Source organism: Trichomycterus rosablanca, chromosome 1 (genome assembly GCF_030014385.1).
Source record: "Trichomycterus rosablanca isolate fTriRos1 chromosome 1, fTriRos1.hap1, whole genome shotgun sequence".
NCBI lineage: Eukaryota > Metazoa > Chordata > Actinopteri > Siluriformes > Trichomycteridae > Trichomycterus > Trichomycterus rosablanca.
This window is the reverse complement of record NC_085988.1, coordinates 78862975-79007153: the sequence shown is the minus strand read 5'-3', so window position 1 is coordinate 79007153 and position 144179 is coordinate 78862975. Positions and strand designations below refer to the sequence as shown.

General features: G+C 41.1%; 2 protein-coding genes across 3 annotated transcripts in view; one reads left to right on the top strand and one right to left on the bottom strand.

Moving 5' to 3' along the window:
* Positions 1-66497: 66497 nt before the first annotated feature.
* cerk (ceramide kinase) lies at positions 66498-124712 on the bottom strand. The gene is made up of 13 exons (XM_062996462.1): positions 124227-124712; positions 100984-101118; positions 100114-100236; positions 99054-99179; positions 95972-96038; positions 92230-92375; positions 91226-91300; positions 85621-85773; positions 85393-85498; positions 83561-83631; positions 82607-82812; positions 75241-75470; positions 66498-68471 (listed from the first exon to the last, which is right to left on the bottom strand). Exons 1-13 carry the CDS (start codon positions 124381-124383, stop codon positions 68384-68386), a joined length of 1683 nt encoding a protein of 560 aa, XP_062852532.1. The 5' UTR covers positions 124384-124712; the 3' UTR covers positions 66498-68383.
* Positions 124713-129422: 4710 nt separating this feature from the next.
* The window catches only part of tbc1d22a (TBC1 domain family, member 22a), a 259440-nt gene continuing 244683 nt past the window's right edge, over positions 129423-144179 (top strand). For both annotated transcript variants that reach the window (XM_062996460.1, XM_062996461.1), the window contains exons 1-4: positions 129423-129613; positions 135763-135819; positions 139441-139853; positions 141604-141783. In XM_062996460.1, coding sequence (XP_062852530.1) covers positions 129552-129613; positions 135763-135819; positions 139441-139853; positions 141604-141783 — 712 coding nt within the window. In that variant the 5' untranslated portion in view covers positions 129423-129551. The remainder of the gene's footprint in view (positions 129614-135762; positions 135820-139440; positions 139854-141603; positions 141784-144179) is intronic.

Here is a 144179-nt window from a genome sequence, read left to right as displayed (position 1 = left end):
CAAAATTCAAGATCTGAAACTTACCTCCAGGATATTCTACAACTAACCTAGCCTGAAGGGATGTGTTAGGTCTTGAATCACTTGAACCCCTGACCAGCTGCTCATAGACAAGAAGGAAATGGATAGCACTGCGTGATGCTGTAGTAGCCTCTTCGGGTCAGGATTCATCTCACTATTTGCAAGTCTACAACTCTGGATATATCACTTTGGAGTTCCAGATCATCATACCTCCTCCTTTATATTTGGCCTTTGGTGTCACACACTTACTCAGCATTAAACAAAAACCCTGCATTATGAACACTTTTGATTAATCAGTCTCAGCAATGACTTTCTTACTGGCTCTCGATTTGTCAAACCTGCAGCCTGAAGTCCTGTCTTAAAAGCTTGAGAGCTTAATTTACTTTTACTTCTGCAGAACATTTGTAAGTTGTTAATCAATAACTTGATCCCTGATTAAGCTCTTTTTATATCAGTTTAAACCAGAAATAGGAAATGTTCTAAAACCTACAGTATTTGTGTTTTTGTGCCTGTTTGGATGCCCAGCCAGCTTAATAGCACCTTCTGGGATTTGAACCTGAGAACTCAAGTTCTTAGAGGTGGTGAGAGTGCATTAGGCTGCTGCAACACCCCAATGGCCAATGTTATAAAACCTTTGACCAGTAGTGTAAATTTTGTGTAAAACGTAAAACAATTCTTATTACAAGTCAATCTGGACAGTTACCTCTATAAATAACATGAATGTGGTCTTTTACTACCTGCCTCTAAATAACACAGCGTGGTCGATATAAAGACTTGGGGTAACTAGGGTAGTAAAAAGGACGAAAAGAGTCCTTTGGACAACATATACAGGAACAGAGATTGATGACAGCATGTTGAGTGATAAATCCCATAAAACTGGTTATGTTTGGGTGTCCTGTCTACTGCATTAACAGGCCACATCAGACGTCCATGAAGTGCCCATATTTCACTGGCACAATGCTGAAAGCAGAACTGTAGCACAGGGACGTAACCCAGAACGATCACTCAAAACTGTATGTCAACACACACAGACTATACCAGTGTTAATACAGTACATACACTACGACACTGAACATGCAATAAGCTACAGTATATAAGTGAGATAGAAATAGTTTAATATATAATGGTATATAATAGTATGTCATTAAGGAATTATTTATTCATCCAGGCATCTCCACTGAATCCTGCAGATCCAAAACCTTTCCTGACATCATGTGTACTCTAGTTAGAGAGCCAATCCGTTCTAAACATAGCACTTATTCATTCAAAACCTACACCTAGGGGCATTTAGAGAGGCCAATCTATCTACTAGCGTATTTTGACATGTGGTTGGAAATCAAAAAATTTAAACTGGCCAAACTTCACTAAACATTAACCAAAGGCAGAGATAAAAGCTGGGTCTCCGGAACTACAATAAATGGCCAGTCATTTAGTTATGGAAAACAATCATTAAAACACAGTAGATCAATCATTAACCCCCCCCCCCCCACCTAACGTTTCTAATGTCTTAAATGGTCTTTTTTGTTATAAATACAAGTATATTTGCCCTTAATATTAAATAGATTATAATAAATATAAAATAGACATTACTGTAATAAACAATAATAAACAACAATACACAGTAGTACTGTACTGTACATAAACACACATCACATTTCAGTACAGTACGTGTGCTGTACTATACACCATAATACATTTCCTTCTTTTTATATAAAATCTATCTACCAGAAACAACAATAACTCTCATATTTCTCTATTATTTCCTTCTTTGTTTTAATAGTATTGTATTTTGTAATTGCACAAAAGAAAGAATACTTTACTGAGCCGAATTCCTTCTTCTCTCTCACTCACTGTCCCCTCTGTCTGATACACAGTGACAGCTACTGGCATGAGTAATTATACAACATTTTCTCAGCACTGCGCTTTCTCTGCACATTCTTTGGGGCCATTTTAATATAGAATTTTACAAAATATAAAGAAAACACAGAAAAAAAACACTGTTCGCTGTCCGCTTTCCCTTGAACCAAGCCCTTAACCCTCAATTGCTCAGATTGTATACTGTATCTGTAATGTAAGTCGCTTTGGATAAAGGCGTCTGCTAAATGTAAATGTTTATATCTTTTTAAGGGCGCCTTCTGCTTTTAGGCATCATGAGCTTTATTTTCAGATCCCTTTTAAACTGCTTAAATGAGCCCTTGATTGCTGAGTGTTAGCATAAGATTTAGGTCAGAGAATTTATTGTGCTCTGATGACGATTCTTGACCTGCCTTATTGTGCAATTTTTATTCTGTTCTAGGACTTTGCACATGCCAAAATTCCCTTTTTGTAAGTTAAGTGTAATGTAAAGTAACTGTGGGTTAGCATTAGCGGAATTAAATATATATTTTTTAATACTTTGCACCAGATGAGCCATTTTTAAAGTGTTTTTTTTTTACTTTTAACATGAACTAGGAATGTAACAATGGACCACAAGAGAGTTATTAACTGATTCAAAAATTCCACAATTAAAATCAATTTGACATGTAAAATGATTTGATATTCACTTTAAACAGAGGCCACTGGTGCTATATACCTCGCCTGGTTGACGTCACTGGCGCTATACGCCAGGTTGCCATATTTGGGGGTTTTCAGCCAAATTGGGCTTAGTTCAAAATTGTTTTGCCTAGTTTGTACCTACCTCAGAAATAAAAGGGCATTAATTATTCAGATAAATAAAAGATAAGCACAAATACAGTTTTTTTTTTAAAGAGAAATAATTAAAAGAAACTGTCGTAATGTCTTCAATTTCAGTGGAAAAAATCGTATTGTGAACCCAGTATCGTGAATCACATGGCATTGTGGGTAGAGTGTATCGTTACATCCCTAACATGAACATAATATGTAATTTGCTCAAGGCTGCCCACACTTTTCTATAAACTGTACTCTTGTTCTCTTATCCACAGAACGTTGCCACCATGATGTCAAAACAAACAATTAAATAAATGATAAGCATTGCTGAATGTCTGACAAGGCTTTACTTTTTGTGTTTTTCTTACGGGCATTTGTATACAACTATGCCATGAACCATTTAGTATACTTTCCCCAGGAGCCTGTCATTTTAATTCCCCAATGTACGTAAGCTCTGGGCAAACCTTGGCAGCACTGCTCATGCTTATACAGCATCTCAAACTGAGTGGGGTTGATGTTTGCCTGATGCTTTTCGTTCCTGTGAGACTTTTGTCTTTCAGTGTACTTGTCCTCTAAATGTGTACACCTCTCATGTGCCATGCAGATTAGCAAGGTTCGTCACCTTTCAGGGCACAGCTGGCTACTTGCCCGGTTTGATTGGACATTAGTATTCTACTCTTGCAGAGAAAAATAAAAAACCCACTGTTTTAGATATTGGAATTAATATCGGCCATAAAATAGAAAATACCAGCCAGGTTTTATGGTAATAGCCTTTCTTTCTTAAACAGCATTAAGATGGCTCAGTGCCTATACCGGACCTAATTTTTTTACTGATTTACCCTTCATCTGCTTGTCTGCCGCCTTCAACTCACACTTAACTGTTCTTCAATATCAATATCAGATTTTTTCCTCTCAGCTCGCCTTTCTCACTTTTCAAAATGTTTTCGCCTCTCTGAGGGAATAAATCCTACCACACGCACGTTTTGATGCAAGCGTTTAGCCGAGCCTGTCTCATTGTCAATTGCTAATGAGCGAGCGCTCTGTTTACCCACCATGCACGTCGCACTGGTGCACACGGCTGACGCCGACGTGCTTTTAATGATGTTGTTTTGCCAGAACATGCGAGAAGAGGGAGTATTTGGTTCTAATCAGCAGATGTTTAAGTTGAAAAGGGAACATTACGCTCAACCGAGTGCACCGACGTGCTCAAAATGCCGCTAATTGACACTCAGATAGCCAAACTGAGCAGCTGCCCTTACTCAACAAGTGCAGATTTTTTCTATTTTTAATACATGTATTACATATTATTCCTGCAGAGGTTTTAATCTTGCTGATTTGCCTTTCACTGAGGCTTTTAATGTTTCCTGAATTATTTATAATGCATGTTAGGATTAAAATGCCTCTCATTGTGTTTACAGGAGAATGTATGTTCAAATGTTCTACACGATGCCAGCACTTTAAAAAAATGAATTTGGTAGAGGATATGGCACCATAAGCAAGGAGGCTGCATGATTCTGCCTTAACAAGGCAACCTAAATAATATAGTTATTTCCTCTGCTTAAAACCACAAGGTTTTGAGGTCTTTTAGGCCCTGGGGGAACATCAAAGGAAAGCTGAATTTAATTTATGTAGTAGGGTCATTTTGAGTTTAAAGCATTTTAAAGCAACCTTAGATCCCTTGATCACCTAAATATTAATTCATTCACAGTCTGTCTTACAGCTGCTTAATCCTGGTCAGGGTTGCTATAAGTCCAATTCATTGGGCAAAAGGCAGGAAACACCCCGGACAGGTCACCAGTTCATCGCAGGGCACACACACACACACACACACACACACACACACACACTTGCAATTTTATTAAGTCCAGTTGGCCTAACTGCATGTCTTTGGACTTTGGATAGGAAACCTATCCAGACACGGAGAACATGCAAACTTCACACAGAAAAGATCCTGGCTGCCTGTTCATGGAATCAAACCCAGGCCTTTCTTGCTGTGACAGCTTTACCCACTGCTCCACCATACTGCAAAACCTAAACAATCATCTGTAATTAAAGAGAACATGACACAGTGGTCTGATAACCCAAGCTTAAACTATTACTTTATTCTGAGGGAAAATTTGTCTAAATTATTATATGTAATCAAAAGAAACATCAAAAATATCTGCCATAAATCATGAATTTGAAGTTGCTGCAGCATTGATGACATTTGTCGCAGTCAAGCAAGCTTCACATCGACATGGGCTTAAAGACCCGTGAGTAAGAGGTATATCTTTCAGTGTACTTGTCCTCTAAATGTGTACACCTCTCATGTGCCATGCAAATTTGCAAGGTTCATCACCTTTCAGGGCACAGCTGGCTACTTGCCCAGTTTGATTGAACATTAGTATTCTACTCTTGCAGAGGAAAATAAAAAACCCACTGTTTTGGAAATTTCTGCCATAAATCATGAATGAGAAGTTGCTGCAACATGGATGACACTTGTCGCAGTCAAGCAAGCTTCACATCGACATGGGCTTAAAGACCCTCTCTGCTCCAATATTGTCATCTTAGAGCTTAAATGGAGTTTCTTGCTGATCACACAGACAATGCAAAAGCCTTCTGGTGGGGAGTTTTGTGGTCATTAGAATCTTGGAAGCCAATGTGTGTTTCACCATAACCCAAACACACTACAACTAAATCAAACTGAAATAAAGCTTGTGGAAATGAAGCCTTTTGTAAAGCATCTGAACATCAAACCTAATAAGAATGTTAGGACATTTCTGAAAGGGTTATTCTGCGGCTAAAAACTCCGTCCGTCCGTCCGTCCGTCCGTCCGTCCGTCCGTCTATCTATCTATCTATCTATCTATCTATCTATCTATCTATCTATCTATCTATCCATCCATCCATCCGTCTGTCCATCCGTCTGTCCATCCATTCATCTGTCCATCCATCCATCCATTTACATATAGTGTGGGTGGAAAGCCTGAGACCACAAATGAACATGCTTATATTTTGCATTTGACATTTAATACAATGTATCATGTTTTTTACTACATATAACAGCATAACAATTTAAGAAGTTCAAACTGTGTAAAAAATTACATAAATTTTAGATCTGTAGAAATATGAAATGGCCAAAGCATGTACTCGAGATGGCAAAGACTGGAAATTCTACAAGTTTGTGGAAAATCTAATAACCTGTGTTATCCCAGCATGATAATTCCAAAGAGCATCTTGAGATATTACTATATGTTTGGCTTTCTTTGTCTTTAGTTGACCCATAAATACGTGGGCTGTGGATGAAAGTCCATGATAGTCAGTACACCTGACCTGATCTAATACCCCTTTTTTCTTTAAATTGTTGTTGAAAGACCCAGAAAATTGTGTTGCCCAGGTTTGTCAGACTTTTGGCCTCCATTCTATATGAACTTTGCAAGTATATGTAAACTTCTTGGGTTTCTTCCGATTTTTTTAGCGCTTCCAATTTTTACCCAGTTGCATTATGCTTCCTTTCTACTGGTGCTGACCCCCGCCCCTGATTGAGGAGAGCGAACTGACACACGTCCCCTCCCATACGTGAGCAGTAGCCGACTGCCAGCAGAGGTCGTAATCGCATCAGTTATGAGGTCCCCATCTGACTCCTCACCCCGTATGAACGACAGCCAAACGTTGTTCATATAGCCGCCCAGCCCAGCCAGATGGCAGAGCTGAGATTCGATACGAGGTATTCAAAATCCCAGCTCTGATGTGCTAGCATGTTTTACCACTGTGCCACTTGAGCGGCAAAAGTGTATGTAAACTTTTGATCTTAATTGTTGCCTAATATTCATGGTTATCTATTGCTTATAATAGTAGATAAGTAAACCACCTGATGCTATTATTGTAATTCTAAACCTGTAATAAATTAGATTGTTTAAGATCAGATTGTTCAGGTAGATTGTTAAGATAGGCTGACCATCCTTTATCTAAACTATTAATCTAGTAATCGACTCCAGCTCTAGAATCATTATTGCAAATACACGCAAGTTATCTGTTGTTCAGAGCATGCAGCTAATCTAAATGGATCTAATACCCACTGTCTAGCTCTCAAGTGGACGAGAATAAAGTAGTTCCAGAATGCATCTGTAGACTAGTTTTCTTCACAGCCCTCCTGCACTCTTTCCTCTGAAGTTCCTTTATGTTCTGAGTGTTAGCGACTTGATTACAAAAGCGTAAACCGCTGTGTGTTGTCACCTCACCAGCCAGACACAGTGTTGTGAACTGTGGGTGCTTTGGGCTGTCAGGGTTTTAATTCTCACTGTCACACAGATGAGGAAGGCTTTTATTATTTGTTCGTTACTGGGTGAAACATGTCAGAACAGGCTGGCAGAGTTTATAGAGAAATCCTTACTGGAGGCAGGACTGTGTCAGCATGTGACAGATTGGTGGATGCTGGGTATCAAGCGATGGGTCAGATGGACACTGGAATGGGTTTGTGGTCTCTGCCAGATGCTTTCTAGTACCTTTAGGTGAAAATAGGGCATCAAAGATCGTATCAGACCAAATATAGGCACCTGAACTTGATAGCTGGTGAGGAATCCTTGACTGAAGGCTCTTGAAGGAGCAACACTGGATGACATGGATTGATGAAAGATGTCTTTGCCACCCTTGTCTTATTGCTCTTAGAACTTTTGCTCAGTGCACATTGGGAAAAAACACAAGAAATAAAGAAGGACCAAGAAAACTTGTGGTTCTAAGTAACTTTTTAATAACCTGAGGCTTTGTCAACACTATTGTTGTCAAACTATATGGTTATAAGTATGTGGACACCTGACTATGAGCTTGTTGGGCATACAATTCCAAAAGCATATGCATTAATATGGAATATTATTAATATTATCTAGCAGGTGGGGCTTTTGTCAGCCTTTGTTCTTTTGAAAAAGCTTTCTACAAGATTTTGGTGGTATGTTTGCAGAAATTTGTGCCCAATTAGTGTTTTAATACATTTAAAATGCTTACATTTAATAACATGAAATTTCCACCTTTTCTTCAACCTTTCAGATTGAACCTTTCAGACAGGTCTGTTGAACATGAGTTCCATTCTTTTTTCTCTTCAACACCCTAAATCCTAAATGCTTTTGCTGACTCCCATGTTACATAAATAATTTAGGGCACTAGTATTTGTTCATATGTAATACAAACAGTCTCTCCATTTCCTCAGTTGCTCCTGTTAGGGGTCGCCTGCAGACCGTGATCCGCATTATTGATTTGGCACAGTTTTTACTCCGGATGCCCTTTCTGACACAACCCTCCCTATATATCTGGGCTTGGGACCAGCACTACAATGCACTGGTTTATGCATCCTAGTGGCTCGGTACCTATAGGACAATTCAGTGTCTCCAATTAGCCTGGCTGCATGTTTTTGGACTGTGGGAGGACACCGGAGCACCCGGAGGAAACCCACGCAGACACGGGGAGAACATGCAAACTCCACACAGAAAGGACCCAGACCGCCCCACCTAGGGATTGAACCCAGAACCTTCTTGCTGTGAGGCGACAGTGCTACCCGCTTCTTTTTTGAAGAGTTAACCCTGACCTTAACCATATTTTGATTATTTGGTTTGCATCCCAGTGACAGGCAACATTTGGTGGAGATGATCACTAGTAAAAGGTAATGAAAAGGTTATTAAAATCAAGAGGTTTACTTACTTTTTCTCCCCGCACTGTGGATGTTTGTTCAGTGTGCTCAATAAAAGACATTAACAGTAAAGCTGTGTGTGTTATTAGTTTAGTTAGTTTAGTTACATTGTGTTTTTCTGGGTTGTGATTTATTAGTAATCGATGCAGAAATCCAGGTCATTCTAAAGACTTCATTCACTTTTCCTTGCAACAGTAAGCTAAGTAGAACACTTAGATCATTGGAAACTCATTAGCTGATAATGCTGAAGGTAAACACTTAGCATTTAGCTTCCATGCTGTTAATAAATGGAACCGCCTTGAAAGTGCCCCAGAATTAGATCCTTTTTAATCAAGACTTTTAGTTTGTTACTGTTTCGTTTTCAGCTCGCAGTGACAGTGTTTTATTATCTGTTATCTGTTTTTCTTGTCTTTACAACAGTAGAACTTTATTGTAACAGTCCCAGTCCTCTCCTGTGGCATGAACATGGACATTTACTACACACACACACACACACACACACACACACACACTCAGTTGTGCTTCCCTCTCTCTAATTACTTCTTTTCTTTGTCATGTATAGCTGTTCTTCCCTAATTCATCCATATACACTGATGAGGCATAACATTAAAACCACCTCCTTGTTTCTACACACTGTCCATTTTATCAGCTTCACTTACCATATAGAAGCACTTTGTAGTTCTACAATTACTGACTGTAGTCCATCTGTTTCTCTGCATGCTTTGTTAGCCACCTTTCATGCTGTTCTTCAATGGTCAGTACTCTCCCAGGACCACCACAGAGCAGTTATTATTTGGATGGTGGATCATTCTCAGCACTGCAGTGACACTGACATGGTGGTGGTGTGTTGGTGTGTGTTGTGCTGATATGAGTGGATCAGACACAGCAGCGCTGCTGGAGTTTTTAAATACCTCAATGTCACCGCTGGACTGAGAATAGTCCACCAACCAAAAATATCCAGCCATTAGCGCCCCATGGGCAGCGTCCTGTGACCACTGATGAAGGTCTAGAAGATGACCAATTCAAACAGCAGCAATAGATGAGCGATCGTCTCTGAATTTACATCTACAAGGTGGACCAACTAGGTAGGAGTGTCTAATAGAGGGGACAGTTAGTGGACACAGTATTTAAAAACTCCAGCAGCGTTGCTGTGTCTGAACCACTTATACCAGCACAACACACACTAACACACAACTACCATGTCAGTGTCACTGCTGTGCTGAGAATGATTCACCACCCAAATAATACCTACTCTGTAGTGGTCCTGTGGGGGTCCTGACCATTGAAGAACAGGGTGAAAGCAGGCTAAAAAGACATGTAGAGAAACAGATGGACTACAGTCAGTAATTGTAGAACTTCAAGGTGCTTCTATATGGTAAGTGGAGCTGATAAAATGGACAGTGAGTGTAGAAACAAGGAGGTGGTTGATCTGTGTATATTATGCTGTTTCTCTTTGGTTTTCTTGGATTGTGTATTTATGATTCCTTGTGTGACTCTGTGTTGGTTGATTTGGTGTGTGCCTCTTTATTCATTTCACCCTCATTCATTAGTTCAGATCTTATTTCTGAATGTTCGTCTGTGTTCTTGTGTTTTTCTGTTGTATGCGGTTTCATTAGGTTTAGCTTAAAAGTTTAGCATTTAGTGTCTTGTCTAGTATTTCATTTTTTAATTTTAGCTCAGTGTAACATATTATAGAGATTAGTTTTTTGTTTTTAGTTTTTGGCATTGACAGTTAGCATTAGCAGATCAGCCTCTGTGTTTGCTTTGTTTAGCCTAGTGTGAGAAATAGTATCTGTGGAATAGTATCTCATTAGCAGTTAGCGTAGCTTAGGCAAGGGTTTAATTAGTCTGTTATTTTTAGTGTTCATTTGTTCATGTTCCTGTTTATAGTTTTTTTTCTTCCCTGTTGTGTTTCTTCCTATTCTGTGTGTTAGTTCTGTGTTTTAGCTTATTTTTGTTCACTTTAACAAATCTATACATTACATGTTCATTATGTTCATTTCTATAAATTCAGCCTTTATATTTTTAATTACTTAGTTTTTTACACTTAAAAGCTTTTCATTTAAATTGTGCTATTTAAACATACTTGTCCTTCTCATTCACGGTTCAGTGGATGAATATTGTAATGGTTTGAGTACTCAGAGAGATCTACTTATTATAATATTATAATTTCATAGGACACCTGCGTCTTTAAGTGGCAACCGTTTACATTGTAGTCATGGCAATTACCTTTGACATTTTGCTAAAAAGCCATGTCACTTACGTTCTGGCGGAAAAGAACACGTGGTAACGACAGCAGCGTCAAAATATCCAATTTTATTATTTAGTAATTCAATACAGAGGCATCATCTGTAAGTAATAGTCATTTAGCTGCTAGGTGGCGCAGCGGTAAAACACGCTAGTTATACAGGGAGGGAGCTGGATAGGGACCTCATAACTGATGCAATTATGACCTCTGCTGGCTGATTGATGGCGTCTGTACAGAGTCAAGGAATAATGCGTTGATCAGGGCGTGGCTCTCTGTACACAAAGCTGATCCGCATATGAACTCGCCTCATGCAGGTGAAAAGATGCAGTCGGCTACTACACACGTGTCGGAGGGGGTGTGTGTGTCAGTCCTGCTCTCCTCAATCTGCGGTGGGGATTAGCATCAGTATAGAGGAAGTGCAATGCAATCGGGTAATTGGATATGACTAGATTGGGAGGAAAATTGGGAGTAAAAAGCATATTACAGTGTTTCTAATTATGAAAGTAATTAAATCCGATTGTTATCTTTACTATAGCGATTAGTATTATTGTATTATACAGTAAGTGCTAACTTGTTAGTGCTATTTCACGTCTGGTTAATTTTCATATTTTACTAGATGTAATGCTTAACTAGAGCTACAGTATGTCCACGAACTGTATTGAGTTACTTATTGTTATTATTGTTCTACTCTATTCTGATGTAGGGCGGCACGGTGGCTAAGTGGGTAGCAGCGAGAAGGTCCTGGGTTCGATCCCCAGGTGGGGCGGTCCGGGTCCTTTCTGTGTGGAGTTTGCATGTTCTCCCTGTGTCTGCGTGGGTTTACTCTTGGGTTCGATCCCCAGGTGGGGTCGGGGTCCTTTCTGTGTGGAGTTTGCATGTTCTCCCCGTGTCTGCGTGGGTTTACTCCGGGTGCTTCGGTTTCCAGTCCAAAGACGTGCAAGTGAGGTAAATTGGAGACACTAAATTGTCTATGACAGTGTTTGATATTAAACTTGGGAAGTGATGAATCTTGTGTAATGAGTAACTACCGTTTCCTGTCATGAATGTAACCAAAGTGTAAAACATGACCTTAAATCCTAATAAACAAACAAACAAACAAACAATTCTGATGTACACAGTATACAGTTGGGATGGGAATACACCGACATCCAACTCAACTGTATTTTTTTTTTTTCCCTTTTTCTCCCCCTTTAACGCATCCAATTGTTAAATTTGCATCGTGCTTCCTCTCTGTCTATGCCGAACCCTGCCCTGACCGAGGAGATCGAAGCTAACCCATATCCCCTCCGAAACATGGGCAGCAGCCGGATGCATTTTTGCCACCCCTCACATGGCGCCACCTAGCGTTGCATGCGGAGAGACACACCCTAAGGGCACTCTTCCTCATCTCTGTGCAGGTGCCTCTAATCAGCCGACAGAGGTCGTAATCGCATTCTGACAGAGAGAGACCCACATCCGGTTCTTTGCCCCACCCCCCAACTGTTTCGATACGATGTATCAGAATCCAGCTCTGGTTGCAGCGTGTGTTTTTACCGCTGCGCCACCTGAGCGGCACTCAACTGTATTTTAAAGGGAGTTGTCTGTCTGTCTAGCTAAGAAAAAGGGGGAAAACTCAGCAAGGGCAGAACAATTATATAACACCTTTGGGAGGAATTGAAATGTGGATTGCGAGCCAGACTTTCACGTCCAACATCAATGCCTAACCTCACAAAAAGCACAAATTCCTACAGACATACTCAAAAGTCTGTAGGTGTTCTGAAAATAGTGAAGGCTATAATAACTTTAAAGGAAGGACGACGCCACAGTAATACCACTTCACTGGAATGGCATACTGAACAAGCTTATGGATTAACGTCCACGTTTTTTAACCATCTCGTGGTGCTTTTTTGTCTGGCCTTTTTCCAAACCTTTTTAAATGTATTCCTGTGCGAGCTGATCACCTGACGTTTTCATCATCCTTTCTGTTCACACTTCCTTCCTCAGTAATGAGCACAGTGACATGCTCTTCCACGAAATTTCATTTTCTCCCCCTGCACACGCGGCCCACGCCTCGATTCAGTCTGTCCAGGCTGAAGTTGATTTAATTACCCGGCGGTTTCGCTGTGGTGTGAGGTTATTGCACCTCGTCGTGCAGTAATCTAAGAGCTGATTCATTTCATTCGGATGGTTCTCACGCTCGCAGGGCTGGAGTCAATGTAATTGTAACGCCATGGAAGTGCTCTTTATTTAATCCATGCTAATGAGCAGCATTTTAATCATCACTGGGTAAAGTGAAGTGTAATCTCACGGCTTCAAGAGCCGAAGCCTTAGGTGCCTATTCTTCTAGAACGTGGCGATGTGCACTGAAGCGACTGCCCGCTGCAAGGTGGACATGACTAAACTCGCCTCAGCCATGTGTAAGATCTTGTCTCGGCAGAGCGCCGTGGATTCTTCCCGGGGCGCCACAACACTCTCTCCCCTTTTCTCACCTTGATTTTTAAATAATTACTGTCAGACTTTGCCCGTACTGAACTCACTTTTGACTTCCCAGCGGAGAAGACCTGCTTTTCTGCCACTGTTTGCAACTGGACTTGCTTGACTTTGCCAGACACCCGCAGGTCTCTTTGCCTTTGAATAATGAACAGGACCGGCGCTCGAACGCTCTCTAACACTTGAGCTGTGATACTACATTTGTTCATGCAGGACCAGAGGTCAGAAAGGGTCAGAGATCAAGCTCAGTCAAGTAAATTCCCATTAAACTCTGACTTATAATAGATCCACTGAAGCAGCATGGTGCTTTAGTGCCAAACTCTCTGCAAAAATATATAAAAGTGGCTTTAGGCTCAGACATAATAAAAAAAGAGTTTTTTTTCTGTTTAAATAGGTTAGAACATAAACGTCTTCCACAGAAGCCAGAAAGCAGGGTAGGTATATGGCCAAGACAAACTGACCCAGTGGCATGCTAGGATTTTTAATGAAAAAATAGATTTCACATGGATCTGCCATAGAACTCCGTAGCCTAGTGGTTACGGTACTGGACTAGTAACCAGAAGGTCGCTGGTTCAAGCCCCACCACTGCCAGTTTGCTGCTGTTGGTCCCTTGAGCAAGGCCCTTAACCCTCAATTGCTCAGATTGTATACTGTCACAGTACTGTAAGTCGCTTTGGATAAAAGCGTCTGCTAAATGCTGAAAATGTAAATGTAAACTCCAATACTCACTATATTATCCTCAGACTCACTTAATCAGGGTTTTCAGGCAGGACTTTCTCTACTAGAACAAGCACCGTATTAGTCATGCTGCTTGATAAGCATGTCGCTCTCTCTTGTACAGAAATGCAATTCTACCCCCCACACACTTTTCTGTAGCATCCGGGTGGCACAACGGGATATCCCACTAGCACACCTGCACTGAGATTCTAAACACCCCAATTCGAATCTCAGCTCTGCTATGGGTCGGCTGGGCGCCATCTGCAGCAGACAAAAAATTCGCCATTGAGTCTGCTGGGTGGATAAAGGCTGGACTAAGTGGGTGGGGTCTTCAAACACTGTGCAAAGACCCTGTGCAAAAGTGGATGAGCCTCATGTGCGAATCCACCAAGACACAGACAAAAAAGAAGGGGTTGAGAGACAAATATGCAAATATACCCTCCTCAAACACAATTGGGATCCTCACCAGTGGAAGACTAATTGGCTACGCTAAATCTGGAGAAAAAGGGAGAAAATGCATAAATAACTAGAAAAAAGAAAATACTTTAGAAAATTATTTAAGTTATATAAAATATAAGTTGTGGTACATTAGTAATTTAATTACAGCTTGTAACAAGTAACACAAACACACCACCTAGGAATAAATAAATAAACCACCTAAGCATAATTATCTGATCTGAACATTAATGGAAAACCAAAAAGCCAAGAGACTCTCAGAAACATGCAGAAGGTGGACTGTCTACTCTATCTCCCTAAATAAATATGAGTTAGTGAATGAATGTGTACTCCTAATTAATTTGTAGACTTCGATACTAATTTATTCTGGTCAGAGTCCTGGTGTTATACCCTGGACAGAACACTGATCTATCACAGGGCTTCACCAATAAACACCCCCCATCCTTCCCCATCCTCAGACATACCCTATTATAGCTGTGTGGATACCTGGCTGGCTGAAAGCAGCCCTGAGATTTGAACCCAGATTGCTGTAGTCTAGTTGAGGCACCTGCTCAAGTGGTGGATGATTCTCAGAGGGCATAGTGTGACTCTCTGTATTTGAGAATCTGCCACTGGCTGGTGAAAAGAAGTGGCCAGCATGTGCACAGGTGTTTTCAGAGAGTGGGTTCTAGTATGAAGCTCTCCACAGGCAGAACGGAATGGTGCAAGCTGGAGAACAATAACTAGATTAGCAGGAAACTCCCCTCCCCCAAAAGAAAAATCTCATATAATTTTATTTGTTGTTACTACTAGTTTTTTTAAATATAGTTTTTTATTTTCAGGTCAAGGCTGAGGTGGGTCTGGTACATCCAGGTAACACAAGGCATGACAGGAATACATTGGACAGGGTGCCAATTCATTACAGGGTTTTGGCCTTTACCCTCAGACATAGCCAATCATGTCTGTGTAAACGCTCGGCTGGCTGATAGTGGTGGGCTAGCGTAGCAGAATGCTGCCCCACCTGAGCACCTCAAACGTTCACCCACTCATTTATCCACTCACTCGCCCAAACCACCCACTCACTTACTGATTCACACCCACACACATGACCTGCTGTGCCACTGCACCATCCTGTTCAGCTATTTGTTTCTATTATATTATGTACATGTGTTTGCAGGACTGTTGAGTTTTAGTTTGTGAGGTGAGAGATTCCAGTCCGGTCGTGTCCTGCTTTAATTGTACAGTTTTTTCAACTTTTTCTGGCTCAGTGGCTCCTACCATCTGGATATTCTGCACCTGTTCCTACTCTCTAACCACTCAAGAGGAATGCCAGTGGGCACCAAACTTTAACTTTCACTCATTTACACTGCAGGGTTTGTTTGTTAGTTAGTTTTTGGGGTTTTTTTCTTTTGAGAGAAGAAAACGGGTCAAGTGCTCAGGCTTCGCTGCGGGAAACTGATGACCGCATGAACAGCGGGAGCTATGATATTTTATTCCTGGACATAAAAGCAAAGTGCATTTACAGTGCAGTATGGGAAATGGACAACAGCTACAACGAATGAGTTCTGAGAGAATGAATTCTCAGAGTACCTTTGATGGCAAAGAAGACCAACAAATGGCTCCTCGAACAAATTAAACTTAACCTCTTTCTCCAAGCCCAAATAACCAAACTGAAACTCTTTTATTGTTTTTTATTGACACATTATAGAAAGAAATAATTCATTGAGAGACAATTGTGTGGAAGAATTGAAGGTAAAATAAAAAGAGGACCAGCAACAAGATGAATGGATACAATTAGAGGAGCAATAAATAAGTCATTAAGAATCCTGAAGACCCAGACAGAAGACAGGATGATCTGGAAAGACACTATCTAATCTATATGGTCACCGAGAGTCAGAATCAGATGGCACTAAATAAAGTTTGACAGGTTTTTAATTAGGCCGGCACGGTGGCTAGGTGGGTAGCACTGTGTGGGTTAGCTTCGTTCTCCTCAATCAGAGCAGGGATTGGCATTGGTGGAGAGGAAGCATGATGCAATTTGGCAACTGGACGTGCTAAAAAGGGAGAAAATGCATGAAGAAAATATAAAAAACAAATAAAAAAATTAAAAAAAGAAAAGCTGGGATAGGCTCCAGGACCCGACCCTAATTAGATAAGCGGTTGAATAAGTGAGGTTTTTAATTTATTAATAATAACTAAAATAATAATTATCATCATTTTAACAGTCTGAATGTTTTCAGCTCAAACTGACTTATTTTTTTCTAACGCCCACATTACAGTATTTTTTTGTTCAAATTATCTGGGGTCATCAAAGCCCTCTTTGTACTTCGTTTGGGCGTAAATAGAGCATATGCAATGAAATGTTGCAACTCATCCATAAAATCACCAGATAATTTAGAAATCTGCTCGTCTACCTTCTGTGTTTTCACAGCTGAGCACTGAGATGATAGTTACAGCTGAGCTGTTGAAGACACACGCACCACCAGCCGAGCGGGGAAAAAAACAAAGTACAGGTGGCTGTTTAGTCAGTGTTATTTTTTTTTTTATATATAAGACATTAAACACAAAGTTTGAATAGAGTTGTTGGAGAGTTGATTTGAGGACTGAAAAGTTTCAATTCGTGCACAACAGAAATAAGATACACAACCAGCAATTAAAGGAACTGCAGACAGAACTGACCGACCATTATGTGATATGCCAAACCTAAAACCTTTATAGATCTTTTTTTCCCCAACATTGTTCCCTGTATTGGCACGGTGGCTAAGTGGGTAGCACTGTTGCCTGACAGCAAGAAGGCGGGGCGGTCCAGGTCCTTTCTGTGTGGAGTTTGCATGTTCTCCCCGTGTCTGTGTGGGTTTCCTCCGGGAGCTCGGGTTTCCTCCCACAGTCCAAAAACATGCAGTCACTGAATTGCCCTATAAGTGAATGGGTGTGTGTGTGTATGTAGGTATGTCTGCCCTTCGATGGACTGGAGCCCTGTCCAGGGTGTTAGTTACTGTATGTCTTGCACCCATTTAAAAGCTGGGATAGGCTCCAGCACCCCACCCCCCCCCCCCCCCCCCCCCCCCCCCCCCCAACCCTGATTCGATAAGCGGTTATGACAGTAAGTGAGTGTTCCCTGTGTTTAGCGGTCGCCACAATGGATCTGGTCTGAACACCAGACTTGGAACAGTTTTTTCCCCATTTTTCCCAATTACGCTTCCTCTCTACTGAAGTTGACCTCCAGTCTGACTGAGGATAGCCGTGACTAACAAGCCGACCCCCCCCCCCGACACGTGTGCAGTAGCCGACTGCATCTTTTCCCCTGCATGAGATGAGTTCATATGCGGATCGCCTTTGTGTACGGAGAGCCACGCCCTGATCAACGCATTATCCCTCATCTCTGTGCTAAATCAGCCAGCAGAGGTCATTTCCATTTTCATTTCAATTTTCAGCATTTAGCAGATGCTTTTATCCAAAGCGACTTACAGTATACAGGGTTTTTTTTTAAGCAACTGAGGGTTAAGGGCCTTGCTCAAGAGCCCAACAGTAGCAACCTGGCAGTGGTGGGGTTTAAACCAGTACCTTAACCACTAGGCTACAACTTCCTAGGTCATAATTGCATCAGTTATGAGGTCCTGTCCGGCACCCCCCTAGAACAACAGTCAATCATTGTTCGTGTAGGCGCCCAGCCTGCCGGATGGCAGAGCTGAGTTTTAAACCGACAAGTTCAAAATGTCAGCTCTGGTGTGCTAGCGTGTTTTACCGATGCGCCACCTGAGCGCCTTGGCACAGTTTATACTCCATATTCTTGTTGCAGCACTCCTATTTCTATCCAGGTAGTAGACCAGCACCGAAAGCACACTAAAAACTGTGCCTCTCAAATGGCTAGGCTGTTTCAACCACCCTCTTCCACCCTTGGACATAAGCCAGTCATGACCATGCAGATGTCCGACCGGCCGATAGCACCACTGAGATTCAGACCCTGGATTCACAGATTTCAGCAATTAAAGGAACTTCAGACAGAACAGGCCAACCATTATGTAATATGCCAAACCTGAAACCTGCATTTTTTCATGTATTTAGGTGTCGCCTAAATTTCAGCAGTAGTGGGCTAGCGTACCGTACTGCTGCACCACCCGAGCATCCCAAAAAAGCATTTATATAATAGTATATATAATAGTAGACTGTCATTCAACTTGCAACTTTACTGTACAATATTTCCTGGACAGCACCAGGGTTTGGCATGTTCTTCCCATGTCCTTGTGAGTTTCCTTTACTCTGGTTTCCCCCTTTTAAAGATATGCTGAGGTTAGATTATGGGCAGCATGCCGTATGCATTTTATCACCTACACTTTGATGAGTGCAGTGCAGCTCAGCGTTGTGTACGGAGAGACACACCCTGATAGCACTCTTTTCTCATCTCTGTGCAGGCGCCATCAATCAGCCAGCAGAGGTCGTAACTACATCAGTCATGGGAGAGAGACCCTATCTGGCATAGTCCCGCCCATATCTGAACAACAGGCCAATCGTTGTTCATGTGGCCACTCAGCCTTAGCCAGCAGGCAGAGCTGAGATTCGATACGATGTATTCGAGATTGCAGCTCTGGTTCCAGCGTGTGTTTTTACCGCTGCGCCACCTGAGCGACGGAGTGTTTTTAACTTTTATTTAATGTACTTTATTTTACTTGCTCCCATTGCTTTATTTCACTTGCTCCACAGTAAGGTGTGTCTTCTAGTGCTTGTTAAGCAATTTTGACAGAATGCAGTACCATCACGGTGTTGTCAAGAGTTAAAACACACACACACACACACACACACACACACACACAGAATAGTGAGTGCAGACTACAAAAGAATCCTGGATATTTTAGGTGATTTAGGAATCCCGGCCGGACACATGTTTTAGGTCCCAAAGAGAGGGCATTTCGGGGAAAAAGAGGATGTATCGTCACTCTAACATTGCACCCAGAGTGTTGGGTTGTGCCTGCCCCATTGTGATAAATTGGTTGTCAGAGATGAACAAATCAATGATTAAAGAAACCAGCATGTTTGTGTGTTTAGAGGTGTGACCTAAATACAGTGGACCCTTGGGTTACGAACGGTTTACCATACAAACATTTTGGGTTACGAACGATCTTTTTCAACTTAACGTACAAACAAATTTCGGATTACGAACCGAAATTCGTGAAACACGTGACGTCACGAACAAGTTGACGCTAACCGTCTCTCTTGTTGTTTATTATTGTTTATTACAGGAATGTCTATTCTATAATTTAAGGGAAAATATACTTGTATTTATAACAAAAAAGACAATTTAAGACATTAGAGAGGTTATGGGGGTGGTTTGGGAGGTCTGACACGGATTAATTCTATTTATATTATTTTTTATGGGAAAAATAGGTTTAATGAACATTTTGACTTAAGAACAGCCCTTCGGAACCAATTAAATTCGTAAGTCAAGTGTCTACTGTACTTAGAGACAGGGGCGTCGTAGTGGGGTGAAAAGTGGGACTGAGTTACCAGGGCCCCAAGTTGGGGGAGGGCCCTTGAGGAGTCTAGAAGGAGTCTGGACTGGGGTGAGGGGGGCCCATGGGCACTGCTTGTGCATAGGGCTCAGAATTTGGTGCTACACCCCTGCTTAGAGAACCTAAACTCCTTTAAAGCAGAGACAAATGGGACCATGGAGCTGTGCTGCACCAACACTACCTACTGCACCACCCTTGTTATTTCATAGTAAGTTAAGAGATTAAGATGAATCTAGAGTAATGTAAAGTGTTATTTATTCAGACATCACAGTTCTGTATTATTTCAGTTTTATTATGCTCATGTACACATTCCGTGTAGTTCACCATCGGCTTGTAAAGCGCGGCATTTTGGGATGCAGTTCTGCTGGTGGCCACACTGTGGCACTCATAGAGCACAAAACACGGTGTGGCACCAAAACGGCAACGGCAGGCTGCTGTGAGGGCATACAAACAGTCCAGAAAAAAAACCTGTTCCTGGTTCCACGCCAGGCTCTGAAGATCTGTATCTAAGCCTCCATACTGTGAGAGTAACGTTCTGAAGGAGGACACGTGTTTACTTCATTACATCTGAAGCTCTTGTGTGGAGTTTGTTCTACGTGCGGTTCTGCTTAAAGTACTAGACTCAATACACACAGGTATGATCACTCTGGATCAGTCACACAGACGCTGAGCTTTTGCAAGATGATTGGAGGATCAGTGGAAAGGCTGAATCCCGTTTTGATTGACAGCTATTTTGAGCGCTACACCGTCACTTCTCAAACTCAAAAGAAGCTTTATTGGCATGACAAATAGGGACATTCGTATTGCCAAAGCAATACACTTCATTAGTCACTTAATCACTGGGAGCTTCAGTCCCATCGCGGATTTTGCGAGTGAAATCGAAAGACAAACTGCAACCAATTTCAGGCCATTTTCTTGTAAAAGGAACGGAGGGCAGAATTTATGTGTAAATAAATTGACAAATTTTATGATGTAAGCCGACAATGAGCTTCCCCACTTTGAAAGACCAGCAGCCGCCACTGATGTACATAGTGTTCACTGCTTAGCACACAATGTACACCGATGAGGCATAACATTATGACCACCTTCCTAATATTGTGTTGGTCCCCCTTTTGTTGTCAAAACAGCCCTGACCCGTCAAGGCATGGATTTCACTAGACCCCTGAAGATGTGCTGTGGTATCTGGCACCAAGATCTGACAGTTGTAGCCTAGTGGTTAAGGTACTGGACTAGTAAGCAGAAGGTCGCTGGTTCAAACCCTACTTCTGCTAGGTTGCCACTGTTGGGCCCTTGAGCAAGGCCCTTAACCCTCAATTGCTTAGACTGTAAGTCGCTTTGGATAAAAGCGTCTGCTAAATGCCGAAAATGAAATGAAAATGACACCTTTCTATCAGAACCTGCATGAACTTCTTCAGTAGTTTGAACTACAGTAGCTCATCTGTTGGTTCTTCGCTCCCTGTGTGCATCAATGAGCCTTGGCCGCCCATGCCCCTGTCGCCAGTTTACCACTGTTTCTTTCTTGGATCACTTTTGATAGATACTGACCATTGCAGACCGGAAAGACCCCACAAGAGCTGCAGTTTTGGAGATGCTCTGACCCAGTCGTCTAGCCATCACAATTTGGACCTTGTCAAACTCACTCAAATCCTCACGCTTGTTAATTTTTCCTTCTTCTACCACATCAAGTTTGAGGATAAAATGTTCACTTGCTGCCTAATATATCCCACCCACTAACAGGTGGGAACCTTGTAAGGTTCCACAGGACCATGGAATGCATTAACAGGTTTCCCAAACATCCTCTTGGGAAAAAATACCTTAAAATTCAACGCCTTTAAAACTCGACGCCACTCCCAGAACCAACTGACATTGAGTTTCAAGGTACCACTGTTGACGTTGAGTTTCAGGGTACCACTGTACAGGAATTGTTGGTTTATTTATTTTTATTAACTGTTTCATCCTGGTCAGGGTAGCAGCAAGTCCATTCCCACCTGGTCTGAAATACAATCACATACTGTGTGATTTTGTATAAAATATTTTACACACCTGGGTGGCATAGTGGGTAGCACTGTCGCCTCACAGCAAGGCGTTCTATCCCCAGGTGGGGCGGTCCAGGTCCTTTCTGTGTGGAATTTGCATGTTCTCCCCGTGTAATTGGAGACACTGAATTGTCCTGTAGGTACAGAGCCGCTAGGATGCATAAACCAGTGCATTGTAGTGCTGGTCCAATAAATAAGGAGGGTTGTGTCAGAAAGGGCATCTGGCGTAAAAACTGTGCCAAATCAATAATGCGGATCATGATCTGCCGACGACCCCTAAGGGGAGCAGCCGAGGAAATAGATAAACATTCCTGAAATTTGTAGACACTTTTATCCAAAGCAACTTGCAATTGTGACCGAATATCACACAAGCAATTGTGGGTCAAGGCCCAACAGTCTTAGAGTATTGAGGTTGGTGGGGCTTGGACCAGCAACCTTTTGATCAGTAGTTTAGTAATTTTTAACCACTAAGATACCACTACTATTAAAATACATTCATTTAAATTGGAGTGACTAACAGAATGATTAGCCGCATAATTATGCAAAAGTTACTAATGGCCGATGGAAAGAACCACTATACCATGATCAGTGGTCCTTAGTTACGCCTCCTGGCATCAGAGCAGAACATTGCAGTGTTAGATTAGAGAACCGAAGTGGTGTTCTCATCCAACTTCACTAAAGTGAGTCATGTCTCTTTGTAAAGATGCCCTCTCCACACTGCCAACTTACTGCTTTCACCGGCTTTTCTAATGAGCCAGTGTGAGTCCAGCAGTCATGCTGAGACTCATAAACAGTTACTGTAGAGTTCCAGAGAGAGAAAAATGGACTCGAGTGTAAAGCTCCGACTCCCAGTGGATTATTTCTACTGTTAGCCGGTACGTTCTGTTCCAATCAAGATAGATTCAAAACTAAAAATATGCTGCACAGCTCCAGCGTCCCTGAAACCTGTGTTTGAGTCTTTGTTTCTTGTCTGTGTACTGTCTGTCTTCCAACACATACCAGGTGGTGGATTGCCTAATATAAATCATCCATAGATCTAATTGACTAAGTGTTTGAATGCAATAAAATATCTTTGTGATGTGATAGTGCTACCCACCGAGCCACCGTGCCACCCACTAGCCATATCACTTTTAATTAAGTATTTTCTAATTATGGGTTGTTTTCATTTTAATCCTTAATGCTAAATAGCATCTTTACTTCAAGCATCATTTCATAGTAAAAATGCCAGAGGCTCCATATTTAAAGCAATACATTATATTTGGGAATTTGCTGATGTCTTTGTCCCAAATGGGTGGCTCAGTGGGTAGCACTGTCGCCTCACAGCAAAAAGGTCCTGGGTCCGATCCCCAGGTGGGGCGGTCTGGGTCCCTTCTGTGTGGAGTTTGCATGTTCTCCCCGTGTCTACGTGGGTTTACTTTGGGAGCTCCAGTTTCCTCACACAGTCCAAAGACATGCAAGTGAGGTGAATTGGAGACACTAAATTGTCCAAGACTGTGTTCGATATAACCTTGTGAACTGATTAATCTTGTGTAATGAGTAACTACCGTTCCTGTCATGAATGTAACCAAAAGTGTAAAACATGATGTTAAAATCCTAATAAACAAACAATTAACTTGACTGCATGTCTTTGGACTGTGGGAGAAATCCGGAGCACCTGGAGGAAACTCACACAGACACATACACAAACTCCACACAACAAAGACCCAGAGCGCTCCACCTGGGAATCGAACTGTAAACCTTCTTGCTGTGATGTGACAGTGCTACCCACCAAGCCACCGTGTCACCCACTAGCCATATCACTTTTAATTAATTATATACTAATTATGGGTTGTTTTCATTTTAATCCTTAATGCTAAATAACACCTTTACTTCAAGCATCAAGGGTGGCTAAGTGAGTAGCACTGTCGCCTCACAGCAAGAAGGTCCTGGGTTCGATCCCTTCGGTCCTTTCTGTGTGGAGTTTGCATGTTCTCCCCGTGTCTGCGTGGGTTTCCTCTGGGAGCTCCGGGTTCCTCCCACAGTACAAAGACGTGCAAGTGAGGTGAATTGGAGACACTAAATTTTCCAATACTGTGTTCGATATTTTTACATTTACATTTACATTTTCAGCATTTGGCAGACGCTTTTATCCAAAGCGACTTACAGTTATGACTGAACACAATTTTTGAGCAATTGAGGGTTAAGGGCCTTGCTCAGGGGCCCAACAGTGGCAACTTGGCGGTGGTGGGGCTTGAACCGGCAACCTTTAGATTACAAGTCCAGTACCTTAACCACTGAGCTATCACTGCCCTATATAAACTTGTGAACTGATTAATCTTTTGTAACTACCCTTCCTGTCATAAATGTAACCAAAAGTGTAAAACATGACTTTAAAATTCTAATAAACAAACAAACTTTGGTCCAAATATGATATTTGATGTTTTATGTATCAATTGTGCAGCTCCTCATTTACTTTTAGGATGAATGTTTTTATATTTAGGTTTTTGGAAGGCATTGTTATCCAATACGATCATTCAACTAGGGACTGAGCATCTTGCTCAAGGGCCCAATGTGACAGGTTAGTAGTGGTGGCTGTTCTCATAATCCAAAAATCAAGTCTTGATGTATATAAAATATACAGTATAAGCATAAAACCTTGTGCCAGATCTGACCACCTATGAGTCTGGATAAATATTCTACAGCTATTACAGCAGCACAAGACAGTGCACAAAATGCTGCATTTTTATAATATTAAGGCTTTTCTTTATGTATTACCAAAGTAACTTCAAACTGTGGCTTTAAAGGATTATCTATTCCACTTTATTTCTTTAAGTTATAATTCTATTCTTGGGTCTCTAAATGCTTATTAAAATAAGATAATAAGCCGACCTGACTCACCATGTCAAGCACAATTATTACAAAATACAGTTTCAATATTGTAGCACTTCAAAAGACCAGCAAATATGAAGTGGAAAGGATATTATTATCATTTAGAAATTTCTTTTGTTAAACTGGGTTAGAAAAATGGCAGATAGTAATTAGCTTCAGACTTGCTCATTGTGCACTTGCCATCTAAACACCAATTACATTCATTTTTCTTTTTGTTATTCTCATTGTACGTTTGTAATAATTGAAGAGAGGATTTAGGAATTCATACCATTGTAGATTAAGGTGTAGCTAGAAAGTAATTAACTCTAAAATTAAAGTGTATAGAACAAAAGTCAGCTAAAGAATCAACAGTTGTAATGCCGGATAAAATATACTGTACTGTAGTATATATAGTGTATATATAGTAAATATAGTAAAGTGTCTATTTTATCAGCTCCACTTACCATATAGAAGCACTTTGTAGTTCTACAATTACTGACTGTAGTCCATCTGTTTCTCTGCATGCTTTGTTACCCCCCTTTCATGCTGATCTTTAATGGTCAGGACTCTCCCAGGACCACTACAGAGCAGGTATTATGTAGGTGGTGGATCATTCTCAGCACTGCAGTGACACTGACATGGTGGTGGTGTGTTAGTGTGTGTTATGCTGGTATGAGTGGATCAGACACAGCAGCGCTGCTGGAGTTTTTAAATACACTGTCCACTCTATTAGACACTCCTACCTAGTTGGTCCGCCTTGTAGATGTAAAGTCAGAGACGATCACTCATCTATTGCTGCTGTTTGAGTGAGGTGTTTTAAAACTCCAGCAGCATTGCTGTGTCTTTTCCACTCATACCAGCACAACACACACTAACACACCACCACCATGTCCGTGTCACTGCAGTGCTAAGAATGACCCACCACCCAAAGTCCTGGGAGAGTCCTGACCATTGAAGAACAGCATGAATGGGAGCTAACAAAGCATGCAGAGAAACAGATAGACTACAGTCAGTAATTGTAGAACTACAAAGTGCTCCTATATGGTAAGTGGAGCTGATAAAATAGACAGCGAGTGTAGAAACTAGGAGGTGGTTTTAATGTTATGGCTGATCAGTGTATGTACAGTGTATCACAAAAGTGAGTACACCCCTCACATTTCTGCAGATATTTAAGTATATCTTTTCATGGGACAACACTGACAAAATGACACTTTGACACAATGAAAAGTAGTCTGTGTGCAGCTTATATAACAGTGTAAATTTATTCTTCCCTCAAAATAACTCAATATACAGCCATTAATGTCTAAACCACCGGCAACAAAAGTGAGTACACCCCTTAGTGAAAGTTCCTGAAGTGTCAATATTTTGTGTGGCCACCATTATTTCCCAGAACTGCCTTAACTCTCCTGGGCATGGAGTTTACCAGAGCTTCACAGGTTGCCACTGGAATGCATTTCCACTCCTCCATGACGACCTCCATGGCGGATATTCGAGACTTTGCGCTCCTCCACCTTCCGCTTGAGGATGCCCCAAAGATGTTCTATTGGGTTTAGGTCTGGAGACATGCTTGGCCAGTCCATCACCTTTACCCTCAGCCTCTTCAATAAAGCAGTGGTCGTCTTAGAGGTGTGTTTGGGGTCATTATCATGCTGGAACACTGCCCTGCGACCCAGTTTCCGGAGGGAGGGGATCATGCTCTGCTTCAGTATTTCACAGTACATATTGGAGTTCATGTGTCCCTCAATGAAATGTAACTCCCCAACACCTGCTGCACTCATGCAGCTCCAGACCATGGCATTCCCACCACCATGCTTGACTGTAGGCATGACACACTTATCTTTGTACTCCTCACCTGATTGCCGCCACACATGCTTGAGACCATCTGAACCAAACAAATTAATCTTGGTCTCATCAGACCATAGGACATGGTTCCAGTAATCCATGTCCTTTGTTGACATGTCTTCAGCAAACTGTTTGCGGGCTTTCTTGTGTAGAGACTTCAGAAGAGGCTTCCTTCTGGGGTGACAGCCATGCAGACCAATTTGATGTAGTGTGCGGCGTATGGTCTGAGCACTGACAGGGTGACCCCCCACCTTTTCAATCTCTGCAGCAATGCTGACAGCACTCCTGCGCCTATCTTTCAAAGACAGCAGTTGGATGTGACGATGAGCACGTGCACTCAGCTTCTTTGGACGACCAACGCGAGGTCTGTTCTGAGTGGACCCTGCTCTTTTAAAACGCTGGATGATCTTGGCTACTGTGCTGCAGCTCAGTTTCAGGGTGTTGGCAATCTTCTTGTAGCCTTGGCCATCTTCATGTAGCGCAACAATTCGTCTTTTAAGATCCTCAGAGAGTTCTTTGCCATGAGGTGCCATGTTGGAACTTTCAGTGACCAGTATGAGAGAGTGTGAGAGCTGTACTACTAAATTGAACACACCTGCTCCCTATGCACACCTGAGACCTAGTAACACTAACAAATCACATGACATTTTGGAGGGAAAATGACAAGCAGTGCTCAATTTGGACATTTAGGGGTGTAGTCTCTTAGGGGTGTACTCACTTTTGTTGCCGGTGGTTTAGACATTAATGGCTGTATATTGAGTTATTTTGAGGGAAGAATAAATTTACACTGTTATATAAGCTGCACACAGACTACTTTTCATTGTGTCAAAGTGTCATTTTGTCAGTGTTGTCCCATAAAAAGATGTACTTAAATATCTGCAGAAATGTGAGGGGTGTACTCACTTTTGTGATACACTGTATATACTCCTTCATGCTACTCCTACTACTCCTTCATGTACAATATGACAGTTGTGTGGTTCCAACAACAAACCAGGGATCAATTTATCACTAAATAAACTTGTTCTGACATCACCAATTCAATGTTTAACACTTAATTTAATCAAAAATGAATCCTAAAGCCAATCAGCATTAATTGGAATGATTTTTATTATCCAGCACCGACAGCGAGTATGTCCCACTCCTGGGGCATTAGCTCAGAGAGAGACAGGCTACTCATTGAGCCTCTGTTGGTGGTGTTGGTAACAGCACAAGGGCCGGCGTCCCCGAAGGCACAATGGCGTGGAATGAAGATGAAAGTGAGGTGTATGGCGTAATCAGATTGTCTCCTACAGTTGGACCTTGTATTCATCTTGTGCCAGCAGCCGTGCGGCCCAAGCCCCGGAGCCTAACTCCATACCACATAAATCACAATCGGCCCGCAGTCAGCTCTCATTCCCAGCACGCCACTGAAAGGACCGGTTCAGCCTGGCAGAACCATGCAGACCCCAGTCGCACATCGGCCAGCCTGGATCTTATTTACACCCCCTGCTGTTATTTTCTTACTAAGAGAGGACTTAAATCAAGATAGATTTCTGGCTAACAACCTAATGATTTTGTCTTCAGGGGAATCATGAGGACATTCTTACTTGGATTCTCTACTGGGGCACAGAAAGAGCACAGTGCAGTCCATTGCCAAGGTTGTTCTTGTTTTTATAGTAGGGCTGGACAATTTGACCTGAAGCTTTCCCAAGGCGGCAGTGAGAGCAAATGGGTGTTTTGCAAAATATGAATGGACATTTAGGGGAAATAAATACGATTCGTATTGGCATTGTCTAAATAATCCACACAAAGCTAAGTAATACACAGTCAAGTCACATTATTATGACCACCACCCAATATCCAGAGTAACCGCTGTGTGCAGCACGGACAGGAGGAGGGGTTTCCATAGGGCAAACACGATGATCAAGGTGGTCCCACAGATGCTCAATTGGAAATAAGTCTGGGAAATTAGGGGGCCAGGGTAGTTTTTGAAAGTCTTGTTCATGCTCTTCCAACCAATGTTGGACATTTATAGCCATGTGACATGTTGCATTATCTCCTGGAAGATCCCATCCACCCCTGGGAAGACAATTTTACCCATGATACTTTCACCCATGAAAGCAACGAGGGGATATACTGTATGTGCAGACACCCTATCAAACACCTTATACCCACCAAGCCAGCTCAAAAAACATGACTTCCTTTATGAGCTACGCACTGCCGCCATCAAAAGTATGAAGTGGTTATAATAATGTGACTCGACTGTGTTTGAAACAGTGGGTATTTAGCAAAATACTGTTTTACCATATAGTTGTTAGCCTTTCTATTTGTGTTTGTCTGTAGTAGAAATAGCACTGGGACAAAAATCAATAATCCAAGTTAGTTCTATTTAAACTGCCTTAATGTCGCAAATAAACACACATAGATGTATAGATTAAAGTTTCCGTCTATCTTTAGGTGCAGTTTGATCACATTCTGCATGAACAACCTTGTGTATAATGTATGACACTAATCACACCATACATGACCAGACTCCTCATAAATAGGCAAATCAGAAAAAATAAAACCAGTAGGAAATACAGTGGTACTTTGAAACTCAACATTATTGGTTCTGGGAGTGGCGCTTGGTTTAAAAGTAGTTTTTTTTTTTTTTTTTACCCCTTTTTCTCCCCTTTTAGCGCATCCAATTGTTCAATTAGCATCGTGCTTCCTCTCTGTCTATGCCGAACCCTGCCCTGACGGAGGTGATTGAAGCTAACCCGTATCCCCTCCGAAACACGAGCAGCAGCCAGATGCATCTTTGCCCCCCACACGAGTTTGGCGCCACCTAGCGTTGCATGCGGAGAGACACACCCTAAGGGCACTCTCTCCCATCTCTGTGTAAGCGCCTCCAATCAGCCGGCAGAGAACGCAATCGCATTCTGACAGAGAGAGACCCACATCCGGTTCTTTGTCCCGCCCCCCACATGAGCAACCGGCCAATCGTTGCTCATATAGCCACTCAGCTTCGAACCGGTAAAGCAAGGCTGGATTCGATACCACGCTTCTCAGAATCCAGCCCTGGTTGCAGCGCGTTTCTTTTTACCGCTGCGCCACCTGAGCGGCATAAAGTAGTTGAGTTTTAAGGTATTTTTTCCCATAAGGATGTTTGGTAAACCTGTTAATGCATTCCATGGTGTCGTGGAACTGCATATATTTTAGGCAAATGTAAAATAATAATGGGGTTGTTTTTGACACTTATACACTGACAATAACACAAATATATTGTAAAAACACTTAAATGGGGTGCACATTTAGGGGTACAAATGTCTCGACAAAGGGTGTTAAGTTTCAAAGATTTTGAGTTTAGGGGACGTCGAGTTACAAGGTATAATTTTATATTAACTCCATACAAATATACACTGATCAGCCATAACATTAAAACCACCTCCTTGTTTCTAGATGGAATGTACGTTCATCTGTTTCTCTACATACATTTTTAGCCTGCTTTTACCCTGTTCTTCAATGGTCAGAACCCCCACAGGACCACCACAGAGCAGGTATTATTTGGGTGGTGGATCATTCTCAGCACTGCAGTGACACTGACATGGTGGTGGTGTGTTAGTGTGTGTCGTGCTGGTATGAGTGGATCAGACACAGCAGCGCTGCTGTAGTTTTTAATTGCTTTGTCCGTTTACTGTCCACTCTATTAGACACTCCTACCTAGTTGGTCCACCTTGTAGATGTAAAGTCAGAGACGATCAGTGGTGTTTAAAAACTCCATCAGCGCTGCTGTGTCTGATCCACTCATACCAGCACAACACACACTAACACATCACCACCATGTCAGTGTCACTGCAGTCCTGAGAATGATCCACCACCCAAATAATACCTGCTCTGTAGTGGTCCTGTGGGGGTCCTGACCATTAAAGAACAGCATGAGAGGGGGCTAACAAAGTATGCAGAGAAACAGATGGACTACAGTCAGTAATTGTAGAACTACAAAGTGCTTTTATATGGTAAGTGGAGCTGATAAAATTGACAGTGAGTGTAGAAACAAGGAGGTGGTTTTAATGTTATGGCTGATCGTTGTACAAAGTAATTCGTATAATACCACAGTGCTTTTAAATTCTATTATCTGACAGCTATGCATTAGTGCTCAATGTACGATGTGTGTGTCACCTAATCCCCTTTTACACTCTCAACCCATGTAAATACTGACTTACCTTAACCAGTAATGACGAGGCTATTCATCATTCACACATGCCAGCTTCTCATGACCTTTTACTGAGAAGCATCATTTCACACACGAATGCCCCGGCACACGTGTTGTATAACAATTATACATACAGTAAAGCTAGCAGAATTTAAAGTTTTGATTATTTTATATGTTGTTATTTGCAGCTTTACTCTGCATAACAGCTAGTTGTCATATTCACTTCTGATTTTCTTACAAATGATGTAAGAATCCCATCAGAATCCCAATTCAGCTACAGACAGGGCTTTTAATTCTCAGTCTTGCACATTCTCAGACATAAGATGGTGAATAATGAAACACGGCGTAATCATAAGAGACAATCAGTGCCTGAGTTCTGAAGGTTTGAATTACAGACTTGGCTCACAGATACAGAGGCGCATGGCGGTATATCAACCTGACCCATTGGGCAGACACGTATCAGTGCACCCTTAGTGATTGTACAAAACCAGGACAAATAGGAGGCTTGTGTCAGGAGAAGGATGCAGATGAATGAGGCGCAGTTGGTTGGAAAATGTCTCTGAAGATACTTTTTTGATGCAATTTAAGCCAAGTATATTGAAACAATGGGTATTTAGCAGATAAAAATACTGTTTTTACCATGTAGTTGTTAGTCTTTCTATTTGTGTTTGTAGTGAAAATAGCACTGGGTCAAAAAATCAATAATCCAAGTTCCATTTAAACTGCCTTAATACAGTAAATAAACACACATAGACAGACAGACAGACAGACAGACAGACAGACAGACAGACAGACAGACAGACAGACAGACGGACGGATAGACGGATAGATAGATAGATAGATAGATAGATAGATAGATAGATAGATAGATAGATAGATAGATAGATAGACAGATAGATAAACAGATAGATAGAAAGATAGATAGACACAGAGACAGACGACAGACAGATAGACAGACAGACAGATAGATAGACATACGTATCTCTGAACTACATTTCAAAGCATTTCCTGTGTCTTATCAAATGTTGCTTACTACACTGGGGGACAACATTGTAAATACGGACCTGAGACAGCTCGGGGCTGAGTCCTTGGACTCCCTGACTTTCTGGTTCTGTAAATGTCACAGAACCAGTAGATCTAAAGACTTTCTGGTTGCGTTGCTGCTACCGGTTTCCTGTGGTGTGCATTTGAGCTTAGCTTATGGTGGACTGAGTAGCTGGTACAGTTTCACCTATTTGCTTTTGTTTCTACTTGTGTTTTCTGTCTTTCCTGGTGATTGCAGTGTCAATTCTTTTGTCATTTTAGTCCTGCTTTATCTGTTTATTTACTTTGTTAATTAGTTTGATTATATAGTCCTATCTTTTGCTTTGTGGCTTTTGATTCACAGTATTGTTTTGTCTCTTTAAGCCTCCTGCAGCCAGTTTCAACACCTACAATATCTCAGCTCTACCTGGAACCTCTGTCACTAGGAGCTCACCACCTAGTGACACTAAAAATAAGTAAACACATCCTCTACAAGGTACAGACTTTTTAACATACTGAAAAAATAAGCATTAAATGTAGCATGAGCAAATGTTATGGCATATTTTTGATATGTATGTAATATTGAGCAAATAAACATTCATTTATCATTCATTGTCTATTTTGCGACCACTTTATTCTATTCTGGGTTGTGGTGGGTCTGATTCACTGGGCAAAAGGCAGTAAACACTCTGGACAGGTTGCCAGTCCATCACAGGGCAAACACACACACACACACACACATATCTAGGGGGGCTTTAGTAACTCCAAAGCTTCAGGAGGAAACCCACGTAGACACGGGGAGAACATGCAAACTTCACACAAAGGAAGGACCCGGACCGTGCCACCTGGGAATCAAACCCAGGACCTTCTTGCTGTGAGGCAGCAGTGCAACCCACAGAGCCACCGTGCTGACCGAGACTAAGCATGTGCAGAAACTGTGTTCACACATTTTTCCCATGCATAAACCTGTGAGTTATTTTAAATTGAGTTCTTTTGACATGTACCTGGTGAACAAACCGCACAGGTTTGTGCTACATATTATTCCATATGTTGTTTGGTGGTGGTCTGCTCATCTCTCTGACTGGAGCAATGGGAGCACAGAAAAGACATCTGCTGCCCAGTCTGTCCATACTGGCTCTTACATAGCAAATAAATACACACCTACCCAGCAGCCTCTGTTCGGCTGTCATGAACCATGAGCTAAGTCTGAGATATACTCTGGCTTCCTTCCCATAAAGCAGCAGCTTTTTATGAGGTACAGAACTAGCTGCTCAATGTTTACTAACATGCAACATGGAATATGCATCTTTTTTAATATATATTTGGCAACCGTTATTTTATGGTTTGTTAATTCAGGCATTGATAAGAGAAATACTGTTATAAGTATGCATAGAAGCCCTTTGTTGTTCTACAAGTACTGACTGTAGTCCATCTGTTTCTCTACATGCTTTTTTAGCCTGCTTTGACCCTGTTCTTCAATAGTCAGGACCTCCACAGAACCACTACAGAGCAGGTATTATTTGGGTGGTGGATCATTCTCAGCACTGCAGTGACACTAACATGGTGGTGGTGTGTTAGTGTGTGTTGTGCTGGTATGAGTGGATCAGACACAGCAGTGCTGCTGGAGTTTTTAAACACCTCACTGTCACTGCTGGTCTAAGAATAGTCCAGCAACCAAAAATATCCAGCCAACAGCGCCCTGTGGGCAGCGTCCTGTGAGCACTGATGAAGGTCTAGAAGATGAACAACTCAAACAGCAGCAATAGATGAGCGATCGTCTCTGACTTTACATCTACGAGGTGGACCAACTAGGTAGGAGTGTCTAATAGAGTAGACAGTGAGTGGACACGGTATTTAAAAACTCCAGCAGCGCTGCTGTGTCTGATCCACTCATACCAGCACAACACACACTAACACACCACCACCATGTCAGAGTCACTGCATTGCTGAGAATGATCCACCACCCAAATAATACCTGCTCTGTAGTGGTCCTGTGGGGGTCCTGACCATTGAAGAACAGGGTGAAAGCACGCTAACAAAGCATGCAGAGAAACAGATGGACTACAGTCAGTAATTGTAGAACTACAAAGTGCTTCTATATGGTAAGTGGAGCTGATAAAATGGACAGTGAGTGTAGAAACAAGGAGGTGGTCATAATGTTATGCCTGATCCGTGTATATTTGGCCACTGTTATTTTATGGTTTATTATTTCAGACCTTGATGAGATATAAAATTATGTTATAAGTCTGCTCAGTCTAGGAAATTTTATTATCTGTTACCACTCATCCAATTCTTACATGGTGTTGTAATATAACAAGAGAGTCAGGGTTCAACTAAATATGTGTATGAATTGAATAACTCCAATATAACAGCTCCAACCTCAAGCACAACCCACTCAACAGTATGTATTCATAGCTACTAAACCCAGTCTAGGGAATAAATTAAATTGAGTATGTGTAAGGCAGTGTAGGTAAATAATGATACTTACTTGTGACCTAAGGCTGTGCAGTAATAAAGCAATAAAACAGTCATAATATGGTCATGAAAATATAAAATCTATTTAAATGTTTCAGATCTTACAGCTTATTTTAATACAAGACAAAGACACACAAGTAAAAACAAAATTAAACACACAGCTTTTAAATAATCATACCATTAATTAGACAAAGATTTATTCAAAACATTGGAGGATTTTTGAGCTCGAACTGCCTGTTTAAGTTGGACTTGCTTGTGCTGCTGCGTAACCTAACTGTTGTTCAGCTTTAGGACACAAACTGACAGACATTCCCCTTTAGGATTTTCTGATAGAGCACAGAAATCCAATAATTTAAAGCAAAGTCCCCGACCATCACACTGCCACTAAGCATGATTGACTCTTGGTATGATGTTCTCATGGTGGAGTAGATTTAACAGGACCCATGTCTTTCAAAAAGTTCTATTTTTGACTTATCAGTCCACAGAATATTATACCAACAGTCTTGAGGGTGATCTAGATGTTTAGGGCAAATCGGGGACAGGGTTAGGGAGCCAGATGGGGATCTCATAACTGATGTATTACGACCTCTGCTGGCTTATTGATGGCGTCTGCACAGAGTAGAGGAATAATGCTGATCAGGGTGTCGCTCTCCATGCACAGGGCTGATTTGCATATGAACTCGGCTGGTGCAGGTGAAAAAATGCAGTCGGCTACTGCTCACGTATCGGAGGGGGCGTGTGTCAGTTCGCTCTCCTCAATCAGGGTCGGGAGTCAGCACCAGTAGAGAGGAAGCATAATGCAATTGGGTAAAAATTGGACATGCTAAAAATCGGGAGAAAATGCATTTAAAAAAAAACCTTAATGAAAGGGTGTAAATACTTTTTACAGCATTGTAAGTTGACGATATAATTAAACAGGAACAAATAATTTTTTACTGCAGTACATTTAAATAATACAAACTTTTGTTTTTGATAAGCAGTAAAGGTTAACTAGCAGTGGGTGGTAAATTAAAAGAATTACGCCTCAGTGCCAAATTTTCACCTGCATTTGGCAGGTCAGTGGATTTTAATTGCCAGCTCTAAGGAAGATTTTGCTTTCGAGTGAATGTGCCAGGTAACATTAAGTTTTTATTATGCACTTACTACAGATGTAAGTGGTGTTAATAATGTACTCGCTTAAGAGGTGAGCCAAGTCTTTTACGGTTTTCTGAGGCAGTTTTACCGCACTTCTCCTTTATTAGACGCAGTGGAGTAATATTACATGGAATCCAGACCTGCTTTTTGATTTTTATATGAAGGAGATAAGCTCAGGGTAAATGAAATTAAGGGACTAAATGCCGAACTGTTCATAATGTGAGACCAACCATGACTGAAGGAAGGAGATATCTGATACTTTGATTAAAGGCAGTGTTTTAAGCCTAGTCCCATTGAACACATTGTTATTTGTGGTAAAATGGGTAATTTTTTTGTCATTTGTGGTATCATTTTATTAACTTGATTATTCTGACAATTGTCAGTGTTATACTTTTAATGTATGTTGTTAAATTAAATTTATCAAATTTTCTGTCATCATCATTATTTATTTTATTAGGATTTTAACATCATGTTTTACACTTTTGGTTACATTCATGACAGGAACGGTAGTTACTCATTACACAAGATTCATCAGTTCACAAGTTTAATGTCAAACACAGTCATGGACAATTTTGTATCTCCAATTTATCTCACGTCTTTGGGTCTTTGACCTGTGGAAGGAAACCAGAGCTCCCAGAGGAAACCCACACAGACACGGGGAGAACATGCAAACTCCACACAGAAAGAACTCGGCATGCTCCACCTGGGAATCGAACCTTTGCCTCTTACCTTGCCTCTGTCCCCATAGCCATGTGGACATATTTCCAAGAAAGCGGGCTAAGTGGGTAGCACTGTCGCCTCACAGCAAGAAGGTCCTGGGTTTGATCCCCAGATGTGGCGGTCAGGGTCGTGCTGGGTCCGCTTTCCCTGGAATCACTAGGTGCAATGCAGTAACACACACATTCAAGGGGTATTGGCCAACACTCCTAGTCATAGCCAATCATGTCTGTATATAGATACCTGACTGGCACACAGCATTGCTAGAGATTTAAACCCTGAAGTATGAAACTAACAATTTTACTGCTGCTTCACCCGAGCACTCACTCTCACCACTTTCTTAAATGCTTATCCAATAAGGGTCATGGCCGTGGGTGGGGTGGGGTGCTGGAGCCTATCTCAGCTTTTCAATGGGCACAAGACACACATAAACCCACCCATTCACCTTTAGGGCAATTCAGTGTCTCCAACCTGACTGCATGTTTTTGTACTGTGGGAGGAAACCGGAGCTCCCGGAGGAAACCCACACAGACACAAGGAATACATGCAAACTCCACACAGAAAGGACCCGGACCACCCTGCCTGTGGATCGAACCCAGGACCTTCTTGCTGTGAGGCGACAGTGCTACCCACTGAGCGACTGTGCCACCTGCTTCACCCGAGCATTGGACTCCCTGTGCCCTTCTGAATGTAGTTATAGTACTGAACCATTTTCTGCAGCTAGTGACATGATTAACATGAAGCAAGGGAAATTTTGGTAGAGCACCAAGCAGGTCAATCAATAAACAGAATAGATAGCATGGCAACATGCTTGTTATATACTGTAGTGCTATTAAAGTAATTGTAATTGTAATTACCGATTTTTATGCTGCTGTTAATGCATATTTGTCACTATGTATGATTTTACATCATTAATAAAACCTATAATGCTAAACAAAGGTATTTTCTGTAAAAATTTAACATTAAATTTGTGACGTAATATAATTTTCATGTTATTATATATATATATATATATATATTTGTTTGTTTGTTTGTTTGTTTTTTGTTTGTTTATGCATTTTCTCCCCTTTTTCTCCCTTTTTAGCACATCCAATTGCCCGATTGCGTCATGCTTCCTCTTCACCAATGCTGATCCCCCCTCTGATTGAGGAGAATGAAGCTAACCCATGCCCCCCTCCGACACATGGGCAGCAGCCGTATGCATCTTGTCACCTACACTTTGACAAGTGCAATGCGGAACAGCACTGTGTACGGAGCGACACACCCTGACAGCACTCTTTTCCCATCTTCGTGCAGGTGCCATCAATTAGCCAGCAGAGGTCGTAATTGCATTAGTTATGAGAGAGTCCCTATCCGGCTTTTTAACATCCCACCCCTATATGAACAACAGGCCAATCGTTGTTCGTGTGGCTGCTCAGCCCAGCCGGCAGGCAGAGATACGATGTATTTGAGATCCCAGCTCTGGTTCCAGAGTGTGTTTTTACCACTGCGCCACCTGAGTGGCCTATTTTTATGTTATTTAAACAGCTCTTGCTACAGCATCTATAACTGGGTTTGAGTTTTTGATTAGTAAGTCCATGACTAGGTCACTCCACTCCAAAACTTCTCCATGTTTGATCTCGGTTTTAATTTTCCACTTAAGTTTGCACACTGAAATTGCTTATCCATACAAATCCAGTTTTTACCTGGTCCAAATTGTGACGGACTTGTGTGTAAAACAACAAATCAATGCTGTTCATTAAGCAGCCTGCTGTTGTTTCCTGTTTTCTGTTTTATATTTAACAGCTGCCCGTTTATTATTAAACTATTTTGATGTAGGAGAGAGGGGAAGGGAATAAGTGACATATAACAGGAGAGGGAAAAGGGGACAGAAATCTATGGTGAAGTCACATCAGTAATTAACAGCTGCTTTGGCTCGGGTTTAATTTATTATGCGGGGCTTTTTGTGGCACTGCCCCCTGACACCCAGCAGAATGAGATCAGCTCCCCGCAGACACCCTGAATCTGAATAGAGCTCTTTCTATTGCTTCTCAATTGCTTCTGTGTGTGTGTGTGTGTGTATGTGTGTGTGTGTGTGTGTGTGTGTGTGTGTGTTTGCAGGCCAGACGAGCCACGTCAGCCTCAATAGACTGACTGTACCACACAGATAGGGGGCTCTTTTGTGCTCTGTGGAAGTACTTGAAAATCACAAAGGTACAAATCTCATTTAGTGTCAGTCGATTGTGCTGGATGCTCGATGCAAAATGGGAGAAAAATGCTCTTTGTGTGAGCAGGTCATTATAACACTGGATAAGCTTCTGCTTTCGGCCTCACTCATCAATCTGTATGGCTCTTGCGGGGCTTCCTTTCTTGCTGGCCGATAAAACAGCATTTAAAGACACTGGTCAAGTACTGTACATATTTGCCATGAAGTCTGTGCTGTTTTAAGCATTTCTGAATTAAAATAGCAGTGTGAACATGAAGGACATCTGTTGTTTATGACAGAAGGATATTTTCTGCATTTCACTCATGGAACGGGACCGACCATGGCAGGGTTAGTGGTAATGTTATTTCTGGAATGCTTTTCAGCAGTAGAGATTGTAAGTCTGGTTATGATATATGAACGAAACTGCAATTTCATTTAATGTACAGTGGACCCTTGAGTTACGAACGATTTACCATACAAACATTTCGGGTTACGAACTATCTTTTTCAATTTAACGTACGAACAAATTTCGGATTACGAACAGAAATTCGCGAAACACATGACGTCACGAACAAGTTGACTTCAACCGTCGCTCTCACTATATAAACAGTGAGCGAACGTTCGGACAGCGGACGGTGTTTTTTCTGTTTTCTTTATATTTTGTAAAATTCAATATTAAAATGTCCCCAAAGAATGTGCAGAGGAAGCGCAGTGGTGATAAAATGAACAAATCTATTACATTTGTTGTGTTGCATAATTGCTTCTGCCAGTAGGTGTCACTGTGTATCAGACAGAGGGGACAGTGAGAGAGAGAAGAAGGAAATCGCTGAGTAAAGTATTCTTTCTTTCATGCAATTACACCTACAAAATACAATACTATTGAAATAAAGAAGGAAATGATAGAGAAATATGAGAGTTATTGTTGTTTCTGGTAGATACATTTTATATTAAAAGAAGGAAATGTATTATGGTGTATAGTACAGCACACGTACTGTACTGAAATGTGATGTGTGTTTATGTACAGTACAGTACTACTGTGTATTATTGTTTATTACAGTAATGTCTATTCTATAATTTAAGATTTAAGGGAAAATATACTTGTATTTAAAACAAAAAAGACAATTTAAGACATTAGAAAGGTTAGGTAAGGGGGAGGTCTGGCACGGATTAATTCTGTTTACATTATTTCTTATGGGAAAAATAGGTTTAAATAACGAACATTTTGACTTAAGAACAGCCCTTCGGAACCATCTAAATTTGTAAGTCAGGGGTCTACTGTATTAACATTTTCATCTACTGCTTTATAGGGATGTAATGATACTCTCTACCCACAATGCGATACGATTCACAATACTGGGTTCACGATACGATTTTTTCCTGATTTTTTTTTAACAAAATTAAAGACAAATTACGACAAAGTTTCCGACTATTTCTCTTAAAATAAAATAAAATACTGTATTTGTGCTTATCTTTTATTTATCTAAATAATGAATGTCCTTTTATTTCTGAGGTAGGTACAAACTATGCCAAATAATGCTTATTGTGTAAAAAATAAACTGAAATGAAAATTTTAAACAAATCCAACATTATATAAATAAATGAATAAGAAATGAATAATTCAAATAAAGAAAGTATCCGCATATACATAAATTTGGCTGGAAATTCTGAACCTGGCAACCCTGTAGTGACGTCAACCAGGCAAGGTGAATAGCGCCAGTACCATCTGCTGTTTAAGGTGAATATCGATTCATTTTAAATGAATAACCGATTCGAATCGTGGCACATGTGCACCGATTTTTAACTGTCTTGTGGTGCATCGTTACATCCCTACAGCTTTATCCTGGTCAGGGTCACATCAGGTCCGGCTCGACTGTGAAACACTGGACGCAAGGCAGGAACACCATGTACAGGGCGCCAATCCATTGCAGGGCTTCTTCCATCCACCCTTCTTAGACTAAAGCCAGTTACGTGTAGACCCCCGGTCAGCTGATAGCACCATTGAGATTCGAACCTGGAGCCACTCGAGCACACAATACAGAGAGTTGTTGTGGAGGGGGGTTGGAGTTTTCTGCGAAAACTGTTTGTACTTGTGCGATTGTGTGTAAACTTTTACTGCTGTAGGACTTCCAGCCAAATGTATGTATATGCGGATACTTTCTTTATTTGAATTATTCATTTCTTATTCATTTATTTATATAATGTTGGATTTGTTTTAAATTTTCATTTCAGTTTATTTTTACACAATAAGCATTATTTGGCATAGTTTGTACCTACCTCAGAAATAAAAGGACATTCATTATTTAGATAAATAAAAGATAAGCACAAATACAGTTTTTTTTATTTTAAGAGAAATAGTCGGAAACTTTGTTGTAATTTGTACTTTTTGCACTGTTATTTACAAAAAGGCTTTTGAAAGACTTGAAAGAATGAAGCGGCAAAACTTTGTGGTCTGATGAGACTAAAGAGGACTTTCTGGTGGTAGCATTGTGCTATGATGATGCTTAATAGATAACGGAGCTGCATGGAAGTCTGGTCAGGATTGATAGTAAAATGAATGGCACAGAGAGACGAAGGATACAAACCTGCTCTTCTCTACCAAAAGGGTTTACACTGGAAAGAAGGTTTTCAGCAAGACAAACAATGGAAAACTCAACACTGTAGGGAAGATAAATGATGGAAGCCACAGTAATTGATATTCTTAAGTCTGAAGCTTAACCTTGAAGCTTGCGGCAAAGCCCATAATTGCTGGCGCCCAGGTGGTGCAGCGGGAAATTCCACTAGCACACCAGCACAGGGATTCTGAACTCCCCCGAGTTTAAATCTTAGCTCTGCTCCTGGTTGGCTGGGCGCCCCTTAGTGGACACAATAGGCAATGCCTGCAGCAGAAAAATTGACCTCTAAAGTCTGCTGGGTGGGAAAAGACCGGACTGCAAAGGTCTTAGACACTGTGTAAGGACCCTGGTTAGTAGTCTGAGGCGCCTGTACAGAGGTGGAGGAACATGGGGGTCCACCCATTTATGGTGGACTGTGCATGCATTGAGGAAACGTATGTCAGGGAAATATACCCCCCTCGGATGCGATCAGGGTATTCAGCAGTGGAAGACAAATTGGCCATGCTAACTTGGAAGAATAAAAATGAAATTAAATAAAATATTAAATAAAAAAAACAGCAACACCCATAATTGCTGTACAACACTACTCCACAGTGGACCAGCAGAACTTAGGAGAAGGTCATACCTGTTCCATCATAACTTAACAAATGCTTTTTTGACTGAATGGGCACAAAATCTGTGCAGACACACTCCAAAATCTTGTGGAACGCCTTCCCAGAATAGTAGAATTTGTCATGGTGGATGTGGGCCCAGCAGACTCAGCTGGTTGTGTCTGTGGAAGGGAAGGTCAGATAGATTTTCTCTTCATTTCCGAGGCATTGCTGACAATTTCTGCTGTCATGTTGAGGTGCGTGTGTGACTTTATCATGGGATTGATGTTGGTGCCATACAGGCTGGTTTAATTATATCAGAAACTTCTAGGATTGTTGTGCACAACAATATCAAGACTTTACATTGTATGGTGCAAAAAAAACATCAAGTGAGAGGCAGTTCTGTGGATAGAAATGCCTTGTTTTTATTGGTCAGGGAAGATGTTCAGACTGCTTTGAGCTGGCAGGAAGACTAAGAGGTAACTTAAATAACCACTTTTTAAAACAGTATTAAACATAAAAAGCAATTCAGAAGACACGACTTATCAGACTAAATGGGCTACAACAGGAGCAGACCACATCAGGAGCACAAAACTGCAAATCACGTTTAATCCAAGCAGACAGACATTGTGTACTCAGTTACAAACTGAAAGCAGTAAAAGCTCTTTGCTCATTGATTGTGACCATAATCAATAACCATTTACTCAGAATTCATGAGAAATGTATTTATCAGCTCTTTTTTGCTGTAGCTCATTTCTAACAGCTGCGGCTAAAAAGAGGCCAGCGCCCCTCGTGTTACTAAATAATCGGCCCTCCTTACAGAAACCCCCATCAGCCATGGTGTCATGTTGTGACTGGGAGCTTTGACTGATGTGCTAATCACTGAATAGATTAGTCTGGGCATGCAGCGTGTAGCCTGTGATCTGACATGGCTCGAGACCTTTACTGTCATCTAAAGACACCAAGTTTCTTAACTGAGACTCTCCTGGTTCACTGGCACACAATGCCACAGATGGCTGGGTCGTCTAATCCCTTATCAGTTGAAAGGACAGCCACGCCGAGACCATGAATTGAGGGTTGGATTAACTGGTTCTCTCTGTAATATTCAGCTCAATGCAATGGTCAGGCATACAAGCATACAATCTCTGTAGACTCAATAGTAAAAATCTCAACAGTATTTTTTTACGTAAAGTTGTAACATCTGCGAGCAACAACAGCTCAGTCTCATCATCATCATATTTACTTTTATTTACACCGATCAGCCATAACATTAAAACCACCTCCTTGTTTCTACACTCACTGTCCATTTTCCACTTACCATATAGAAGCACTTTGTAGTTCTACCCTGTTCTTCAATTGTCAGGACCCCCACATGACCACCACAGAGTAGGTACTATTTGGGTGGTGGATCATTCTCAGCACTGCAGTGACACTGACATGGTGGTGGTGTGTTAGTGTGTTGTGCTGGTATGAGTGGATCAGACACAGCAGCGCTGCTGGACTTTTTAAATACCGTGTCCACTCTATTAGACACTCCTACCTAGTTGGTCCACCTTGTAGATGTAAAGTCAGAGACGATCGCTCATCTATTGCTGCTGTTTGAGTTGGTCATATTCTAGACCTTCATCAGGGGTCACAGGACGCTGCCCACGGGGCGCTTTTGGCTGGATATTTTTGGTTGGTGGACTATTCTCAGTCCAGCAGTGACAGTGAGGTGTTTAAAAACTCAATCAGCATTGCTGTGTCTGATGGACTCATACCAGCACAACACACACTAACACACCACCACCATGTCAGTGTCACTGCAGTGCTGAGAATGATCCACCACCCAAATAATACCTACTCTGTGGTGGTCCTAGGAGTCCTGACCATTGAAGAACTGGGTGATACCAGCTTAAAAAAGTATGCAGAGAAACAGATGGACTACAGTCAGTAATTGTAGAACTACAAAGTGCTTCTATATAGTAAGTGGAGCTGATAAATTGGACAGTGAGTGTAGAAACAAGGAGGTGGTTTTAATGTTATGGCTAATCAGTGTATATTTAGATGAGATACGTAAGTGTTAACAGCAAAAATCCAGATTTAGAGAAAATGTTTGCATCGACTTTTCCCAGACATCTGATTTTGTTGATGATCTAAATTTACCCCGCAAGACTTCACAAGAACTCCATGCAGCCACAGACAAACCGTGTACAAAGCCAAGTGTTGGCTGAAGTTTTGTTGATGCTTTGCCATCTGGATGTCTGTCTGACAAATCTGAGTTCAGGGGAAACCGGGAGGATGCCATCAGCGTAAATTTTTGTGCCAAATGCAGTGTTGGGAAATAAATACTGTTCTGGGGCTACTTTTGTCATCTTAATGCTGTAACTTACAGTGATATTTTAATTCAGATTCCAAAGTGTCCAGTCAGTTTACTTCACAGCAAATGTATAAATCATCATATGTCTATCACTATATTTATACACCGACCAGGTGTAACATTAAGACCACTGACAGGTGAAGTGAATAACACTGATCATATCTTCATCACGGCACCTGTTAGTGGGTGGGATATATTAGGCAGCAAGTGAACATTTTATCCTCAAAGCTGGAAAAACAAACAAGTGTGAGGATTTGAGCGAGTTTGACAAGGGCCAAATTGTGATGGCTAGACGACTGGGTCAGAGCATCTCCAAAACTGCAGCTCTTGTGGGGTGTTCCCAGTCTGCAGTGGTCAGTATCTATCAAAAGTGGTCCAAGGAAGGAACAGTGGTAAACTGGCGACAGGGTCATGGTGCACGTGGGGAGGGAAGGCTGGCCCGTGTGGTCCGATCCAACAGACGAGCTACTGTAGCTCAAATTGTTGAAGAAGTTAATGCTGGTTCTGATAGAAAGGTGTCAGAATACACAGTGCATCACAGTTTGTTGCGTATGGGGCAGCAAAAGAGGGACCAGCACAATATTAGGAAGGTGGTCATAATGTTATGTCTAATCGGTGTATATCATATTAAAAAAGGAATATTAACACATCTGAAGAAACACAAAGCTGTTAGAAAGTTTAATGTCTTACTAGAATGACTGCAGTAGTACAGCAGCGGCACGGTGGTTCAGTGGGTAGCACTGTCGCCCAACAGCAAGAAGGTCCTGGGTTCGATCCCCAGGTGGGATGGTCTGGGTACTTTCTGTGTGGAGTTTGCATGTTCTCCCCGTGTCTGCGTGGGTTTCCTCTGGTATCTTCGGTTTCCTCCCACAGTCCAAAGATGTGCAAGTGAGGTGAATTGAAGATACAAAATTGTCCATGACTGTGTTTAATATTAAAATTGTGAACTGATGTAACAAATAACTACCGTTTCTGTCATGAATGTAACCAAAGTGTGTAAAATATGATAAATAAATAGTACAGCAGGCTGGCTTACTAATGTGTCCTGCATACATTAACTATGCACGAGTCCTGTGTGACTGACATTCAAAAAGTGTCCTCACACGTGCAGTAAATGTAATAAAGACCATTTTAATATTTACTCATTGTCTATTTTACCACCACTTTATCCTATTCAGTGTTGTGGTGGGTCTGATTAATTGGGTGAAAGGCAGGAAACACCCTGGACACTTTGCAAATCCATCACACACACACACACACACACACACACACTTAGGGCAATTTATAGTAGCTCCAGTTGGCATGACTGCATGTCTTTGGACTGTGGAAGGAAACCCGGAGCTCCCAAAGGTAACCCATGTAAACTCCAAACAGACAGAACCCATATTAAACCCAGGCCACCGTGCCGCCCAGATTTTAACATCCAATCTTTCACTCACTCACTCACTTTCTTAACCGCTTATCCAATTAGGGTCGCAGGGGTGCTGGAGCCTATCCCAGCTTTTCAATGGGCGCAAGGCACACAGTAACACCCTGGATGGGGCGCTAGTCCATCGCAGGGCAGACACACATATACTCTATACACACACACACATACACACACCCATTCACCCTTAGGGCAATTCAGTTTTTCCAATTAACCTTACTGCATGTTTTTGGACTGTGGGAGGAAATCGGAGCCCCCGGAGGAAACCCACACAGACACCGAGCCTGCCACCCTTATATCCAATCTGTTGGTATGAATTGTCTTTTGGTTCCTCTGCAATTTGTCATGATTTGTGCGTTTACCAGGAACTTTTCTCATAACCGCTGAGCCTAAAAATCACAGAATAATAAAAAACTAACGATCCATGCCAACTCAATCAATATGTAAAGTCTGAGGTAAACAAAACGACTGCATCAGGCTGGGACGTCCATATAATGACACAGACTTTCTGACACAACCAGTGTGACCAGTGCACCTAAAAACCAACAAAACCTGAACACAGACTTTCTGAAATAACCAGTGTGACCAGTGCGCTTAAAACCAACAAACTCTCCCAAAAAGCTGCACTGGGAGTTGCAGATGCAGCAGCCTGTAATGATATGCATGCTTCTGTTAAAGGCAGCTTGTCAGGCCTCTCTGGGGTCCACTGCACCTCAGATTGTCTGGTGGTTTGAGCCTTGGGCGCACACACACACAAACACACACACAGGAAATTGTGTTCTCCTTGTTTGTCTGACACCTTCTGCAACCTTTTCAGTGATAGATCTCAACACTGGGCTGTGTTTGACTTTACAGCTGCTAAATGTGAGAATTCGACTGTCAGCCTCTAGAAATCATCAGCAGTGCCATCTTTAATGTGTGTGTGTGTGTGTGTGTGTCTGTGTGTGTGTGTGTGTGTGTGTCTGTCTATAAAGATAGTGCTTTTAACACCAGAGTGACATCGTGAACTAATGCAGATGTTTTTATTGAGCGCCGCAGCTGCTTGTGCCATAAATTTGAGGACATTTTAATGGAACAGCGCACTGACAATTTGCTCCTGAACAGCATCAGTTCTGGTTTTGGTGCTAAAAAATCATATTTGCATACGCATGCAAGACTGGAGGAATAAATGTTGTCAGTTACTAGTTGCCAGTCCCTTTCTAGCCCACTTTGATGTAATTAAGTTTAAAAATAAGTGTCTGACATCACTATTAGTGAAAATGTTTTTTTTTTAGTCTAAAAGCATGTTTTCACATTTATGAATAATTTTGTTAACAATTTGTCATTATGGGTGATTAAATGTGGGTTTCATTTCAAATTAAATTCACAACACAACGGAGTCAAGGGATCCAAATCTAAATCCATGTAACAGACAGTGTGTGTAATCAGATATTAGTATTTTTTTTTTTTCTATTTTATTTATGTATTTTCTCCCATTTTCTCCCCAATTTAGTGTAGTCAGTTTGTCTTCCCCTGCTGGGGGTCCCTGATTGCAGTCGAGGTGGGTATATTGCTGCTCACAGGTGGGACCTTTTTTCACCTATGCACTCTGCACAGGCGCCTCTCTATCTGCTAATCAGGGTCCTTACACAGCATTTGAAGATCCCACCCACATAGTCCGGTCATCCCGCCCTAGCAGAAACGTATCTGCTGCAGGCACTGCCAATTATGCCCACTAGATGGCACCCAGCCAACCGGTGGCACCGCCGAGTTTTGAACCGAGGAGTTCAAAATCTCGGCATTGGTGTGGTAGTGGAATATCCCGCTGCGCCACCTGGGTGCTTTGTATCAGTATTTATAAATATTTAGTCCTGGGGATGACATTAAACTGCATTCAGTTGGTAATCAGACCAAGGTAGATGTTTACTACATACCTTGCATTGTATGTTTGCACTCTCAAAAAACGCTTTAAATATCGACATCACTGCAATGCATGAGCCTCGTAGACAATCAAACTTAGATCGACATCTAGAGGAAGTCATAACATTTTAGCACATGGAAGGACATTTAAACATTTTCACATGCTACATTTTTTTTTTTTTTTTAAGATTTAAGTTGGGTGGCACAGTGGGACAGTGGGTAGCGCTGTCACCTCACAGCAACAAGCCCTGGGTTTAATTCTCCTTTCTGTGTGGAGTTTGCATCATCCTCCTTTCCTCACGGCTTCCTCCCACAAGTCCGAAGCCACTAGAAAATGCCTTAAGTGTTAATGTATGTGTTTGTCATGATAGACTGGAGATCTGTCAGGGGTGTTTAATACTTTTTGCCAAATTTATTTGACCCACCGCAAGCCTGATCAGGATAAAGTGGTGGTGAAACAGATATGTAGAATAAACATAATCATTTGCAATTTTAATCACAGATCACATGATTTAAGAATGTTACATTACATTATTTATTTAGATTCTTACATTAGTCTTGCTTTATCTTTATCAGGTGCAGCACAGTGGCTCGGTGAGTAGTGACATTTGCATGTTCTTCCCCATCTGTGTGGGTTTCCTCAGGGAGCTCCGGCTTCCTCATACAGTCCAAAGACATGCAAGTGAGGTGAACTGGAGATACAAAATTGTCAATGACTGTGTTTGACATTAAGGACTTGAATGAATGATGAATCTTGTGTAACCAGTAACTACCTGTCATGTCATGAATGTAACCAAAGTGTAAAACATGACGTTAATATCCTTATAAATAAATACATAATATCCTCATAAGGGTTCTGGCAATCTGGACCCTCCTTAAAACACAGGCCACAAGGCAAGAGTTACTTCAGGACAGGAAAGCAGTATTGCAGGGCATCACACATTCACCTGTTCACTTATTTACACCATAAGGCAATAGGTATATTTTTGGAGGTTGCAGGAAACTATGGGACCCACAAGAAAACCCCTGCAGACACTGGAAGAAAATACCAAACTCCTGACAAACCATAAATGAAAGGTGGAAGGTTTGAATCCAGGTTAAGATGTAATAAATGTAAATATTTTATTAAAAAGTTTAGCTAAATGAAATTTGCTGAATCCAAATCTCTCTATTCCCTACAGTTTGAATACTAATATAGGGAAGGCAGCTTCCTGAGTCGCTGAGCCGAGGTGATGGGTAAAGATTAAGCAGTGTTCCTGGTGGACGGACGGGGATGACAGTGTGTCCTCACCATGAAGAAGCAAAGACGTGAGCTTTTAATTGGTCAGGGGCGATGAGGACAGATATGATGGATTTTTGATTGGGTAAGGTGCACGTAGGGTCCGTTCATTCAGCCTTAAAGTGGGTCCATCCCATCTGGGACGGGCATGATCAATGTGGCCATTACAGCGTCGCCCTGGCTTGACTGGCCTAGTGCTCAAAGCTCAGGCTCGTAGCATATAAATTAGGGTGAAATGGACTATAAAGACGGACGGGGCCCCTCCTGTAGCAAATGTAAATCTATTGAATGAAATATATCAGCGGGCATTGTTCATTACTCAGGCCAGTGGCCGTGACGGACGTCCAAGTTCTGGGTAAAAGCAAACTGATGTGGGCCGTCACATACGCTGACACGGTGCCAGTGCTGTTTTAGGAAACCAGTCAATCTTTTTTAAAGGAACAAAAGATTGTACTTTACATTTTAAGTAGTTACTGTATCATTGAATCCTTTAGGTCTGTATAATCTGTCATACGTCCTTTATATTTGGTCTTTTTTTCATATCAGGGCTGTGATAGATCCAAAGCCTGTCCCAGGAATGCTGGGCAGAAGCTGGGAATACACCCTGTGGAGAATGTCAGTCCATGGCATGTTGGCACACACTCAAACAAAAATCGGCCAGACTCTGGTCTTCTCTGTGGTTCTTTTGGGATGTGAAAGCTGAACAGAAAAGCCGAAAAAATTTCAATGCCTTTGAACTTTGGTGCTGGCAAAGACTTTAAAGAATATTTAAGATTGGAAAGGAAAAGAATCAAGAATAAAAGGATGCTTGACCAAATCAAACCTTTCTCAAAGCCCAGATAACCAAACTGAAGGTCATTCACTGGAAAAGACTATTATGCTTGGAAGAGTTGAAGGTAAAAGAGGAAGAGAATGGCCAGCATCAAGATGGATGAATACAATTAGAAGAACAATGAACGAGCCATTAGTAATCCTGGAGACCCAAGCAGAAGACATGATGCTTAAGAGAAACACTATTCATATGGTTGCAGAGAGTTGGAACTTAATAATAATAATATAATCTAAAAAAATAGAAGAGTGTTCAGCCCATCTACTCACACTTTTTTAAGCTGGGAGGAAACCAGACAACCCAGAGGAAACTTGAATATGGGGACTGCAAAAAAAAAAAAAAAAATACATCCTAAACAGGACATCAGTTCATTGCAGGGCACCACCTTCCCATCACCTCACACCTAAAATGAATTTAGAGCACCAAGTTCATCTTTTGTATATTTCTGAGAGATGGTAGTAGGTGTGCTGTAATAGAGGAGAAAGTTCAGATCATTTTAATTAATACTTTACCATTTGTATTCCCTAGATGTGTTTTTAGGTTTATTATAACATAAATAAGTTATTTTATCTGTGAATTATTTCAAGATAATTTAGACAAAACACCAAAAGTCATTAAGTTTGTACCTAATCAGTTTTCCAATTCCCACCCACACTTAAACATTCAGCATTTCAGCTGGTAGATAATTAAATAGTTTCTTTATTTTTGTTGTGGAAGAACTGAATATATATACACTGGCTTCCTAAAGAAACATAATTATGGAACAAAGCTGTTTATGTGGTCATGAGTAATTGTGAGTTTTATTTAGTGTGAGTAATACAGTTGAGAGAGTAAAAAAGCTTATAATTGTACTTGTACTAGTAGTAGTAGCAGAAGTAGTAGTATAAAAAAGAAAAAAAAGTAATAATAACAATAGGTGACAGCAGTAAATTATTGCTGAGATTCAAGGATCAAAGCAGCGATGCTTTTGGCCAGTTCATGGAAATACATACATACTTCCTGTCGGTACAAACTATCTCCTGTATTGTACAGTTTAATCATCACATTTTAGTGAAAAAGGGTTGTAGTATTTCACATATCTTTAATTTAGGTGTTGTCATGGTGACAAAATAAATAGCTGGCACTCCCAATCTCACCAGTTCTTGCTTTCGGACTGGCTTTACCTTGTGCTAGGAACAAAGCAATTTTGCGAGGTATTTAGTAGGGATGTAACGATGCACCACAAGACAGTTAAAAATGGATTCACATGTGTAACGATTCAAATCAGTTTACATGTATATTGATTCGATATTTACTCATATTTAAATAGCAGAGGGCACTGGCGCTATTCACCTCGCCTGGCTGACGTCACTACAGGGTTACCAGGTTCGGAACTTTTCATCCAAATGTATTTATTTGAGGATACTTTCTTTATTTATATTATTCATTTATTCATTTAATGTGGATTTGTTTTTAAATTTCATTTCAGTCTTTTTTTTTACACAAAAAGGGAAATGTGCAGCATTGTTTTGTATAGTGTGTACCTACCTCAGAAATAAAAGGACATTCATTATTGAGATAAATAAAGGATAAGCACTAATACAGTATTTTATTTTATTTTTTTAAAGAGAAATAATAAAAGGAAACTGTCATAATTTGTCTTCAGTTTTATTTTGTTTAAAAAATGTGGAAAAAATCATATCGTGAACCGTATCGCATCGTGGGTAGAGTGTATCGTTACATCTCTAGTATTTAGCTTACAAACACCATGTTGGTACAAATAAAACCCTTAGATTTCTTTTATTTAATGGATCTACAGGAATGAAAACAACCTCCTATCTGCACCGAGTCTTCCACCAGCTCATTTGACAGCCTGAATGTTTCTGTGCTGGTCATAAAGACCTGAATGACTTTTTACTTGCTTTAATAGATTTGGCGCACATATAAGCAGGATATTGTATATACTGGTACATAAAATACTGGCACTCAGAAACAGCACAGCACCATGTGGGGGAGCTGCAGGACCGATTTCCTGTTGTTCTTCAACCACAGACAGATTTAACAGATTGGAACAGAAGATTCAGGGACACATTCGTTTTCTGCTCCCCCCTCCAACCCCTTTTCCCCTCGCTCTCCTTTCTCCGTCTCTAGCAAAGTCAGACAGCGCCGGTTCATTGCGCAGTAAAGAGGAATGGGACGGGCGCTCGGCTTTGTGCTCAAGGCCTGCAGAAATGTGTCTCCTTTCTTTGTCCGTCCTGGTGCTCAGATAAGACGCCTGCTGGGAGCATGTCAGTTTAACCCCTATCTGATAGCAACAATATTCATTCCTCTTTGTCGGGTCATGTTTACCCTGAGCTCTTTCTGCCACGCGCTGACCTGTGCCGCCCGACACTGACGGCCAGAGCGGGGAAGTGTGAAAGAGAGTGTCAGTGAAGGAAAGACTGATGGGTAATGTAACTTCACTATACAAAGATGCTGGGTGTTGAGTCAGAGATTAGACGTGTCAGAAATGAACAGGATTTCAAGCAATGTCTGCTTTTTGTGGTGGCATAAAATGTGTTCAGTGTTGATGTTACTTATTGACAAATGCTACAATAAATGGCAAAAAATAATGTTAATTTACATGAAAAAGTCGTCGCTTTTTGATTGGCTTTGTTATTTTGTATTTGTCAAACTAAATTTTAATTATTATTACTATTAAACAGATGTTACACTTTTGGGAGCTTGGGTGGCGCAGCAGTCAAGTATGCTGGTCTACTATTGTTAATATCTGGGAATCCAAGATTTGAATCTCAGCTGTGCTATTGGCCAGTCGGGCATCTATATGGACATAATTGGCTAATGTCCAAGGAGCGGGTGGCCGAAACAGCCTAGTAATTGGGAGGCACAGTTGTCAGTGCGCTCTCAGTGCTGGTCCTAAGCATGGATAGAAATATAGGAGGGTTGCGTCAGTAGGAGCATCCAGTGTAAAAACTTTGACAAGTCTGGTATGCAGACCAGATGTGCTGTAGTGACCCCTAAATACAGGAGCAGTTAAAAATTTTACTCTTTAGCAATAGGTTATTCAACACCTACATCGATTAGGCATAACATTATGACCACTGACAGGTGAAGTGAATAACACTGATTATCTCTTCATCACGGCACCTGTTAGTGGGTGTGATATATTAGGCAGCAAGTGAACATTTTATCCTCAAAGTTGATGTTAGAAGCAGGAAAATTTTTGACTTAAGAACAGCCCTTCGGAACCAACTAAATTCGCAATCAAGGGTCTACTGTATTGCAAATCTGCGTCCAAAAAAAACTACTGCAGCTGAAATGCTCTTGGTTTTTTTTCCTCGATTAGATTGCAGTAAAGCTCTTTTGTTCATGCTTCCAGAAAAAGCAGCTGACAGACTTCAGTAAATACAAAATTCAGCAGCGAGAATCTTGACTCATATTAAACCCTGGGAACACATCACTCCCATCCTATTAAATCTTCACCGGCCACCAGTTAAATACTCTATATCTTTTAAAAAATATTCTCCTTACCTATAATATAAGATCTTAAATAGACTCCTTTATCTCTCTAGTCTGTTTCATTATTACAGACCTGCTCGGGCACTTTGGTGGCTGAAATGAGATCTTTTTACCGGCTCTGCTTTTAAATTGCACTCATTTGATGAAAGCATTAGGCAGTGCTGCTCCCATGTGTTGTGAAATACTCCTCCTTAAAATATCAGGGACTCGAAACTTCTCCTTTCACTCAAGCTGTTGGTTGGCTTGTTTTGACTTGTATCTATTTATTATTTTATCTTTTACTTAAACTTTTAGCTCCTTTTATTGGCATCTTGTTTTAATGTTTTTACTGCATTTTTTCTCTGTTGTGTCTTTGGGTGTTAAAAAGGCAGTGTAAATAACATGTATTATTATTATTTTTAAACAAATAGTATATGTCTAGCTGTTTTTCTCAAATGTGTGATATACACTGATCAGCCATAACATTAAAACCACTTCCTTGTTTTTACACTCACTGTTATCAGCTCCACTTACCATATAGAAGCACTTTGTAGTTCTACAATTACTGACTGTAGTCCATCTGTTTCTCTGCATGCTTTGTTAGCCCCCTTCCATGCTGTTCTTCAATGGTCAGGACTCTCCTAGGACCACTACAGAGCAGAAATGATTTGGGTGGTGGATCATTCTCAGCACTGTAATGACACTGACATGGTGGTGGTGTGTTAGTGTGTGTTGTGCTCGTATAAGTGGATAAGACACAGTAATGCTGATGGAGTTTTTTAACACCTCACTGTCACTGCTGGACTGAGAATAGTCCACCAACCAAATACATCCAGCAAACAGCGCCGAATGGGCAGCGTCCTGTGTTCACTGATGAAGGTCTAGACGATGACCAACTCAAACAGCAGCAATAGATGAGCGATCATCTCTGACTTTACATCTACAAGGTGGACCAACTAGGTAGGAGTGTCTAATAGAGTGGACAGTGAGTGGACACGGTATTTAAAAACTCCAGCAGCGCTGCTGTGTCTGATCCACTCATACCAGCACAACACACACCAACACACCACCACCATGTCAGTGTCACTGCAGTGCTAAGAATGATCCACCACCCAAATAATACCTACTCTGTGGTGGTCATGTGGGGGCTTCTGACCATTGGTCATCTTCTGACCATTGAAGAACAGGGTGAAAGAAGGCTAAAAAAGTATGTAGAGAAACAGATGGACTACAGTCAGTAATTGTAGAACTACAAAGTGCTTCTATATGGTAAGTGGAGCTGATAAAATGAACAGTGAGTGTAGAAACAAGGAGGTGGTTTTAATGTTATGGCTGATCAGTGTATACTGTTTTCATTAATTCATTTATTGCCTGTTTTACCACTGCTTTATTCTATTTAGGGTGAGTCAGATTCACTGGGTAAAAGGCAGGAAATTACCTGGACTGATTGCCAGTTCATCAGAGGGCAAACACACATACTAACATACACACATTCACACACAATAGGGGGGAATTTAGTATCTCCAGTTAACCTGACTGCAGGTCTTTGGACTGTGGGAGGAAACCTGAGCACAGGAGGAAACCCACACAGACACATTGAGAACATGCAAACTCCACATAGAAAGGACCTGGACTTTCATGATGTGAGGTAACAGTGCTACCCACTGAGCCACCGTGCCGCCTTATATATTGTTATCCAATCCTAAAAACCCTTATTTCAATAAGCATGGCTCAACCAACTGACTTTTTCCATTTAGCCTCATATCTAGCTTACAAACCTTGTCCGTGTGCTGCTGGCAACGTTATTCCAACTGCACCATTTAAACACAACCTTGTTTTCAGTCAATTAAACTTGCTGTGAACCGAATCTCATTGGGGTGGCCTGAGAGTTAGCAAATGCAATATGGTTAATGGCATCATTTAGCAAAGAATAGCGGAGTGGGCACTGGACGCAAGAGCGCTTCGGAAGGGCCCCACTAAAAGGGGAGAGAAAGAGAAACATTACAAAGTGTAATTACTTTAAGCATCATTAAGGATGCAATAACTTGGAGGGGGAAACAAAGTCTGGCTGTCACACCGGCTCGCATTGGAAGCAGCAAAAGTAATAGTCCTTTTTATCTCTGACTGTTTCAGATTAAGCAAGCGGAGATACCATCGATCCGTGTTATCCTTCAAACTGGAAAGAGCACAACAGTCCTGGAGCCACTATGAGTTATGAACATTTACTGTTAGGCTACAAGAAACAATCATACAATCTGATTTGAAAGTTTGTTGGAGCTATTATCAGAAGTTGAAGTCTGAAATTTATATACACATTATAAATATCAACTATTTCTGTGACTGGATGATCGGAACACACTCTTTTTAGTCATTTACCTTTAATCACGACTGACTATAGTACTTTCTATACCCATATAATTAGGACGAGTTTGACAGAACCCATCAGACTAAACCACAAGCCTAAGCGTACAAATCTCAGAATGAATTAAATATTTGTACTATTAATAAATATCTTCTGGAGCCATTTCTTGGGTTAAGGTAAGGGTTGAGAACTGGAAGCTGCTGGAACACAGCTGGGCCCCCTACTAGCCCATAATGGCATGGCAGTTAGGCATGATACTGTAATCAGCTCCTCTTGTTGGTCTCTACAGCCCATTTTACATCACAGATTTAAGTTATTATATGATAGAGTATATGTTGGGGTAAATGTTGGGTAGCACTGTCGTCTCACAGCAAGAAGGGGGCGGCACGGTGGCTAAGTGGGTAGCACTGTTTCCTCACAGCAAGAAGGTCCTGGGTTTGATCCCCAGGTGGGGCGCTTCGGGTCCTCTCTGTGTGGAGAAAACTAGTGCGAGCTACTCAATCCACCATAATGGCATGGCAGTTGGGCATGATTTGATTTGATTTGATTTTATTGAACCATTTCATATTTTATAAATAGATACAATACCTCCTATAAAAAACTGAAACAGTCAGGGATAACACAAAAAGTCCATAGACTTATTTCCATTGTGGTCCCTAACTGTAATCAGCTCCCCTTGCTGGTCTTTACAGCTTTCACATCTCTAAAACATACAGACCATAAATTTGCTACTTTTAATAATCCCAGATTTAAGTAAATGTGTGTTAGAGTGGGTAATATTTTTGGTATATGTTGGGGTAAAAATATGATAATTTGCCAAGCAGATTACAGACAGCCCCCTCTCAAATGACACAATTGGCCGCCACATTTTAAATCGGGTGTTTTATGTAAAGGGCTACATAACTTTCATGTCCAACACATGAAAAATGGTAGCATAGAGCAGACAAGCTTTTTTTAGCCTCTTCCAGGTAGCACAACTGACGAGGTACTGTTTGATATGTTGGATGGGTTTGTTCAAGATGAGGGTATGGTGTTGAATAAGTGTGTTGGGATATGCACAAACAGAACCCACTTAATGACTGCAAGCGGTTAGTGGGTTGGTCCCACACATCCAGCAGACATCTATCCAGCATTTAGCAGATGCTTTTATCCAAAGCGACTCACAGTTGTGACAGTATACAATCTAAGCAATTGAGGGTTAAGGGCCTTGCTCAAGGGCCCAACAGTGGCAACCTGGCAGTGGTGAGGCTTGAAGCGGGCAACCTTCTGAAGACCAGTACCTTAACCGCTAGGCTACAGCTGCCCTAGTAACTGTAGGACTAGTAAATGGAAGATCCCTGGTTCTAGATCTACAACTGCCAGGTTGCCACTGTTGGGCCATTGAGCAAGACCCTTAACCCTCAATCGCTTGCAATGTATACGGTCTCCATTGTAAGTCGCTTTGGATAAAGGCATCTGCTAAATGCTGAAAATGTAAATGCATCCATTGGACCCATTGCATGATCTATCCCTGATCTATGCCTAAGAACATGTCCAAGTCTATTGAGTTTGTTCTAAAGCCGACATTGCATTAAATCACGACTTTGTTTTAGCTACTGTGTCAGGATACCGGGGTCTGACCTTGAGAAGCCTCTCTTTTACATGGAGGTGGCATGGCTCTCCAGAGTTTAAGTGCTACATTGCTTGTATGAACTGAATGCAGAGGTCAAATCCTTTCATGTTACCATGATGACACCCCATGTTTAGCACATCTGTTATAGCTAGCAAACATTTTTGACCGTCTGAACTTACTCAACACTTCAATGTAAGAGAGACACGTGTGGACAGGCTTTCATTGACGTGATTGGCTGGTAAACAAAAACATAGTCATGTTTTTAGTTTTTTTGACTGTGAGCAGTTGACAGGGATGAATCATTTCTCTTCTTGGATGTTGTGGGGATGAAACAGCAATTTGGCCACTATTATTAGACTGACAGTCACAGTTCAGTGTGTGGATTCAGGATCCCTTCAGTTGCTCAGGTAAAGATCTGGCTGTCAAAATGCAGAAGTTAGTAAAGCAAAGGGGGACATTTGACTGAGACACCTCTTTGTCACATGCTCACTTTCTGCAATTTCCTCAACCATCAGATTCTGCAATTAAATTCTGTTTGTATTAAGGTGAAAGAACCTTAAAAATACTAAAGATCTCAGACACCAACATTGAACCCGGCATCTGGCTTTTTTGCAACTAAAAGCAAGCCGAGGTGTCTTACTGATTTGTCACCTGAACACTAAGCAACAGGGAGCTTCCTGTTAGCAAATGTTCCAAAGTTACCAAAGTTTCCAACAATTTCCTGTTGTCTAGCATTATACACTGATCAGGCATAACATTATGACCAGTGATGGCATAGTTACCTTTAAAAAGTAACTTAGTTACTTTATTGATTACTTGATTTTAAAAGTAACTAAGTTAGATTACAAGTTACTTTATTAGTTACATTCAGCAGCTGCCGTAATGCAACTGGAGCTGCGTAGGCGATTGAAGCGGAATAAGAAACAAGAAAGACGCGGAAAACTGAGTCCTCTGTTCACAAGTGTAAGTAAGATAAATAAAATAAAATTTTAGAGACAAATAAATAACAAAAAGACGATAAATATCCAAAATTTTGGCGAGTGGGGTTTGTAATGAGTCTGTAACTATGGTGATATTACGTCATCACGTCCCCACGTGTAGTGTAGCGGTGTTGTGTGCATACTGCACACTTCTGTACTGAAAGTATGTACTTCTTTACCGGCCGAGTAGTGCATACTTTCTCCAATCTAGTGCATACTCTGTAAGTATGCGATTTCGGACGCAGCTCGTGACTTAATTGTCGCATAGGCCAGACGTCACTCCCCGAGACGCAAAAATAGTAACGCACAGTAACTTGGAAAAGTAACTTTAATCTGATTACTGGATTGGAAATAGTAACGCGTTAGATTACTTGTTACTGAAAAATTTGGTCAGATTAGAGTAACGCATTACTAGGTAACGCGTTACTGACATCAGTGATTATGACCACCTTCCTAACTGACTGGTCTGCGGTTATGTAGCCCGATACGCAACAAACTGCGATGAACTGTGTATTGACACTTTTCTATCAGAACCAGCATTAACTTCTACAGTAGCTCGTCTGTTGTCGTCTGTCTCCCCACGTGCATCAATGAGCCTCGGCAGCCCAAGACCCTGTCGCCGGTTTACCACTGTTCCTTCCTTGGACCACTTTTGATAGATACTGACCACTGCAGACCGGGAACACCCCACAAGAGCTGCAGTTTTGGAGATGCTCACCAGCCAATTCAGGGCAGACACACATAAATACACACACACAATAGGGCAATTCAGTGTCTCCAATTAACCTGACTGCATGTTTTAGGATTGTGGGAGGAAACCGGAGCTCCTGGAGGAAACCCACGCAGACACGGGGAGAACATGCAAACTCTGCACAGAAAGGACCCGGACCGCCCCGCCTGGGGATCGATCCCAGGACCTTCATGCTGTGAGGCGACAGTGCTACCCACCGAGCCACCGTGCCGCCCAGATCCTACTAGTTCTTAAAAAAGTAAAAGGGAATAGCTCAGATACTGTACAAGTACATGCATTGCTGAAAAAACCCAGATTCAACAGTTATTTTATATATGTTTGCAGTTGTCTGATTAATTTCTAGATTAGCATACTAACTGTTTAGCAGTCTGGGGACTTCTGCACACTTCACAGGCTTGATGGATGGCATTTCTAAGAGGATGCTAAAATGCCACCCTTTTGCCTGTTCTTTGAAGGAGTGAGGTGAATCCTGCCTCAGAAGCTAATGCTGAATAAAAGCCGCACCAGGAGAATTGCTTCTCTTTTCTTAATACCTATCCTGTCCCTGCAGCTCAGCTGGAATGATGCCTAGATAAAAGCCTGGGATGGGGCTCAGTTGGGCTTTTGGAGGCCACGGCGGTCCTGGAGCATTCAATCTCAGGCGAGCCGTTCGAGCGCCGGTACTTAAAAGTGTAGTACAAAGGCGCTGGTGTAATCACACTTGCAATGAGTTGTCTCCAGTTATTTGAGTGCTCACAGACAGCTGTTTGTTGATTTTGTCTCCATAACGTCTGGGGAAAAGGACGGCGAACGAGTCAGCGGGCCCCGGCGGGATGCCGCCCACGAGCCCGGGCTGCAGAATAAATCAATAAGGACAGGGTAAAGCGGGAGTCTGGAGGGGAGGAAATGGAATTTGCTCAGCGGACGACAGATGAGAAAATTACCTGACTTCATCGCCGTACGCCCCCCGATAGCAGACTAATGTATAATCCGTACAGAAATAGTAAGCAAGACAGGACATGAGCAAAATATCTCCCCAGTCGCATCATAGAGGAGAAAGGGGAATATTTTTTTCTACAGTCCTTTTTATGTAATAACACCATTAAGCTGGGAGTTGCTTCATTTGTCTGTTTTGCAGCAAATCACATTTGTCAGGAGAATGGGCTTTCCGAAGCATTCAGCATTATTAAAGCCTCTTAAAGATAATAGAGAAACATGGATTGCTTTCAAGCAGCACATTCGTAACTCACATCCATGCAAAAAGCTCCGAAATGGTGCGAACTCCCACAACCGTGACTTATACAGCGTAACAATGAAGAAAAAAAATCACATTAAGCTTGAGATAACCGGTGTAATGGTCTTAAACGTAAGAAAAGCCATTACGATATCTAAATCTGTGTTACGGTAATTAAAAACTGCTGGTCCAGATAAATGACTCAGTCAGACAGAACGGCAGCAAGCTGTTATCTTGTTTGTAGCTCCTAATCGTGCTCGACAACAGAAATACAATGACGACATAACAGATGCTGAAGATTAGAAAAGGTTTAGCACTGAAATTGTATCCAGTTAAAAACAAAGCGCCGTACCTGCTCTTTTCCATGGCTAAAATAATAATCGTGATAATAAGAGGACGGATGTACTCAAGGGATAGAGTGTTCTATGAGATCCTGCTGGCCCACCACTGTTGGGATTTGGGTTATCTGTCGACCGGGCGTCCACACAGACATGATAAGCTGACACCAAGAGACTATTTTAGAGTTTTTTAAGTGACAGTGCTTTTCCACCAAAAGAACCATGGTTCTTGAACCGGTTCTGTTCCGCTTTCTTCGAAACTGTTTTGTAGAGAACCGACAAGTGTTTCCACCAGTTTTTGGGAACCAAGTCTGCGTCATCAACTGTGGGCGTTACACAACGAAAATAAAGAGTCGTAACATGATGGCGGAGTGTGTAGATTATGTTCGAGCATTTGTGCTGTTGTTACAGATGTTCATTTTTATGCAAAAAGCATTGCTCAACCATGGTAATAAGAAGACATAGATGTGTGAGAGATTCTCAACACTGCACTAACATGGTAAAGACACAGTTGTGTATAGGAACAGAGAGTAATTTAATTAAAAAATTAACATAATTTAAACATGTTATTTTTATTTAGTTTATTATTATTTTTTATTAAAGGACTGTGTTCCATTCATTCAGTCACAGAAGAAAAAAAAACTACTGGACCATTGAAATCTAAAGGCTGCCAAGACAAACATCCCTAACAAAGTGCACCATTTCTAATTTTAACTGCACATTAAATTCTGTAAAAGTAAAGTTGCATATTTAGTAACCTGATCCAGTCCTAGTTACAATTTATGACCAAAAGTATGTGGACACTTGACCATGAGCTTGTTGGACATTTCATACCCATTTACAATTATACCAAGTTACCTGTTGTAGCTTTAATAGCCTTTTTTACAAGGTTTAGGAGTGTGTCTGTAAGAATTTGAGCCTGTTTAGTCTCAGAACTTGTGATGTCAGGCAGTGGCGTTGGCCGAGAAGGCTTGGCTGACAACCTACATTCAACACCAGACATTCTTCCAACTAAACTTATCATGTCATGCTGTTATGGTCCTGGCTTTGTACTCACTGGCACAATATGGGCACAGTCATGCTGAAATGATAAACATCTCAGTTGTGCTATTGGCCCACCAGGCGTCTACACAGACATGTTAAGCTGACACCAAGAGGCTATTTTGGGTCTTTCAAGTGGCACAGGGGCCTATTTTGCCAGCCCACCTCTACTGAGATCGGGTTATAATCTCAGAGGTGCTATAAGCTGGTGGGGCATCTATGCTGGTTGGCTATGTCTAACAGGGCCTGGGGGAGTGGGTATTGCGGATGAAGCCCTGGGATGAATTGGTACCTCTCAAGCATATAACTACCTTGAATTCAATGTTTCCCAGTGAAACCAGACCTGCTGCAACATGGGTCCTGTTTGTAATTTTGCGAGCACTCGGGTGGTGCAGTGATAAAGTCTGCTAACCCACTACTGTTGAGATCTGGAAATCTAGGGTTGAATCTCAGCGGTGCCATCATCTGGTCAGGCGTCTGCATTGGCTATGATGGCTAAAACAGCTTAGCCATAGAGGTGAGGAGTGCACAACCAACATTCAGCACCAGAAATCCTTCCAACTAAACTTATCATGTCATGCCGTTATGGTCCTGGCTTTGTACTCACTGGCACAATACGGGCACAGTCGTGCTGAAACGGGAAACAGCCTTCCCAAAACCTGTTGCTACAAAGTTGGCAAGTTGGATTTTGCTTCACAGTGTTGATTTTATACATCTGTTGGCAATAACAGTGGCTAAAACTGCATAACCCAATGATTAGGATGGTGTCCATATACTTTTTTCATACACTTCTACATGATTGGATACCAAAGCAGTGGAAGATCCGCCCAAAATCATCAGCACACCACATCTGAATGCTTTAATCAACTTTATTAGGGTATTTTTTTCCTTTAAACACACGTCAACTTACAGAAATCAGGTCAAACAAATGAAACATCATCTCGAATCCTGCAAGATGATCGTGATGTATTTCAGTCACGCCTGAGCTTCATTATATAGGCAGCATATCTAAAGGAAGTGGATTTACTCACAGTGATCTCTACGGCACGCGGCTACACCACGGAGCGGCTGCTGCGGCCTCGCAGCCTTGGTGCTAAGAGCCAAAGAAACATAGCCACTTGGCAGAGATATTTCCGAGGAGCTGAAATGATTTTGATTCGGGTCTTGGCTCTCCGCGTGAGGTTTATTGTCGCAGCGGTTCATGCATACGGGCTCATAAGTGTTTGATTGGCTTTGAACCGGACTACCAAAAACCCAGCGACCATCAGATGGCTGCTGTTTGGCCGGCGGAGACGAGGCCAATCATAAACAAAGACACAGCAGATAATAAATTGGCTGGAACGTTTATGTCACCGTGTTATCTTGCACTACAGGAGCTCCTCTGGTTAGAGTACACGTGAGGGCGGGTTGAGAGGACGGATTCCTACGATTGCTGTTTCCCGATTGAAAAGCAAACCGAAAGCTCAGCTCCTCGGAAATTCTCAGATGTGCCATGCAGAAGAGGTTGTTTTACTAAATCACAGGCTGCTTCATGTCCCCCGATGCTACAGAAGCAACACAGGCCTGATTTAAAACCTCCAGCAGATGGCCTGTGTGCAGGAGGCAGGCTAGCAAACAAGTACAAAAGAAATATAACTGGTGGAAATTTTAAAATTTGGTGTCCAAGAGATTTAGGCTACATTCACAAAGACATTTAAAGCATCTGTCAGAATCATTAGCTGGTGGAGCAATGGGAAAAATATGATTGAACGTAGGAACGTTTTGATGGAACATACGCAGAGGATGTACAATCCAACGCTAAATCTTATATTAAAACAACTCACAGCTTATGTGTTGTAATGGTAAGAGCCACTTTGGTGGTAACAACAGTGCCTATATATGATATTATATATACTTTCGGCATTTAGCAGACTTACGTTACAGTTATACTTGCTCAAGGACCCAACAGCAGCAACCTAACAGTGTTGAGGCTTGAACCAGCAATCTTCTGATTACAAGTCCAGTAACCACTAGGCTACTGCTTGCCCTACGGCTTGATGTTACATGAACCTAACAACTAGGGGATTGGGGGCAAATATCAGTGCACTCTTAGTGCTAGTCCAATGCCCAGATAAATAGGAGTGTTGTGTCAAGAAAGGCATCTGGTGCAAAAACTGTTCTGAATCAAACGCAACCCCTAAACATACAGGGGCAGCGGAAATGAATCATCATCACCACCACAGAGTACAAAAGCTGATACTGAAATACACAGAGCAGCTAATAAACAATGACCTCTAGAAACAAATTGTAAATAATAAGTATGTCATTGGCTAGGTAACTTACTAACACCAAAAGCTACAGTATTTGTGAACATCTATACCTACAGACTACTGTACTTAATTGTTTTGTTTATTTATCGGTTAAACGCCATGTCACATTGGTTACATTCAAGGCAGGATCTTTTAGTCTTATATATATAAAGGATCATATCATAGTCATTCTTGTTCAGTTTTTGTTTTGTTCTTCTTATGTGTGCTTTCAGTTTTATATTGGTTTGAGAATTGTTCCAGCTTTGACTTTGTTGACGTTGTACTTAATTACTTCTATGTGTACTTGTGTTATGTGTACATAAACTGCTATAACACTGTCATTTCCCTTCAGGATTACTAAAGTGTTATCTTAAACTCACTTTATTTATGAGGTTTATTATGCTAGCCCATTACAGCTGATTCAGGTTAGAATATTAACGGCGCTGGTGGCCGCTCAGGTGGCGCAGCGGTAAAAACTCACACTGGAACCAGAGCTGGGATCTCGAATACATCGTATCGAGTCTCAACTCTGCCTGCCGGCTGGGCTGAGCAACCACGTGAACAACTATTGGCCTGTTGTTCAGATAGGGGTGGGATTAAGCCGGATAGGGACTCTCTCATAACTAATAACTAACTGCCAAAAATGTGCTTGTGAATGCAGCCGTATTGTTATTTAACGCATCCTGGGTACCGGACATTTATCCACATACAAATAATCCACACAATAATGCAAATCAATCCACCGCAGAAGCACAACTGATAAAACCAGATACATTTAAATACATCTATCACATCACACCGCATTTGGTAATCGAAACCCCTTGCAGTAACTTGCATCATAGTCTGAGTGGTCCATGAATGCCACACTAAATCAAATTTTTATACAGCAGCCATCGTTCATAATAGAAAAGAGGTACAGCAAAGAAAGCTGCTTGCTTAACAACTTCTACACAGTCCGGGTACATCAGGAGATGACTGAGTGTAAATGTAGGCACAAAGCCAGAGCAGACAAATGTATATTAAAGCACAGCTAGACATACAGCGGGGATCTTCTGCTGCCAGCTCGATTTTAATTAACGTTACATAACTGAAGCTTCCTCAGTGATCCTACAGTTGGTTGGTTGGTTTACTGTGTGCGCCCAAAAAGCAAAAGAATCCACTGCAACTCAAATCTTGGTACGACTATGCAATGTGCAATCAGTTGCAAACTAGACTAAATGGTTTTCTGGATTTTTCCCCTTAATCTGCAACCCTAGTCATTTCCAATTCCCAACTGTGACTCCACTGCCGCTTGCACAACACCCCGATCAAGGACAGCTGGATCACCACACGCCCCCTCTGACCTGTGTCCACTCTTATCTAGCCACCTGCCAGTATTGGGTTCCAACACAGAACTATATTCTGTATGGAGAACCACGCTAGACTCAATGTCAGTGTCAGAGGCTGTGGGAGGATACCCTGTCCAACCTTCCCTCCCTCAAACACAGCCAATTGTGTTCGGTACTGAGCTAACTCTGGTCGGAGACCCCTTAGAACCTTTGAGTTCTAACACTCTGCAGTGGTGAGCTAGCATGTTAGACCACTGTTCCAACCGAGCGCCTCTAAACAAAAGGTTTTGACCCAAATATAAACTGGTGTGCGCCGTTCTAGACTGCCAACATTTTAGAGTGTAGTCCTGTCTTACACACAGTGTTTCCACAGTGTTTTTTATGCATTTCCTCCCCTTTTTTAGCGCGTCCAATTGCCCGATTGCGTCATGCTTCGTCTCCACCGATGCCGTTCCCCGCTCTGATTGAGGAGAACTAAGCTAACCCACATCCTCGCCGACACGTGGGCAGCAGCCGTATGCATTTTGTCACCTACACTTTGACGAGTGCATATGCGGATCAGCCCTGTGTACGGAGAGACACACCATGACAGCACTCTTTTCCTGTCTCTGTGCAGGCGCCATCAATCAGCCAGCAGAGGTCGTAATTGTATTAGTAATGAGAGAGACCCTATCCGGCTCTTTAATATCCCACCCCTATCTGAACAACAGGCCAATCATTGTTTATGTGGCTGCTCAGCCCAGCCGGCAGGCAGAGCTGAGACTCGATATGATGTATTGGAGATCCCAGCTCTGGTGTTCCAGCGTGTGTTTTTACCACTGCGCCACCTGAGTGGCTGTGGGTGTCATTTTTTAAGGGTGGTTGCACCAGCAGTGTTTATGCCTGGTCACAGACACTCATCATTTACTGTGCCTAATTGGAAGCAGGCATAAACTTCAATTAGCTGCCATTAAAATGTGCGCTTTGGAATATTTCATGGTTCTTACTATCGCAAGTGATCGCATGCCGTGGCAGTACCATGGTCGCTGAGATCTAGGTTGAAATCCGAGAGGTGCTATCAACTGGCCAGGCATCTACCCAGACATGACTGGGCACCAACACATCCACCTCCCCTTCCTGTCAGACATGGCCAGTGTTTTCCGGTGGAACTAGACCTGCTGCGACCCTGACCAGGATAAATTCAGCCGGGTTGCTTACATAATTTCAGCCTGTAACGTTATTAAAGGTCACAGGTAGTCTTTCAGTACACACCCATCTTTACAGCTTGTAAATAGAAACATGACTGACCAAGCTAAAATGCTGACCTGACTAAGACTGTGGTACACTATATGGACAAAAGTATTGGGACACCTCTTCTAATTTTTAAATTCACATGTTTTAACCACAACAATTGCTTACAGGTGTAATAAATCAGTTATATAAAGGAAATTATGTTTCCAACATTGTAACTCCAGTGACCTGCACAGAGCCCTGACCTTGGCCCCACTGAACAGCTTTGGAATGAACTAGAACATCAACACCAGCCATACAAATTCTCTTCTGACTCAATAGGCACAAATTCTTACAGACATACTAGTCTTGTGAGAAGCCTTTTCAAAAAAGTGGCTGTTGTTAAAGCTGAAAAGATCACATAAAGGTCACTGGTATTTTAATACCATTTGTATTTAAAATGGTCATGGTCAGGTGTCCAAATACTTTTGACCATATAGAGAATTAGGAAAGGAGGCTGCATAGATTACAGATCTTTTTTTGGTGTTAAATAGGAGGTTCTAAACTAAAATGTAACAGATGTTAATAATAAATGTGCATTTTTAAGCTACATTACATCCCAGTGTTAGATTGTCACAAAACACTTCATGCTTTTCAATCACAACGACAACAGAAGCTAAATATAAAAACAAATTCCAATATAATAACATACCTACATATATTCAGCATAAATCATATCAACTATGGTCTGCTCATTTTATTTCCTTCATATCTAGTAATGTAAATACTTTAAACTTAGGCTACGACATGCTACTGACAAAGACATCAAGACCAGCTTGACTGTAGAGGAAGACAGAGAAAGAAAAGCTCTTAAACGTCAAGATTCCTGGAGCTGTTGAACACAGCACGAGAACATGGGTTGGATTGGTCGCTCAAAAAGATGAGAAATCTTACAAGCAATCTCTTACAATTAACCAGCAATACTGATGCTTAGAAAAAGTGGGTTGAATACTGGATGTTGCAACCCATGGTGTAAATCACACAGCTTATCAAGCCCCACTCACACACACTTCCCAGGAAGTATGTTGTACATTACAATGATGTGTGAATGCAAGCCAGGGTGGAAACCCCGGTGTTTGAATGAGAACTACAAGAATGACTTGTATGACTATGTACGAGGGATCTTCAAAAAGTTTCAACACTTTTATATTTCCATTGGATTGGTAAGGGTGGGAGGAGTAGTAACTGGTCGTGTCTGAGAGACTGAGAGACGCTTATAGTCCGAATTTAGCACATGTGATGATGTGAAAGCAGCGGTGCATCAGTGGCTACATGCTCAACCAAAAACATTGTTTGCTGATGGCACTGAAACGTTGGTACAATGCTGGGAGAAATGCATCGTAAGGTGACTATGTAGAAAAGTGATGTTGTTTGTTATTGAAATTCTTAATAAATAGAGTTTTAAAAGTGCTGAAACTTTTTGAAGAACCCTCATATGTACAAACCACAGGAGGACTGATATTAGCTGATAAGCACCTTTAAGGTGAATTACAGGTACTCAAGCACATGAGTGGGAAAAATGACCACTGCAATAAAATCGTCCACCTGGTTATCATTTGCATTTTCTTACTCAACAGCACGGTGGTCCAATAGTAGTAGATTTGCTTTAAACCTGCACAGACGCCTCTATTTGCTAATCAGGGTCCTTGCACAGCGTTTGAAGACCCCACCCACATAGTCCGGGCATCCCGCCCTAGCAGACACGATGGCCAATTATTGTCTGCTGCAGGCACTTATTATGTTCACCAATTATGTTCGCTAGGTGGCGCCCCAGCAAACCGGTGGCAACACCTCGGCGCTCGTGTGCTAGCGGAATATCCCACTGCGCCACCTGGGCGCCTAAATACATGCACTGTCACTAAAACGTTCATATCGCTGGGAGACGTGCCAGTAAAGCAGTGGAACACCACAGGAACGTTTCAGTCTTTTTCTAAGCTACTACATAGCGCAGTATGAAAGCATTTATACTGCAGCTGTAGCCCAGCAGTTAAGGTATTGGACTAGAAATCAGAAGGTTGCTAGTTTAATCCCCACCAAAGCCAGGCTGCCAATGTTGGGCCCTTACTAAGCAAGGCCCTTAACCCTCAATTGCTTAGACTGTATACTGTAAGTCACTTTGGATAAGAGTGTCTGCTAAATGCAGAACACACCACAGATTAACCCCAGACAAGACTAAATACTATTAGTGACTAAAAACTGGAAGCTGATTGGCCCTGCTCGCTGGCTGGGAGGTCAAGTCTGTTGGGTGGGAGCTCTGTTATTTCTGTCTCCAATATGAATTATGTGACTGAAGCCAATTTCAGGTTTCAATAGGATTACGATTGGAAGCGGGTAGGAATAAGTACATGCTGGAACTTTACATATCGCGGTGTAGATATTATTTTCCCAGGAAGTGTAGTGTGAAGGGCTTCATTAGCTGTACACATCACTTACAAATGATTTGTAACATTATTTAACACCTCTGTCTGACTGTGTAACAAATCAACCCACTAAGACCCAAGTTTAGAGGGTTCATATTCATTCTTCATGATCCAGTGTTGTGTGTGTGTGTGTTTTCCAGTGATATTGATGAGCAGATCTATATTGCATTAAGTGCGTATGAGTCCTCGAACACAGACTGTTCTTCAATCCCTCTTGCAAACAGCTTGATCAACTGGCAGTGCACTCTGAAAAACACAACACAGAGAAAGAAATTTATCACAATTTGATTTAAATATGGACATATGTAAAGTACGCTCTGTTTATCTAATTAGTAACCTTAAACATAGCCTGTAGGTTTTGTCCCTATAATCTTTAGGATTTATAGTTTTTTTTCTTGGCATTATCATCCTAAACTTAATAAATGTAACTGTAAATTTGACCTTTTGTACATTTAAAGAGGTAAGAACTGGAGCCTATCCCAGCTTTTCAATGGGCGCAAGGCACACAGTAACACCCTAGACGGGACGCCAGTCCATCGCAGGGCAGAGACACACACACACACACACACACACACACACACACACACATTCACCTATAGGGCAGTTCAGTGTCTCCAATTAACCTGGCTGCATGTTTTTGGACTGTGGGAGGAAACCGGAGCTCCCGGAGGAAACCCACACAGACACGGGGAGAACATGCAAACTCCGCACAGAAAGGACCCGGACTGCCCTGCCTGGGGATCGAACCCAGGACCCTCTTGCTGTGAGGCGACAGTGCTACACACTAAGCCACCGTGCCGCCCATGAATAACATTATAAAATTAATAATAAAACTAAACACAAATGTACTTTTTTTTTATTTATTTATGCATTTTTCTTCTTTTTTCTCCCAATTTAGTGTAGCCAATTAGTCTTCCGCTGCTGGCTTCCGATAGTGATTGAGTAGGGTATATTGGCCTGCTTCACGCCCCCTCCGACCCCTGCGCAGTCCCTCGACCCCTTCTTTATTGCCTGTGCTTCGGTGGATTCGCACACGGTCTGGGTCCTTGCACAGCGTTTGAAGACCTCACCCACTTAGTCCGAGCCTTTTCCCACACAGCAGACCCGGTGGCCAGTTTGTCATCTGCAGGGACTTCCAGTTGTGCCCACTAGATGGCGCCAAGCCGACCGGTAGAAGAGCCAAAATTCGAACAAACGCACTATTGTAGAATTTAACATGCTGTTAGACTGCTGCAAAATAGGTTCACCTTTTATGGTTTAAATCATTTAATAAGTAAGGGAGGCACAGTGGTGCAGGACAGCAAGAAGGACTTGGGTTCAATTCCCCAGGGTCCTTACTGTGTGGAGTCTACATGTTCTCCTGCCTGCGTGGGTTTTCCTACGGGTGATTTTGTTTCCTCACACAGTCCATATAAGTGCAGTCAGGCCAACTGGAGCTACTAAAATTGCCCTGTGAGTGTGTGTGTGTGTGTGTGTGTGTGTGCCCTGTGATGGACTGACAGGCACACATTCCATTTCGTTTTTCTTAACGGCCTGTTTCATAAGTTAATTCTTGACTGTTTAATAAATCTGTCGAGTCAGTCATCTCCAGACTTCTTTATTAGCTATTAAAGCTGGGTTTCTAGTTAACCTGCCAGTTTATGGTTGAAACCCAGCAGAGATCAGTACCCCGGAGGAATGGAACCTCCACACTGTGCATGTTTATTAGGTTACAATGGAACTCCAGACGTTAATTGAACCGAGTCATTTGTTTGGCTAATTAAAAGTGAAGGTAAACTGATGCAGTTGTTGTGTTGGAGATTTTAGCATTATTGATTAGCGCCTCAGGACCGTGTTTATGACTCTCGGTGGAACACACGCTGGGTTTAACAAGACTGAAATCATTCACATGTACCGAAAACATTTACAGTCAGAGAAATCAATAAAGAATCCCCAGATGCCAAATCATGGTTTCCTTGGTTTCTATTACAGGTCCAAGCAAATGGAGTGGAGCTGAATAAAAAGAACCAGAAACTCTGGGCCAGTGAGAGCTTAATGTTCAGCAATTAAATCCATTCAAATGTCTAAAAGGCATAAAATTATGACCACCTTCCTAATATTGTGTTGGTCCCCCTTTTGCTGCCAAAACAGCCCTGCAACTGTGATGCACTGTGTATAGCCTTCGCTCCCCAAGTGCATCAATGAGCCTCGGTCACCCATGACCCTGTCACCGGTTTACCACTGATCTTTCCTTGGACCACTTTTGATAGACACTGACCACTGCAGACCGGGAACACCCGAAAAGAGCTGCAGTTTTGAAGATGCTCTGACCCAGTCGTCTAGCCATCACGATTTGGCCCTCGTCAAACTCACTCTAATCCTCACGCTTGCTCATGTTTCCTGCTTCTAACACATCAACTTTGAGGATGAAATGATCACTTGCTGCCTAATATATCCCACCCACTAACAGGTGCCGTGATGAAGAGATAATCAGTGTTATTCACGTCACCTGTCAGTGGTCATAATGTTATGCCTTGTTAGTGTAATGCTAGATAATGAGATTAGACGTCATAAGCAGAGGAAGCAAAATGTACTGGTAATGGATGTTCATTTCATGAAAACTACATATGCTTAGTCAGATACACAAAGTCCAAATGTAATATGTAAGGGAACATGTACACTATGTGACCCTAAAGTATGTGGACATCCCTTTTAAATAATTTGTGTTGCAGCCACACCCATGGCACCCAGGTCCGTTCTTGTTCCAACATGTCTGTACCAAATGTAAGATCTATAAGGTCAGCACAGATGCTTAGTCAGGTACACAAAGTCCAAATGTAATATGCAGGGGAACATGTACACTATCTGACCTTAAAGTATGTGGACATCCCTTCTAAAACGTTTGTGTTGTAGCCACACCCATATATATATAAAATGGCAAAATACAGTTGCTAATATGTTGTTACACTACATTTCCAATATATGTTTTGTGTAGATTATATTGACTCGTGACTTGACTTGGACTCGTATTTTGTAACTTGTGAACATCTCTGCTATAAGGTCAGCACAGAGCACTGACCTCATACACATTAAACATCTTCAGAATTAGCTGAACCCTGCAGGCCAGGTCAGGCCCTCACAGACATCAGAGCTTGACCTTACTGGTGCTCAAAAGTACATTGTATTTTAACTTCATGTTTAACACATTTTATGGCATAACTCGAGTCTGCTTATTGTATCTTGTCTTTTGGTCCATTTTATATTTTCATTTTTATGGCTGTGAGGTGGGTTAAAACTGTTCTAGTGTTGTCTTGTGTAAGAGTTTCTTTTATGGTTCCAGTCATGTGTACTTGTCTTTCCTTAGTGTATTTGGGACATTCTATCAAAACAGGGGTTTTCAACCTGTGGGGGGCATACTTGTCGATGGGGGCGCAACATTACGAGATTTTTTTTTTACTAAAACTAAAGCAATTCATTTTTTCACCCACAGGAGAAAAAAGGACCGTTGGCTAGCAAAACTTAAAAATAAGGTTAACAGTTGAGATAAATCAGTGACAAAAACAATGACTGCTGTTATAGGACGTGTGTGTGTTTTTAAGAGAGGTGTATAGTGGGAGATGCTCTGTTCACAATATCACTATAAGTGAGTCAGGAGTCGATTCGTATGAAGCGAAGCGTTTCCCTTCTTAGCTCTCTGTTTTTACTGTTATTAATGTATGCTGCGGTTTTAAATAACTTGTTTTGTCCGTGGAGCTAAATGTTAGCTCCCCTTAGTTTTCTGTCAGTCTAAGTTTGAGGTCGGCGCATGGAAGGGGGTGCATGTCCAAAAAGCCCTGTATCAGGATGTGCTTTATTGTAAAGCACCCCCCCCCCCCCCCCCCCCAGCTCTACCCACTAAGCTACCACTGTTTGATTAAAGATGTACTGTATGTTTAACAACACATGACTATCATTACATTCATGTCCTTTATATGTAGTTTATTTATTTTCAGTGGTGGTAAAACAAGTATTCAACCACTTTTTATTTAGCTTTTTATACATTCATGGCACAAAGAGTGACTCCTGGCTTTTCTCTTATTTTCTTTTTCATTAGTCTAAAAGCTTGATGTGAAATCTTGCCTCAGTGGCATTTCTGTTTTGTCTCTAGATCAAAGTCTCAGACATCTGTGAGCTCCAAGTGTCCACTTTATACAGCTTGGAGGAAACACAACATCCCTCATCTGTCCACTCTAATACGTGTCATGAAAACAAACAAAGAAAGAAAATAAAAAATAGAAAGAAAGAAAATGAAAGAAAGGAAAGGAGAAAAATAAAGAGAAATAAATGAAAAAATGTAAAAGAAAAACCAGAAGAAACAGAAAGAGAAATAAATAAAGATATAACAAAAGAAGAAAAGAAACAAGAAAAGAGAAAGAAATAAAAAAGGAAAGGAAGGAGAAAAGGAAATATATTAAAAAAGAAAGAAAAAACAAAGAAAAAAACAAAAAAAAAGAAAGGAAGGAAGGAAGGAAGGAAGGAAGGAGAAAAGGAAAGAAAAATAAATAAATGAAAAAATTTAAAAGAAAAAACAGAAGAAACACAAGAAATGGAAAAAGAAATAAATAAAAAAGAAGAAAGAAACAAGAAAAGAGAAAGAAAGAAAAAAGTAAAGAAAGAAAGAAAAGGAAGTAAAGAAAAGAGAAATAAATAAAGAAAGAAAAAAGAAAGAAACAACAAAATAAAAAGAAAGAAAAAAAGGAAAAAGAGAAAAAAAAGGAAGAAACAAGAAAATAAATACATAAAAAAGAAAGAAAGAAACTAGAAAAGAGAAAGAAAGAAGGAAAGAAAAAGAAAGAAAGAAAGAAAGAAAGAAAGAAAGAAAGAAAGAAAGAAAGAAAGAAAGAAAGAAAGAAAGAAAGAAAGAAAAGGAAGGAGTAAAGGAAAGAAAGAGAAATAAAAAAGAAAGAAAGAAAGAAACTAGAAAATAGAAAGAAAGAAGGAAAGAATAAGAAAGAAGGAAAGAAAGAAAAGGAAGAAGTAAAGAAAAGACAAATAAATAAAGAAAAAAAGAAAGAAACAACAAAATAGAAAGAAAGAAAAAAAGGAAAATGAAAGAAAAAGAGAAACAAGAAAATAAATACATAAAAAAGAAAGAAAGAAAAGAAAGAAACTAGAAAAGAGAAAGAAAGAAAGAAAAAGAAAGAAAAAAGTAAATAAAAGGAATGAATAAAGAAAAGAAAGAAAGAGAAATAAATGAATAAAAAAGTAAGAAAGAAAAGAAAGAAAGAAAGATCATTGCGCCTGTATAGAAAACACAACCATAACGACATGTCCAGGTTGATGTGATGCTAACTAGACGACTCATTTCTACTTGGTACGACTCAGATTCTGCTCTGTTACCAGAACCACCAGCGCAGGTGACAATTACATTGACGAGTGCCACTAAATCTAATACAACATCTTGTAATCTACAATTTGGAAACCCAATCCTGAATGAGAGGAATAAATCAGCTTTGCTCTGCTGGGTGAATAAAGCTACAGTCTCTGCATTTAATCTGCATTTAACTGCACTAGACGGGGTGTATTGGGCCTTACGGGGAGATTTAATCCCCTCCATGGCTCCCTCTCTCACACTGTATTCATTTATCTGTCCAGTTCATTCAGTGAGCGGTTTCTAAAGCTACAGAGGAGGAAAAAACTCAATAAATGAACAGAGCTCAGTTTTAATTAAATGGGAGTAATCTTTTAATAGTGGAAACGCTGTTCAATTACAGGACATTAGACAGTTCTGCACTGTTTATAGTAAGAATGAAATAAGAGAAATGATGCACGCAGGAAAGCCATCATGCTACAGAAAGATTTTTACTAACGTGAGGAACAACCCACTCTTTTCTGCTATATGATTTGTTTGGTTGTTTATTAGGATTTTAACGTCATGTTTTACACTTTGGTTACATCTACGACAGAGACGGTAGTTACTCGTTACACAAGGTTCATCAGTTCACACAAGGTTAAACTGAACACAGTCATGGACAATTTAGTGTCTCCAATTCACCTCACTTGCACGTCTTTGGATTGTGGGAGGAAACCGGAGCACCCGGAGTAAACCCACGCAGACACGGGGAGAATATGCAAACTCCACACAGAAAGGACCCGGACTGCCTCACCTGGGGATCGAACCCAGGACCTTCTTGCTGTGAGGCGACAGTGCACATATGTGTCATTTAATGGCAAGACAGGTATTATGTTTCTGTCTGCTTATTATATCTTGTCTTTATATTTTGGGGCCATTTTATATTTTCATTTTTATTTTTATGGCTGACGAGGTAGGTTAAAACTGTTCTTGTGTCGTTGAAACTCATTCTAAACACAGACTACTTTTTTTAGTGGTAGCAGTCTGTCCCTGTGGTCAGAAGAATGAAAAAGCTTGCTTGAATCTAGACAGTAACAGGTAATCCAGCAGAATCACATTCGAGGCCGACCTGCTGTTTGGTTGTTCTTCGATTACACCTGACCATCCAGACAAATTTTCAAATTACATAGCATAAAGACCACAGTTCTGTATGCTTTTAATTAATGCAAACTGGTCCGATTTATACAGGCACAGAGAAATCATTAGCTACAGTGAATTATAATCACTAACATGGAATTAGGAGAATATCTCGCTAAACTAAATTACATTACAGACATTTCTACGTCACCAAATGTTACTGTATGTATATTTTTGACCAAGACAATACCAGAAGACAGGACAGTGATGGCTCAGTGCTTAAAGTACAGGATTAGTCATCAGAAAGTCACTGATTTACGCCCCCACTTCCACCAAGTTGCCACTTGTGAGCCCCTGAGCAAGACCCCTAACCTTGAATTGCTTGGACTATAATAAGCTACATTTGTAGGTCACTTTGGATAAAACTGTCTGCTAAATACCATAAATGTAAACATTAGATTGTCGAATTTTCAGAAAACTAAAAAATATCAGTTGCAGAAATCATTAAAAATCCCCAAACTGACACCAGTGACAGTAACGAGTGCAGTGTCCGTGGGCAGATCGTACCTGACTTGGATGGCAGCGTAAGGCACGATCTCTCCGTCACAGTTCCAGCTGCTGTGTGCCACGCTACAGCTGCAGGCCGGATGTTCCCTGCAGATCTGGCTGAAGAAGCATTTATGTCCTGAACCCTCAGCCTCTCTCAGCTCCAGCTCGGAGTCCGAGTCCATCTCCTCGTACCGGGGTGTGAAGCGGAACTGTCGCACCCGGTACACCTCTACAAATGGGTGGTCAAACTGCAACACACACACACACATGGTTCATTGGCTTGAGATTCCTTCTCTCCGATCTGATCTACAAAAGAACGTTTTATTTAACAGCAGCACAGAGATTTTCTGGGTGTGCAAACACATGCAATCAGGTTAACCTGAGCTACTAAAACTGTCCTATGTGTAAGTGAGTGAGTGTGTGTGTGTGTGTGTGTGTGCCCTGTGATAGACTGGCGACCTGTCCAGGGTGTTTCCTGTCTGATTGGTTTTATGATTGGCAGGAACGTTTTCATTTCTTATAAACAAACAGTTCTATATAAGTGCAACTGATAAAATGTTACCATGAATGAGTAAAATTATCACAAGAATTTATGTATTTATACTTTACATTTTCCAGCCCTGTTTCTTTTTTCCGACTGCTCCTGTATTTAGGGGTCGCCACAGCATATCTGCTCCGCATACCAGACATGGCACAGAGTTGGCACAGACACCCTAAAGCAACCCTCCTAATTGTATCTGGACTTGGGACCTTAGTGGCGATAAGCATTACAGCAGGTCGACATGCACAATTTATCATTCATTTATTCCATGATCTTCAGTTATCATAAATGAATGGTAATCTCCACAAACACACACACACACACAAACACACACAAACACACACACACACAAACACACACACACACACACACACACACACACACACCTCTACACAGCTCTAAATCAAACTATGCATCAAAGTGCAGGTAAGTTACGATTTGGTGGACGCCCTGCAATGGACTGGTGCACTGTCCAGTGTGTGTAACTGCACTCCATTTTGTAATTTTGGGGAAAGTGGACCTACCGCCACCCTGACCAGGATAAAGCATTGACAAGAAATGAACACGAAATGAGAAATAAATACGAGAAGTGCAGCATGCGCCTTACATGTTAAAACCATTGTGTATTTGTTCTACACAAGTGCTTTCCTAGTGCTGCTACAGTCCACATTATATGCCCGACATGGCAATAGCATTGGTAAGAAAGAAAAGAAAGAAAAGAAAGAAAAAAGAATGAAAGAAAGAAAGAAAGAAAGAAAGAAAGAAAGAAAGAAAGAAAGAAAGAAAGAAAGAAAGAAAGAAAGAAAGAAAGAAAGAAAGAAAAAGAAAAAAGAAAGAAAGAACAAAAGAAAGTAAGAAAGTAAGAATAAATAAAGAAAGAACATTCATTAAGACGTTCAGAAGTGCCAGTGAAACATATTGCCTGTATGTAAAACACAACCATGGCAACATAATCGGGTTGATGTTATTCTAACTAGATGACTCAGAATCTTCTCTATTACTAAAACCACCAGTGCGAGTGGCAATTATGTTGATTAGTGCCAATAAATCCGATACAGCATGTGGAAACCCGATCTTGTGTAGGTGTTTATTTTCATTAAGTAACAGGTTACATGTTGGGTGATACCTGGTCATAAAAGTGGGATTAGCAATTTAATGCAAACTTACTATTTGAGTCACCATTAAAATGTACATAAATCTGCTGGCTAGAGTGCACTGCCCAATATTGTGAATAATTCTAATATTAATGACAAAAATATTTAGTGATTCCTTAGTTAAATAAGTAATATATTTATTCTATATATTATTTAATATAAAACTAAGTAATATCTTTAACCAGAAATGCAGAATTGTATTTATTTATCTAGTTTCCTCTGTATTACTGTATTTCTGCTTCAGCTCTACGTGTTGTAATGCTTCACAAGTATGAAGCAAGCATGATTGGTTAGTCATGGAAGAGTTGTTGCAATGACTCCCAGAACTACGGATCAGTGAGTAACACAAACACCTTTCCAGGGTTTTGGTTCAGTGATATTCAGGTCTTTTCTAATAAAGCTGTGAATTCTGACTATTGTAGCTCTGGATGAACTGAAGTGAATGGAGTGTCCATCCAACCCTCTGCACTGTGGGTACGGTGATTCAGCAGTGACACACAGCACTCAGGAGACAGACCTTCTTGATAAAGAGGAATCAGGATAAGCAACTCGACACGGCAGGGGGTGGATAGTTCCCCTCCATTACCCCCGAGATAAATGTAATATTTCTGCCTTGTTGGTTTTATGGCTTATAAATCAGATAAAAAAACTGAGAACATTAATCATACGGAGGCTTTCTGAAATGCCAAAACTCATTCCTGGTTAGGAGACGCACTGTAAAACAGAAGTATGTGGACACACGACAATGAGCTTGTTAGGACATACAACAAAATCATAGGCACTCGAAAGGAGCTGACCCCCTCCCCCTCGCCCCTTTGTGGCTGTAATAGTCTTGACTGTTCTGGCAAGGCATTCCAGAAGATGTCATTGGTAAGATCAGGCACTAATGTTGGAAAAGAAGGCCTGGCTTGCATTGGACATTCCAATTCATCCCACAGGTGATTAGTCTGATCCATTTAGCTTCTACAGACCTCAACTTATATTTACATTTTCAGCATTTAACAGACGATTTTATCTAAAGCAACTTACAGTTCTGTGACAGTATATTGTATAAGCAATTGAAGGTTAAGGGCCTTGCTCAGGGGCCCAACATTGGACACCTGGTAGTGGTGGGGCTTGAACCAGCAACCTTCTGATCACTGGTCCAGTAGCTTAACCACTAGGCTACAGCTTCAATTTATGCACCATGGAAAAGTCATACTAGAACTGGAAAAGGACCATCCCCAAACTGCTACAAAGTTGCAGGCATATAGTTTAGTTTATATTATTGATTTTATAAACCTGGTAGTAGAAATGGTGTGTAAAAACCAAAACTTCATCGTACAGCTTTCAGCCATATAGTGGACAGTGGATTCAGAAATGTACAGGCTTCTTCAAAAACTTTAAAGCTTCCATGAGTTGAATGTAGGGCTGCTGCGATTGGTTGACCTAGTCAATGACGTCGACGCTATGTCAATATTTTAAGTCCATGCATCGTTTTTAAAACTATGTTTATAAATGATCCTTTTTAAATGCTACAATGTTTTCATTCATATAAGCGTTCATATGATTCCCTCAGCACTACTTGCTGCATGCATGACCTAAGTCGTATTAGGTCCAGTCACTGGTTGCCGGCATCAAGCTCAGTCTTAAAAAAATGCCGTCTGCCGAGGCCGATTGTAGAGAGCTGTCAAAGAAAATCCTCAAAAGTTTGGGAATACTTAAAACTGGCACAGTGTGGTTTGTACACTGTGTAAAGCTTTGATGGTACCACAGCAGCACAAGTGCAATGTTACACGTCTATATTGTTTCATTAAGCTTCTTAATCGCGGAGATCCTAGAATATCATATTCCTTAGCGAGTTCAGTTAGGGCGCATGAGATGCGGCAAAACTTTTACTTCAATATTGTTCCATTAAGCTTCTTAATCATGGAGATTCTAGAATACCGCATTTCTTAGCGAGTTCAGTTAGGGAGCATTTTTACCTCTATATTGTTTGATTAAGCTTCTTAATCGCGGAGATCTTGGAATACTGCCTTAACACTTACCACTTTGTTTACATCGCTTAGAATTTGAGGTAAGTTTTGAGTGAATGTGTAGGTTAGAATCTGGGCTCATTCTGTCGTTACTGTACGTTGGACTTAATGAGACGTGCCCACATCTAACTATTTTATTTCTGCTATAAGTTTAAGCACTTTGCTTTGTGTACAGAATGCCATAAACACATGCTGCACTTTGTTTAATATGGAGCACTTCAGAATTTGATAATATGGACATAAACCCTGATTACATTTAGTTTTGTGTCATATTATTATGCCATACAGTTTGTTGTTAAAATAAAAGAAGCTTAAATGAGATTCTGAATGAAATTTTTTGGAGTAAAATCAATCGTTTCGATTAATCGACTAATCGATAAAATAGTCTATAGATTAATCGATATTAAAATAGTTGTTAGTGGCAGCCCTAGTTGGATGTCTGGCCATCATTGGTCAAGAAGGTAAGAAAAAAATCAACAAACATTCTAAAAGAGCTACAAAAGTCATAGGAATAGCAAAGAAGAAGCAAAAGAACCAAGCTTCTAGGCTTTAGCATCGTCACAGGAGTAACCTGAGCCTGATACCAAATTTAAAACTAATGCACAGAGACCCGGACCTGCCCTCCACACTCTAATGAACTAAATCAGAATGAGCTCCTAATAGATCTCATTTAAAAAAAGAAAGAACATTTATTACTTTTAATGAGGAATCAATGGTATCAAAATAGCTTTTTCAGGGTGGCTGGAGAACAGCTGGTTTGTACTGGAGTTAATGGAGTAAATCAGTATGTGCGTCTTTACTCTGTTGTTTAAAGCATTTATGCATCATCAACGTTCCTTTAGTGGACAAAAAAAGTTGTACAGTGTTTTGTAGTGCAGTTTCTCCGTGCTGTGGGCAGTGCGGGATTTTGACATGAGGTATAAACTACATAAATTTTGTGGTATGGTACTGCCAGACTATTTATTTATTTATTTATTAGGATTTTAAGTTGTTTTACACACTTTGGTTACATTCATGACAGAAACAATTGTTACTCATCGAGTTTAATATCAAACACAGTCATGGACAATTTTGTATCTACAGTTTACCTCACTTGCACATCTTTGTACTAGTAAAGGAAACCAGAGCTCCCAGGGGAAACCCACGCAGACACAGGGAGAACATGCAAACTCCAGACAGAAAGGACCCGGAACACTCCACCTGGGAATCGAACCCAGGCCCTCCTTCCTGTGAGGTGACAGTGCTACCCACCGAGCCACCATGCTGCCCTGGTACTGCCATACTGTAGGTAGGAGTACTTTCTTTTACAGATGAGAATACCTACTCAAAGCTCATGGAGAACATGATAAAATCTCCAAAGAGAGCGACCGGAATAATGCAAATTAATGCAAGATGTAGAAGTAAAGAACAATTTAAACAAAGCAATGAACAATCTTGCTTAAAACTGTTCATTTTATTTCCTTTCTATCAACCACTCTATCCTGGTCAGGGTCTCATCGGACCTGGTTCCACCAGGAAACAGTGAGCACAAGGCAGGAGTACCCTGGACAGGGCCATTTCCTTCTCAGAAATAGCCAATCATGTACAGTGTATCACAAAAGTGAGTACACCCCTCACATTTCTGCAAATATTTCATTATATCTTTTCATGGGACAACACTATAGACATGAAACTTGGATATAACTTAGAGTAGTCAGTGTACAGCTTGTATAGCAGTGTAGATTTACTGTCTTCTGAAAATAACTCAACACACAGCCATTAATGTCTAAATAGCTGGCAACATAAGTGAGTACACCCCACAGTGAACATGTCCAAATTGTGCCCAAATGTGTCGTTGTCCCTCCCTGGTGTCATGTGTCAAGGTCCCAGGTGTAAATGGGGAGCAGGGCTGTTAAATTTGGTGTTTTGGGTACAATTCTCTCATACTGGCCACTGGATATTCAACATGGCACCTCATGGCAAAGAACTCTCTGAGGATGTGAGAAATAGAATTGTTGCTCTCCACAAAGATGGCCTGGGCTATAAGAAGATTGCTAACACCCTAAAACTGAGCTACAGCATGGTGGCCAAGGTCATACAGCGGTTTTCCAGGACAGGTTCCACTCGGAACAGGCTTCGCCAGGGTCGACCAAAGAAGTTGAGTCCACGTGTTCGGCGTCATATCCAGAGGTTGGCTTTAAAAAATAGACACATGAGTGCTGCCAGCATTGCTGCAGAGGTTGAAGACGTGGGAGGTCAGCCTGTCAGTGCTCAGACCATACGCCGCACACTGCATCAACTTGGTCTGCATGGTCGTCATCCCAGAAGGAAGCTGACGCACAAGAAAGCCCGCAAACAGTTTGCTGAAGACAAGCAGTCCAAGAACATGGATTACTGGAATGCCCTGTGGTCTGACGAGACCAAGATAAACTTGTTTGGCTCAGATGGTGTCCAGCATGTGTGGCGGCGCCCTGGTGAGAAGTACCAAGACAACTGTATCTTGCCTACAGGCAAGCATGGTGGTGGTAGCATCATGGTCTTGGGCTGCATGAGTGTTGCTGGCACTGGGGAGCTGCAGTTCATTGAGGGAAACATGAATTCCAACATGTACTGTGACATTCTGAAACAGAGCATGATCCCCTCCCTTCGAAAACTGGGCCTCATGGCAGTTTTCCAACAGGATAACGACCCCAAACACAACCTCCAAGATGACAACTGCCTTGCTGAGGAAGCTGAAGGTAAAGGTGATGGACTAAACCCAATTGAGCACCTGTGGCGCATCCTCAAGTGGAAGGTGGAGGAGTTCAAGGTGTCTAACGTCCACCAGCTCCGTGATGTCATCATGGAGGAGTGGAAGAGGATTCCAGTAGCAACCTGTGCAGCTCTGGTGAATTCCATGCCCAGGAGGGTTAAGGCAGTGCTGGATAATAATGGTGGTCACACAAAACATTGACACTTTGGGCACAATTTGGACATGTTCACTGTGGGGTGTACTCACTTATGTTGCCAGCTATTTACACATTAATGGCTGTGTGTTGAGTTATTTTCAGAAGACAGTAAATCTACACTGCTATACAAGTTGTACACTGACTACTCTAAGTTATATCCAAGTTTTATGTCTATAGTGTTGTCCCATGAAAAGATATAATAAAATATTTGCAGAAATGTAAGGGGTGTACTCACTTTTGTGATACACTGTATGTGTAGATGCCTGGCTGGCTGATAACAAAGCTGAGACTCAAACCAGGAACTCTGCAGCTGTGGGCTAGCATGACCGACCACTCCGCTTTCCTGAGCGCTTCACTCAGAACTGGTTCTGTTCTCTAAAATCTGCATGGATATCTGTAATGACCTGGACAGTGGCAGCCTAGTGGGTAGAGCTTTGGGATATAAACAGAAAGGTTGAGAGTTTGAATCCCAGCTCATCCATGCAGCCACTGTTAGGCCCTTGAGCAAGGCCCTTAACCCTGTCTGCTCCAGGGGCGCCGTACAATGGCTGACCCTGCACTCTGACCCCAGCTTCCAAAAGAGCTGGGGTATGCGTAAAAAGAATTTCATTGTGCTGTACATGTGTACATGTATATATGACAAATAAAGGCATTCTTCTTCTATTCTAAAGTCTGAATAAACAGCAGCGCAGCAGGCAGGGTTGATGCTGCAAAACCCATGTCTACAATGTCCCAGTGTTCCAGTACCTGATCGTTCTTGTTGGTGTGGCGCAGCAGGTGGCGCAGGAAGTCGAGCCGTGAGCACTTTCGCACCAGGATGAGGTCGGCTGTACCATCGGCCAGGTGGGCGGAGGGGGACAGACCTTTGGGGCTGCGTGGACAAGCACAGCTCATACAGGCAGCGTTGATTGCCAAGAACTTTCCCCTGATAACCTGCCATGTTGCTTTGGGTTCTGTAATGCACAAAACACACACACACACACACACACACACACACACACACACACACACATGGCTTATATGCAAAACGTTCAGTATCATTTTACTGTGTGGCACAATTTCTTACAAGTCATCCTGTTTGACTAGACCTGGGACATCTATGTGCCCATATAACTCAAGGGACATTTTTCTGGATGGTCAAATGTATTCCAGGAACCACCAACACCATGTCTGCTATGAATTAAAAGATCAGACGCTGCATCACCATGGGGCAAGAGGGTGTCATAAAATTAAGCAGGTTTGCTTTTCTTCCAGAGCTTCCAGAAAAGCAAAACAATCTATTTTACACACATACAAAGAAGTCAAAGCCAATTAATTCATTCATTAAATAATCAATCAAATAATCAATCCATCATTTCATACATCTGCAGTGGTAGCTTGGTGGTGAGGGTACTGGACTAGTAATCAGAAGGTTCAAGTTTACAAGCCCCACATTGACCAAGCTGACACAATTGGTCCCTTAATTATACATATTTACACGTTATGGCTAAAAGTATTTGGACACCTCATGAGCTTATTGGAAATCCTATTTAAAAATAAATGGTATTAAAATAGACTTTAAAATACGTGTAGGAGAATTTGTGCCCATTCAGTGAAAGCATTTGTATGGCTGGGTACTAATGTTGGTCAGGAAAGCCTTAGCTGATCAAGCGGTTTTTAATAATTGTATACAGGGTGTCATGATGGGTAATGGGTTCTTACCAGGATCTGAGACACTGCTCTCCTCATTGATAACCAGTTTGTCAGGTAAGGAAGATACGCAGATATTACACCTAACAAAACAGGAATAATCCTTTAAGACTTGCAACAAATGCAGCTGAAAAGCATCGTTACATAACATTCACGTCATCAAGTCATCAGTCTCTTAATCACCAAGCATGGATCCAAGCATGGACTCTATTAGAGAGCTTCAACACGTACAGAGGAACAGACTGTGATTGCATTAAGCATTGCTCATGCAGCTATAAGGGATGTGACCTATCCACCTTTATGTAGAGTGCCCGACCAGGCCGGTGGCATTATATTGTTGTACCACCAGAGCTCCAACAAACCTAGACTAATTACCAAGGGACAGGAGTGAAAATAAGAACTGATAGCTAAAGAAACTGTCAACTCTAATCAGCTCTCAGTGGGGACAGAGAAAAACGCCTTAAAACCGCATTTTATCAGCTTCACTTACCATATTAAAGCACTGTGTAGTTCTACAATTACTGACTGTAGTCCATCTGTTTCTCTGCATGATTTGTTAGCCCCCTTTCACCCAGTTCTTCAATGGTAAGGACTCTCCGAGGACCACTACAGAGCAGGTATTATTTGGGTGGTGGATCATTCTCAGCACTGCAGTGACACTGACATGGTGGTGGTGTGTTAGTGTGTGTTGTGCTGGTAAGAGTAGATAAGACACAGCAGCGCTGCTAGAGTTTTTAAACACCTCGCTGTCACTGCTGGACTGAGAATAGTCCACCAATCAAAAATATATCCAGCCAACAGCACACCGTGGGCAGCGTCATGTGACCACTGATGAAGATCTCAAAGATGACCAACTCCAACAGCAGCAATAGATGAGCGATCGTCTCTGACTTTACATCTACAAGGTGGACCAGCTAGGTTGGAGTGTCTAATAGAGTGGACACGGTATTTAAAAACTCCAGCAGCACTGCTGTGTCTGATCCACTCATACCAGCACAACACACACTAACACACCACCACCATGTCAGTGTCACTGCAGTGCTGAGAATGATCCACCACCTAAATAATACCTGCTCTGTGGTGGTCCTGTGGGGGTCCTGACCATTGAAGAACAGCATGAGAGGGGGCTAAGAAAGCATGCAGAGAAACAGATGGACTACAGTCAGTAATTGTAGAACTACAAAGTGCTTCTATATGGTAAGTGGAGCTGATAAAATGGACAGTGAGTGTAGAAACAAGGAGATGGTTTTAAAGTTATGGCTGATCGGTGTACATTGCAATAATACTGTATATTAAGATTATATTTATATGGAGCTCGGGTGGCACAACGGTCTATTATGTTAGCCCACCACCACCACTGAGATCTGACTGGCTTCGAATCTAAGTAGTGCTACCCACCCGCAGGGCATCTACACAGCCTGTGTATATGTTGGGCTACGTTTGGCAGAAGTAGAGCAGTGGAAGCTGGAAGGTACTGAATTAGTAATGGGTGGGTTAAAGTCACACCACTACCAGGTTGCCACTGTTGGGCCCTTGAGCAAGGCCCTTAGCCCTCAATTGCTTGGATCTTGGGTTGTATTGTATCACAATTCTAAATTGCTTTAAATGCCATAAAAGTAAAAGTACATAAAGCCCTGTGATGTATTAGAGCCCTGTTCAGGGTGTTTCTGCCCAGCGCCTAGTGTGTCCCGGTGGAACAGGATTCACCGCGACCCTGACCAGGACCAATCGTTAGGTGAAATTATAAGGTGAAAAAATGAAATGATATTATATATTCACATAATTCAGCTGACAACATCCACACCATAAGTGAAAAACAACAGAGAAAACGTTCCAGTCCTCACCCGGATCTGCACTGCATCTCGTCTCTGGGAGTTCCCCCGGTCCCGTCAGCAGGAAGGAATGAGATGGTCCCTTCATAGTAGTGATGTGACAGAAACGTTTTTACACCTGCCATGAAGCAGCGGGGAGTCGGTGAGAAATCATAGCAATTGAAATAAAATAGAGCACAAATAACAGTAACTTCCTTCCCTCTGAGCTTCAGTCTGTCATTACGGGAAAATCTGACTGACCTGAGATGTCATACCGAGCCGGTCCCATCCAGCGCTTCCTCTCGCTGTCAGTCAACACGTCACCGTAGAAACCGTAACCGAGCAGCGAGACGGAGTAGCGGATGAAGTCGTTGTTGTGGTGGACGGAGCAGACGTCCAGCGGCTGGGAATCCCCTGTGGACAGAGTGTGACGAGGATCGATCAACCACTGAACAAGATGCACTATGCATCCAAAAGTATGTGGACACCCGATCATGAACTGGTTTACCCCTTGACCTTATAACTGGAACTATACCAGCCTGCACTCTTCACTCTTCTGAAAAAGCTTTCGTCTAGTTTTTGGAGTGTTTCTATGGGAATTTGTGCTCACTCAGTCAAATGAGCAGTTGTGAATTGAGGTAAGGTTGTACAAGAAGGTCTGGCTTGCAAACAGTGTTTTAATCATGGTTTGGTACGAAAGCAGCATTCAGGAAAGGCTGAGTCCTTGATGAGCAAAGATGATCAGAGGATCTCCAGTTCGTCAACAAATGTGTGAGAAAATGATCGAAATGTTTAAAAACAATGAACCTCAAAGTAAGATTGGAAGGGATTTGTATATTCCTCCATCTACAGTGCATAATATCATTAAACCATTCAAGGAATCAGGAAGAATTTCAGTGCGTAAAGGCCAAGGACGCAAGCTTAAGCTGAATCCCTCAGACGGCACTGCATCCAGAACCGCCACTCAACAATAGCTGATATAACCACATGGGTGAGGGATTACTTTGGCAAACCTTTGTCAAGCTCTACAATACAGAGTTACATGCACAAAATCCACTTAAAACTTTACTGTGCAAAAAAAAAAGTCTTATGTTAACCATGTTCAGAAGCGGCGTCGACTTCTCTGGGCTCTGAGGCATCTGGGATGGACCATCACACAGTGGAAACATGTATTGTGGTCAGATGAATCAGCATTCCAGGTCTTTTTTTGGAAAAAATGGACGCCGTGTGCTCCGGACCAAAGACAGAAAGGACCATCCAGACTGTTATTAGCAACAAGTCCAAAAACCAGGGTCTGTCATGGTATGGGGTCGTGTCAGTGCCCTTGGCAAAGGTCATTTACACTTCTGTGATGCAGCATTAATGCAGAAAAGTACATTGAGATCTTAGAGAAACATGTGCTGCCTTCAAGACGTCATCTTTACCAGGGACGTCCATGTATTTTTCAAGAAGACGATGCAAAACATGAACAAGAAATGTCATATTTGAGACAAAACATGGACTAGACAGAACATGAAGCCTCACATGACGCCGGATGTTTTAGGTTTACATTCAACCATTAAGGTAGCTGTGCTGTGTATTGTAGCTTCCATTTATTCTATCATTCAAATTATAAGTGTAATTTAAGTGTAATTTTGTCATGAAATGTGTAAATTTTGAAAAATTAGGTCCATGAAATTAAGCACATTTTCCTGTGAATTTAGGAGGGCCCTAGTTATATTACATTAAGAAAACAAACTGGGGTTGGGGGATGGATAGACAGACAAGCTGTTTCTTAGACGAGTCTTGATTCTGATGTTTCTAGGTGTCAGTTTGCTTCGTTACCCTTCTGTGAATTCGGTTTTTGCTTAGTCTCTTTAATACTGTGAACTCATAAGATCTAATCGTAGCTACAGCTAGAGCCATTTTTTCTGTAGTCTTTTTTATTTAGCAATAACTGCTTTCATTGTGGTTCAGTGGAGTCCTAGACTCATAGAAAAGAATGGGCGGAAGTTGGCTCAGTGAGTAGCGCTGAATTTGACTTCTAGGTGGGGCAGTCTGGGTCATTTCTGTGTGGAATTTGCATGTTCTCCCAGTGTCTGTGTGGGATTCTTCTAAGAGCGCTGGTTTCCTCCCACAGTCCAAAGACTTGCAAGTGAGGTGAATAAGAGTTACCTGTGATGGTGTTTGACATTAAATTTGAACTGATGAATCTTGTGTAACCTTTAACTAATGGTCCTGTCATAAATGTAACCAAAGTGTAAAACATGACGTTAAACAAACAAAATTAGAATTAGCTTTTTAACACTGATACACTGATCAGCCATACCATTAAAACCACCTCCTTGTTTCTACACTCACTGTCCATTTTATCAGCTCCACTTACCACATAGGAGCACTTTGTAGTTCTACAATTACTGACTGTAGTCCGTCTGTTTCTCTGCATGCTTTGTTAGCCCCCTTTCACCCTGTTCTTCAATGGTCAGGACCCCCACAGGACCACCACAGAGCAGGTATTATTTAGGTGGTGGATCATTCTCAGCACTGCAGTGACACTGACATGGTGGTGGTGTGTTAGTGTGTGTTGTGCTGGTATGAGTGGATCAGACACAGCAGCTGGAGTTTTTAAATACCGTGTCCACTCATTGTCCACTCTATTAGACCATCCTACCTAGTTGATCCACCTTTAGATGTAAAATCAGAGACGATCGCTCATCTATTGCTGCTGTTTGAGTTGGTCATCTTCTAGACCTTCATCAGTGGTCACAGGACGCTGCCCATGGGGCGTTGTTGGCTGTATATATTTTTGGTTGGTGGACTATTCTCAGTCCAGCAGTGACAGTGAGGTGTTTAAAAATTCTATCAGCGCTGCTGTGTCTGATCCACTCATACCAGCACAACACACACTAACACACCACCACCATGTCAGTGTCACTGCAGTGCTGAGAATGATCCACCACCCAAATAATACCTGCTCTGTGGTGGTCCTGGGAGAGTCCTGACCATTGAAGAACAGCATGAAAGGGGGCTAACAAAGCATGCAGAGAAACAGATGGACTACAGTCAGTAATTGTGGAACTACAAAGTACTTCTATATGGTAAGTGGAGCTGATAAAATGGACAATGAGTGGGGTCATAATGTTATGGCTCTGATGAAAAGATTTCGGATGGGAACGATTTGTACTCCACATGACTGCTAAATTCGAGTCTGGATGTGCTCACTTAGCTCAGAAGAGTGACGTACCTTATGGGCTAGGTACATTTTTTATTTACGTATTGCCTTTGTGTAATGTTCTGTTCTATTATCTAAAATCAGCAAGTCTAACAAATATGCAAACACAGAGGTAAACAGAAAGAAGGTGGGTGGGAGGGGGGTGGACAACAACCTCGTAACTTTATGATTAAACATTGCTGACCTTATTTGGCTTTGTGCAAATTCTGTTTCATTTTGAAGGTCACAGTCTTCTGGGTAATGGGACATAAACAGTATGAACATCTAGAATAACTCAGGAATAACACCTGGGTTAAATTTTTGATATCATGAAGGTTGAAAAGACCATTTTTATTTATACATTTGCTGGAATATTTCTTGTTTTGCACAATGACAGACTGACAGGTCACCAGTCGCCTGTTTTGCATTTTTTGAACAGCGTGTATTTCCTTGTGTTGCATCTGTTGTTGGGAACCAAAACAAGCATGACTTCACTGTAAAGCCTCTCTGAATCCTCCACCCTGCAGCTATATTTAGATCAGGTGTATGAGTGCGGTATGTGGGTTAGACCTGTTCTGTAGGCTGTAGTAAGGCTGACCCGCCCTAACTCACTTCAAATGACCTCAATGTCTCATTCATTCATTCATTATTAGGGCTTAAAGTTCACAGGGGCACATGGACTCGATAAGTAAATAAACGTTTTCCTATAATCTTTACAAACATTGTGCGTACCCATACACCATGTGGCCAAAAGTATGTGGACACCTGACCAGGCTTTATGCAACTGTTTTAAAGATGATGCAGCTACTTGAACAATAACACACTGCACAATTGCACCTTTATAATGACTGCTGCTAATATTTACTTATAGTAAATACTTTTTTTTTGTTTTTGTTTTAGTCATTAGATTTAGTTTGTCTTAGTTTCTTATTTTTTATTGCTGCCCTAGTTTATATATATATTTTTTCTGTTACGTTAGATTAGTCCTGTTTTATGTATGTATATACACCAACCAGGTATAACATTATGACCACTGACAGGTAAAGTGAATAACACTGATTATCTCTTCATCACGGCACCTGTTAGTGGGTGGGATATATTAGGCAGCAAGTGAACATTTTATCCTCAAACTTGATGTTAGAAGAAGGAAAAATTAACAAGCGTGAGGATTTGAGCGAGTTTGACGAGGGCCAAATTGTGACGGCTAGACGACTGGGTCAGAGCATCTCCAAAACTGCAGCTCTTGTGGGGTGTTCCCGGTCTGCAGTGGTCAGTATCTATCAAAAGTGGTCCAAGGAAGGAACAGTGGTAAACTGGCGACAGGGTCATGGGCGGCCAAGGCTCATTAATGCACATGGGCACACGAAGGCTGGCCCGTGTGGTCCAATCCAACAGACGAGCTACTGTAACTCAGATTACTGAAGAAGTTAATGCTGGTTCTGATAGAAAGGTGTCAGAATACACAGTGCATCACAGTTGCAGGGCTGTTTTGGCAGCAAAAGGGGGACCAACACAATATTAGGAAGGTGTAAAGTAAGAATTTCATCATACAGCATAACTGCTGCACACATGACAATAAAATTCTTGAATCTTAAATGTTGGATAAAAAAAGTATGGCTCCAAATTCATCCTAAAAGTGATTAATGTTTGAGGACTTGTCATCCCATGTCTTTATGGACCTCACTTTGAGTACTCAGAAACCTCAATCACTGATGCTCGGAGAGCAAAGACCCTTCTTCACAGTTTTCTTTAGACAACACAGAATTGTACAGAATTGATTCTAAACACCTGTTAGCAAGTGGTGGTGCTAAAACAACTGAACTCAATTGCTAGAAGAGGTGATCAAGTACTTATAGTGTATGTAAATATATTATATAATGACACAGATTTTTAAATATTATTTATCCCAAACCCAGTTCCACAAATAAAAAAATAAAATGATAAATTACATAATGGTCTAATTCACATAGAGTGGCAGACACAAGTCTGAGACCACTATTAAACAAGCTTCTATTTTCCAATTTCTTAAATTTTATAACATGTTCTTTGTTCATTACAAACTACATCAGCAAAACAACTGAAGTAGAAAATTGAATCCTTCACAGTTTGACTCAAATCTAATAAAACAGATTTTAACTGATTTTCATTAGGAATCATGAAATCAACAAAACAAATCAAGTAAAAGCTTAAATATCTATGGGGGGGGGGGGTAGATTTGTGAAATGGAATTTTTTTTAAAGCACATGACTCATCAAAAGCTTGTTCAAGTAAATAAATGTGCAGCCATTGTTCACCTTTTAATAATATGAACATTAAAAATATCCAGCAGTTGTCAAAGATTCAAGCTTTTTGTTATAAAAAATGATTAAAACCTGTCGTATTACATTTTAATTCTAATGCAGAATAGAAGCATTTTTACTGGTGGTTTCAGACTTTTGGCGCACACACTTAGAACTCATCTCCCCACCCATTTTACCAGCACCATATCCAAACATTTGATATGTAAAGCGACCTTTGGTATTAGAAAGGCACCATATAAATACAACTTATTATTATGATTATCATTATTATTATTAACCGGTTAAAAAGAGCAAAAAGCTTATAGACACATTTGTGTTTTTGGATGAGACATGGCCGCAGGTGTAAGTGAGGGTCAGTGTATCTGTTCCTACTCACCCACGATGATGTGTAGAGCCGAGGTCACGGGGTCGTTTGAGCCAACTGTAGCATAGCATATGCAGTCAGTCGAACCTGTTTACCGGGGGAAAAGGGTAAGAGAGGGACAGGAAAAAAAACTTTCATCAAAAATATTTATACAGAATAAGATATAAATATCTTTATATTTATATCTGAGTTTCTTTTGTAGATATTAGATATACTTTATTTGTCATATATACAAATACAGATGTACAGTACAATGAAATTCTTTCTTCGCATATCCCAGCTTGTTTAGAAGCTGGGGTCAGAGCGCAGGGTCAGCCATCGTATGGCGCCCCTGGACCCAACAGTGGCTGCATAGCAGAGCCTGGATTTGGTGGGCTATTGTAAAAAAAAGTGCTGCATCACCTGAGTGTCTACAAAAAAACAGCGTATTAATTTAATAACTTTTAACTGTTTTCTATACCACTATAAATTTAAATAAAAGTGGACTGCATAATTGTGTGTGTACAGCCAACATGGTGTGTAAAAGCATCCATGTGAGTTGGTGGGGGGGTTTGAAATTTATTATAATCATCTATTCAGTCCTACAAATGAGTTACAAAAATCCCTCCTGCCTGGTAAAACTGCTGTTCACAGAAGAAGAAAATGGTGCCACTGGAATTCTGGAGTGACCATGCAGATTTAATTCTGTTCCTGTGCAGTTCAAATGTAATCCATTTAAAGCTCGGATTTACTTAAAGTGCAATTATTGAGACAGCACAGCGTTTCTCTCCACACACAGTACGGCTCTCTGCGAGAGTCCACCTCTGGTGGGTGAAAAGAAGCAAACATGGCTATAAGATCATGGCTTGAATTAGAACAGAAAGTGGCAGATACTTTGATACAGGTTTGAGTGGCATGCTGTCAGATGACATGTGGTGAAGGAACAGGAAAAACAGGGAGGATAAAAGGTGCAGAAACTATTTTCCATAGACACCTTAATTTTCTCCTGAAATGCATTCGTGTGGTAAGAGGCTCACCTGCGGGAATGATGCCGATACGAAGACCGCATGGTATCAGAGACTGATCTGCATGGTTCTGGTCCACCCCGGAGTCCAGCTGTGTACGAGAGATCAGCCCGTGCATGATTTCACTGAACATGCCATCTCCTCCCACACAAACCACCCTGTCAATCAAATAACACACATGAGCTTTCCATCAAACCTAGAAAATCTACTGAACAATACAGCCAACCATTGAGAACAGTTTTCTCTTATTTTTGTACCCAGTAATAATAATAATAATGATAATAATAACAATAACACTATAATAATAATGATAATAATAATAATAATAATGATAATAATAATGATAATAAAGATAATAATGATAATGATAATAATTAAAATAATAATGATGATAATTATAATAATAATAATAATAATAAAAATGATGACAATAATAATAATGATAATAATTAAAATAATAATAATAATAATATTTAAAATAGTAAATGATGATGATAATAATAATAATAATAAAAATGATGACAATAATAATAATGATAATAAAAATAATAATTAAAATAATAATAATAATTAAAATAATAATAATAATAATCTTTATTTATATAGCACTTTTTATATTTACATTATTGTATTTTTGGCATTTAGCAGACGCTTTTATCCAAAACCACTTACAGTATACAGTCTAAGCAATTGAGGGTTAAAGGTCTTGCTCAAGGGTCCAACAGTGGCAACCTGGCAGCAATGGATTTTTGAACCAGCAACCTTCTGCTTACTAATTCAGTAGCTCAACTGCTAGGCTACAACTGCCTACACTACATTTACATTTTCGGCATTTAGCAGACACTCTTATCCAAAGTGACTTACAGTATACAGTCTACGCAATTGAGGATTAAGGACCTTGCTCAAGGGCAGTGGTGGGGCTTAACCCTAACCCTAGTCCAGTATCTTAACCACTAGGCTACAACTGTCCTAGAGGATGATAGGAGATTTAACCTCATTCACAAAGTACCTTCGTTTGTCATGGATAACCTTATTTAAATTATGACTGTAGATGGGGTATAACAGGGTCTAATCTCATCCCCAAAGTTTAACCCTTTACCCAAAGTATCTTTGTAAGAACGTATATTCTCACAGTTAAACTGTATTTAAGTTCTGTTAGGAGATTTAACCCTATCTCCAAAAGTTCCTCTGTGAGCCCTTATATTCTCATGGATAACCTGTGTTTGAGTTATGATGGGCGGTGCAGCCCCATCCTCAATGTGCCTTTGTGAGACCTTATATTCTGACAGAAAACCTGTATTGAAGTTATTATGGGAGATTTAACTGCATCCACAAAATACCTTTGAAAGACCATATATTCTCAACCTGTATTTTACCTGTGATGGGGTTTAACCCATCACTTATGTATCTTCGTTAGAACCTGTATCCTCACAGATAACCTGTATTTAAGAATGGATTTAAACCCCCATGTCATTACTTGAAGTCACTTTGTGAGACCACGTTTTCTTACAGATAATCTGTAAAACCGTCTCTGTGTTGGAGGAAAACTGTAATGACTAAAAACCTAGATCAGTTTCAGAAAATGCTAATCTAGTTTGTACTTTCACAATGAACAAGACATGAATATAATTATTTAACTAAAAGAAGAAAAAAAATCAAGGATCAAATAAAAATATATATATAAATAAAAACTTGAAGACACAACTCATTAAAAAGAATTACTATGATTTACCATTATAAAAATGCTCAATTAAAAAAAATGTGTTTTAATATGTGTGTAATGATTAAATGACTCCCAGCTCCTCAGTGAGAGAAATCCTGAGCTTTGGGTCATGGTGGCTAAATGCAGATTCCTGTAGTTGTGTTAGGAACCACCAACATATTGCTGTTGGATGATCTAAGAGCCCTGGTTGGAACATGTGTAACCAATAATTTACTAAAATATGGAGGAGCAAGACCATGGAGACATTTAAAAGCCAATAAAAGAATTCTAAAATTAATTCTAAAAGACACAGGTACCCAATTGAGTGATTCACATTCTGGTGACATAAATATTTATTTATTTGCTAGTTATTTTACACTGTGTTTACACAGTGGATATATTCATGGTAGGAAGAGTAGATGATTGAACTGCTGGTGTAATATGATCCCACTTTTTTGTGTGGGTCAGGACTAGCAGCAGTGTTGCAGGTATCTAATAGAACTCTCGGGTAGGGCAGCCAGCAGAGCATTACAATAATCAAGTGTAGATGTTTCTCTTTATCAGCAGAGGTTAGAATGTCCTGAACCTTTGAGATATCCTAAAGATGGAACTACGCAGTTTTACAGATATTACTAATGTGACTTTTAAAACTGAGCTCATTATCAAATATGACTTCAAGATTCCTGACACATTGTCCTACAAACTCGTAGGTCCTAGATTGTTAATATTATTATTTATTAGAATTTTAATGTCATGTTTTATACACTTTGGTTACATTCATAACAGGACACGTAGTTACTGATTACACAAGATTTATCAGTTCAAGTTTTAATGTCAAACACAGTTATGAACACAGTCATGAACACAGTCATGAACACAGTCATGAACACAGTCATGAACTTGCACGTCTTTGTACTGTGGGAGGAAACCGGAGCTCTTGGAGGAAACCCACACAGACACAAGGAGAACATGCCAACTCCACACAGAAAGGACCTGGACTGCTCCACCTGGGAACTGAACCCAGGACCTTCTTGCTGTGAGGCGACAGTGCTACCCACTGAGCCACCGTGCCGTCCCCGTAGGTTATAGATAAGCCTAAACATCCTCTGTTTGTGTCTTATTTCCACCAGCAAGATCCTCTTGTCTTTCCTCTGTTTAACACCCACATATTGATATCACTTATGCAATTGAACATTGAGCTGACAGGTAATGATTAGATTGGGTCAAAGATAAAAGAGGGAGGAATAGAATAGCAAATAAATAGGTAAATAAATTAATTAATAGCCACCATATTAGTAACTTCAAAGGAAACAGGATTCATGTTGTGGTGTTCTTTACCTTAACCTCGTCCATTATTTCTTTATAACAGGGCAATTCATTTGATGTCCTACATAAGAGTTTATCAACCAGCTCTGCAGCACCAGCAGTCTAATGCGATTCAAATGTTAAGACAGTGGGACAGTGATAGCCTAGCGTGTAGAGCTTTAGGCTATCAATCAAAAGGTTGAGGGTTTGAATCCAGGCTCTGCCATACTGCCACTGACTGTTGGGCCGTTGAGCAAGGCCCTTAGCCCTCTCTGCTCCAGAAGTGCCGTATGATGGTAGACCCTGCGCTCTGACCCCAGCTTCTAAATGCGCCAAGTTATCCGAAACAAGAATTTTATTGTACTGTATACGTGCATATGTATATTCTATTAATCTAGAACAAATTCTGTGCTTGAGTGATGCAGCGGTAAATAACGCTAGCCCTCTACATCAGGGTTTGAATCCCTAGCAGTGCTATCGGCCAGTTAAGCATCTACATTCAAACACAACTGCCTACTATTGAAGAAAACGAGATGGCTGAGAGTTTGTGATGGATTGGCAGCCCAGCTTTGAATCTGCATTGCACTCAGTGACTGCGGGGACACCGGACCCACTGTGACTCCGACCAGGATAAAGCGGTGGAGAAAAACATTAAATATAATAAATGAAGTGAAATGATCGAGTTGCTTGCGGGTGAAATGAAAAGCTGCCACACGCCCACAGTGATGTGAGCTAACTTCAACTCACCCGTCATACTTCTTCAGGTCGGCCTCCGTCTTTAAGTGCTCCCTGGCATGGTTGGCCCGCTCCGTTACTATGGAAACAATAAGTTAGTACATAATGGAGCTCATATACAGTGTATCACAAAAGTGAGTACACCCCTCACATTTCTGCAAATATTTTATTATATCTTTTCATGGGACAACACTATAGAAATAAAACTTGGATATAACTTAGAGTAGTCAGTGTACAACTTGTATAGCAGTGTAGATTTACTGTCTTCTGAAAATAACTCAACACACAGCCATTAATGTCTAAATGGCTGGCAACATAAGTGAGTACACCCCACAGTGAACATGTCCAAATTGTGCCCAAAGTGTCAATATTTTGTGTGACCACCATTATTATCCAGTACTGCCTTAACCCTCCTGGGCATGGAATTCACCAGAGCTGCACAGGTTGCTACTGGAATCCTCTTCCACTCCTCCATGATAACATCACGGAGCTGGTGGATGTTAGACACCTTGAACTCCTCCACCTTCCACTTGAGGATGCGCCACAGGTGCTCAATTGGGTTTAGTCCATCACCTTTACCTTCAGCTTCCTCAGCAAGGCAGTTGTCATCTTGGAGGTTGTGTTTGGGGTCGTTATCCTGTTGGAAAACTGCCATGAGGCCCAGTTTTCGAAGGGAGGGGATCATGCTCTGTTTCAGAATGTCACAGTACATGTTGGAATTCATGTTTCCCTCAATGAACTGCAGCTCCCCAGTGCCAGCAACACTCATGCAGCCCAAGACCATGATGCTACCACCACCATGCTTGACTGTAGGCAAGATACAGTTGTCTTGGTACTTCTCACCAGGGCGCCGCCACACATGCTGGACACCATCTGAGCCAAACAAGTTTATCTTGGTCTCGTCAGACCACAGGGCATTCCAGTAATCCATGTTCTTGGACTGCTTGTCTTCAGCAAACTGTTTGCGGGCTTTCTTGTGCGTCAGCTTCCTTCTGGGATGACGACCATGCAGACCGAGTTGATGCAGTGTGTGGCGTATGGTCTGAGCACTGACAGGCTGACCTCCCACGTCTTCAACCTCTGCAGCAATGCTGGCAGCACTCATGTGTCTATTTTTTAAAGCCAACCTCTGGATATGACGCCGAACACGTGGACTCAACTTCTTTGGTCGACCCTGGCGAAGCCTGTTCCGAGTGGAACCTGTCCTGGAAAACCGCTGTATGACCTTGGCCACCATGCTGTAGCTCAGTTTCAGGGTGTTAGCAATCTTCTTATAGCCCAGGCCATCTTTGTGGAGAGCAACAATTCTATTTCTCACATCCTCAGAGAGTTCTTTGCCATGAGGTGCCATGTTGAATATCCAGTGGCCAGTATGAGAGAATTGTACCCAAAACACCAAATTTAACAGCCCTGCTCCCCATTTACACCTGGGACCTTGACACATGACACCAGGGAGGGACAACGACACATTTGGGCACAATTTGGACATGTTCACTGTGGGGTGTACTCACTTATGTTGCCAGCTATTTAGACATTAATGGCTGTGTGTTGAGTTATTTTCAGAAGACAGTAAATCTACACTGCTATACAAGCTGTACACTGACTACTCTAAGTTATATCCAAGTTTCATGTCTATAGTGTTGTCCCATGAAAAGATATAATGAAATATTTGCAGAAATGTGAGGGGTGTACTCACTTTTGTGATACACTGTACAATGACAGACTGAAAAGTTACAGAGAACTAATTTGTACGTGCTTTTAAAAGAAATGGTACATTTCCGGCACTTGGCAGACGCTAAAATGTGTTAAGTGCCAATCAAAGTGACTTACAGTTGTGAAAGTATATAATCTAAACACTTGGGGGTTAAGAGCCTTGTCTAAGGGCCCAACAGTGGCATTCTTGAACCAGCAACCTTCTGATTACTAGGCTAGTACCTTTACTGCTAGACTACTTTTGCACAACAGGTAGATCTGTCTGAATGGAGCACTGGTAGCTCAGCGGTAAAGGTTGCTGGTTTAAGCCCCACAACCACCAATTCACCACTGTTGGGCCCCTGAGTAAAGGCCCTTAACCCCCAATTGCTTGAATTGTATTCAGTCATAGTTGTAATATGACTTCAGTCAGATGTTTCCAGAACAAACTGTGTGTGAACGGAGCGTGTGCCCTCACCCTTTGTTTAGAGATACACAGACAAGCTGGGCTCTCAGACAGGCAGCTTAGAGTAGGTCTCATGTGCATCACACTAAACCACCTCTTACTGGTTGATTTTCCCCCTCAGGCACTAAAACTGCCAATAGGTTCATAATATCAATCCCAAAACAATCGCTGTGTCAGAAATCGCATACTTCCATACTGAACAGTACGTGAAAGCAGTATGCGAGAGTGGGTAGTGTGTCCGAATACGTAGTATTCATTAAACAGTACACGGAAAGTACCTACTGCATAGAAGGCTATTTTTGAGTGCGTAAACACAGCACACTGTGATTTGATAATCTATCCCATAATTTAACTAGAGCTGCAAAGGCATTTAAAGCAGAAGAAAAAAGAGAGAGTTGCCTGTTTACAAGTGTAAGTAAGACAAAAATTTAAACTGGGGCGCTCAGGTGGTGCAGCAGGATATTCCGCTAGCACACCAGATCTGGCAAAATCTTAGTTGACACAACACTGTCAAAGATAGATCATTAGTCACTCAAAATAAAAAGGAAGTGTAATTGTTAGTGATCAGGTAGGTCTATTATATTTTTATTTGTTTTATTATAAAAGAACCTGTGGCCTGTGTTTGAGTAATTTTTACTCTATCTGGCCCCTTCAACACTCCTGCTCTAAGCAATCCTGCCAGCACACACTCAGCCTACATGAGTGAGAAGAGAATATGGGTGGAGTGTGTTGGGGTTGGCGTCCTGATGATCAAGTTTATCAGTTTATCAGAGCAGAGCTAGCAGCCCAGCTAACAGATCGACCCGTAAATAAAATCATATCCTTGAAAATGTTTGGCAGGTGGGTGCCATTTGCCAACAAAGTTCTTTCCGCGGAGCCCGAAGGCTCATTTTTTATTCAAATGTTAATGCGGGCGGCCGGCTGACAGGCGCTCACCGATCACGTCAGTGGAAATGGAGGCACGGGAAAAGATCGGGGCCACTTTTTGCTCATAAATCCTCTTCGCCAGGCATTTTCCTCCGTAGGGATTTATGTACACCAGCAAGCGCTTTGGTCGAATAGCTGCAAATAAGGAGACAGAGGAGTGAGTGTTAGTTATTAAGCATTCGGTTTCATTTGTTGCACAGTGTACTGTTGTTTTCAGCTAACGTAACTTCAAGTGTTTTTTTTTATTATTATTACCAAACACACTATCAAATGCCACACTAACAAATTCACTAATAAATTCCCCTCCAAAAACTACACCAGAGTGCTAAGGAAGTCCCAGACAGGCTAAATTAAAGAATTAAATTAAAATTCTCTACAATTTAGCACAGCTGAGATGAAAAGCTGACATATGCTTTTCAGGAATATGGTATTCTAGTCAGTGTCAATGTGGGTCTGGTTCCAATCCAGAATCACAGGGCGTAATGCAGTAACACACCCCGAACAGGATGCAAATCCACTGCGAGGCCTTAAGACACCTCTTTCAGACGTAGCCAGTTATGTCTGTATGTAGACACCTATCCGTTTGCAAGCTCTGCAGCAGTCATGGGCTAGTGTAATTCACCACAGGCTAGCATCCTTGGGCACAAGGCATTAATACTCCCTGGACATGGTGCAAATCCATTGCAATAGCCAATCATGTCTGTGTAGACACCAGACAGACTGCTGCGCCCGCCAAGCACCTGTTAGGAATATGTACACTATAAGGCCAAAAGTATATGGAACTGACCATACTTTTGTTGGACATCTTATTCTAAAACAATTGCTTATAACAGCCTCCACTCTTCTGAGTAGCTTCTACACAACATTTTGAAAGGCTGTGGAAATGTGTGCCCATTCAGTCATAAGATAACTGGGCCAGCAAAAAACTGGACTTGAGCAGGCCCGGTATCATGGCTCCAGGACCAATTAAATTGCTATATCATTAAGTCAGACTTGGTCATATGTGGTCATTGTTATTGTTATTAAAAAGCTCATTATTTTGCTAGGTAAGTTCTAGAGAAGGACTTACTCAATAGTGCGAGTTGTTCCCTGATGGTCTGGACCCATTGCAGAAGCAGCGCTCGATCAGGACATTGGAAGGTGATTTCACTGCAGCGCCAGCGGTGTTTCTGAGTCCTCTCCACATAGTACACTGCAGAGACGAGGGTAGAGAAATTACACAGGAGCTGCAACCTGGCTCGAATATAACATTCATTAATCACACATCTCTGAAGATTTTTATGCACAACAGTCTCTAGACTTTAGACTAGGGCTGTGCGATATGTCTTTTGAGAAGTGGCGATATACAATACGATACAATATAATTAAACTTAAAGTACAATGGCAGGCCACCGCCCGTATTTTACTTTATATTGTTCATAAGTTCTCTTACAAACACAAAACATTGTAGTTCTGATAAATTGTGACTAATTACAGTGTTTATATTTTGTATTATTACAGGCTGTATTTGTATTCATATTAACAATATTTATATTAAACAAACCAGCAAAGTCTCACATTCACATTTATACTGTCCGTTTTACTTCAAATCAATGAGCATCGAAAAAAATCCCTAAAATGTTTAATGTTTGATGATGCTTTGCTATCATTGCAAAATGAAAGCGCACGGTAAACAGCAGCACCGCGACCCAGATCAACCACACAGCAGCATAAAATCATAACCGCTGCTTACCTTGGAGGCCATCTTGTATATTTTCAGAATATTTCCAGAATATAAAAATTCATATTTAACTGTGTTTATGCACCTAACTAATGAAAACCGTCGGTAATTTAATTTAATTTATTCTCTCGCCTGTCACGGTTAAGAGCTGAAACTGGTAAAAATTGACGGGTTATTTAATTTTTATCCAGAAAACCAGTTGATTGTGCACATGTATACCTGTAAAAGCATGCTGGTTGGATTCCACTGGGCTTTGTGGAACTTTCTGCCACTTCCCAACGTCTGTACTTGGTCCATCTTCCTCTGTCTCCTGGACGGCTATGATCTCACACACCGGGACACAGCGGCCGCCCGCTGAAATGAACCAAAAGTCAAAAATGGTAGTAGCTTAATTGGTAGAGCACTGGTCTATCAATCCAAAGGTTGTGGGTTAGAATCCCTGCTTTGTCATGCAGCCACTGTTGGACCCTTGAGCAAGGAATTTAACACTCAGCTCAGTGGGTGCCGTACAATAGCTGACTCTGCACTCTGACCCCAGTTTCCCAACAAGGATTTTATTGTACTGTACATGTAGATTTATATGTGACAAATAATGGTGTTCCATCTGACCCAGTTATTATATGGTCAGTCACTGTTTTAATAACATGTTAGGAATTAATGGACCGGTTCAGTCGTCAAAAATTCATCTCAAGTTTGGTCTTTAATGGTCAACAGTTTTGAACCGAGCTTTCTGCAAAGCTCTTTTAAGACAATCATTAAGACAGTTGTAGCCTAGTGTGTAGAGCTTTGGGCTATCAACTGAAAGGTTGAGAGTTAGAATCCCAGCCACTGTGGGACCCCTGAGCAAGGCCCTTAACACTCTCTGCTCCAGGGGTGCCGAACGAGAGCTGACCCTTCGAATATGTGAAGAAAGAATTTTGTTGTACTGAACGTCTGTATATGAATATATGACAAATAAAGGCGTTCTTCTAATCTTCATCTTCTATATTCATTTATTCATTCAGTTCCATATTTTCCAACAGTTTAGTCCTAGTGGTCGTGGTGGGTACAGATTTTCCAGAATCACTGGGCGCAATGCAGTAACACTCTTCAAACTGACCGCTAATCCATCGCGGGGTCTCGGCCACCAGACCCCTTCCGCTTAGTTACAGTCAATCGTGTCTGTATGTAGACGCCTGACCGACTGATAGCACCGCTGGTGATTCGAAGTCTGAATGGCAAAAATAGTGTTTGTTTATTTGGATTTTAACATCATGTTTTATACCCTTCGGTTACATCCACGACAGAGACGGTAGTTACTCGTTACACAAGATTCATCAGTTCACAAGGTTATATCAAACACAGTCCTGGACAATTTTGTATCTCCAATTCACCTTGCTTGCATGTCTTTGGACTGTGGGAGGAAATAAAAGCACCTGGAGGAAACCCACACAGACACGGAGAGAACATGCGAACTCCACACAGAAAGGACAGAAAGGACCGCCCCACCTGGGGATCGAACCCAGGACCTTCTTGCTGTGAGGTGACAGTGCTACCCACTTAGCCACCGTGCCACCCGACCACCCATAGAGAATAGAGGTCAACAGTTTTGAACCAAGCTTTCTACAAACCTCTTTTAGGACAATCATAGAGACAGTGGTAGCCTAGTGGGTAGGCTGAAACTGAAAGGTTGAGAGTTCGAATCCCAGCTCTGCCATGCAGCCACTGTTGAGCCCTTAAGCAAGGCCCTTAACCCTCTCTGCTTCTGGGGTGCCGAACAATAGCTGACTCTGTGCTCTGACCCAAGCTTCCAACAAGCTAGGATATGTGAAGAAAGAATTTCGTTGTATATGAATATATGAAAAAATAAAGGCGTTTTTCCAACAGTTTTGTCCTAGTCAGGGTCGTGGTGGGTCCAGATTTTCCAGAATCACTGGGCGCAATGCAGTAACACTCCTCGAACTGACCGCCAATCCATCACAGGGTCTCGGCCACCAGACCCCTCCCCTTTAGTTACAGCCAATCATGTCTGTATGCAGACGCCCGATTGACTGATGGCACCTCTGGGGATTCGAAGCCTTGTTTGCAAAAATAGTGAACTAGTGCAAATTACTGCTGTTCCACCGAAGCGCCTACTTTTTTGAGACATTATATAATTTGTACTTGTCCAACAGGTCGTTCTGTTCAAACATCGCCGAGTCTCGAGACAGATGAGAAACCTGTTTTGCAATAGCTTTCTAAAAAGAAGTTTTCTGGTTTCACAAGTCTTGCAGCATAAACAAATTTTTTGCTTACAGAGCAGAAAAGAGACTAAAATGATGAAAGATCAAATAACGCAGCAGTTTTAGATTAAAAATAAGAAGTAAAAGTAAATATTTGAATACACTTTGTGTTTCTCAATATAAACAAAAGCATTATGTAATTTTAACAGGTCTTGCTATTTATTCAAACCAACTCGAAGCTGTGAGTTTCTACACAAAGATCAACATTTACATTCATGACATTTAGAAAATAATTTACCCAAAGCAACATAACATTATCACTGAATACAATGCAAGCAACTGAAAATTAAGGGCCTTGCCCAAGGCCTTCAGGGGCCCAACAGTAAAAACTTGGTGATTGTGGGGTAACCTTATTATTGCTAGTCAATTTAGGTTGGTGGACTATTCTCAGTCCAGCAGTGACAGTGAGGTGTTTAAAAACTCCATCAGCGCTGCTGTGTCTTAACCACTCATACCAGCACAACACACACTAACACACCACCACCATGTCAGTGTCACTGCAGTGCTGAGAATGATCCACCACCCAAATAATACCTGCTCTGTGGTGGTCCTGTGGGGGTCCTGACCATTGAAGAACAGCATGAAAGGGGGCTAACAAAGCATTCAGAGAAACAGATGGACTACAGTCAGTAATTGTAGAACTACAAAGTGCTATATGGTAAGTGGAGCTGAAAAAATGGACAGTGAGTGTAGAAACAAGGAGATGCTTTTAATGTTATGGCTGATCAGTATAAATCATAGATCATAACAGAGCAACTTTTATAAACTGTTTGGAAGATTGAAAGATTTGGGGTACCGAATAGCATAAAAGAAGAACTACAGTGTTTCAGCACAATTTGGCTACAGATCGGCTATTGCTAAAGCCCTACCCAATTCATGGCAGTGAAAATCCCATGTAATATGCTATTTGCTGTAAAATTCAAAATTTCACAATACTACAGCAATTCAGTTAGCAATCGGTAAGTCAAAACGTCCAAGAAGTCTAAAGCAGCTAAAAACATGACTCGCGGGGGGGGGACTCTAGTCAAAACACAGATGAGTATTTTTGTATTTGAGACAGTCACTGGATATTTTAGGTTTACATTCAAGTATTAAGGTAGCTGTGCTGTGTATTGTAGCTTCCATTTATTCTATCTGTAATCTGTGATTTTAGAGTGAAATTTTTTGCACATTTCTGTGAATTTAGTAGGTTTGTAGCTATTGCTTCTTGACTGTGCGGTTGTTTTATTAAGACGGCTAAAGATTTGACACTATCATTAATTCCACAGTATTGCTCGATCATCATATCCGTGCTGTAAATCGGCAGAAAGCCTGGCAGCTTATTGCTAATCAACTTAGCAGATCTGCTTTATATGACCTGTATGTTTGAGAGATAAGGAAGCGACTGAGGAGAAAGATTTTCATCATACAGGACTCTGTACCTCTCTATATGGCGACGATAAGGACGATAAGGCCTTATCAACATGTCAATTCATCACAAAGGTGTTCCGTAGGGTTTAGTGCTGACCGCTGAAGTTTCTTTTCAAACCTGGCTTTGTTCACAGGGGCACTGCCATGCTGCAAGAGCAAAGGTGCCATTCCACCAAACAGGTGTTATTTGTGTGTAGCAACTCGATTAAAGTACATTTTTTATCTTTGTTTAACACTGAATCTATTAAGACACACACATAACTTGTGTACTGGTCAATCTCAGGCAACTTTGTTTAACTTATACAACCATTTTCCACCTAGAAACGTTGTAAATGAGTAAAAGGACTGAAAGTAACACGACTGAGTTTTTAACATAAAATTAGTAAGAACATGAAAACAAGAACATGGACGGATGGATGGATGGATAAATATATATACATGGATCAATAGATAAATAAATAGATGGATGGATGGATTGATGGATTGATATATAGATTGATGGATGGATAGATAGAGAGAGATACTTTATTGATCCCAAAGGAAATGAAAGTCCCAGTAGCATTATACATTAAAGACACACTATAAAACTTCAACAATATAATTAAAAAAAAACAGCACAAACATAACAACCAAGATTGAAGGTAAACTGAGTTTTACATATATTGAATAAGTACAGTGCAGTTATTAATAATGAGGAAGGATTTCAGTGAGAAATTAATGAATGAAGGTAAAAGTAAAAGTGCAGGGAGGTGCAGTTCCAAGTATACAGCCTGCTTTCACCCTGTTCTTCAATCAGTGTATATACATGTACTGTATATACACATACATACATACATGGCTAACTGTAGGGCCTGTTTCTGGTTTCTGATTCTGGTGCAATCACTTGTAATCTCACGGTTGGACTACTGCAACTCCCTTCTGGCTGGAGCTCCCATGTCCACGATTAAACCCTTACAGCTCATTCAAAATGCAGCTGCCCGTCTGGTTTTTAACCAACCCAAACACTGCCACATTACCCCACTGCTGCGTTCTCTTCACTGGCTTCCTGTAGCTGCACACATTCAGTTTAAAACACTGACGCTCGCCTACAAAGCCAAAAAAGGACCAGCCCCAAGCTACCTTCGGGGTCTAATCAAACCCCGCTCTGTACCACGCAACCTCCGAGCCTCTAGTCTCGCTCGACTTGAGCCTACATCCAGGACTAAAGGAAGACAAGCATCAAGGCTCTTCTCTGTTCTAGCGCCCAAATGGTGGAACGAACTTCCTCTGTCTGTCCGAACATCTGAGTCTCTTGCTGTCTTTAAAAAACGATTAAAAACCCACCTTTTTACTAAACACTTAGGCTGACTTGTACTTATTTACTAACACTTTATTCCAATCTTTTCCATTAAAAAAAAAAAAATAATAATAATAATATATATATAGCCACTTTGGTTCTAACAGGTTTTAGCAGATTTGTGTTCTTCGACTGTTGTTTACCTAAACTTGAGAAATGAAATGTTCACTATAGAAGCACTTCTGTAAGTCGCTCTGGATAAGAGCGTCTGCTAAATGCTGAAAATGTAAATGTAGGGCCCTCAGTCCTTAGCTATCAACCGCTGTCCCTGAATGCTGGAGTTGTAGAGCCTAATGGCTCTGGGGCCAAAGGACCTTTTTAGTCTAGACTGGGTACAGTATACACAATGTATTTTTAAAAAATGTAGGTAACAGGAATGTACGTTGAGATTAATCCTCTCAGTCAGAGGTACAATATTATCAAACATCAGTAGATACAGATCATGTGAATTTCTGTTGAAAATGTGACAGAAGGAAAATGTTAGAGTAACAGGACTGAGTAAAAACCTGGGGACATGACTGACTAAAACATGTATTTTAACACATTTTTTATGGAGAATAAACATTAAAACATAGATGGGATGTGGAGTCACCAAACAATGCAAGAAAAACAGGTTTTTTTGAAAGATTTTACTCATTATATGTCACTATAAAGTGTAGTGTTAGAGAGTAGGGACATATAAAACACTGTTTTTCAGTGTTATAGGGAGTTTTTATGAACATTTTAAATTATGTATTCTAAATGTGCAATTAGATAAATAAGCAGAAATAAAAAATGCATTTTAAAGTTAATTTTTAAATACATTTATACTAGGGCTGGGCGTTATGACGGTACATTCGGTATACCGCCTTTGATTCCTCATATGGTATGAATTTTTGATATACCACCATACCATAACAGTTCATTTTAACAGCTGTAAGCTTCAAAAGGCAGCAGATCATATAATATTGTTTGCCGATAAAAGCGCTACGCAGATTAAGTAGTTAGCCAGTTAGCGTTAGCATGACAGTGTTAACAGACGAGAGAGATTTTCTCAATATGATGAAAAAAATAAACAAAAACAGATGGAGGATGAAGAGAGGAGGACCAAATATACACCGGAAGAACCTGCCAAGAAAATGAGGCGTGTCTGCAGTTTAGAACAGACTAGAACACTCTATATTGCAATTTGTTGAGCCACAACTGTTGCAAACAACGACATTTCGAACGCAGTAGCAATCCACATATAACCCGCAATAATTAAAACACTGGATTCCAGGTTTGTCTTAGGGGTGAAAATACACCATGTTAGTCGCTATTCCAACGTTATAAACAAACTGGAATCTGAGATATTTAAAGTCGTCCACTTTGTAAACTTGGTTTTATTAGTTAAAGGGAGAACTAAGGGTAATTGTACAATCCCACAGTACACAATATTAAATAAACAATACAAATTTTATTCATTGCAACTGCTTCACATGTACTGATTCTATCATATATTGTGTCATTTTGTGGGGCCAAGCAAAGCTTGTAGTATTCAAAACACTTTTATTATATACATGGTGGGATTAAAACTATAAAACTATAAACTATAATAAACTACAAATTATTTATATTCTATGTACGTATGACAGTAGAATCAGCCACAGACATAAAAAAGTCCTACATACCATGATATATTATGGTATGTCACAATCTTAAAAAATACTGTGATACAACATTTTGGTCATACAGCCCAGCCCTATTTATACATATAATGTCCTGGGGACAGAAATGGCACAGATTTGGCGGAATGGCCCAAAGCGCCTTTGCAAAAACTGCTGCCATAAGGTTGGAAGCTTGGCATTATTTTATATGTTAGCTCTGCATGTGCCTATGACCAAAAGTCAACAATTAGAAGGGGTATCTTTATACTTTTGGCCATGTAGTGTGCCATGATATGAAATGTTCAGGCGTCCTGAGGACGGATTTAGGTTATATCGCCTAGTCTGACAGCAAGCCAATGCTAGATTCCATCCAAAAACAGTGCTGAAACGTCTCTACAGTAGCACCACCTCAGACTAAAAATATTTAGCTGCAGTCGATGCTTTTTCACCACTGTGGTTTGTAAACACGTTGGCTCTGTTGGCAGCGAGCAGCAGGGTTGTGGTTTTGTAGAGAAACAAAAGCCAAGCTTAGGCGAGGCGAGGCGAGCTCGAGCGGGCGTGTCACGTGAAGAGCAGCCAGATGCAGACGGAGCGCGCAAGGTCGTCGCTACTGATTACATAACATGCTAACCTGCTAGCTCTGCTAGTCGTATGTTTGAGCAGCCGGGTACACGCTGGCTATATTCTTACCCAAACATTGATTTTAAATGTACTGAGCCTTCACAAATCAACTCTTTAGTTTTCCTTTGTGCACTTAATGCATTCTGGGAAAAAGCTGATGAGTGAGTTATAGTTAAAGAACACAGTGTACAGGCCAGGCTAGTACAGCCAAGTCCACGACTAAATGATCAGATATGATCCTCAGTTCTATATCATTTTTTTTAGGGATGCACGATGATATCGGAATTCTATCTGTATCTGCCGATAATATATTTTTTAAGAACAATCGGCATCGGGCTGATGCTTAGATTTGGCCGATGTTTCAAACCGATATTTGCCGACGCATTTATTATTTGCCGGAAGAAGACGGGGTGACGCAGGCCGCGCTACAGCAGTGCAGCAAAAATGTCTGTGGTAGCCGCTCAGGTGGCGCAGCGGTAAAAAGAAACGCGCTGCAACCAGGGCTGGATTCTGAGAAGCATGGTATCGAATCCAGCCTTGCTTTACCGGTTCGAAGCTGAGTGGCTATATGAGCAACGATTGGCCGGTTGCTCATGTGGGGGGTGGGACAAAGAACCGGATGTGGGTCTCTCTCTGTCAGAATGCGGTTGCGTTCTCTGCCGGCTGATTGGAGGCGCTTACACAGAGATGGGAGAGAGTGCCCTTAGGGTGTGTCTCTCCGCATGCAACGCTAGGTGGCGCCAAACTCGTCAATGTGTGGGTGGCAAAGATGCATCTGGCTGCTGCTCGTGTTTCGGAGGGGATACGGGTTAGCTTCAATCACCTCCGTCAGGGCAGGGTTCGGCATAGACAGAGAGGAAGCACGATGCTAATCGAACAATTGGATGCGCTAAAAAGGGGAGAAAAAGGGGTAAAAAAAAAAAAAAAAAAAAAAAAAATGTCTGTGGTATGGAAGTTTTTCAAAGTGAGCGAGCATGACATAAAGCTCAACTAACGTCTTGCGTGGAGGGAGCAAAGTAAGAAATTTCAACACCACAAATTTAATTATACATCTGAAGGCACACCATCCTGACAAATATACAGAGTTCCTCACGGTGAAAGAGGAGACTCGCACAGCACCGCGCGGGCACGCCAGCAAAATCTGCAGCTACTCAGCCGGTTGACCAACTCCTTCAGAAATTTAAGAAATTTGACAAAAACAGCCCAAAAGCTACAGCTATTACAGCAAAGGTGATGGAATTCATCGCTCTCGATGATCAGCCGTTCTCTGTTGTAGAGGATATTGGATTTCGCCGGCTGCTCGAGCATCTTGAGCCACGTTACACCATACCTAGCCGTCGTTACTTTTCCGACGTAGCCCTACCGGAGCTACGCAACTTGGTAGCGACTCACATTCACAAGCTCATTGACGATAATGTGTCCTCCATTAGCCTTACCACGGACATCTGGACATCTGATGTGAGTCCAGTGAGTATTCTGAGTTTAACCGCGCAGTGGGTAGACAACAGTTTTGAATTACAGAAGATCACTTTTTAAAATGTTTTTTATATATTATTAGTTTGAATAGATCTATTTTATTTAAAAGTGGTGACCAGTCTGTGTAGAACCAGTTAGCTAACTAAATGTGCCTAATAATTTTCTCAGGAGACACCTTTTATTTTATTGTTTGCATACAGTTGGTTGAAAGCTAAAAAGTTATGCAAATAAATGGTACATTTGTTTATAATGTAAATCGGGGGTGTCTGATCTCTCTGTAAGTTATAAATGTGTATATCGGCATCGGCATCTGTAGATAAGTACGTGTATAATATCGGATATCGGCATCGGCCCAAAATTCCCATATCGGTGCATCCCTAATTTTTTTCTTGAATTTTTAGTCCTTTATTTCTCAATCTAGTCATTACTGATTACTGATGATAAGTCTGCAGCCATTTGCACAAACCCTGATTTGATCAAAAAGAGCCACACTATGTTTAACGTAACAGTCCCAGGGATTACATATTGCAATAGCAGGAAGAGACCTTGTCGACCTTTCCTCCCTCAAACACGGCTAATTGTGTTTGTGAGGCGAGCCAGGTCAGTATTTCTGTGGCCTGATGCAAAACAGCTTTGTTAGCAAAACAGCCTCGGTTGAGAATGGAAATGAAGAAGAGAAAGAGGATACAGAAGGGCTTAGTGCTGGAATACTCTGGATGAGGCGAGTGCCTTTCATACTAGCACATAAATAAAAGCTCACTGGAGTATGACACCGGGCACAGACGCCCATGCCAGCATGTGATCTTAAGTCGGCTGACAGACGAGCCTTTATTAAAGACAATTATTTTTTTATGACCAGCTACGAGTGTTAGAATAAAGGTTTTAAGCAGGTTCTCTCACATTTAACAGCAGACATTTCCAGAACATTGAGCTTTAAGTACGAAGGAACAATACTGGATTCTGTACCATTTTTAATCGTACTCACTCATACTTGTAAATACAAACTTTAATAAGTGTCAATATTCATAATTAACAGGTCAAAAGACATTGGATGAATGAATGATTCTCAGTGGATAAATGAATGAATGCTTCTGTATTTTTAGGGGTAAGCGTAACGTGGCTTGTTGTACTAAAACAATGACTGATGAATTTGGGCAGTATAGAGCACTTAGAACCAGTACAGAGCACCTATAACCAGTTATACTGGAGGAAAATTGAGTGTTTCTGTGCGGTACTTTTAGTACATTCAGCCACGTTTCGCTTTAATTAGGTGAAGCTTTTTGCGGATTCAGAACCCCAAGCTGCATAAACACCACACGTGAAGTAAATACAGCTAAACACAGATACACTTGTGGAGCTATTAGAGTGGAATCGATGGTTATTTCACACAGATGTTTGTTCGTGTTGTGGAACTTTAGTGATGTTTTATTGCTCAAGCCGAGCGCTGAGCAAATCGGTTATATGCGCCGAGGGTCGCTGTGAGAGCGAAGCACAAAACGCTTCTCACGTCAATGAACTAAAGAAAACAACAACTGCGACAAACACGTCTACGTCTTCTTATCACCAATAGTTGAGCGATGCTTTATGCATGAAAACGAACATCTGTAACAACAGCACAAATGCTCACAGGTGATCTACACGCTTCGCCATCACATCACTACTCTACATACTTTCTTTATGTAACGCCCACCGTTGCTGATGCATGCTTGGTTCTCAAAAACTGGTGGAAACGCGGATCAGTTCTCAACAAAACACCAAGGTTCGAAGAAACCTGAACAGAACCAGTTCAAGAACCACAGCTCTTGTGGAAAAGCGCTATGCGTGGGTTGCCTCCGGGTGCTCCGGTTTCCTCTTACAGTCCAAAGACATGCAGTGAGGTGAATTGGAGACACAAAATTGTCCATGACTGTGTTTAAAATAATCTTGTGAAGTGATGAATCTTGTGTAATGAGTTACTACCATCTCTGTCATGAATGTAACCAAAGTGTGTAAAACATGACGTTAAAATCCTAATAAATAAATAAATAAATGTGTTTCACACAGATGGCAAGGATCACGTAACACCACGTACCTTCTGCATTTTGAGATGAACCCCTGGAACTACTGTTACCAGAAGTGTGGCTCCTACAATTACACCAAAAACCACCGTGTGTGAATTTAAAGTGGGTATAATCACTGGTCTTATATGAAATACTTTTTCTCTCTCACTTTATTTAACATTGGTTGTAGGGCTGAAACGATTCCTCGAGATACTCGAGTAATTCGATTACTAAAAATCATCGATTCAAATTTTTCGCATCGAGGCATCGTTTAATCCATACAGCTACATACAGCTCACAGTGTTTCGGACTTTTGCACAACGTTTTTTACGCTGTGGGCAGGTGACGTGAAGAAGCCGAGGGCTGCGTCCGAAATCTCATACTTAAACAGCACTTAACAGGACTTAAACCGGGTACTTTTTGCGTACAGTTTAATGAATATACGTATTTGGACACGCTCGCCGCTCCTGCGTACTGTTCAGTGTGAAAGTAGCGGTTTGAGACACAGCCGAGATTTGATAGCACGAACTGCAAAACGGAGAGAGAGAGAAAATAGCGAACAGGAGACCGGACAGAGAAAACGACAAAGTTTGAGATTATCTTAATCGAGAAAAAACGAAAACTCAGTATAACATCCACACCATCAGAGTGTCTGGTTGATACGCTGACTTTTCTTCATTGCAACCACCACATGTTTTTTTGAAGGCTCAGGCAGACACACGTACACGCACACAAACACCAAATCTACCTCATCTAGGAGATACAATCCTGACAGAACCTCCTACAAATTCCACAAAGACTCCAACAAAATATTAAAAATGTATGTTCTGTGTGTTCTGCGCGAGCTGTAGCTGAAACTTTTAGGGGCAATGTTAATGTATTATTGTTTATTATTATTTATGCCTTAGTTTAGTTTTAGGTTGCCTGTTTACATTTTTTTATTTATTTATTTTTTCTATTTTTCCCCCCAATTTTTCTCCCCTAATCTAGTCGTGTCCAGTTACCCTGAATGCGTCCTCTCTACTGATTCGACCCTTCACCGCTGACTGAAGACGCCTCTCAACTGACATACGCCCCCTCCGGCACGTACAGTCAGTACAGACTGCATTTTTCACCTGCACGAGTCAAGTTCATACACTTGACGGGCACTGTGTACGGAGGGCCACACCCCCATCAGCATTATTCCTCAGCCCTGTGCAGGCGCCATCGGTCAGCCAGCAGGGGCCGCAGTTGCACCAGTTATGAGGACCGTCAAGTGTATGAACCAGTTATTTCTTGACCGTCAATGCCCAGCCATACAAACGCTCTGTTGACTGAACAGATTCCCACAGACATACTTCAAAGTCTTGTGAGAAGCCTTCTCAGAATAGTGGCTGTTATAGCCAAAAAGGTCACACAGAGGTCACTCTAATGTAAAACCATTTGTTTTGAAATGGGGGCGGCAAGGCGGCTTAGTGGGTAGCACTGTCGCCTCACAGCAAGAAGGTCCTGGGTTCGATCCCCAGGTGGGGCGGTCCGGGTCCTTTCTGTGGAGTTTGCATGTTCTCCCTGTGTCTGCATGGGTTTCCAAAAACATGCAGTCAGGTTAATTGGAGACACTGAATTGCCCTATAAGCGGATAGGTGTGTGTGTGTGTTCATACACTTGACGGGCACTGTGTATGGAGGGCCACACCCCCATCAGCATTATTCCTCAGCCCTGTGCAGGCGCCATCGGTCAGCCAGCAGGGGCCGCAGTTGCACCAGTTATGAGGACCTATGATCCGACTTTTTACCCTCTAACCCTGAACAACAGCCAATCGTTGTTCATGCTGCCGCCCAGCCCAGTCGGAAAGGCAGAGCTGAGATTCGATACGATGTATTCAAAACCCCAACTCTGGTGCGCTAGCGTACTTTACTTTATTTTTGATTTATTTGTTTTTGCATTTCAAAAATGTACAGATTATTTTAAGGGACACGTCTTATTTAATCTTATATGTATTTATTTTTGCTCTTTATGAAAGCAAAGGTATTTCTTATCCGATTACTCAATTAATCGCTGGAATAATCGATAGAATACTCGATTACAAAAATAATCGATAGTTGCAGCCCTAATTGGTTGTGTTTACAAAGCTGGAGATTTCTTCAGCAGAAGAAGCCTTTCATTCAGTTTTTTACTCAAGAGTTTACTCAAGTTTACCACGAGCCAGACCGTCTCGTCTGCTGTATCTAAGAAGGAGGAAGGAAATGTAATCACAAAGCAGCTAAGCCCTCAGGAAGAGAACGGCCTATGTTTAGATCTATGGAACAAAGTCGGCACAGACTGTTCTCCGGTATCAGAGGCCACAGTGCTCACTTCAGATTGACAATGCTCAGAGGAAATCACATATACCTGATGATACAGCTGACACAGACAGGGTACGACCCCTCATAAACCAAAACCACCAATAGGTTCAAACCTACATGTACATTGTACAGTCTGCGTTGTGTCAACAATATGAACATACATACACTATTGGGACTAGGGATGCACCGATCCAACTTTTTCAGTTCCGATACCGATCCGATACTTATACTTTGCATATCGGCCGATACCCGATACCGATCCGATACCATTGTTGAATTAATAAACCGTATACTTTATTATGTGGGAAAGACTTAAGGCATCAGGATTGACTTAAACATTACTAAGTTTGCAAAACAAAATATAATTAACACAGATATAAATGTACTGAACTGCTATTTATTTGTCAATAAAATAATAAACAGGCATCTTAATATTTCAGTGTTATTTTCACTCAACGAGTAAGCATCCGACGCTGCCTTGGTGACCAAAGCAATCCCAGCATTCATTGCAGAAAAATAAACATAGCTGAAAGGGGTGGAGAAACGAATGGAGTTATTATCAAACGTAAACAAAATATTACTGATTTTTTACTTGTATAAACTTATACCGAGTGTTTTTATTTGCAAGTTCGAGCGTGTCAGGAAATGTAACCGTTATCGGTACATGAAGGGAAATGTTATATTGACGTTAGCGTTAGCGCTGTGCTACCTCAGTTCATTGTTTTTAATGGCAAGATGCTAAATGCTAAACCCGATGGAATCGCTGTGTAAGTAGCGCATTCGAATAACCTGACTTATAAGTTGATGACTTATTAGAATCCTCTCTACTGAGGCAGCCGCTTATGTAGACAGTAAGACAGCGAGGCAGCTCCTTAGGTTTTCGAACACACCCATAATGTAGCTGCTGACAATGAGAAAAACATTAGTAGCTTAAATAACTTTTTCAAATAAACTTATCCGTATATATTTAGTGCAAACAGTAATTCAAAATCAAATATAGCAGCTAAACATGAGTAATAAACATGTTGCCATCAAACTTGTTAGCATAGCAAGCGTGAAATACCTCCATGCAGCTGACTCTTTGGCTCGCTCCATGTTGCTCTTTTTGTTTGTGTTATACGCCATACGTCAGCAGCGAGTCCTGTATGGGCTTAGCACGCGTCGCAAACGAACTAAAGTGAACGTATCGGACCCATGGATCGGCCTGATTATCCGATATCCGATCCATCTCATTTTGGTAATATCGGGACCGATATCCGATCTTAATATCGGATCGGTGCATCCCTAATTGGGACACCCTTTGTAATCACTGGATTCATGTGTTTCAGCCACAGCGATTACTAACAAGTGGAATAAATCAATTATACCAAGGAAATTATATGCTTCAAACTTTGCAGCAACAGTTTAGGGAAGGCCCTTTCCGGTTCCAGCATGCAAGGTCTATAAAGACATGAAAAAAAGCTTGGTTTAAAGAAACTCCAGTGACCTGGACAGAGCCCTGACCACAGCACCACTGAACAGCTCTGAACAATCACTGAGAATTTCTTGACCAACGTCAGTGTCCAGCCATACAAATGCTCTGTTGACTGAACAGATTCCCACAGACATACTTTAAAGTCTTGTGAGAAGCCTTCTCAAAAGAGTGGCTGTTATAGCCAAAAAGGTCACACAGAGGTCACTCTAATGTAAAACCATTTGTTTTGAAATGGGGGCGGCAAGGTGGCTTAGTGGGTAGCACTGTCGCCTCACAGCAAGAAGGTCCTGGGTTCGATCCCCAGGCGGGGCGGTCCGGGTCCTTTCTGTGGAGTTTGCATGTTCTCCCAGTGTCTGCGTGGGTTTCCTCCAAGAGCTCTGGTTACCTCCCACAGTCCAAAAACATGCAGTCAGGTTAACTGGGGACACTGAATTGCACTAAAAGTGAATGTGTGTGTGTGTGTGTGTGTGTGTGTGTGTGTGTGTGGTGTGTGTGTATGTGTGTGTGTGTGTGTGTCTGCTCTGCGATCTGTCTCGGTGTGTCCGTCCAGGGTGTTACTGTGTGCCTTGCACCCATTGAAAAGCTGGGATAGGCTCCAGCACCCAACCCCGTGACCCTAATTGGATAAGGGGTTAAGAAAATGAATGAATGAGTGAAATAATGTTTTGAAATGAGACATTCAACAAGCTCATGTCCAAATGGAAAACCAACAGAAGATATACATCAACTGAAACTGATTATTTTAATGCTGGCGATTAACTGAATGTGTCTTCTGTGTACGGGACTTTATAGTTACAGTCATATCCAAGCACCTCTGCTGACTCTTGTCCACCATGGAAAGCATGCAGGCATCACAACTGGTCATCGGATTAATGGAACAAGTTGGACTGGTCTGACGAATCCTGTTTTCTCCAGAATCACGTGGACAGCCAGACTAGGACGCACTGACAGGCGATCCACCTCTTAACTTGCAGGACTTCCAAGAATGAGATACCACAGGACTCCGTCATTATTTAAAAGTTATTAGTTTATAGTCAATCGACATTCAAATCTAATTCTACCAAATATCATCTGTGCCTCCAAGGTTGATTGAGGTCCCTGTTGAGTCTGGTTCCTCTGAAGGTTTCTTGCTTGTAATATTTATGGAATTTCCCCTCACCACTATTGCTATTAGTTTCCGCATCAGATGGTTTTGGTTCTAGAACCTGTAAAGCAGCTTTAAAACTGCTTTATGTCCAGGGTAAAAACTTGTTTGTTTGTTTGATTCTTAACGCCATGTCAGCTGCTATGGCTGTTATCATGGCTGAATAATAGATTCAGTCTTTAAACATCGAAGTAGGGGGTGGATTTGCTTTCTTTACTTGTGTGTATTATTCTATATATTATATTCTAGTGCTTCTAAGAATTTAAGCAGTGTTTTTTTTTCGGGGGGGGGGGGGGGGGGGGGGGACAGTGAGGTGAAATTTCCTTGTAGTTGTTTGTACGGTAGAATTATGTTGTTTGTATGCTGTTCATCTTTTGGCATGAATAGAGGAAGTGTTTGACAGAAGTTCTAGATCCACAGAGGGTCTGGTCTCTTTTTAGCATGTAGGTGTAGGTAAGTTTGATGTGTCTTATATCAAGCTGTACAGTTCACACTACACAACCGGATCTCTTGCAATCAGGTGTCTTTTTAGTCGTTGTGGTTTTCACACTACATGACTGATCGGCGATAGGGGGTCACATACTACACCATCCACCATCAGGAGGAATCTCATATGAGTCTGTCTGGTCGCCCAAATGACGTTTTGTCACGGAAACACACGTTAGAAGTGTTGAGGGGTTTAATGATACCACGTCAAAGTTGTTTGTGCGTTGATGTGCAGCGTAAAAGCAAGTAGGAAAAATAAATGATTTCGAGCGGATTTGGCAACACGACCAGCAGGGATTGTCTGTTCTGTAGTGAGCTGATAAATATTTATTAATATTTTTTGCAATGCAGCGTTGATATGATGGTTTGGCATGGACGATATGGTCAGAAATACTGTAAAGCTCGTGTGTGCCGATGTATTCTGATAGAAATCATATTATGCCCCTGTCCTACGTTTTTACACTACTCCCCTGGATTCCCCCTCACCTCGTATCCTGCGTTCTCATTGGCTGTAGTTCGACATAGCACTCGCTGCCACTCACAACCTGATCGCAACACTTTTCACACTACACGATACTGAGTCTGCGACAGGTCCAGATATTTAACATGCTAGTTATTTTTCTTGAGTCGCCGAGCTGCTCGGATCGAGTTAATGAACAGTTCACACATAGCGATCGAGAGCCGAGTTTCGAGCCCCAAGCGAACGCTGACTTGCCTCCGAGCTGCCACATCTAGCGGCGACCAGTCAGTGAGCGAAAATCAGGGCAAAACTAGTGTAGTGTGAACTAGGCATTACGCGTTTTGTGTCGTAGTAACTTCACAGAACTTTGTCAGAACGCAGCCGGGTTCGAGCACCGTTTCCTCACACGTGCAGCTCCAGAAAGCTGAATAACAAAAACTCAAGGTACATTGTTTAAATTAAGTCATCAAAATACGGGTTTATCAGATTAAGATAACCAAAGTATGCTGTCTACATGACATTTTGATCTTAATCAGATCATATACGCCCTTAATGTGACATCCAAACACCTGACATGTAAACCTCAGAATTAATAAGTACTTTAATAAAATAGGGAAATGATAAGAAAAACAATGACTTGCAGTGACTCTGACATTTAAATCATTTTTACATCTACGGCATTTAGCAGACGCGTTTATTCAAAGCAATTTACAAATGTGCCAGACAATGCAAGCATCTGAGGGTTAAGGGTCTTTCTAGCAACTCAGTGCAGTTCACTTTAAGTCTGCCACTAACGACTGTTTTTTAATCGATTAATCTATAGACTATATTATCGATTAGTCGATTAATCTAAACGATTAATTTTCCTCCGAATCTTTAATTCAGAATCTCATTTAAGCTTCTTTTATTTTAACAACAAACTGTATGGCATAATAATATGGCACAAAACTAAATGTAATCAGGGTTTATGTCCATATTATCACATTTTCAAGTGCTCCATATTAAACAAAGTGCAGCATGTGTTTATGGCATTCCATACACAAAGCAAAGTGCTTAAATTTATAGCAGAAATAAAATAGTTAGATGTGGGCACGTCTCATTAAGTCCAACGTACAGTAACGACAGAATGAGCCCAGATTCTAACCTACAACATTCACTCCAAACTTACTTCACAATCTAAGGGATGTAAACAAAGTGGTAAGCATTAAGGCCATTAATATGAGAAGCTTTTTGCGCTTTGACTGCCACGGCAACCGCAAAAAATCACGAGCCCAATGCAGCAAGTGCGCAGCAAATTCGCTAAGAAATACAGTATTCCAAGATCTACGCAATTAAGAAGCTTAATGAAACAATATAGAAGTAAAAATGCACCCTAACTGAACTCTCTATCTATCTATCTATCTATCCATCCATCCATCCATCCATCCATCCATCCATCCATCCATCCATCCATCCATCCATCCATCCATCCATCCATCCATCCATCTATCTATCTATCTATCTATCTTTTAACACCGTGTTTAACTGAACTCGCTAAGGAATACGGTATTCCAAGATCTCCACGATTAAGAAGCTTAATGAACAATATAGAAGTAAAAATGCACTTTAACTGAACTCGCTAAGGAATACGAATATCGACTAGGTCGACAATGGCGGCAGCCCTAGTTCACTTTATGTAAAACAAAAACCTATATATACTGTCTGGACATTTAAAAGGATTTGAGTCTGAGGCTTGGAAAATGACAACACACCCAGACAAACCACATCCGAAATGAACCTCATCCTCCTGGAGCATCACATGACCCAGAAAAAACATGTTGTTCCAAAACAATACGGGATTTACCATGTGATTTTCTGACTGAACCAACCCATGCTGAAAAGCAGAAGAGGAACTGGAGAGTTCACATGCTGGCGTGCTAGTGCGTGATCGCAGGTGTGATGTTGACGGGCCTCCCAGGTAACTCATTAACAGCACCGGGCAGACAGGCGGATGAGTGGAAACTTTTAGTAAGGAAAACGGTGTAAATGATCACTTAATCTCACCCAGCTCCTGTTACAGCACAGTCAGTCAATGAACTGTGAGAACACATGACTCAGAGGTTGGCTTACCCTTGAGGTTACCGAGCGCTGCTTAGAACTAGGTCGCTGCACCTGAGCGCAACTCAATCCCTCACGACAAGCATTGTACTTCTGTCCTTCAATTCCAGTCTCCCAAAACTGCGCTACAGTGCGGATGGTTTCATTTTAACCCGTTTGTGCACCAAGTCAAAAGTGTGTGGACACCTGATAATATTTATTTATTTGAATTTTATTGTCATGTTTTACACACTGGTTACATTCATGACAGGACAGATTACTCAACACAATATCAAACACAGTCACGGACAATTTTGTATCTCCAAGGAAACCGGAGCTCCTGGAGGAAACCCACTTGGACACAGGAGGAACATGCAAACTCCAAACAGAAAGGACCTGAGCAGCTCCAGTTGGGAATCAAACCCGTGACCTTCTTGCCTTGCTGTGAGGCAAAACCTGAAAATAAGCTTGCAAAAAATTCCATTCCAAAATCAAAGGCATTAATACATAGATGGCCACCAAGCTATAACAACCTAACCTTTTTTATTATAGCATGTGTCTGTGGGAATGTGTGTCCATTCTATTCAAAAGAAAATTTGTCTGGTCCCAACACTGGCCAAAAATACCTAGCTCACAATGTTCAGGTTTAGTCCAGAGGTGTTTAATGGTGAGATCTGGACTATACACCGATCAACCATAACATTAAAACCACCTCCTTGTTTGTACACTCACTGTCCATTTTAGAAGCACTCTGTAGTACTACAATTACTGACTGTAGTCCATCTGTTTCTCTGCATACTTTGTTAGCCCCCTTTCATGCTGTTCTTCAATGGTCAGCACTCTCTCAGGACCACCACAGAGCAGGTATTATTTAGGTGGTGGATCATTCTCAGCGCTGCAGTGACACTGACATGGTGGTGGTGTGTTAGTGTGTGTTGTGCTGGTATGAGTGGATCAGACACAGCAGCGCTGCTGGAATTTTTAAACACCTTACTGAGAATAGTCCACCAACCAAAAACATCCTGATGAAGGTCTAGAAGATGACCAATTCAAACAGCAGCAATAGATGAGTGATCGTCTCTGATTTTACATCTACAAGGTGGACCAACTAGGTAGGAGTGTCTAATAGAGCCATAATAGTGTCTGATCCACTCATATGTAGAAACAAGGAGGTGGTTTTAATGTAATGGCTGATCAGTGTATATACTGTATATATATAAGTAAGAAAACCATAAGTCAACTCAACCTAAGTGAAAATAAGTCAGACATAATTAAAGAACCACAAAAAGCAGGTCTGTTATGTTAAGAAGCTTGTTAAACACAGGTGGGTTGATAAATGGCTGTTTTATGGCATCTTAGAGCTTTTTACAGCACCACATTAATATCCAAAGTATGCACTGTATAAACCCTTCGACATGTAACTTTGTGTAGCAGAGATAAGAAAAAACTGTTATGAAAAATACACTGGGGGTGAAAAAGCTGAGAACATTCTGCTAGTTCTATTATGCTTAAATGTTTCTCCAATTTAATCCAATTGTTTATTTTTTTAATTACAAATGGTGTGGCAGTAAATTACCCCAGCCCACTACCGCTGGAACCCAGGTTCGAATCCCGAATTGGGAAGGGGGGTGGGGGGGGGGGGTGCTATGGCTGGCCAGGTGTCTACATACAGACGCGATTGGTGATCACTGATGGGGGAGGGATGACCGAGGTCCTGTGATGGATTGGAAAATCACACCCATCGTGACCCTGCAGCCTAGGTGAGACATGAAAATAAAATGGAAATAACTGCTGAAATGGAAGCCAGTAGATTTGTTAAATAAAAATTTGATTTTCTTAATCTCAAAAGTCTTTTAGTTTTCATTCAAGCACGTGATCAGACGACTTTGAGCAGGTGGATCTGACTGAGTCATCAGAAGTTTGTTCAGGTTAATGAATGTGTACCCAGTGTTCACCTATTATTAATATAAACATAAAACACTAAAGAATTCAGAAAATCACGGACATGTTTTTAAAGATTTACACTTTTACTCAAAATGCTATGCTGATGTAATGATTTGTACTGAATTAAATACTGTATTACGCAAATACTTTTGGAAGTTTGCTTCCATGCTGTTTAAATGCAAAGTAAAGAAGTAACACAACCAGGTAGCTAAAGTAATAAATTGTAGTTATAATTATTGTTGGTGGACATTGAGGGTTGAGGAAGTAATAAAGAAGCCGTGCTGTAAATCTAGATCTGAGCGGGGTCATTTCTGCTGGATCTGAGTCTGTAAGTGACTCAGCATGCGGGCGGCACGGTGGCTCAGTGGGTAGCACTATCGCCTCACAGCAAGAAAATCCTGGGTTCGATTTCCAGGTGGGGCGGTCCGGGTCCTTTCTTTGTGGAGTTTGCATGTTCTCCCCGTGTCTGCGTGGGTTTCTACCAAGAGCTCCGGTTTCCTCCCACAGTCCAAAGACGTGCAAGTGAGGTGAATAGGAGATGCTATATTGTCCGTGACTGTGTTTGATATTAAACTTGTGAACTGATAAATCTTGTGTGATGAGTAAATGTAACCAAAGTGTGTAAAACATGATGTTAAAAATCCTAATAAATAAATAAATAATTCAAGTTGCTATGCTGATTTGATGATCTGTACTGAAAACACTGTATAACATCCAAGAAAACTGATTATTAGAAGCATTTTCACTTGTATTCTCAGACTTTTGGCTCCAACTACGTGTTACCTAGAGGTTTGTGTAGACTTTTGAAAGTGTACAGATATTTTTGGAAGCTTGCCTTAATGCTGTTTAAATGAAGAGTAATGAATTATAGTTAATTGTAGGGGCTCTGCCATTCAACCACTCTTGAACCTATAAGCAAGACCCTTAACCCTGTCTGCTCCAGAAGCGCCGTACCATGGCTGACCCTGCGCTCTGACCCCAGCTTCCAAAGAAGCTGGGATACTGCAAACTTGCATATGTGTATATGACGAATAAAGGCATTCTTTTTATTATTATTGTTGGTGGTGGACAGAAGTGGTGGACAAGGGTGGTGGAAAGTTAAAGCAGTAATAAAAAAAGCTGTGTTGTAAATCTAGACCTGAGTGGGGACATTTCTGCTGGATCTGAGTCTTTAAAGAACTCGCCATGCTTTAGTTTTTAATTTCTTTCGGGATCAATAAAGTATCTATCTATCTATCTATCTATCTATCTATCTATCTATCTATCTATCTATCTATCTATCTATCTAGATGTGAACATTGCTGCTGTTTAAATGCAAAGTTAAGAAGTAACACAACTAGTAAGCTAAAGAATTAAACTGTAGTTATTATTGGTGGTCACAGAAGCGGTGGACCTTGGTGGTGGAGGGTTGAGACAGTAATAAAGAAGCTGTGTTGTAAATCTAGACCTGAGTGGGGTCATTTCTGCTGGATCTGAGTCTGTAAGGAACTCACCATAATAGATAATTGGCTGTGTCTGAGGTAAGGGGTGGCCAAGGCCCGTCAGAAGTGTATTGCTGCATTGTGCCCTGTAATTCTATGGAAACCAGACTCACCTCAACCCTGACCGGGATAAAGCAGTGGTAAAACATTGAAAATAAAATAACTGTGTAATTACACCGATCAGCCATAACATTAAAACCACCTCCTTGTTTCAACACTCACTGTCCATTTTATCGGCTTCACTTTCCATATAGAAGCACTTTGTAGTTCTACAATTACTGACTGTAGTCCATCTGTTCCTCTGCATGCTTTGTTAGCCCCCTTTCACCCTGTTCTTCAATGGTCAGGACCCCCACAGGACCACCACAGAGCAGGTATTATTTGGGTGGTGGATCACTCTCAGCACTGCAGTGACACTGACATGGTGGTGGTGTGTTAGTGTGTGTTGTGCTGGTATGAGTGGATCAGACACAGCAGCGCTGCTGGAGTTTTTAAACACCTCACTATTACTGCTAGACTGAGAATACTCCACCAACCAAAAATATCCAGCCAACAGTGCCCCGTGGGCAGCGTCCTGTGACCACTGATGAAGGTCTAGAATATGACCGACTCAAACAGCAGCAATAGATGAGCGATCGCTCTGACTTTACATCTACAAGGTGGATCAACTAGGTAGGAGTGTCTAATAGAGTGGACAGTGAGTTTAAAACTCCAGCAGCGCTGCTGTGTCTGATCCACTCGCACCAGCACAACACACACTAACACACCACCACCATGTCAGTGTCACTGCAGAGCTGAGAATGATCCACCACCTAAATAATACCTGCTCTGTAGTGGTCCTGTGGGGGTCCTGACCATTGAAGAACAGGGTGAAAGCAGGTTAAAAAAGTATGTAAAGAAACACATGGACTACATTAAGTAATTGTAGAACTACAAAGTGCTTCTATATGGTAAGTGGAGCTGATAAAATGTTCAGTGAGTGTAGAAACAAGGAGGTGGTTTAATGTTAAGGCTGATCGGTGTATATCTGGCAACAATACGATTAAGTCAGTTGTAGGTTCTCGTTAGCTGGTAGAAACTTGAACCCCTGGCTGGGTTTTGTATATGGGTGACACTGTGGCTCGGTGGGTAGCACTGTCACCTTACAGCAAGAATATGGAGTGGTTTGGGTCCTTTCCGTGTGGAGTTTGCATGTTCTCTCTGTGTCTGTGTGGGTTTCCTCCGGGAGCTCCGGTTTCCTCCTACATTGAATATATGTGTAAAACATGACTTTAACATCCTAATAAATACAAAAATAGAACTCACCATGCTTTAGAGGATTGTAGATGTGAACATTACTGCTGCTGCTTTGATGTTTTTGGCTCTCTGTGCCCCTCCAGCACAGGACGGCGCTGCTGAAAGTCACCTCGTGAACGCGCTCCTGTACCGTGAGCTGCGAACACAATAACAGCTGTTTCTCCATCTGCTCGCTCCCGTTTCAGCCCACTATCAGTCCACGATCAGCCCAGGTTATCTCCACTTCATCCTCCACGTCCACTTATTAATCCGTTTGGTTTAATCCGGTCACCGCGCTCAGTTCCTCTCTTCTCTTACACACATAGCGGCTCAAACCAATCTACTGAAGCAGCGCTCCGGACTTACAGCGCTCCTGTCCAGCCAAAAAAAAACTACGACTTATTCACTTCAACACAACCGAGACAGACTGTTCTAATAACAATGAAGCTCTGATACTAATACAGACATGTTTTATTTTACTGCTCTGTCTACTTGTAGCATCAACAATAGATCGAGTTATGGACAGTCCTGCTGCACAACTGCGCATGTGCACTGACGTCAATGGTGTGGGTGGTGCTGTTACGTCTGCAGTTAAGAGCGTCAGGTTCTATTGTTTATCTCTTTCACTTCTCTCCAATCATTTTTACCTTTAGATACAAATAAAGTGTGTTAATTTATGTATTATATTTCTTTTTTTCTTTTTTCATGTATTTATTCATTCATCTATTATTATTCTCTCTATTCCCTAAATAAGTAATTACTATTGTTTTCTATATAATGGAATGCCTTTATTTGTTATATATACACCGATTAACCATAACATTAAAACCACCTCCTTGTTTCTACACTCACTGTCCTTTTTATCGGCTTCATTTACCATATAGAAACACTCTGTAGTTCTACAATTACTGACTGTAGTCCATCTGTTTCTCTGCATACTTTGTTAGCCCCCTTTCATGCTGTTCTTCAATGGTCGGGACCCCCACAGGACCACCACAGAGTAGGTATTATTTAGGTGGTGGATCATTCTCAGTACTGCAGTGACACTGACATGGTGGTGGTGTGTTAGTGTGTGTTGTGCTGGTATGAGTGGATCAGACACAGCAGCGCTGATGGAGTTTTTAACTGTCACCTAACTGTTACTGCTGGACTGAGAATAGTCCACCAACCAAAAATATATCCAGCCAACAGCGCCCTGTGGGCAGCGTCCTGTGACCACTGATGAAGGTCTAGAAGATGACCAACTCATACAGCAGCAATAGATGAGCGATCGTCTCTGACCTTACATCTACAAGGTGGACCAACTTGGTAGGAGTGTCTGACGCAGGGTCAGCTGTGGTATGGTACCCCCGGATCAGACAGGGTTAGGGGCCCAACAGTGGCTGCATGGCAAAGCTGGGATTCAAACTCTCAACCTTTTGGTTGATAGCCCAAAGCTCTACCCATTAAGCTACCACTGTTTTCTGTGCTTTATTTATGTATTTATTTATTTATTTATTTATTTATTTATGTATTTATTTATTTATTTATTTATTTATTTATTATCTTATTACTTGTTTAATTTTTCCTTCTTTTCATTCATTAGCTGAACATGGTTACTGCATCAATGTATTAACTAGATGTAATGTGGTATAGTTAAACACCAAACTTGGTTTCAGACAGTCCTGTGTATTACACGCCTACATTTTCTATAATTTTATTTTTATTTTATTTTATTTTATAATTTCTATTTTTCTATACAATTTCTATAATATACATTTAGTGCGCTGTGTAATATACATATATGTCATCTTATATGTATAAAAAGACATAAAAACAGTTCCGTGTGCAAAATCTGTCAGTGCAATATCTGTTCACTTCTGTTATTTTGTTTTTAGACTTTTTAATTTATATTTTCTAGAAGCTCCTTTGGCAACAATTACAGCTACAGATCTTCTTGGATGCATCTCTCAACTTCATTTGGGCAGTTTATCCCATTCTTCATTTCAGATCCTCTAAAACTCTTTCAGATGGTGAGGATCTGTGAACTGCCATATTCAGGTCTCCTCAGAGATGTAGCGTTAGATGTTCTGCCCATATATCTCAGTTTTGTCTCATTAGACCAGATCATTATTTCCATGTGTTGTGAGAGTACATTACATGAACTTTAGCAAACTCCAATGGATTATTTGCATTTTACTCAGCAATCGCTTCTGTCCTGTCACTCTGCTCTAAGGGCCTGAGTTATGTAGAGCTGTTTGTTCATCAAACAGGTTCTCCCATTTCTACACAGGACTTTTGGAGCTCTCTTATGCCAAGTTCACACTATACGACTTTCCAAGTTGTCAGATCACTGTACAGTTCACTCTACACAACTGGATCTCTTGTAATCGGGAGTCGATGTGGTTGTCACACTACACAACTGATCAGCGACAGGGGGTTTCACACTACACCATCTATCACCAACTGGAATCGCAGGCGAGTCCATCTGGTCTCCCAAACTACGTTTTGTCACGAAAACAAACCTGAGAAGTGAAGAGGAGTTTAATGATACCACGTCCAAAAATGCACGTCAACAAGTAGCGAGCGATCAAAGTTTGTGCGCTGATGTGCAGCGTAAAATCAAAGAGGAAAAATAAATGAATCTGAGTGGATTTGGCTACGTGGCAAGCAGGGATTGTTTGTTCTATATACACTTTTCCCCCCAATTTTTCTCCCCTAATCTAGTCGTGTCCAATTACCCTGATTGCGTCCTCTATACTGATTCGACCCTTCACCGCTGACTGAGGACGCCTCTCAACTGACATACGCCCCCTCCGGCACGTACAGTCAGTACACATTTTTCATCTGCACGAGTCGAGTTCATACACTGACGAGCACTGTGTATGGAGGGCCACACCCCCATCAGCATTATTCCTCAGCCCTGTGCAGGCGCCATCAGTCAGCCAGCAGGGGCCCGCAGTTGCACCAGTTATGAGGACCTATGATCAGACTTCTCTTACCCTCTAACCCTGAAGAACAGCCAACTCTGGTGCGCTAGCGTACTTTACTGCTGCGGATCGAGTTGTTGAGTAGTTCATGCATAGCGATCGGGAGACAAGTTTCAATCACCGAGCGAACGTCGAGTTGCTCCAGAGCCGGCAAATCTAGCACCGACCAGTCGGCGAGCGAAGATCAGGGCAAAAATCGTGTAGTGTGAACTAGGCATTAGGGTGACTGTTGAATTCTTTCTTACCTTTTGCATTTTTATATAGTTGATATATACAGAAGTGATTTTAATGGTTCAAGATTTGTTTATTGTTTACCTGCTCAAAATGAACCCTGGTAGTGTTTAATTAGCAAAACCGTTTAAATAGTTAAATTAGGTGAACTGGTTGATTGACCAATGATTTTTTTTATTTTATTTTTTTGTTTTTGGATAAATAATAATAGATAATAATGTTGTTTCTGAAATAAAAGAAATCAGGTTTTACAAAATGTTTTGTGTTTATGATATTTTTTTCTTTGTATAATATTTTACTTTGTTTAATCATTCAAAATCATTTAAAAATCATTCATCATTCATCTAAATAAGCATTTGTCCCTTCCTGATTTATTTATTTATTTCTTGTATACTTGTCACAATGGCTTAAAAGCGGTTTCTCTTCTGCAAAATCTCTCCACAGAATTTGTTTTTTCTCTGGGAATTTGCACACATTAAGTCAAAAAAGCATTTGTAAGGTCAGACACTGTTCTTGGACAAAGAGCCCTGGCACATAATCAATGTTCCAATTCATCCTAAATGGGATTGAAGGCTCTGTGTCATGTGTTGCACACCACTTGTCAAACTGTGTCTATATCCCTATACCCTGCCCAATATGTTGCCATAAAGCTGGAAGCATATAATTTATTTTTAGGTTGGCTCAGTGGTCTATTTTAGTAACCCATCACCACTAATATCCAGATTCGAATCTCAGCAGGTATCGTTTGTGGTAGATGACAGTGGTAGCCAAGTGGGTAGAGCTTTGGGCTATCAAATGAAAGGTTGAGAGTTTAAATCCCAGCTTTGCCATGCAGCCACTGTTGGCACTGTACAATGACTGACCCTACGCTCTGACCCCAGCTTCCAAACAAGCAGGGATATGCAAATAAGGAATTTCGTTGTGTATGTATATATGACAAATAAAAGCATTCCATTCCATTCTATTCTTCTCATCTGGCTGGGCACCCACCTGGATATAATTCCAAAATGCAGCTGCTTGCCTGGTTTTCAACCAACCTAAACTCTGCCACATCACCCCATTGCTGCGTTCTCTTCACTGGCTTCTTGTAGCTGCCTGCATTCAGTTTAAAACACTGATGCTCACCTACAAAGCCAAAAATGGACCAGCTAAGGTCTAATCAAAGCCCGCTCGGTACCACGCAACCTCCGAGCCACTAGTCTCGCTCGACTTGATCATCCACCCAAAACTCGAGGAAGACAAACATCAAGACTTTTCTCTGTACTTGCACCCAAGTGGTGGAACGAGCTTCCTCTGTCTGTCCGAACATCTGAGTCTCTTGCTGTCTTCATCACCTCTTTACTAAGCACTTAATCTTATGTACTTACTTACTTACTAACACTCTTATTCATTTCCTGCAAAAACAAACAAACAAAAAAACCCTTTGGTTCTACCAGGGTTTCAGCAGATTTGTGGTCTTGAACTGTTGTCTACTTGAACTAGAGTAAGGTAATGTCTACTATGGAAGCACGTCTGGAAGTCGCTCTAGATAAGACCGTCTGCTAAATGCTGAAAATGTAAATGTAAATAATTGGCTTTGTCTGATAGGGGAGGATGGCCAAAGTTCCATGATGGATTGATGTCCAGTCTGTTTAGCGCTCAGTATTTACAATGAAACCAGACACACTGTGACCCTGATCAGTATAAAGCTGGGTTAAAATAAAAATAAAACGAACAGGTATTGTCCATTGAGTGAACTTGGACGTTACATGTGTATGTAAACCTTTGACTAGAAGTTCAAGTAGAGCTTCAGTCCATTAAACCGTTTGGTTGCATCCTAAACTGCACTTAATATTCTAAGTAGTGTACTAACATAGCCCCTATTCCACGTTTCGTTTGGCTTAGTGTATAGTGAATAAGAGCTTAATTTGAAACACAGCCATGGACAGTCGCTCTCAGTTCGGATTGGTCAGCTGTCACTAGGCTGCCTTGGTGTAGCCAATCAGACGGCTGCTTTCACCCTGTTGGGCTGCAGCAACATGGCGGCTTTCTGAGTTTGTGTAGTAACTAAAGTAGCTGAGGTGTAAATAAACACAGCAGCGCGTTACTTATCGGTTCTGTTTGTTATAAACGTGTGTAAATAATTGATGAGAAGTTGTACGGAGGAGAGTGAAACATGGCGAGTGACGGCAATAAGAAACAGTTCTGGAAAAGAAACACAGCTAAGGTTCCTGGCAGGTACAGTGACGTGTTCATGCTAGCATTAGCCGCTAATGCTACTTTCTGCTTCACTATAAACATGTTTAGTTTTAAACTGTGTATTATGAAATATTCAGGTGTAAAGTGTTGTTTGTTGTTTTTTTGTTCAACCGCTGTGGTTTCTAGTATTGTGCATTTATTCACATTCCAGAGTTCATGTATCTAAACTAGCTAACTAGCAGCATTCAGGAATAAATCACAGTTTTGTGCTTCAGTAGAGTAACATGAGTAATATTTCTCTTACACTATATAAACATCGCTCTTATCCTAACAGTTTAATTTCTTAATGTCTTTCACATAATTACATCAGAACCTGAACATGCACTGGACTTGTGAACTTGTTAGTTGGTTGTTGTTAGTTGTTTGAACCATTTCAAATAAAAGTAGTGGTACTTCAGCAGTTAAGATGGACTAGTAACCAAAAGGTTGCTGGTTCATTTACATTTTACATCCAAAGCGACTTACAGTACAGTTATAGTATACAATTTAAGCAATTGAGGATTAGGGGCTTTGTTCAAGGGCCCAACAGCAGCAACCTGGCAGTGGTGAGGCTTTAACCAGCAACCTTCTGATCACTAGTGCAGAACCTTAACCACTAGGCTATGGCTTGTCTCAAACAACAATGTGTATTTACATCTACATTTATGACATTATCCAAAGCGACTTACATTATATAGTTACAGTTTACAGTTTGAGCAATTGAGGATTAAGGGCCTTGCTCAAGGGCCCAACAGCAGCAACCTGGCAGTGGTGGGGCTTAAACCAGCAACCTTCTGATTAGTAGTCCAGTACGTTTTTCGGCATTTAGCAGATGCCTTTATCCAAAACGACTTACAATACAGTTATAGTATACAATTTAAGCAATTTAGGATTAAGGGCCTTACTCGAGGGCCCAACAGCAGCAACCTGGCAGTGGTGGGGCTTGAACCAGCAGCCTTCTGATCACTAGTGCAGTACCTTAACCACTAGGCTAAGGCTTGTTTTAAACAACAATGTGTATTTACATTTACATTTATGACGTTTAGCGGACGCCTTTATCCAAAGCGACTTACATTATGTAGTTACAGTTTACAGTTTGAGCAATTGAGGGTTAAGGGCCTTGCTCAATGGCCAAAGAGCAGCAACCTGGCAGTGGTGGGGCTTGAACCAGCAACCTTCTGATTAGTAGTCCAGTACCTTAACCACTAGGCTTTGGCTTGGTTCAAACCTCACTACTGCCAAGTTGCCACTGCTAGACCCCTGAGCAAGGCCCTTAACCCTCAATTGCTTAAACTGTATTCAGTCATAATTGTAAGTCGCTTTGGATAAAAGCATCTGTTAAATGCCACAAATGTAAAGGTGAATATGTTTTTTACTGTCAGCCTAAATAAGACAGAGCCTTAATTTCACAATTGATTGATTATGAAATAATAAGTTTATGTGTCTAGTTGGGATCAGCATCCACCACCAGTCCCCATCGTCTAAGATTCAAACACAAAACGTTGAATTATAAAAATCATAATCAATAAATATGAAGATGAGTTTATGTATATATATATATGTATATAAACAAACAAATGGTATTCACCCTCACGCACAAATAGACTAAGGAACAGCTTTTTTCCTAGAGCTGTGGCCTCCATCACACACCACAGAACTGGAAAAGACTAAGCACACACAAACACAGGACTACGGGTCACACACGAACTATGCAGCATCTGTGTTATTCATTTATTTATATAATGTGGGATTTGTTTTAAAATTTCATGTCAGTTTTTTTTTTTTTTTACAAAATAAGCATTATTTGGCATAGTTTGTACCTACCTCAGAAATAAAAGGACATTCATTGTTTAGATAAATAAAAGATAAGCACAAATACTGTATTTAATTTTTTAAAAGAGAAATAATAAAAGGAAACTTTGTCATATTTTGTCCTCAATTTCATTTTGTTTAAAAAAATCAGGGAAAAATTGTATCGTGAACCCAGTATTGTGAATCGCATCGCATCGTGGGTAGAGAGTATCATTACATCCCTAGTAATAAATCTCATGAAGGAAATTATATGCTTTTAACTATGAGGCAACAGTTTAGGAAAGGCCCTTTTCTGTTCCAGCATGACTGTACCCCTGTACACAAAGCAAAGCTTTCAAAAACAAAGCTTGGCTAAAAGCTTGGTCCAGTGTCCTGCACAGAGCCCTGACCTCAGCCCCACTGAACAGCTTTAGAATAAACTGGAAGATCAACTGATGCTTTGTTTAAACAGCATTAGTGCCCCGCTATACAAATGTTCTTTTGACTTAATGGCTGTTGTTACAGCTAAAAATATTATGTTTTATTATCATATGTTATTGAAATGGGATGTTTAGTAAGCTCATGGTCAGGTGTCCAAATACTTTTGGCCATATAGTGTAGATAGATACTCTATAGATCTCGAAGGAAATGTAGGCCCCATTAGCTTAGTTAAATTTTTTTTAAAGTTTTTGCCACTAGCTTGCATAAAAAAATAGCTCCATATCCAGAGGAAACACAAAATACACTAAACATGCAGTAGAAGCAACAGGAAAAGAAAAGTGCAGTATATAGGCACTGTGACCCAGAGCTGCTGAGTTGGCTGCCACTTGCGGCTGTGCTGGAAGTGTTTCTGTGTCTTTGCTTTTTCTCTTTGTGTTCGTTTTTGTGTGTTTTTGAATTTTTGGTTGAGTTTTGGTAGATGTGTTTTACTCCTACAGACGGACTTAATTGTAAAAACCTGAGTAGAAAAAGTCATTAACTACACTAAACTATGTTCCCAGAAATACCTGCACACCTGACCTTTCATAATCATTGGTATCGATATAGAATGCCCCCTGTCCCTGTGTGTGACAGCCTAAATGTTTAGAATTTTGTATTTTAATGAAATAGCATGTTTCACCACCACCTGTGTAAAAGTCCTGTATTTTTTGGGTACAGGTACTTTTCTGTACGGTTGAGATTTGCAGCCACAATCTTAGACAAAAAGATATTTTGTTTAGTTACAAAATAGTCTTGGAATAAATATTAGAGATGCATGAGTACCGATACTGGTATCGGGTATTTGCCCGATACCGCGCTCATTAACTTGTACTCGTACTCGCAAACGAGGCTCCGATACTAAACATCCGGTACCGTGTGCCTAGTGCACGTTGCTGCGTTATGCCTAGTTCACACTACACGATTTTTGCTCTGATTTTCGCTCAGCGCTCAGCGACCGGATCGAGTTTTCTAGCACGTCAGAAATCTGATCTGAGATGTGCGACTGGGAATGAGTGACATGTCGAACAGCCAATGAGAACGCAGGATACGGTGTGAGGGGAAACGCAGGAGAGGAGTGTAAACAGGTGGGACAGGGGGATAATATAGTTTATATCAGAATACACCGGCACACACACACGTTTTACAGTATTTCTGACCTGATCGTTCTCTACAAAACATAACATAACAACAAAACACCGACATTGCAAAAATATTTATTAACCTCCAACTCACTACAGAACAATCCATGCTATTCGTGTTGCCAAATCCACTCAGATTCATTTATTTTTCCTCCTTGATTTCATCACGTCAGCGCACAAACACTTCGATCACTCGCTACTTGTTGACGTGCATTTTTGGACGTGGTATCATTAAACCCCTCGTCACTTCTCACATATGTTTTTGTTTAAAAAAAAACGGTATTCTAAATAGGTATTGGTATCGGTATCGGCAAGTACAAAAATGCATGTACTTGTACTTGTACTCGGTTGGGGAAAAAATGGTATTGATGCATCCCTAATAAATATATATTTTTGCATTTCTTTGTGTTTGATTCTGTGTTTTTACTAGTAGTTTTTAGTAAAATAAATTAATAAATTGTAAGAGCTGTAAAAGCAGTTAAAAAGTATATAAAGTATTTAATGAGTATTTAATGTTCATTTACAAGTAATTAATAGGGATGTAACGATACACTCTACCCACATTGTGATACGATTCACAATACTGGGTTCACGATCCGATTTTTCCTCCCAATTTAAAAAAAAAAAAAAATCCTTTTATTATTTCTCTTTAAAAAATAAAATACTGTATTTGTGCTTATCTTTTATTTATCTAAATAATGAATGTCCTTTTATTTCTGAGGCAGGTACAAACTATGCAAAACAATGCTGCAAATTTTCACTTTTTGTGTAAAAAAAAAAAAAAAAAAAAACTGAAATGAAATTTTAACACAAATCCCACATTAAGTAAATAAATAAATAATACAAATAAAGAAAGTATCCTCACAAATAAATCTGGCTGGAAAATTCAGAACCTGGCAACCCTGTGGTGACGTCAACCAGGCGAGGTGAATAGCGCCAGCGCCCTCTGCTGTTTAAAGGGAATATTCATTCATTTTACATGTAAACCGATTTGAATCGTTACACATGGGAATTGATTTTTAACTGTCTTGTGGTGCTTCGTTACATCCCTAGTAATTATAATTCATTGTTTGAATGAATTAAACACAGATTAGTACACAAACAGAAGAAGAGCATCACAGAGACTAGGGCTTACACAGTCAGAATTACATCTGTGGGTAGACACACACCTGATGGCCCAAACATCTAGGTGTGCTCCTCCACTCAGTCAGTCTTAAAATCAGGTCATGTTCTATGTATTAAATGGTAATAAGTAAGACTGTACTGCTGACGTGTGGTAATCTGTCAGTTTAAGTCTAAATATTAGACTGTAAAGACCAGTGTGTATACCTATATGAAGATTTAAGGTTTAACCATCTAGTAACGGCTTTTTAAATGATATATGATAAATAAGTCTCTCTCACGCTTGGTTGTTATAGAAGGAGGTTCTCAGCCCTGAAATAAATGATAGGTGTTACCAGGAGTAAGTCTGTTAGACTTTGAGAAGAGAATTAAAAAGATAATTGCAGGACTATTAGTTGGTGTTAGGCAGTAGTTGTGATATAGATGCCTAGTGGAGGGAATTATCTTTGTTTTTGTTCAAATCCTTTATCAAGCAACTTTTGTCTTCTCAAGGAATGACGACGCTATCTGTGCCCAATCTATTACGTGGTTGGCATTAGTCATACACAGGGGTGTAACAGGGTTGGCCATTTGAACATTTGGCTTTTTAAATATTTACAGTAAAAGTATCTACCAATATGTCAGCTTAGAGTTTAATATCTACTGAATAGCTGCTGTTTAAGATTCCATTTTTGTGTCACATTAGAGCACAGTTTATTCATTCATTCATTTAATTATCCGCTTATCCAATTGGGGTCACGGGGTGGGGGTGGAAGCCTTTCCCAGCTTTTCAATGGGCACAAGGCACACGGTAACACCCTGGACGGGGCGCCAGTCTATCGCAGGGCAGACACACACACACACACACACCTATCCACTTATAGGGCAATTCAGTGTCTCCAATTAACCCGACTGCATGTTTTTGGACTGTGGGAGGAAACCGGAGCTCCCAGAGAAAACCCACGTAGACACGGGGAGAACATGCAAACTCCACACAGAAAGGACCCGGACCGCCCCGCCTGGGGACCGAACCCACTGGGCCACCGGAGCACAGTTTAGTTGATTTGCTTTAAAATGTTATAATGTTTTTTTTATTGTGGGAAGTTTAACAGCCCTTTGTGATGTATTCATAGAAACACCAGTATAATTGTACAGATCTTAGTCATATCACCACATTTACACACCCTGTATGCCTGTGCTTATGTGCAATACATTCTACTGCACTTGACTTGTTTTTAATGTCTTATATGACCTTCGATGTGCAATAACAAAAGAACTGATTTATTCAAACCCACCCTTTCCCACACAAACACACTTTGTGCAATATTTATTTATTCTACCACCCTTAAGCTCCAAAACTGTTATGTGCACTAACCCTCCAACTTTGCTCCTGGCACCAGACACTTTATTATTCTCATGGACACTTTATACATATTCTTAATTATTTTAATGCTAGATTTTGTAGTTTAGTGTAGTGTAAAGCAAAGTGTTTTTGCCTTTATAAACATCTACAGGTCTTGGTCTAGACAACACATTACTGTACTTACATAGGGACAATGAAGATATCTTATCTGAAGGTTTTTGATGACATGAAAATGATTATGTTCTCTAATCTTGTCTGTGTTTTCATGTTTACAGTATACAACATGTTTATGGAGCCCAGCATCCTCCAATTGACCCACTGTTACATGCTAAGTAAGTACGCACATACCAGAACTTTCAAGTAATGATACACACATGGGACTGTACAAATTGTGCTGGCCAGTTTTGCATCACAATACTATTGATTTTCATATAAATATATATGATCCAGAGTATCAGCCAAACTGAACAGCAGAGTGACCCCCATGTGTCTGTGTGTGTTTGTGTCAGCAGTGTGACCAGGTCACATGTACACAAAGTCCTGATTTATGAAGTGCTGCAAAAATGGTTGTCCGTCCAACAGGTTCTCCTGTCTCTGCACAGGACACTTTTGGAGCTCTTCTACAGTGACCATTTTGTTCTCTGAAGGACTTTGTCTGAGGGGGTATGGCTGAAGCCCTACAATATATGGGCACCCTGTCCCACCACAACCCTGACCAGGATCTTTAGTTATCATTAGTTTTTTCAGATTTTTTTTATTTTTAATAATATTAGTAATATATATTCTAATACGTTTAGGTTTGCGCAAACATTCATTTCTTTGTTCAGTATGTCCTAAGTGCGTCTCTCTTGATGTTGCATGTCTTTTAAGCTTTAAGAAGCTTTGATTTGGTTTTGGTATATGGACAAGATTAGGAAGAAGTTCAATAGAGGGACAGCACAGGTTGGATGTTTTGGAGACAAGTTTGGGATACGATGTAGAAGAAGAAGGCCAAAGAGTAGGATTATGTATGCAATGAGGGAGGGCATGAGGTTGGTTTGAGGGTGTTCAGGATGGCGCAAAAAGATCTGCTGTGGCAACGCTTTTTGTAACTTACTGTATGTATACACCACCAAATATATAGAATATTGGTGGGCTGGGCACCATTCAGTAACCAAAGTGTAGCAACATACTCAGGGCAAGGTGCCAATTAATAACAGTTACACTTAGGGTGAATTTAGATCAGCCAATCCACCTTCTCAATGCTTTTGAAAGGTGGTGGGGAAAAAAAACCCACAAACAGTGCAAGCTTAATGGGTAGAGCTCTATGCTAGCAGTCTGGAGGTTGTGGGTTTGAATCCTTGTTCTGCTCAGCATTCACTCTTGAGCGAAGCCCTTAACCCTCTCAATGGCTGACCCATCTCTCTGACCCCAGCCTCCAAACAATCAGGAATACAGATCAAATGTTTTTTTTATTGTACTGTACATGTATGTATGACAAATAACAGCATTCGTCTGCTTTTTTTATTTTCATCAAGTAAAAAAATACAAACTAAATTACAAGCTGGACGTTTATTCTTCTGTAAATTTGATTTTTAAAGTGATTTTTATTAACAATGAATATAACAGATGAGCTCCATGTCCAAAGCTTCACATAAAAATCGATGGGATTTCCTGGGATGCTGTTGGGATGTAACCCTGCGATGGATTTACAAATAAACATTTTAGTCAGAGATGCCTGAACGGCAAAGCGATCCACACAGACGTTTTTATTCAGACAGACTTTCCCCCCAGTTGGAATGATGTTTTTGAGAGGATAATGAACACAGTTTGCTTATCGTGACTCTTAAAATAAAGAAAAATACAGAAAAAGCTCGGTTTATTCTCCTGCTCTGGGAAATCACCGTTCCAGGGTGCTAATGAGATTTTAAATGGGATATTAGTGAGGAATGTTGAAAGCATTTTCTGTTTTGTGCATTGGGTGAAGATAAATGTTGACTGCTTCACCCTGGTGTTCTAGTGTAGTTTTATTTATGGACCAAATGAGTCGTGCGGTTTGTTTTTCCTCTTGACTCATTTCTCTTTTATTAGATGTTCGTTTGGCTCAACCACACTTTTCTGCTTCGTCATTATCTAATCACAAACCTGCTAGTGAATCTGCCTCTGGTGTAAATGGCTCAGTATCCAGATGTTAAAATAGGGTGACTGTATTTTGGTTTTTAAAAAAAGAGGACACTTGTTGGGGGGGGGGGGGGGGGGGTAATTGAATGTAATTGGTGGCACCATGGCAGTGTGTATGGGGTAGAGGTTTAAATATTTGAGAAATGCATCAGTATCCATGCAACTATGTTATTGAACTTTAATACATATACAACTACTCTTTAACAAGACAACAAATGCAATTATGGTCAGATAAACTTTCAATTCAGTGTTTAGCTCTAAACATTAATAACAACAAATAAAAATAAAGACAGTCGATACCTATGATTATACAACAGGTAGTTCTGACCTTACAATCTGATTGGTTGAGAAGCGTTCTAAACGTGCTGATATTCGTGATAACAGCACAGTCTTTTCACACCACAATGGTATTACTCCGCTGACGTGTTGCCAGTAACGACAGGCTTCATGCACACAAACGCGCATGCAGACGACACAGACTTTTTTTCCTGATCGCGTTTTAAATCCGTTATCTGATATACAATCTAGCGCACTGTGTAGGGAACATAGCCCAGTTAGCAGCTCCTAGAAGTTCTGTTATCACTCATATCCTTTGGTGTGTGCAAGATGTTTTTTGTTTCTTTTTTTTCCTCTTCGGAGGTTCTTGACTTTTTCTTCTTGTGGTTCTTACCTCCCTGAAATGAGTTTTTGCAACTTGGGATGTCTGCTTTGTAGTGTTAAACTTTATATTCGTTGTGGAACTACTTTTTGGCGGAAGGTATTGTCAATATTAAAGCATATTTATTATGAAATTCAGGGCTTCTTTGATTTATTTTCTCGCCTTCGGCTCGTGCCTGCGACCGAATCACAGCCGTGATGTTATTCGCGATAACACACTCCCTCTCGTGTCCTATTGCTTAAGTAAACCCCCCATTTTTTATGTATTGCCCAATCGTATCAGCTTTAATTTACTTTATTTTACTTGCTCCCATCAGTAGAAACCCCACAGTAAGGTGTGTCATCTAGTGCTTGGTTTTGACAGAATGCAGTACCATCACTGTGTTGACAAGAGCCTAATGAAAATTTTTCGTAATGTTTCAGAATCGGGGAAAGGCTTTTTGCCTGCTTCACGCCCCCTCCGATGCCTGCACAGTCCCTTGACCCCTGCTTTTTTGCCTGTGCTTCTGTGGATTTGCACATGAGGCTCATCCACTTCTGCACAGGCACCTCAGTCTGCTAACCAGAGTCCTTACACAGCGTTTGAAGACCTCACCCACTTAGCAGACCCAGCAGACTTGGTGGCCAATTTTGTCTGCTGCAGGCACTGCCATTTGTGCCCGCTAGACGGCACCCAGTCGATTGGTACAAGAGCCGAGATTCAAACCGTGGTGTTCAGAGAGGAATATCCCGCTGTGCCACCTGGGCCAGGGAAAGACTTTTAACATGACAGACATAATGTGAAATTCAAAAACCCCTAAAAACACCCAAAAACAAAGTTGAAATCAGTGCAAAAACACAAACACACAGAGAATAGTGAGTGCAGACTAGAAAAGCCAAATTCTGGACATTTTTGGTGATTTAGAAATCTCGTCCGGACAAAAAGAGGACATGTCCGGGAAAAACGGGTCATATGGTCACCCTAGTTAAAAGTTATCACTTATTTTGGGGGAACACCTTACTCCTCTGTAGATTTTCTATGCGTACCGTATGCTCTGTGTCTAAATAATGGCCCATGCATTTGACCAGATCTGCACTTTCTCATGTTTTTCTTGTATTTAGTCAGATTGTTTGTTTTTCCCCATCCTGTCATTTAGTTTAATCAGAGCTGGAAACAAACCTCCTGCAACAAGTACACCGGGCAAGCCAAAGAAAGCCACCACCTTCCAGGAGTTCGAAAGCATCACCAGCGACGCCTGGGACGTCGGTGACGATGACGACGAACTTCTCGCCATGGCCGCTCAGAACCTCAACATCGAGGTGGTGATGGAAACAGCCAACAAGGTGATCGAGAACCACAGCAAACTGCAGGAGCTACGACAGCTACAGCTCGATGAGCCGTCTGAAGCAGAAGAGAAAGAGGACGACGAGCGTCTGGAGGAAAACGCCGACGAAAGGCTGGAGGAAGTGGAGACGACCACAGAACTGTCTTTCAACTTAGAGCGGCTTTCTCACACCGACAGCAGGCTGGTGAAGTCTCACAGTGAAGCACCTATCGGCTCCCCGAAAGGTCAGTCCACGTCACTTCATGTTATCCCAATTTTTATTTTACTTTATTAGGATTTTAACTTCATGTTTTACACTTTGGTTACATTCATGACAGGAACAATAGTTACTCATTACACAAGATTCAACAGTTCAAAACAGTCATGGACAATCTTGTATCTCCAATTCACCTCTCTTGCACTTTTTTGGACTGTGGGAGGAAACCGGAGCTCCCAGAGGAAACCCACGCAGACATGGCGAGAACATGCAAACTCCACACAGAAAGGACCCGGACCGCCCCACCTGGGAATCAAACCCAGGACCTTCTTGCTATGAGGCGACAGTGCTACCCACTGAGCCACCGTGCTACCCTGTTATCCCAATTCACCTTCTTATATGGTTTAATAATAATGGCTCCAATTAGTTTGGTATTATTTTGGGATTCATGTTTTGGCAAATCATGTCATGTGACTACGCCATTATTGCTTTGTGATGGTTGGCTGCACAGATGGGTCAGCTTTCTACAGTGCCCTCTGTCTAGTGTCGCCTGTAGCAGAATAGCTCTGATAACGCAATCAATGTTGTGATGTCAGTTCAGCGTATTCTTGGTTTTCCTTGACATCTGAGTACTTCCACAAGTCCTAATATTGTCATGTGGGTGTCTCATTACACGCCTAAAATAATGTAACTTGTGAAACTTAATTGGAATCAGTGGAATCTGGCCATCTTGTACACTTACTCATTGGTCATCATCTTCTTCCATGAGAGTTTTCTTGATGCACTTGTTCTTAAAAGCCTAAATGTGTCTTTCTTTCCCTTTCTTCAGTCATCACCTTCACATTCATATGTGGCTACTGGCCAGACCTTGACTTTCATCAATTTTAACTTGGTAATGGTGCTAATTGACTTCCAGATCCTTGTCATTTTGACCATCACCACCATGTCCATGGCCGTTCTTTACACATCCTGCACATTCTGCAATATAGATATATTGAGTCCCAGATATAAGAGTCTTTTACCTTCTTCTGGTGATGTGATCAATACTACAATGTCATCAGCATACCTGAGATTGATTGCTAATGTCATATAATTGAAAAAAAAAAGCATAATGTACAACGGTAATATAAATATCAAGCCCAAATCTTAAATTAAATAAAAAAAAGTGGTCTATTACAGCTATATCTATATATATGCTAATCACAATTTTAATACTGTGGCACTGTGATGAAATATCAGATTTACATTTTTAAGAAATGCCGCTATACACAAACCACATGCTTTTTTTCCTCATTACATTCATATCAACTGCTTTTAACCACCCTCCCCCAGACATAGCCAAACGTGTAGACAGCTCTTCGGCTGATAGCACCGCCTGGATTCAAACCCATGGTGGGCTAGTGTAAAAGACCCCTGTGCAACTAATACAACAAGTGCTTTCTTCAAATTCAACACAAAATGCCACTTTTAATGCCTATAAACCTAATTTATAATTTATGGGGGTTGAGTAATTTGGTTTGCTATGTAGGGATTCTACTTGCGCTGCAGCTCTGCTACCTTGTGCGCCGGGCCCTGCGGATTTAAGATTCATGTTTGTATTGCATTTGTATAAAAATTTCTATCATCATTTCTTAGAACGCAGCAACGTTCAAAGGTCAAATCAGGACAAATCGGTCGATCTTGCTTACACTGATGTGAACAGAGCCACAGACTGAACATCTCTGTGATGCTAATTTCTCTAGCATGGTTTTTCACTCTGTTATATTTATGTGCTGCAGAGATGAGCTGCGAGCGAGGACCACTACACAGACAGCAGTCGCTCCCTCACCGACCGGTCATCCCTCTGGTGGCTCGCATGGCTGATCAGAACACGTCAGGAACCCTGGCCATGACGGAGAGAGAGGCTTCCAGACTTGACAAGTTCAGACAGCTTCTAGCCGGACCCAACACGGACCTCGGTAGGTTGCTCCCATGTCCTTCATTTGGCACAGTGATGATTACTATAGTCGGGCGCTCGGGCGGTGTAGCAGGAAAGCAAGCTTGTCCACTATCTCTGAGATCCAGGAGTTATTATCAGCCAGTCAGGCGGTTGCACGCATATCGGCTTATGTCCTGATGGGTGTCTGAAACAGCCTGGCCATTGGGAGGTGCGCTCTCAGTACCAGTCTCAAGCCTGGATACACATAGGTGGGTTGCTTTTGCACTGCTGTTAAAAAATTGTCAATTAGAAGATTAAACATGTTGTTATTGTCCTCTATTTCTGTCTCCTCTATTTATCTCATTATATATACACACACACATGAGGGATCTGCAAGTTTCTGCACTGTTATATTTTGGTTGGAAACAGTAAGGGTGGGAGGAGTAATAATTGGAAAAATACATTATGTTCATGTATGTGTATATATCTGTGGCTGCTTCTTGTTCCCACACAGAGCTGTGTAGCTGTGTGGAGAGCTAAGCTAACCTCCACGTCAGACCCCCCCCCCCCCCTGTATTTGCATACACGCCCACGCCTTGTTGATGGTTCTGCCTGGATTCAAACTCACAAATTCAGGCAGTTGATGAGGGTATATTGCCTCTCACACTTCCTCCGACCCGTGCGCAGCCCTTAACGAAACCCTGCACAGGCGCCTCTATCCGCCAATCAGGGTCTTCACAGCATCCGAAGACCTCGCCCACAAATTCCGGTCATTCCTCCCCGCAGGCACTGCCAATAATGCCTACTAGATGGCACACAGCTGACTGGTGGCAACTCCGAGTTTCGAAACGAGGAATTCAGAATCTAGGCAAGTATCCCTCTGTGCCACCTGGGTGCCTGTCTTTTCTATATTTGAAGTAGATTACTGTAAGAGCTGGATTTGAGTCTGAATGAAAAGTCTTCATGCTTCTCAAAATAGTTGCTTGTGTTATGGTCTACGTTATGAGCTTCTGGCACTTGTACAGACCAAACAGAAGAAAGCTTCTCTGCTGGCATCACTGTGTGTTTTACTACGTTTTTGTTTTGTCATTAATGACCTTATTCTATGTTCCAAGTGGAATCCAGGCTTAGCGGCCCCCACACAGAAAGCGTATTGATCCTCCCTGTGATGCTTTATGAGCTGCAGTTATAACACAGAAAGTAGCAGCTTTCCTGTGTCTCAGAGCGAACATGTTCTAGCTTTCACACTTTCCGATCGATAGATATGGTGCAGTATCATTTCCGAGACCATGTATTCATGTCAGGCCCATATTTTGTCTAGATTCCTTACAAACACTCTGCTAGAGGAATGCTGACCTTTCCTTCCTAAAACCTCCTACAACTTTAACCCAAAATAGACTGCTAGTTCACAGGAAGGACATGAGTCAGTGCTGCTCTTTCACTATATGTTGCAGCTCATAAAAAGTTTTAGTTGTTTTATTATACTCCATGAAATAACAATTTATCTTAAAGCTGCTCGGTGGGGTTGAACCTATTGGAGTTTGCTCACATTCAATTTGTCTTGTTTTGTGCAACAGGGAAGGGTTTCCTCAAACTGTGCAAATGCATATACCTTTGGCCTTTCAGTCGCTCTTGGAAAAGTATTTAATGCACTAATGTAAAACACAATACAGACTTAATGTGATGGAATGAACAAATGAATGAATGAGCGAATGCATGAACCAGACTCAGCAGGGACCTCCATCCTCATTGGGTGGCCTGAGGAACAATTTGAATGAATTACACAAATCATACATACACATAATTAATTGAAACTAAAAGTTATAAGCTAAAAGAATAAGCTTTTCATTATTCAGTCCAGTCTGTGATAAAGTCCGTAAGTTCAGTCAGTGAGGTCTGGGCATTTTTGGTGCAACATGCTAGGTTCTCGCCAGTCTGTTTATCCAGGCCTGGGACCGGCACTAAGGGTGCACTGATATGTGTCCTCTTTATGGCTGGGTTCATGTTACACCAGGCGACTTCTGTATTTGTGAGCCCAGCCCTGGATTCAAACCTTCAGAATCTCGGCTCTGCTGTTACACCACACAAGCTCACAGAGTAAAGGCTTTTAGAGTTTGTCCAATAAGCCATTGGATTATAGAATTTAGAGCTTTACAATAAAGTTATTTATTGATGTGATTTTTTTATTTAATTAAATCTATATTACAAAGGATAAAGCAATAAATTATGCTAGCCCACTACTGATGGGATTTAGGTTTTGAATCCTCAGCAGTGCCATTGGTCAGTCAAGCATCTACATACAGACAGGATGGGCTGTGCTTGAAAAGGGGGAGTAGGACAGACCCCATGGTGTATTGCGTCCTGTCTAGGGCAGGCTTGATACCACTTTTTTTATGTCTGATACCGATACTGCAAATTGAGTATCTGCCGATACCA

What these genes read in the sequence shown, in the direction of transcription:
- cerk (XM_062996462.1), bottom strand. Translation starts at nt 124,383, where the DNA reads ATGGAGAAACAGCTGTTATTGTGTTCGCAGCTCACGGTACAGGAGCGC. An exon ending in ACACCAACAAGAACGATCAG is followed by an intron (nt 75,471 to 82,606) that starts GTACTGGAACAC and finishes TGTGTGTTGCAG; the next exon opens with TTTGACCACCCATTTGTAGA. An exon ending in TACGCTGCCATCCAAGTCAG is followed by an intron (nt 68,472 to 75,240) that starts GTACGATCTGCC and finishes TGTGTTTTTCAG; the next exon opens with AGTGCACTGCCAGTTGATCA.